This window comes from Ambystoma mexicanum, chromosome 1p (genome assembly GCF_040938575.1).
Source record: "Ambystoma mexicanum isolate Mex_15411 chromosome 1p, UKY_AmexF1_1, whole genome shotgun sequence".
Classification (NCBI taxonomy): Eukaryota; Metazoa; Chordata; class Amphibia; order Caudata; family Ambystomatidae; genus Ambystoma; species Ambystoma mexicanum.
Window position 1 is genome coordinate 1,301,226,378 of NC_090921.1, and position 144,179 is coordinate 1,301,370,556.

The 144,179-nt window shown below is 46.7% G+C and overlaps 1 protein-coding gene across 1 annotated transcript; it reads left to right on the forward strand.

Moving 5' to 3' along the window:
• The first annotated feature begins 15,303 nt into the window (after positions 1–15,303).
• LOC138575002 (lutropin subunit beta-like) lies at positions 15,304–61,044 on the forward strand. Its single transcript, XM_069649451.1, has 2 exons — positions 15,304–15,468; positions 60,713–61,044. The coding sequence occupies exons 1-2, from the start codon at positions 15,304–15,306 to the stop codon at positions 60,941–60,943; spliced, it is 396 nt and encodes a 131-aa protein (XP_069505552.1). The 3' UTR covers positions 60,944–61,044.
• Positions 61,045–144,179: the final 83,135 nt, after the last annotated feature.

Below are 144,179 nucleotides of genomic sequence, written 5' to 3' on the forward strand. Positions count from 1 at the left end.
TGGGTGCCGGAATTAAGCAAGGGGGTGGAAGTTTGAAGATGAGGTGATAGCGTGAAATTGTGTGGACAGAGCAAGTTGGAGAATGGTTGAGGATGGAAAGAGAAAGGAAAATAAGGTGCTGGAGAAGGGAAGATAAAACGAGTAAAGGAAGGAGGGAAGAGGAGGAGAAAGCGGTTGAAGGAAGGAAAGAGCTGCTTATGGAGGATGGTAGGGACAGCAGAAAAAGGAGGACAGTGCACACTTTTGGAGGGTTGGAGAAAAGGAGGTGGAGGCAATGGGAGCTTCCAACACTTGTCAAGATCAGAGGGCCAATGACTGAAGATGTCACGTATGGCCAAGTGTCTTCATCACAGGGGACCAAATGCACACCCTAGCACAGAGGCTTACCTCTCCATGTGGTAGAATAGTTTGGGGCACAGGGGACTCCATCCAGGAGGTTCATTCTGCTCTTCTCCAGTTGAAGTTAGAGGGTTTGCTCTGTCTGTGAAATCAGGCTCTTGAGTCCTGCTGGGAAAGAATCACTGTATGAGATCCAGTGTGTAAATTCCTGCACACAAATCCCTAGGTAAAGAGGAGAGACAATGGTCCAAGTGATCCCTTTGGGTCGGCACGTCTGGGGTAATAGAGTGACTCTACAATCTGGACGTAATGAAGTGCCTGGTGAGCCCATTCTACGGCACTAGAAACAGGTATGTACCGCAAACCAGAGAATCAAGAACAGGGAGCTAGGCCATGGAATGCAAAGGAGCTCTGAAAGTGTGACAAATACAAAAGCTGCAGCAATTTGACCCATGTAGTGCATTCCAAGGGAGCCACCAACCAGTGTGCTCACTAAACGGAATTGAACCAGGATACCCTGTAACTGCACTGGGGAACAGGAATCATGAATAGTTGTTGACAAGGAGGGGTAACCATGGGAATCAGGGAAGGAGGGAACTGTAAAAAAGGTGGACAAGGATCGAACATCCCAGATTATGCAAGCAGACCCCGTGAAAACATTGACAGGCAGAGTGTTAATATCTCTATTAAAAGTCCATGAACTCGACTAAGCCTGAAATCCTACCTGCTCTCATAATGGTACCTGCCTATGCAGGACGAATCCGGCCGCCATTTTAGAGTGTAGGTCAATTGCCATGTACACAATCAACCTGATAATCACAAAGAATTCTAATACATGATGCACTGATCTCTAGCCCCTTCTCCATTCCTCTCAAAATGTCCAGTGTGGGAGATTCCAAGATGGCAGCCGGGGGAATGAGACGTGTCTGAGTGTCTCTCCCGCCAGGCCGCAGCAATAAAGAAAAACAAATAAACATTGGAACTGCAGAGTAGCCACAGAATACCCAACGGGGATCAACCCCCAGGGGGAACAAACCTGGGAATAATCAGAACGCTGAGACACGGGCTGGAAGAGTCCAAGAAGCATGCCGCGGTGTGGGCAAGTGAGCTGCCAGAGGAACCGAGGCCAGAGTGTGGCGCGGACTAGGAAGACCTCCCAACAGCAGGGCGAGACGCAGCCCACACCCCCGTGCACAAGGAGAAGCTATGTATCGAAGTGAACAGAAAGGCCGGCTCGAGGAGAACATCGACATTTCTGGGAAATATAGTTGGTAGGCGGGTCTGAACAGCAGCAGCCCGCGACACAGAGAAGGGACTGTCCCATGGTCATTGAGACGGTTATATGAAGGATAGCCCGCCTCGCCGATCATCGTAATCCATAGCAACTATCAAGTCCAGCAAATCGGAACGAATTGGGATGAAAACTTTAACCACACTTAAGGGCTCTGGAGGATTGGGCCTCCTTCCCCTCACCTAATGGAACATTAGAAGCTGCAGCCTCCAATGGCAAGGTAGAGGGGCAGCATAGGAAGAAGCAGGCCCTTTCCTCCCCATTAAATAATGGGGGAGAGATCACACGGAGGCACAGGACACTCTGACCCGGGGTGCAGGGGAGCTCTGCCTCGAGACCCCTTGACAGCGATGAGGCAACCAATGTAGAGGAAGCAGAGGGCACCTAGATGGCGGGTAGAGGACACAGGCACTCCCCATATGAGCACAGACAGTAGGACCAGTCAAGGGATTGGAAACATTGGGTCGGTAACAGAGGACAGAACGCTTGCGGAGGGATAGACGACGCACCACAGTAAGGGCTGGGCAGTGAGGTGCGGAGGGGGATAGAAAATCACAGATACCCCATCAGCACCCGGACGATCGCCGGGTACCGACAAAAGCACCCCTCACTGGCAAAACAAGCACCCGGGAAACCAACACAAGGAACAACAGTAAAAAGACTGACCGTTTCCATGCCAGGTGGCACAGCATCCGAGGCGCTCACTCAGGAAGTAAACCCCCCCCCCAGGGAAAGCATTACAGCAACGATCTGTGGAGGACTAGCAAAACACCAGGGAGTGCTCTGAAGGGACTGAGACTCCCACTGGAAGGTTCAAGGCGGCACAAGGGCAGCAAAATCAGTCATGGACCTCTACACAGGGTAAATCAGCCTCGTGCCACCCCCACCTCCAAACAGGAAGAAAGAAAACGTAATGGGAGGAGACTGGGACCGCAAGGCACAGTAGCCCACGGTCATTAGATCCCGAAACAGGGTCAAAGCACGAAGTCAGATGAAAGGGGACGGGGAGGCATACCCATATCAATCCCCACCTCTATTTGGTGATACAAGGCCACAGGAAGGAGCAGAAACGAGATCCCCAAACCAAGGAACCCCAAGCGAGGGAGCAAACAGTCCCCTCCATGGCACATATCATATTGGCAATATATCTATAGAGTCTGCATTCATTAACGACCCAGCAAGCTTCAACTCGACCATAAACCCAGCAAAAGCACCTAACAAATAGGAGTCATTCTAGCTACGGCCCAGGCAAGAGGCAAGCGGCCAGAACCAGGCAGAGATGAGAGGGGAAACTCTCACAGGACGTAAGTCGAAAACACTCAGCCATCACAAACCATCCAGAGGTCATAAAAGGAGTAGAACGAAGTGCAGTACATTGATCCCAGGAGAAGAAGACGGGACTAACCCAGAACGGGGCAAGAGATAACACAAAAGAGTATTAATGTCCAAATCCAGAGAAAAAGGGGTATAGGCCACCCCCACAGAACCAGGCAACCAGACAGGACCCTAACTTGATCCAGATGTGGACCAGCCACAACTCCATCAGTAGCAAAGGGAAAGCCCAAGGGGAAACAGTGACAACACAGGAACTGACCCCCTCACCGTCAATGTCAGCCACAAAGGAGGACATGCAAGCATGGTTCAAGGACCTCCAAGAGAAATTCATGACCACGATGCAGGATCAATTTGCAACAATTAGAGACAAAATGAAGCAAGCGGGTTGGGAACTAAGGACAGACGTAGCCAAACTAAAAGAACGGATGGACACTCTGGACAGGGTGGTCCAGAATGTGGAAGAAGAAGCACAGCAACATGGCAGTGCTGGTGTCATTTGGGCACAAGGACGTAAGCAGCAATGTTAGCAATGTTATGGTGTCAGAAATGGGTTGAGATATGAGGCCTGGGATTATAAGCCGGAGCAGTGATATGCATGCAAGCTGCATGTCGTGGCCTCTGTGGTGAATAGAACGAGGTGCATGGTGTGAATAGGAGAATAATGGTGGGAAATGGATGACACAAAGGGGTATGGATATAATAGGTATGTAGCAATGTTTTATTTTTCTTCACAGGAGCAACATCCAGACTTTAGGTTAGGACAATGGGCTTGATAAATGTGAATGTGATTATGGCCACAATTGCCATGTCTTTAAATGCCCGAGGGGGAGATGTGTTGTGGTGTACTTTCTTCCTGTCCTGTCTGCTCTGTATGAATGTGATGTCATGAGTGTCCGAGAGCGGAATGTTGTGTGAGTGTTCTCTGCTGAGTGTTCCTTGGATGACAGTTGGTGAGAGGTTGGCTAGAGAGAGGGTGTGCCGTTGGATGTTCCCCAAGGTACCTGTGTCCTGTAACCTGTGGGCGGATCTACACTACGCCGTAACAAATAAGGAAGATTCCTTTTATACCTGGCTCCTGGTATTTGTGGACTAAGCCACCTTGCATAAGCCTCCATGAGCTGTTCATGCAGGCGTACAACTAATGGCTTCCTATGTAATCCGCCAGCATTTCTCATCTGCTAAAAGTAGGCAGCTTCCATAGAAATGCATTGTAAATGCCAACTGCAAAGCACTATTTGCAGGAGGCATTTACACCTTTTACAAAAAGGATTGTAAAACTAAAGCCGATTTCACCTGTTCTCACTCGTCACTTTTGCAGTCCATTTTGCAAAAGTTGCAAATTGCATAAAGGGGGCCCACCCGTACATGAGTGCTAAAAATGGTGGTCATCAGCATGCAATGAACATTTCTTTTAAAATGGACCCCAAACTGTCATTTTCTAACATGAGCTTTTCTGAAATAAATTAAGGGAGTACTCAAAAGCACAATCTGTCTATCACTCCCCCTGCACACAATTGCCCAAACTGCCTGTGTAAACAGCACTGGGTTATTCTTGTTACTTGTTCCTCCCAAACTGGTTTTACTTTCATGCACACTGAATACTGCAACTAGAGTGTTCTCCCTATATTTGCAGGGTTTGTTCCAGCTGTACTATAAATATTCTGATCAAAATCTAGCAACCAAAACAGGTGTTGACTAATACATATGTATTCTGGGGGTAGGAACTGTGTCACACTTAGATGGATTGTTGGGGGTAGGAAATGTGTCGCACTTAGATGGATTGTTGGGGTGAGGAAATGTGTCACACTCAGATGGATTGTTGGGGGTAGGAAATGTAATACACTCAGTGCTCCAGATAAGAAGTAGTATTTTACTCCCTATTCTTTAAACTTGGGAGTAAAATTATTTTTGGGGGAGTAAAAATGCAAGTCCATTTCCGAACGGGAGTATTTTATAAGCGAGTACAAATATGTTTTAACTGCAAACGCAGATGTCTTTGCAATTATTTCATTGCACATAGATATACATGCACATCAAAACATACATGCTCACTCCTTCCAATCACAATTACAGAAAGAAGCAGGAAGACTCTGTACTCTGGACCAGAGTATTACTGTAAATCACAAATCTGAAGAGATATCTAGAGAGCAAAAATATATTGACTGCAAAGGTGTATAACATTTTATTCACCATGATACAAAAAATGTCAAGAAAGTCAATTAATGGCATATTACTTTACATTACATTATTATATCACATAACACGACAACATGGGTATACATAAAAGCTGGCTAAAATTAGTCCATCACGACAATCATTCATAGTGCAGCATTCAGACCATACACAGCACTCAGTGACATTCAACCAAACAACAATTACTAAAAAACATGACAAAATTGATTAACAGTAGGAGGTGGGATAGAATGTCCTCACCTCCCATCTGATTATTGTAATATTTCAAGTTTTTACACAAACAGCAATAGAAATAAATACAAACGTTCTGTCGCAAGGACTGGAACTAGGAGGGAAAATGTTGTATACATGACATCCCTGGAAAGTAAGCTCAACCGGTTTCAACGTAGAATGTACTTTGGACAACGTCTTCATCAGGAGAAAGAAGTCATAAAAAGCTGCAAGGAAAGAGCAATAGTGCATGATTATGCGGCAGTGCCCTGTCTCAAGTCTAACTCAAGAACCAAAAAGTATCTACACCACATGCCACCTGTTACAGACCATATATATGGTATATATATTACAGCCATCCGGTGTACCTCCGGCACCCCTCCATTCTATTGATGGCTAATTTGAGAATTTAACAGCCAATGGGTTGCCCCTTCTCCCACGTTGAGGGAGCCCCTGTGGTACTTTTTTAGTCTTACAGTATTGCTGTTCTTGCTCATTTGATGCGTAGCTTATACTGATTAGGCTTTATATATATTTTTATATATATTTTTTCCAACAGTGAACCAGGCTATCTCTTGCTGACACGCCTTGCCTCGCTGCATAATCCATCCAGTAGATCACCCTAACATATCCACCGCAGTAGGGTGTTGCCCACAGCAGTGCTATCCAAGTTAAAGGTGAGCAGGCCTGCCTTACATGATACAGGCCATTCTTGTCCAACGCAGCATGTTTTCGGCGTATCCAGGCCTTAATTGTTCTTTCTCCCCCTCCCTTGTCCAATGTAAGATTTTAGTGGCTCTTTGGGGTTAGACAGCAGCAACTCTACCTTTACCCTCCATTCTGTATGTGAAAGTGCATACACATGAGGTCAGTTCTGGTGCACAACTGTGCATTCCTTCAATTGATATCTGAGTGGACTAGCTCTTTTTGTCATCTAAATTCTCTGCATTAGTGGTTTCCTGTGGTGCATCCCACTTGCCATTCTCAGCACGGCTCTAAAGGTGTTACTTTCTTGTTTTGGTTTAAAAAAATTCTGTAGCTGGGGTTGCTTCTGATTCTTTTTCACTTCTCCAGTATAATTTTATTTTATATATTAGTATATGGTCTGTAACAGGTGGCACGTGGCGTAGACACTTTTTGGTTCTTGAGTTAGACTTGAGACAGGGCACTGCCGCATAATCATGCAGTATGGCTATTTCCTTGCAGCTTTTTATGAATTGTTTCTCCTGATGAAGATGTTGTCCAAAGTACATTCTACGTCAAAACCGGTTGAGCTTACTCTCCAGGGATGGGAGAAATACAACATTTTTCCTCCTAGATCCACCCTTGTGATAGATTGTTTTTAATTATTTCTATTGCTGTTTGTGTAAAAACTTTAAATATTAAAATAATCAGATGGGACGTGAGGAAATTCTATCCCACCTCCTACTGTTAATCAATTTTGTCATGTTTTTTAGTAATTGTTGTTTGGTTGAATGTCACTGAGTGCTATGTATGGTCTGAATGCTGCACTATGAATGGTTGTCGTGATGGACTAAGTTTAGCCAGCTTTTATGTATACCCATGTTGTTGTGTTATGTGATATAATAATGTAATGTAAAATAATATGTCATTAATTGATTTTCTTTAATTTTTTTGTATCATGGTGAATAAAATTTGATACACCCTTGCGGTCAATATATTTTTGCTCTCTGGATATCTCTTCAGATTTGTGCACTTCTTCCAATCAGACATTAATAATAGCTGTTTCTTCCAGTGGTACTACATGTACTACAGGTCCAAGCATATCTATGCAGCTTTTGGGGTGAAAGCATGTGCACATTGTCTTGCGTGCATGTTTTCTATTTTTTGGGGGGAGTATTTGTACTCCCTATTTTTGTTTTTGGGAGTATTTTCCTATTTTTGGGGAGTAAAAGTGTATCCACGCCTTATCTGTGGCGGTGGATACACTTAGATTGATGGTTGGGGGTAGGAAATCTGTTTCACTTAGACGGATTGCTGGAGTGAGGAAATGTGTCACACTTAAATGGCTTATTGGGGCAAGGGACTGTGATACACTTAGATGGAGGGCTGGGGGTAGGAACAATGTCAGCTCCAGATGGATTGTTGGGTTAGGAAAGTTGTTACACTTAGATGGATTTTGGGGATGGGAAATGTGTCGCACTTGAATGGAACTTAGGGGTTGAGAAATATGTTACCGCCAGATGGATTTTGGGGGTAAGAAATGTGTTGCACTTAGATTGATTTTGGGTGTGGGAAATGTACTGCTTTTGAATGGAATTTTGGGGGCTGGGAAATGTGTTACACCTAGATGAATGTTGGGGGTAAGAAATATGTTGCACTTAGCTGCATTATGAGGGTAGGACATGTTCTACACATAGATGAAAGCAATTGGTTAGACAAGGAGGAGGATACAAAAATAGTTGCATTTGATTCATATGGAGTTTGGTGATGTGTCATGCGCTACTGCATAAGAGGGCGGGCTTTGTCGCTGCACCTAGACACTTAACGTGGAAACTGTATCGCACTAGAAGGACCTGGGGATGGACTATGTATCACTCCAAGATCCACAAAGAGGGCGGGCATTTACTGCACTTAGATCGTATGTGAGATTAAGTACTGCTCCTGGCACCTAGATGGAATCAAGGGGGGAAACAATGTTGAATGTATAGCTAACCATTTTATTCCTCTCTGACTCTGCACCATTGTAACTTAGCCGAAGGCTACACTCCCACACACATCTGCTTTCACATACAACTCAAACACTTTTGCACAACACCCCTACCATAAGAATGCAGCTACTTTTCACGACAAAAAATGTGAACTGTAGCTACACACATAACTGTCCGTCCTCTCACAATCACCCTCCTTCTTAACTTCTAGTATACCCCCTTCCACATGCCATTCAGACATGGGTGACAAGCAGGGTCTGGGCCACCCTCTCATAACTTTCATGACCGAAATGCATACACGCATAATAGCACCTCCCAATTTCCCATACTTTGGACCCTCTGAGGGTGTTCAACCAACAACGCATTGGGACCATAATTATGGTGAAAGGTGCTATACAAATGACGGGAAAAAAAGATTGCATTTTGTTATTCTCCTTAGAGAATTCTCTATCTCTGATTCTCTATCTCTGATTCTGCTATCAGAGCACTCCCACAGAAGTTGAGCACATGCCTTTGTTTCACGCAGAGGCGTTGCTGAGGGGGTGGGCTGAGGGTGCTATAGCCCCGGGTCTTTTGGTTGTAGCCCCGGATAGAAGCTCAGGGGATACAACCAAAAGGTGGGGCTAGCCCCAAGTCCCAACAGTCCCAACATTAGTGTAGCCCAGATCTTTTTGAGACCTAGCAACTCCCCTGGTTTCACGGCACCCAATATAATTCACACTGGTCACAGCAGAAGTCTGTTAAGACCCAGATGCGGAGAGCCCTTCTACTCGCAAACGTAGGACGTGTTCACTTTGAAGGGCAAGCATCATGCCAGCAGCCGGGCATGTTGGCCTCGAAAGGGATTTTCGCTAAGCCACCACCGTTCACTCCAGGTCTCCCTCCTTGCCTTGGATCAAGTTCCAATCTCTGGGGAGGGATCACAGAGCCAGTATAAAAAAGGGTCCAGGGTCCAGCAAGGAGAGCAGAGCACTTCTGCAACTGATGTCTCTCTCCTCCGCAGCCTTCGCCCTTCCCTGCTGCAAGGTAAGGGCAGTGCCATGGACTGAACTGAATGAGACGTATGAAAGGAGGCCGCCACGCGGAACCACGAGGTCATCGTAGGGAGCCCGGCAGAGAGCCATGGGCACCTCTGCCGGGCTCCTTTGCAACTGTAGCAGCGGTGGATTGGCCTATAAGGATCTCAGGAGGTTTCCCGCTAGGCCTCGGTCCCCTGGGCCGCTTTTGTGTGCTAACCTATATTATTTCCACATTTTCTCACAGAAGAAAGTCTTGGGCTTGCTGGAAATGTGTAATTTGGGGCCACTTTGATCATTTTTTTCCAGGGCCTCTTTTGGTTCCCAGTCCACCCCTGAACTGTAGTGATGTTCCAGAACGAAACCTGGTTCTGGAACACTAAGAACACAACACAATACGTTGCTGTGTATGGCTCCGACTGGGAGCCAGCAGCACCTGTGTCCTTTTCTGAACGCTGTAGCCTTCTACGGGGACATCACAGCTGAGGATTATGAGATGCACAATCTGCCCTGGACAGTGCTGGAGTCTAGGCTCTCACAATCAGTCAGACCTGCAGCCTCTGCCGTGTCAGGTGCCACGCAGGGTGCCTGGTGTAGTCGAGGGGTGAGTGGTAGGATGCCAGGTGCAGCTTTTTTCATAGGGCCTGGGGGGTGAACATACTGTAACGCAAGGGAGATGGAACAGGGTAGCAGGGCACCAGGTATCCAGTGTTATGATATGGGAGAGGGCAAACAAAATGGTGGTGGGTTAGTTAAGAAAAAGGGTGCTGGGGTGAATGGCAGGATGCCAGTTACACATTGCCTGTCATGGGGGGAGAGGGGAGGAGATGTATACTGCATATAATTCCCCCATGCCTTACCTCTCCGCCCTCTCCAATGGCAGTCCAATATTGGGCCAAAGGGGCACCACAGAGGATGGAAAGGGGATGCAGGGGGCATACACAACTTGAATTACAGATGTGTAGCCTCCTAATATGAGGGGCCTTACACCTGGGCGTTCAGATTGACATCATAGACTCCTCAAGGCTTGCTCTCGTATGTAGCCAATGTCACTCAGAATGACCCAGAGCAATAACGCCTGGCAGTTTGTAGCTACCTATCTATACTTTCTCCATGCGGCCAGTGGAGCTGGGGAGGAGTCAGCAACATCAAGCGGGCAGCAGCGGTGTCAGCTTCCCTCCTCTGCAGAGGACGAGCACACACAGAGCAGGTAAAGCGCAGGCAGCAGGAGGGCAAGCCTGCCTTGCAAGCTTGTAGGGGGCAACTCAAGGGCAGGCAGCTGCTGTGCACGCCTCATTCACACACAGCGCAGGGACATCACACAAAGCAAGACAAGCCCCGCTTGCAGCCGGAGTCCTGCGATACAGGCAAAATCATTGGTGGTGCCCACCGGAATCATGCAATTAATGATCTCCTATTGTGTTTATAACATTTACCCTCAGAAGAACTCACGAGGAATTACGCTTAGGATATAGCTGTAATTAGACACTGATATTTAAAAAAGTATACTTTAAAAAAAATATGAATTACATTTGGGAAATACAGAAATGTATCCACGTTGTGCATTGTTTACAAGCATTTACTGGGATTACCTCTAATGAAATAGAGACAGTACTTTTTTCCTTTTAGCATGTGTCACATTTTTTCACAACAGTGATTGCAAACTGAATAATGGTTTTCAAATGTGTGTCTCTCACACTGTAGTTGACACCTGTCGTGGAGGGCCGACAACCGATTTATCATCCATATCCCCAAATTGTCCCTCACCGTATAGCCTCGTATCTCTCTCCTAGACACGTGTGGACCAGTTTCCACCCTGCCTTTCTTCACTCAGGGTTTTCATCAGGACATGCACATTAGCATTGCAACCTATCTTTTCTGCAGATCAAAATATTTCAACAGAAATCGGGATCCATCGCCAAGCAAATTCTAGAAGTCTTAAACAGAAAGCAGACATTTTAACATGCATTGTAAATCTTGCATAAATCAGCTACATCTTATTCTTAAAGAGTGCTGTTTTTGCAAACTGTTATTTTTTCATGAAGGACAGGCTTGGACAGGCGTATAGAAAGAAAAGAGGGCAATGCCTGAAGAGCAGGCAACAGCGGTTAGTGTGGGCCAGTTTGGAAGGAAAGCGGGCTAGTTTGATGAGGTAATGCACTGTGCAGCTAGCCAAGCTAGCCTGTTTTGTCTCTGGTCAATGTTATGGACCCAAAGTGCATTAAAATGAACTATTGCCACGCATCTAAGCTACGTCCATCAAATGTATTAGATAACAAAATAATCTGTTCTAAGTAATATTCTGCTTGGGTTGCATTCTTGTAACCCTGAATCAAGCCCTCTTACGCTTCCTCATAGCGCCTCCATGCCTGTGGGCTGTAGTGCGCTCTACAAATCCAAAAATAAAAAATAAATAAACATTTTACCAAAAATGTCTCCTTCCCACTCATCCCGGTAAGCAATTTGCGAAAAAGTAATGGCTAGTGATTAGAGATTGTGGGCCACTTTTTTTTTATTGGTTCCTGGGCCAATATTTTCCTAATCTGGCCCTGATGAAATCCTCCTTATTTTGTCACATATATTGGGATAACATTCGACACGTTATTTTCTTTTCAATGACACCTGGAGAGCTGTGTTGTCATAAACAACAGCACATAGTTCTACTCTCACTCACACATATGTGATGTTCCCCACGGAACCGTTGCAATATGTGAAGACTCGGCTCCCATGTATCCATTAACCACAACATGGCTTATGTATCTTCCCCAGAAACTGGTTACAAGTACTTTGTTTACATTTTTATTGCCATAGAGTGAGATTGGAAACAAATGTACACTTATTGATCAAGCAATGTTTCGTGTCCTCCTTCTATGCAATCAATTGTACTCGGTCAGCAATCTTGTTAATTTTGATCAAATAAAAATCACAGATTTAAAAAAACAACACTGTTTTAAGAATAAAACAAGGCTAACTCACGACAGATCAGCGAGGCGTGTTGTAATGCAGTTTTTTGGTGTACAGATTCCCAGGAATAAATTCAGGAGTGGATCACAGATTGTGCAAACATGTTTTTATATACAAAGACTGGTACTAAACATAAATGTTTATGTCCTGATGAAAGCCTTGAGTAATGAGTGTTAGGGTTGAAATGTGTGCAGACATACGAGAGATAAAGATACGTGTGTAGTTTTAAAGATGCCCTAATTGGGGGTCAGGAAGAGAGCTAGACTGTCAACCCTCGAATGTTCGAGTTACCCTTAGTGTAAGAGACACACGATCGAAACACCCATGAGCAATCTTCAATTGCAAAAGAATGATTAAGATTGTGAACAATGCATGGGAACGAAATAAGGATTTGATGAGCAAGATCTAAAAGCAGCCTCTGGTTATCTGGCATCACCCCGGAAAATCAGGATCGCCTTTGGGGGGAGCGAGGAGTTTGTATATGACAGCACACACCAGACTGCAAATCTAACTTCCATGTGAGGTAGACATTCTAACCGTCTGCCCATTATATACGATCCATTGTGTTTTAAATGTCTTCTAAAAGTGTCCTAATGCGCCTTCATGAAAATTCCCAAATGCACAGAGTTATAATGTTAGGCAGGTGTATTTGTTTGGCTTGGGGAGTCGCTGGGGGCTGTCCATGTGATGCTAACAGGTTCTTCAAGGGTAAAAGCAGGAGCAAAATAGTTCCAAGCTGCTGGCCATTTTAAAACTTTCTTTGGCTGAAATGATGAGATGTGCGAGCACATCTCATTACCATCACTTGTGCCAAAAAAGGAGCAGCCCCATTCACAAAGTGCATGTGAATGGCAGCATTGATGCACCCATTCAGATGCCCCTTTTCACCCCTTTGCGCATTTGTGCAAATCATGGGGCATTTCTGTACATTTAAAAGTGCACCCAGAATTCACAAACGCGCTGTACTTTTAAATGATATGCAGGAATGAGGGTCAGGCTTCAAGGGCCTGTCTCTGTGAAATGCACTCCCAGCAAACACGTGGTTGCTGGCAGCCAGTCATACAGTAGTGTCAGGAGCACGCTCGTGACACTAATGTATGCAAGGGGGCTGGACAGCACATCCTGAAATGTGCAGGTCACGTTTGAGAAGGTGACCTGCGCATTTAAAAAAAATGAGCAAATGTAACAAGCACAATCTATGCGCTACATTTTGAGAATCTACCCCATTGTCCAAATTGTGAACTAAGGTCTGTGCAGTTTTTGGACATCAATGCCTAGTGTGGCTAACAGTAATTGTAATAGTCATTCACCTTGCTTCAAAGAGAGAACATATATACCCTGGGCAGCAGGGCACTGGAAACGCCACTGTCTTACAGAAGATAGGAAGTATATGGCAGTGATGTAGCTCAGTGAGTCAAGCCCTTCCAGCTGTGATTTCTTTTTGCCTGCAGTCCCGGGTTTGAATCACAGCAGGACAAGCCAAGCCCTACCTTCTCCCAAAGCCAAAAAAAGGAATAATAGCATTAGACTTAGCTTAGGAATCTACTGTCCGCAGCACTATTAAAAGGCAAAAAATACTCTTGTGGCAAGAGCCATCTGGTTTGGAATGAGGAAAAGCCACCCCATCTGTGAACGGAGGTAGCACAGTGGCAATGTGCTGGTCTCGGAAGCAAGACCGCGCAGAGCAACATAGGTTCGAATCCCGGAGCTGTGCCCGCTGTAAAACACCAATAAAATCTGCCAGAGATGGACCACCTGGGTCAATGTGTGCCAGTTTGCGAAATTAATACACTCTGCAGCTGTTAGCTTTATGAATATTATTGGCTCAAAGGGTTTTCAAATATAAAAATGTGGCGCAAATATGCCTCCAATACTACTCAAAAGTGTTGTGGCAAAAAGTAAGGAAAGTTGATTTGCAATTGTGGGCCACTTTTTTATTGATCACCCGGCCTCTTTCCTACTCCAGTCCGACAGTGAGAGGTATACTTAAATACGGTATTATTATGGGTGTCAGCTATGATATGATATGATGAGTTATTAAGGCAGGTGTCCCTCCCTCAGGGAACACTCACCTAATATATAGTAGGGCTACACAGAACAAGTTCTGCACGGCCATCAGGAGTGCAAGCTTCCCTGCACAGACAGAACAGATGCTATACCAGTGTCCTCAGCAAAGGGCCTTCTCCAGGTTCCGTATCTCAATGAGATGGGAGTGACGCCCACTGGTTTTGCCCTGCACTGTCTGTTATAAAATGATGTGGAATGTGCTTTAATCTCGGTTTGATGAAGTGTGTGATCTTCTACCAGGCGTGTCCAAATTGGGGGGTAACCCGGTGCTAAATCTATTGGAATACCGCCCAATGGAATTACTGTTACCGCCACTTGGTCTGGCAAAATTACCGCTGGATAACAAGTGTAGGTGGCAGAGTTAATCCCTGTTTTCTTAGAGTCCACTGAACTCTATGGGGCATTTTTGGCAGAATTGCTGCAGGTGTAATTACCACTGTGGTAATTCCACTGATTTTCGGCAGAAAGTGGGTGGATTGCTGGAGGTAAATCCCCCACTGCAGGGCCACACTTGTAGTATGAAGAGTGGGAAAAGTGGTGGTAATTCCGTTACTCACAATGAGCCTAGTGCTGGGACGTACAGGATCTTAGACTTGTGCTGGTTACTACCATAGGAAATCTATGGGACTTAGAAAGGCAATGCACTGAACCATCTCTGGATAATACCTTGAGTTAGTCCAATAAAAAGGTATCATAAATTGGATTCAGTTCAAGGTTCACTTGCAATACACCGAACAGGTACAGCGCATGCTTCACTCATGCACAAACATGTGCGGCAATCTCAGCAGCAGTGCAAGTTTAACTCACCAGTGCTTGCAATGCACAGATGGGGACACCGCAGTGCCGGCAATCTAGAGTGTTTGTCCAATTAACATAGGGATGTGTAAGTGCCCGGCACTTAAGTGGTTAAGAAGTGCCTATGCCAGGGGTCTGCAACCTGTGGCTCTCCAGATGTTCTGGCTACAACTCCCATAACCCCTTGCGATGGACTATGCCTACAAGGGCTACTGTGCCTTGTAGCCCAAAACATCTGGGGAGCCCAAGGTTGCAGACCCCTTGCCTATACTCTCCCATTACAAGTGGAACGGGTCCTGGTTGTGCTGTGTGTTCATGCTAGGCCAGAGAGCCCAGCTGTGGTAAAGCCAGAGTCATGCTATGCGTGCCAGAGGCAGGGCCGCCTGTCTGTTATAGTGAACTCTTGGCTGTCTCCTGCAGAATGCCCCCTGTGCTGGTCCTGCTGCTCCTGGCTTCATCCTTGTCTGCTGTACAGGGGAGTCCTGTGTGCCGACCGACCAATGCGACCATCTCGGCCGAGAAGGACGACTGCCCCGTCTGCGTCACCTTCACCACCTCCATCTGCAGCGGATACTGCCATACTAAGGTGAGGTCCCATTTCACAGCTGTGCACATTGTTAGTGCCTTTGTAGGGTAAAGTCAGACATGTTTGCAGTGCACAAGCATAGCAGTGTGGTATCCGGTCATTGCATTGACAACCAAAGGATCGACAGCCAAACCATCTAAAAAAAAGCATCTAAAAAAAAGCATCTAATGCATTTTTTTAGATGGTAAAGGGTTTAGTTTAAAAAAAATGGGTTTTAAAGGCTAAAAAAAGGGGTTGGAGGGATCCCCCTACCCATTAAAAAAAAAATGAAAAAAATATGCATTAGATACTTTTTTTTAGATGGTATGGCATTAGATGCTTTGGCTTTCGATGGAATGACTATAAACCCATGCACACACCTTTGTAGTGGATACCCTTATAATATACATTATCCCACAAAACAGCTTCCTTACTTTCTGTTATTGGTGCGTGCTCAAGTGTCTCCAGACATAGCCATGTACCCCTTTTATCATAAATGAGGGCAAGTTACCATGGAATATCCAAAAATATACATATTTTAATACATATCAAAATAACTTCAATAGGCAATACATTTGTTAAAAACAACAATATAGTCTTAATCCATTCTTACACTGACATATACGCATATATATGTGACTCATATGGCAAAAGAAGAGGCACATCTGATTCAGCCCCTTGATGTCTCTACTGAAACCCCACCCAATGGTACACCCTTAATTTAAGGGGGCAAGAAAAGGTGCCTACACTTCAAAAAATGTGTTTCTAGAACCAACAGTCGTTTTTGGAAAATGCACATAAATTGATTCAAATTGCATTCCTTATTGGTGCTGTCTTCAGGGCACTTATTCTTTTTTTCATATGTTCATATTCATTGTATGACGTCACAAGATTTGGCCATATTCCCAACATTCTAAAAAGACAAACAAAAAAATGATCTTAATACCATGGTTATTGTAACTTGTAACATGTCAAAACCCCTGGGGCACCCAACACGTCTTCACCTTTATACAATTCTAAACAGAAGGATTCACTTATTTCCAACACTTTCATTACCCATGAGAGAGTGTTTCTCTTAGGTCGCTCTATTCAATAGTATCTGAGTTGGAGGCACAAACTGAACCTCTCATATTTTTTAGTATTCTATTTCACTAATAGTTACTATTTAATGTCACCACTTATGACAAGGCCCTATTCTTTGTCATTACCATTTTCAATCCGGTAATGGCCTGCTTGTTCCTTTTGCTGGCATGCACTTGGTAGGGGCAGTTGGATTTGTGCACCCACTCCGTGAGAAAATACTGCGGGGGGAAGAAAAAAGCCATTTACTCTATGTGTGGGTTAAACCAAGCCGTTTAACCTACGTGCAAGTTGGGCTAACTGCACCGTCAAAGAACCAGTGCTTACCTGCTGTGATAACTCGTGCGGGGGCTCTTTTGTTGACGAGGCATGCAAACAGCTTTGCCGCATATTCCAATCAGGCGTCTTTAAGGCGCATGTCTTCATGGAATCTTATCCCTTTTGCTGGCGTGCACTTGGTAAGAGCAGTTGGATTTGTGCACCCACTCCGTGAGAAAATACTGCGGAGGGAAGAAAAAAGCCATTTACTCTATGTGTGGGTTAAACCAAGCCGTTTACCATACGTGTAATAACAGAAAGGAAGGAAGCTGTTTTGTGGGATAATGTATATTGTTTGTGAATTTGTCCTCACCCACACAGCCTCTGAAAAGAGGACTCTGTAGCTCTAGATAGCTGGTGGATGCCCTTCTGACATTACCAGAATCCTTCTAGAACGCAACAGCATGTGTGTTGTCTTTCCTTCTATTCCACCGGCCTAGCACACATTGCGGATAAGGAACTGCATCCCAACTAGCCAAATATTCTGCAAACAGATCCAAAACCAGTCAGAAGGCCAACCACCAGGTACAGTGTGTTCCCATTCCGCTGTAAATCTGGTCCATCCTTCCATCCATTCTCCCTGCACCCTCAAAGTAGGCACTGTCGTTACAAACCCTGAGGGATTCTACACAAAACAACTTATCTGCTTGCCTTATCTTTGGTGCCCCTGGGTCCCAGTCTCTTTGATAGAAAACTCCAATCACACCGTCGTCCTACTGTGCTTCCACTTCCAATGCAGCAGCGACTACCACTGTGCGCTCAAGTGCCCTGGACCACGTCACCACAAAATAAACTGTCAGCACGCTGCTGCACAAACCACCCAGGAAGCACTCTCACTGTACGCAACACTTAGGTACGCCAGCCCACATCAATTTGTATTTTGTATTTAGTTGTCATTTACATAGCGCCTTACACCAAGGTGCGCTACAAAAAACAATTTACGGTACAATTAAGGGGTAATTATGATAGAATGACTATCAGTTGAGAACCTACAGTGATAGCCTTAAAATACAATTATGAGTGAAGTAAAAGGGTTTTCAGAGCAACATGAAAAGTGGGATAAGAATGAAGACACTTTGGAGAAAGAGGGAGAGCATTCCGATGGAAAGGAGCAAGCAAAGAGAGAGAACAAAAACGCGAGGGTGCGCACAGAGGACGGGGTAAAGTTAGAAGAACGTTAGATTGGGAGCGAAGAACACAGGAGGGAACATAAAAGGAAACAAATGATGTAAGAGATATAGGAGCAGGACCACAAAGGGACTTGAAAACAATACAAAGAAAGTTGAATTTCAGTTGACAGTGAAAAGGTAGCCAACGAAGAGAGGTCAGAGAAGTAGAGATAGAATCACGCATAGGTAGAGAATAAAAGAGACGGATAGAAGATTTAAAGATAGACTATAAAGGAGCTAAATGAGAAACAGGAAGACCAAAAAGAAGTGCAGAGTAAGAGAATAGTCGTGAGAAAATTAGAGAAAATATCAAAAGCTTAGTGGAGCTAAAGGTTACGAGAACCCTACCTTTCCGAATGTTAAAAAGATGGAATCGAAAGGAGCGCGATGGGACAGAGATGTGATAGGTAAAAGAAAGATTGGTGTCAAGGTGAAGGCCAAGATTAGGAGCAGTAAGAGAAATAGGGAGATGAGAGGGTGAAAACAAAACAAAGGATGGAGAGACAGGCTGTGGGATTGTGTTAGCTGGAAAGAAAAGAACTTCGTTTTTTGAGGGATTAAGAACAAGAAAGTGATCAGGCACCCAAATTTTAATAGCAGAGAGACAGGCTGAAAAATACATTTGGATAGCGGATGTAAAGGAGGAAGAAGAGTTGGGTGTCATTGGCATAGAAATGGTGCGACAGCCTGAAAGTGTCACAAGTCTCTCCCCTTCTCACCTGTTTCTCTTTGCTTGCAACCTTCTTGAATGTGTTCTTTCGCGTGGTCCAGGATTTGTACAAGCCTGTGTGCAGGTCTTCGGATTCCAGCGTGAGGGTTGCAAGTCCTACGCCAAGTAGTGTTCAAATATCCAGGACCGGGAACCATGAAGGAAACAGTATCTAAGGTCGGAGGCACGGAACGCTATGACCCGAGCACTGGAGGATTCCAGGAAGAAAGGCACGAAAGGGGTAGTTCAGGGAATGGAATGGAAAAAGGAGGTAATCAAGGATATCGGACAACGGGACTCGGAAGGAGACCCGAGCGAACTCCTACAACACACGTCTGAACACACCAAGGGGTAGCGTTGAGACGCGCAGAGCCGCAGGGGCGTGACTGTTTTGTAGGAAGTTGAACGTAACGCATAAAGGCTGGTAAATTACGTTTCGTAGCCAATTGCCATGTTGGAAGGATCACTGAATTCAGTCCTCTATGGGTCAGGGACCATGAAGTCCAGAACGAATGTAATCGGCGGTTCATGACAGTATGCCTCCTCTGAAGCCCCGCACCTCCGGGTTTGCCTGGTTGGATAAAATGATATCTTCGTAACAGCCGGGGGGCATTCATGTTAGAGACGGGTTCCCAGGTGCACTCACTGGGAGGATGTCCCTTCCATTTGACCAAATACTGTAGTTGACCTCGTCGGTACCTGGAGTCACAAATCCTAGAGACCTCGTATTCAAGTTGGTTATCGACAATCACTGGAGTAGATCTTGGGGCAGCTCGAGTGGACTGTACATATGGTTTTAACAGAGAAGTGTGGAAGACTGGATGAATCTTTTTCAACGACTCTGGTAGTTGGAGTCGAAAGGCCACTGGATTAACAATTTCCTTTATGGAAAAGGTCCGTAATACCTGGGAGCTAATTTATTTGGTCACAGGTGACGAGGAAGGAGTTTTGAAGATAGCCAGACGTTATCTCGTATTGAATAAGAAGGACTAGCCCTTCTTTTGGTGTCTGCATATTGTTTAACACCTTTTCGGGCCTTTTCCAGGTGTTCCTTTGCTTCCTTGTGTAAATTGATCAGTCTTTCAATCCAGGAATCGGCCACAGGAACTGGGGTAGGATGTGGGAGAATGGATGGTAGAACTGAAGGGTAAAATCCTTTGCTACAGAAGAAAGGGCTGGTTTTAGGTAAAATAGAATTACGGGTGGCAAAAGAAGAAACCTTGGAATAGACAAGGCATTCCAGTAATTTAGAAAGATAAGGGAGAAGAGAGATGGGACGAATGTTAGAGAGAATAGATGGATCCAAAGAGGGTTTTTTCAAGATGGGAAGGATAGTAGCATGTTCAACGAAAAGAAGGAAAGTAGAAGTAGCAAGTGAAATATTGAGAAGAATGGTGAGATAAGAATTAAGGGCAGGATACATTTTGGGAATAAGAGTAGAAGGAACAGGGTCTTTAGGAGAAGCAGTAGAATGAGCCCGCAAGACGAGCAGTGAGGTGTTAGAATTAGAAATAAGAAGTAAGAAAGAGGAAAGAGTCATAGTAGAAGAAAGCAGAGGAGGAGAGTCAGAGGAAGGAAGAGAAGTAAGAGAGATAGCTGATCGAAGAGAATCAACTTTATAAGGAAAGAAGTTAGAAAAGTCAGGTGCAGTAAGCGTTGATAGGAGAAAATGGTCAGGAGAAGCAGGAGTCAATAGACAAGAGAGGTATTGAAAGAGACGTCAGGGATGGGATGATTGAGAATGTAAAAGATCGGAATAGTAGAAACATTTAGAAGAAAGAAGTGTGTCATCATAGAGAGTATGGTAGGAAGAGAATTATTCACCATCGATCGTCGAATGGGACTTGTGCCAGCGACGCTCCAGGCAACAAAGTGCCCTCTGCATAGAGCAAAGGTGGGAGGTAAGCTAAGTTTGGGAGGGTTTACGAGAGGGAACACATTTAGAGAGAGGATATAAAGTATCAAGAAATGTTGAAAGAGAAGTTGGAAGAGTCGAAGTGGGTTCATGCATTAGAAGAGCAAGAAATGCAGAATGAGACGGAATATTGGCAATGCAAGAAAATCCAAAAAGAGGGGTGTTGAAAGTACAGAGATCATAACAAAGAAAGGAAGGGGTAGCAACAGGAGAAATAGAACAAATGGCAGAAACATGGGAGAGAATTGATAAAAGAATAAAATGATGACCTAAGGAGTAAACAGGGCAGATAGAAACAGCAGAGATAGACATAGAAGAAGTGAAAATAAGATCCAGGCTGGGTCCAGAAATATGAGATGGAGGAGTGGGAAGAGGTGAAAGACCGTAGGAGCCAATAATACCTAGAAAAGAAGTAGAAGCATGAGTAGAAGAGAGATGGAGGTTAAAATCGCCCAAAAGTAGAAAAGAGTTAGAGCAAGTTAAAACGACACTAAGTAGGGTGTCAATGTCCGAAGGTGGTGAGAGGAGAAGGAAGAAGAAAAATGTAAAGAAAAGACACTGCAAAGGATTTAGAGAAAGTAGAGAGAGAATATTCGAAGGAAGTAAAAGTAGGTAAGGGGTGAGAGATAGTGTGAATCGTAGAAGATGGCCAATCGAGGATACCAGTGCCTCCACCACAGCCCGAAAGACGAGGTGTATGCGTGAAGGCAGTATCATATGTAAACAGCGATGAAGGTATAGCGGAGTTGAAACAGGAAAACCAGGCCTCGGTAATATGCAAAAAGAGTAAATTAAGACCTAAAAACATATCAAGACTAGAGTGAGCTTTTTGGGAAATGGACCCAGTGTTCCAGAGTGCATCATTAATACAGGAGTGATGGGAGTCAAGAGGTGGGTAAACAAGATTAGATATATTGCGGGAAGCTAAGAGATGAGAACCCCAACGGCAAGTCCAATGGGTGGGTATTGCGCTAGGCATAGTAGAAAAAAATAGAAATGCTACAAGTATCAAGAGAGGCATATAGTGATGAAGGCAGCCCAAAGATGAAATAAAGAAGGCCATCAGCTAAAAGGCGAGCTGGGCGTGCTGCAAACAAGACAACCAACCGCAGTGGACTGAAGGAACATGAACCAGTAAACACATCAAGGATCACATGTCAGGCTACCTGTGTGCATGCTCACAGCTCACCAACGATGATCATCTTTAAAGATACAAATGGGCTTTAATAAGTGTGTCTGTGGTGGCAATCCTTAGGATGACCGTTGAATATCATCAAGGCGTGCTTGCAGTGGGCATCCTTAAAAGGACCAATGTGCCCCAGCAATTCACAACAGACATTTCATTATTTTATGTTATGGCAATTTGCAGAGCATGGCATCGTTACCATAGAGGCTTCGGCATTGTTTAACCCCTTCACTGCCAGGCTATTTTGCAAGTCTATGCAAAAAGGACAAGCATACTCGTCCTTGGCACTTAGTAACACTGGTCAAAACTACTAGCCACATGGTGAAGTAACTTATCAAACTGGCCCACACTAGCATTTTGAGTTTTTGGTTTGGGCATTGCCCTATTGCGCTACAGGCCAGTCCGAGCCTGGAGTGATCCAAGAATCGATGGCTACAAGGCAGGATGTAGATCCAGCAAGAGGAGACTCTAAACTTAGGCAGGGTTTGAGTTTGAGCCGAAGTTAAGTGTCGTCCGCGAGTTGTCAGTATCAAGCAGGTTATTACCGGAACTCTAGTCTGAACAGGAGCGCAGGGACCCAGGCAGGTGACGATTACGGGTCTTGCTCCCAATACTGCAGTTATCCAGGTTAGTAGAGTGGAGAACCACAGGATTGAGTGAAAGATCTGAAAATGAACAGGTTGGTTCCTGCAAGCTGTAGGGACAAATACAGTGTATTAAGCACTGACCCCAGTTTGAATATTATGTAATGTTGTAACAACCAAAATTCTTACCTGACGTTGGGGGACACAGGAGAAAAAGGGATGAAGGGAACTAGCTGCAGGAAGGAGTAAAGACCCAGGGCAAGCCGCAGCGACCAGCCAGAACACAGAAGGAGTTCCAGCTCTCTGATAAGCAACACAGTTCAGGTTCCAACTCCTTTTATTTCTGAGGGGGTACCTGAACGTGCTTACGTCAAACGTTCATCGTCGCCTCGGTCTGTTGCATCGCCTGCCGGGCAGTGTAGTCCCTCTGCAGCGGCATCCCGCAAGATGCCACGGCAGTCTGCAGGAGCGGAATGGAATGCCGGAGAGGACCGGAGGTACGGAACAGTTGATTAAACATTTCAAGCCGAAGGATTGAAGGAACTGCATCAGAGGAGAAAGATCTATATCAAAAAGCACTGCCAAAAGGGTCAAATCCTGGGCAACACCACATTTAATTGCCCTTAAGAGGGAATTAAAAGGGCTTTAGCTATGGGATGTCCTCTGTCAGTAAGAAGGGATGTAATCCATGTGAGTGCTGATCCCATGTCACCAAGCTGCTGAAGGTGATTTATTAACCTGCTGTCATGGAATATGTTGAATGTTGAGGAAAGATCCAATAGGACCACAGTGTGGATGTTAGCTAGATTCTTCCACAGCCTTCAGTGAGTGGTGGGAAACCATCTATCCTTAGGGTAGGACAGGTAACCTCAAAAGATAGTCCCATCCCTCTCTGTTGGCAGATGCATTCCTGGCTTCACTCAGGGGAGGGCAGAAGGTTGATGGCTAGGTACAGTTAGTCCCAATAGACAACCCAAGAAATTGCACTACACAGATATGCCCAAAAATATACATTGTTTATTACAGAATTAAGCATTAAGTAAATATAACATTAAATAAGAAACTTGAGTTAGACACAACACACCGTTAACACACAATGTAACTATAAAAACAGTAAAAGGGCTTTAATATAGACGCTTCCCAATTCCAAAGCTAAATGTAAAGACTACACCAGGTGACAGGCCCTAAACATTATAATGCTAGGGGCGGGAGAGAAAATGGGTGCCTAGATATCAGTAATGTTGAGAATCCACAAAGCCCATGCATGATCTAGCACAGTATTCTCGACAGCCTCTAGCACACAGGAAAACAGAAAACCCACAGGTAAATACTGTACATAAGTGTAGCACCTAGAAGGAGTGAATGGGTTAAATAATGTGAACAATGCCAGTGGGCCACCAAAGGTTCCATAAACAACAGTACTAGGCCTAAACAGCACTATGTTGAACTCTAGAATTGAACAGTTACACTATAACCACAAGTTACACTGTTTTGTCCTATGGTTATGGAGTGAAATGCAATGGTCTATTATATTTGATTCTGTGATGAATTTCTCACGTGACCTGTAGGAAGAGCATTCCATGGACTGGCTGAAGCTCTCATTACATCATTGCAAACCACCCTGAACTATAGTCATGATATGATGATATGATATAATATGATATGATATGATAACACAAGTGTTTCAAGGTGCGACGCGGCAAGGGAGGGGGAACAGAGGGAAGACAAACAACAATCCTACTAGGCCAGGTGTCATTCAGATTGTGCAAGTGTCTGGGGAGGGGGGAAAGTGCAGTACATGGGATAAGGATAAAACAATAAGTGAGGTACGGCCAGCTGGTGGCAAGTGCAAGGGTAAGTGCAGACATCAGGTGTCAAGTGCTGGTAGTGGAACTGTAGGGATACAGCAAACAGTCCCCGAGTGCGGGGGTTGCCAGGAAGGCAATGCAGGTGTGTGACTGGCAGGGGTGGGGACCTGTGCCCGAGATCAGAGGGTGGCCGGGTAACCAGTGCAGTTTCAGTTTCAGCCAGGAAGTCAGCAGGGGAGAGGAGGAGAAAAAGCAAAAGCAAACAGAAAGGTTTAGAGGTACTTCCGGAACCAAAGATGGTTCTCCTCAGGTTTCAGTATGGCAGGGAGGCTGTTCCCGAGGGAGGCCCCAGCCGAGGCAAGAGATCTACCACCAACTCGTTGCTTGGAGAAGCGACTGACCCTGAGGGAGTTGGAGGCTGATGAGCAAAGAGCTCGAGAAGGAAAATATTTTGGAAGAGAGAGCTGAAGGTATTGCGGCCCCAGGCCCGAGAAGGCCTTGTGGACAATGCAGAGGGTTTTGAACTTAATCTTCACAGCCACTGGGAGCCAGTCCTGGAGAGATACGATCCCTGGGCTTGAGGCCAAGGAAAAGTCTCGCAGTCCTGTTCTGGATGAGTTGCAGAGGGTGGAGAGTAGAAGCAGGCAGATTTAGAAAGAGGCTGTTGCGGTAGTTCATCCTGGAGAGAACGAGAGCTCTGAAGACAGTGAGCTTCTGAGGGAAGGAGAGGAAAGGAAGAATACCTCTGAGGAGGTACCGCTGGTAGTGTGACTTCTTAGAGATGTTGGAGATGTGAGGAGAGAAGGAGAGTGTTGAGTCGAAGATGACCCAGAGGTTTTTATCCACACAGGTGGGAGCAGGAAGAGGGCCAATTAAGGCCGGCCAGAGAATGACAGGAATGGAGGGAGCAGGTGTTCTGATGAGAAGAATCTCGGTCTTACTGGCATTAAGGCAGGGATTATTGGCGGCACACCACTCCTGGATGGCGGACAGGCAGTCAGAGATGAGAGAGGGAGAAGAGGTGGCTGCGGGTAGCCTGAAGATGAGCTGGGTGTCGTCCGCATAGCACTGGAAGTTGGGGCAGAGCGCAGCAATGCAGTGGGAAAGAAGTGCCAGGTATAGGTTGAACAGCCAGGGAGAGAGGTTAGACCCCTGGGGAACCCCACAGGTAGAGATAGAGATGGAGGAGATGGAGGGCAGGTCATGCATATTTAAGATGTTCAATGCCCTTAGGAAGGTATTAACTTGCCTAATGGATTGCACAAACCACACGTCTCAAAATGCGCTCTTTGGTCTTTTTGAAACTCTAGCTATTAGCATGTTAGAGCTTTAGAAATACAATCGCCAGAAGTCCAATGGGTCTGGTTTGCTTTCACTTTCCACGGTTCCGAGTGGGAGGAGTCAGGTTACTTTAGAAGGTGCAGTATGCCAGGTGCAGCTAATGAGCCTGCTTCAGCCCAGTACTTGAGCAGTTGCCTGGAGGAGCTTTATGTTCTTGCATAGAGCATGTTTCCAGACCCTTTGGCCTTGATCAGTGATTTCGTGCTGTGTCCTGTTACCTGCTGTTGTCAGAACCTGCTCATGTTCCTGAGACTTTGTGGTCTGCCTGCCACCCACTGCTCCTTGGCCTGTAGCCCTGCGCTCCCTGCCTTCAGTCCATGCTGCTCCTCTGTCATCACTCTCCCTGTCGGTGTGTTTACAACCCTTTCCCACAGTTCCCTTGTTCCTTGCATGCAGTCTCCTGCTCTCAGTCTGTAGTTTCCTTGATTCCAGCCCAGATATTCAGTCTGTAGTTTTTTTATTAACAGTGTGCTGGTTCCTGTTTCAGGGGTTAAGCACTGTTCTGTTCCTGCTAGACCTGTACTGGTTTCTGTATTGCGAGTATTGCTTCCTTGGTCGTGCCTTAGGGTCCAGGCACACAGTTCGCGTCTGCTGCTTGTTTCTATGATCATTGAGTGAGGCATTGTAACAGCAGCTTACTCGGAAGGCTAGAGTTGTATTTATTTATTAAATATTTATAAGGCACCTATACAGCAAATGGCATTTCCAGGCGCCACAAAGCATAAAGGGGGGAGGGAACAGGGGAAATAATGCAACAATAATGGTCCTACTTTGCCTTGTGACATTCGGATCGTGCAAGTGTAGTAAAGTGAAGTGCAAAAGGGGAGGGGAGAGGAGGTGGGGCTGCATGCTGCCAGAGGGGGAAGGAGGGGGGAAAGAGGGTAGGTGTAGGGTAGGGAGTCCAGGGACTAAGAAGTGCTGAGGGGAGCTCTGACTAAGTGCAAGCACAGTGGCGGACCAGACGCGGGAGGGATACTGTTCAGGGAGGAGGGCAAAGGAGGGCAGTGTTGAAGGGGGAATGCTGGTAAAGACTGGTCAAGGAGAGCCTCATAACCTGTAGGACTCATAAGAGACCAGGCCACCAGTCATAGCGGCAGACGCTGAAATAGCAGGTGAGGGAGAGGGGGAAAGAGTTAGAGAAAATTAGGGTCTCGGGAGGTTTCCGGAACTTGAGTAGGTCCAGCTCAAGTCTGAGAGGGTCAGGGAGGCTTTTCCAGAGGGATGCACATGCTGAGGAGAGTGATCTACCCCCCACTCTCTGCTTGGAGAAATGTCTGACCTGCATAGAGTTGGAGCTAGAGGACCAAAGGGCTCTAGCAGGGAGGTATTTAGGGAGAGAGAGCTAGATATAGCGGGGTCCCAGGCCCCAGAAAGCCTTGTGGATGATGCAGGGGGTCTTGAATTTTATCCTTGCAGCCACCAGGAGCCAGTGGAGAGATTTTAGGGCTGGATAGATGCGTCCATGGGCTTGAGGCCATGGATAAGTCTTGAAGTCCTATTCTTGATTAGTTGAAAGGGACAAAGAGAGGAAAGGGGCAAGTTGAGGAAGAGGATGTTACAGTAATCCAGCCTAGAGATGACCAGAGCTCTAGAGAAATTGTGATTCTGGGGAAGGTGAGGAAGGGGAGAATGCCTCTAAGGAGGTGAAGCTGAAAGTGGGCCTTCTTGACAAGGTCCATGATGTGCAGAGAGAAGAAGAGAGCAGAGTCGAAGATGACACCAAGGTTTTTGGCCTCACAGGATGGTGAGGGGCGAGGACCTAAGGAGGGCGGCCAAGAGAAGGAGGGAAGCAGGGAGCAGGGGTCCCAATGAGAAGGATCACAGTTTTACTGGCATTAAGACAGAGATCATTAGCAGTGCACTATGCCTGAATAGCAGTCCGACAGTCAGGAATGAGAGAGGGAGAAGCAGAGGAAGAGGAGGAAAGCTGGAAGGAAAGCTGGGTGTCATCAGCATAACAGTGGAAATGAGAAGAGAAGGAGGAGATCAACTGGGCAAGAGGGGCAAGTTAGATGTTGAAGAGCCACAGCGATAGGATAGAGCCCTGAGGAACATTGCAGGTAGAGAGTGAGGCAGAGGAGAGGAAAGGGCACAGTTGCACCTGGGAAGGACAATTTGAGAGGAAGGAGGTCAGTCAGTTCAGTGCCCAGTTCCTGGTGCTGGGGGTATCATAGACCGGATTAATGAAGATACAGTGATTGACCCTGTCCAAAGGCAGAGGAAAGATCAAGGAGAATGAGAATGGAGGGAGAGTTGGAATCAAGGTTGAAGAACAGGTCTTCATGGGTGGTCAGTAAAGCAGTTTCTGTGCCTCTGGATGCTCTGAAGCCAGACTGGTGGGCACAGGGACAGCCCACAAGCTCGGTGTGGTGAATCAGTTGGGAGATGACCAACTTCTCCAAGAGTTTGCCCAGGAAGGGGGTAGTGTAGGAAGGTTCATAAGATGGCTTTTTTAGGAGCGGGTGCACAAGGGAGTGCTTGAGGCATGGGTAAAGGAGCCAGTGGCAAAGGAGTTGTTACAGAGGTCAGCTAAAACAGGAGCAAGAGAGGATATGTTGTCCTTGATAGCTATGGAGGAGCAAGGAAACACCTGTTTGGAGGAGTCTTTCATAGAGCTCACAACTTTGGAGAGCTCATCGGATGCTATAGCAAGAAGGAGGAGAGAGTGGGGGGGCAAGGGAGGCATGGGAACAGGTGGGTGAGTGAGGAGGGGGTAGAGGAGAGTGAGGACAGGGTGGCTGTGTTTTAGTAGTGAAGTGGGAGGCAAGTGCATTACAGAGGGCCTGGGGTGGAAAAGGGGAGGTGGAAACTGCAGTAGGATTGGCGGGTTCCTTGCAGATTCTGAACAATTCAGCCGTATTGTTGGTGGCTCCAGAATTGTGGGCTTGGATGTGGGCCCTCTTCATGGAACAGATGGATAAACAGTATTGCCTTTGGAGCAGGTGACAGGCCAGTTTGTCAGTGGATGTGCCCGAAGCCTGCCAATTCCGTTCAGCAGCTCTGCACTTACGTTTCATTAAGGCTAGGTCGGAATCATACCAGCTGTTACACTTGGAGGCAGACTTCATGCAGATCCTCATGAGAGGGGCAAGGGTGTCACAGGTGTTGGAGATGGAGAGGTGAAGGTTAGCAAGGGCTGGGTCAATGGGTGAGGCAAAAGCAGGAGTACGAGGGAGATGAAGGTGGCGGCAAAAACAGCGACTGACACTCGCTTCATGGGTCGAAGGCCGGAGAAGGAGACTGGCAGTGTGGGCAGAGGCTCAGTCAGAGAGCCCAGGAGCTCAAGGTGGGAAAAGAGGAGAGCGTGGTCAGACCAGGAGAGGGGAGTAGTGAGAGGGTTAGAGAAAGGGATGTCTGCTGAGATGAGTGCATCCAGGGTGTGTCCGGCAAAATGAGTCTGACCCGAGGGCAGAATGGTGAGGGAGAGAGAGTCGCAGAGGTTGCAGAAGCATACAGTGACCGCTTCAGGCGAGTCAAGGTGGATGTTAAAGTCTCTGAGAAGGAGAAGCTTGGTGGTAGAAGTCAGGAGAGAGGCGGTGCTATCCGCCCATTCAGAAAGGAAGATGGAGGCCAGGGGCTATGTACATGGTGGCAAGAGGGAAGAAGAGACACAAAGCCTGCAGAATAGGCATTCAAAAGAGTAGCAGGGACCCATTCAGGAAAGATAAGGGCCACTCTGCCTCCAGACTGGTTGGGCCTGGGCTTGGAGAGGATCTTATAAACCTCTGGAAGAAGAGTGTCAAAAGTAGTGAAAGAGCTGACAGTGAACCATGTCTCAGTAAGAGTGAGGACGTCGAGGTCCAAGTGTTCATGAAGGTGACAGATATTAGAGGAGTGTTTAACAACAGAGCGAGCACTCGGTGTGGCTACGTGAAGCTGGTTGCTGGTGTTCTGAGGAGGGGTACTGGGGTGTGGTACACCTGTCAGTTGTGAGAAAGTGGTAGCGGGGGGAGCAGCAAGAGGAGTGGCAGGAGAAGGGAGGCAGTTTATGAGAGACGGAAGACGCCAATCAAGGAGAAGGAGATTGGATTGAAAACCCTAGGCCTTGACAGTGCCATTGTGATCGACATTAATGATACACCTACAAGATGGGAAATATGCCAAGAGTACTTCCCATCTGGTTTACCATGACATTGTGAAAAACCCTGCAACCACTCTGTGCAACGTGTTTGTCTTAGATGTATTCTCTGCCTTTTTATATTCCCTTTCTTCGTTGCTAGTCTATACTTATAGCCTATCCTCTCATGCAGGGATGTATTCCTTATTAACTTTTGAATTCCATGCACTTTTTTGGCTTTAGGAGTCCTGATCCCTGCTTGAGCCTCTGACAAATTCCCTAATAATTTACAGATAAGTACTTTGTAATAAGAAGCTCCGGGGACCCTTGGGGGAGCCAAGAAAAAAGTGTAAAATCAATCAAGTACCTCTTTCAGTCACTTAAACATGCGTTCAAATATTTTGGAGATTTCCCATATATTTTCTCTCTATATAAATAAAAATGTAAATGGTTGTTTGTTCAAAATCTTAAATCTCCGAAAGTTCTTCACCGATTGCTTTGAAATTTGTACACAACGCTGCATTCAAATAGGCGCTTTTTTTATATACCTACTATACATAGATGTCACACCTGTGACAGGTAAAAACATGCTTTTCCTGAAACACAGCGCCATCTGTTGGATGTAAAAGCAAAACACGCTTTACTGAACATTTTTCTGTAAAAATAGCACCATCTGTTGGACGTAAAAGCAACACACGCTATTTTATGATTCTGGCTCAAATACGTGCCAAGGAAGGTGCCGAGCGACGTGCAGCCAGACTTTAGGATGCACGGTTGCGAGCACGGCGATCGCGTTCTGCAGCTTCAGATCTGCTTTGTTCTCAACAGAATGAACGCAACAGGCTCAGAGTGGCTAAAAGAGAGAAACAGCAGATGAGCGTCAAACACGACTCCGTGCTCAGCAATCACGCGATTACAAACGCCTTGCATTTTGGTACAACCCAGCTATTTTAGGATTCCAGCTCAAATACGTGCCGAGGAAGCAGCATAGCGATGTGCAGCCAGATTTTAGGATGCACGGTTGCGAGCACAACAATCGCATTCTGCAGATTCAGATCTGCTTCGTTCTCAACAGAAGGAACGCGACAGGCTGAGAGTGGCTAAAAGAGAGAAACAGCAGATCAGCACCAAACATGACTCCGTGCACTGCAATCACGCAATTACAATCGCCTTGCATTTCGGTACAATCCAGCTGATGATTATAGTTTGAACCGGCATGTTCTCATCGGCACCATGACTGAAGTGTGTCCTTATTGCAAGGCTCTGAAATTTTATGGAAAAACGAAAGGAATGTGTTGCGCTGCCTGTAAAATTAAACTGCCTCCACTTGGAGAACCACCAGAGCCATTAAAAACTACCCACAAGCATTGTCAAATTAAACATATTAGAAACGTGTGCTTTCTCTTTTCTTTCTTTTCCATTTAACCAGACTGAGCCACAGCAACGTGTGGCCGGGGACAGCTAGTAGGAAATGAGAGGACAAAGTCCATACGTAAGCCACGTTTATGAGTTGAAGCTATGTAAGTACTAGTTCTTCCCCATAGGTGCAGCCAAGGAAGCAACCAACCCAATGGAATACCAGAGGAGGCCCTCTTGATGAGCTCCAACTCCAGCTCCAAGACCCAGCAAGCCAGAAAAGGATGGATGGCAAGCAGGATTCAGAATGATGGAAGTCAATGGCAATCACAGTGGGAGATGCCTAACAAAACACTTTGCCCAGACCAAGGGGAATCCTGAGGACAATTCAAAGGATTATATCATGACCCAAGGACACAGGAACAAGTACTCATGGTACTAGTCACTGAGACTTCAGGTCGGAAACAGTGGGAAAACCTGGTAAGTAAAAGGCTTCTTTTAGAGGGCTCAGAGAAGGATCTGGTACCCAGGACGTGAGCCCTAGAACAGTATCAACTCAGGTGGATGAAAAGAAGAAGAATCCATGAACTCAGGAGGATGACCCATCAGGCAGAATAAGCAGCAGTGATGGGGAAGCCACCACAAAGATGAAGAAACCCAAACAAGGGTATTTGATCTGCTTAAGTGGCATGAAGGGGCTACCAGCCAACAAATAATGGTCCCATGATTGTGGCAACAGATGGCGGTGACCCAGGATGTCCCAAGATGGAGCTGAGGTAGATTAGTGGCAACCCACCATTACTTTAGGCCTTGGATTTGCCCCATTTCGAGGAAGATTTCACTGGGAGGCATAAACAAGAAATGGTCCCAATGAAGGACTTCCTGCAGCCTTAAGAAGAAACCAGTGCAAGGGCAAAGGATATAGGATGAAAAATTATGAAACCAGGTCCTCAGATGCAGCAGCCCTTCTTCATAGAAGTCATCCCGCAATCCAGGCAATATCTCTTGAGGAATGGACATAAGCACATTCACTCAGCGACTGACCTAAGCCAATCCTCCAATCACACAATTATCAGATGGCCAAAGGTTCTGAGACAGCCAATAAGGCTGGCTCTAAAAACAGGAAAATACTGGGGCCCAGCCACACAGGATGTGTATTGGGCATGTCTGTGGCAGAACATTAGGATCACCCAATCTAAACCACCAGGAGGTTCTGGGATCATGGTGAGCACATTAACCCTTTCAGAAGTTTTTCTGGTCATAAAAGTACATTTAAAAAAATAGGCAAGCCAACAAAAAAAAAAGCCAAAACGTTTAGGAGTGCCATAAAATGGGACAAGATAACCTCCCTAACAGCCAAAAGCAACCAAGTCTTCAATCAATTTGACAACGTGGGGCAGATTAGAAATGGGCTAGCTGCTTCACTAAACACAAAACCTATGAACAGGTGTATGTTGTTAGAAAACTCTTTGTTGATACCCGATGACATCCTCAACCTAATCATAACGGAAACGACAGAACCAGCAGGAGCAGTAGAAGGTGTAAATCAATGGAAGAAAAGCAAGGGGGTTTAGAGAAAAGAAAAAAGTCTCCCACAACAAATCAAAGCATTCCTTTGCTCTGGATGTAAAGTGCACGCGCACGTGAAACTGCAGAGGGTCAATATGTATTAAAGGAAGGGACTAAAAAGAAAACAAAAAAAAGTTCGCTCGGACGAACAATACAACCGTGCATAGAGATTTAAATAATTGCATAATTAAGACTCATCCTCCCACTGAAGATACAATGGAAAACTGAAAAGCAGCCAGTTTCAGGTTAGATACACCCCTTGAGGAGCGAAGTCCCCTAGCAGCTTATCATGAAATTTCTTTGAATGGTTTATGTATGTTAATAAACCCACGCTTGCCAAGAAAGGAGGCAGCCTCTGGAGCTGGGTCGAGGATGGAAGAAAAGTCTTAAAAAAAAAAAGTACCATCCACATTGATCTGAAGAGCGATTTTACTGATCGGTGGTCTTGGTTACCAGGTGCTCTGCAAACAAAGCCACCATGATCTGTTTTGATAATGACATGGAACACCATAGGCAATAACCACTTCATAAACAGAAATGATGGTCTATAGTGTGTAGCCAAATTGGATGTATTCATGATTCATGAAAGCTTGCTCATGAACAGACTCATTATTGATGTTTATACTATTATTTGAAACATAGCCAATAAGGATACGTGTGGCTATCCCATAAGGGATCTAATAATTGGAAAAGAAGGTTAACATCAAAATAACTAACCACAACTTGTAAACTGGCAAAAATTAAATGAGCTGCAAGAAACAGAGCAGCCAAGCTTGTACTATTCGGCCAATCCTGGGTAGTGATCAACCTGAGAGGATTGACCGAATAGTACAAGCTTGAGTTCCAAGCAACCTGTTGGCTGCTCTGTTTCTCCACTAGCACCCTTCCGGTTTTATTCCTTGTGAGCCAGCAATATTTACAAAGTTGTACGCCTAAGCAGATGCACTATATCATTACACATTTCTGATCTGCGGCATGTGAACTGGGCATGTCCTATTCCTCTCCGTCCCTGCACCAAAGTGGCATTTTTATCCCTCTTCCTGTTTCCTCCCACTCCCGTACCTGGAGCTGGTGTCACCTTTGTGATATCCCCTGGGGGAAACTACACACGACATATATATATATCTATCTAGCTATATATATATATATATATATATATATATATATATATATATATATATAGCGTACCCTGTCCAGAAGTCCAGGGAAGGCGGAAGGCACTCCGGGAAGCAGTCTTGCATGCAGTAGTCACAGCAAAACACTGAGTCAGGAAACCTTAGTATGTCAGCCAAAAATTAATACTTTAATGAATCCATTGTCCAGGACAGGAGAAACAAACACGAAAAACGATGCGTTTAGCGGTAACAAACCGCTTGTTCACGTTTAGGGCGACAAACACAATAGAACCAATTGACTCTATGGTTACAGTGTAGAGAGTCATGCAAGTTTCCTTTTTGTCTCGGGAGTGGCTGTGTAGTTATGGTTAAGTTGCTAATCCCATAGGAAGAGCACTTTTTGGGCGGCTTATAACTTGGCTCCCCCTGGACGAATCCTCACCAAACCTTGCAAAACAAGTATATGGCCCACTCTGAATTCAAAGTTTGGTGAGGTTTGGTCCAGGGGGGCAAAGATATAGGGGGGGTCTCAAAATGTTTTTTTTTCCCATAAACTGAATGGGGAAAAAACTTTGCTCACGCCTGCAGCTCAAACCGCTGGACGGATTTTCGCCAAATTTGCGGCAGGAGCATCGGCTTGGTCCCAAAAGCACGCTTTTGTAAATTTGGTGACAATCCGTCCAGTGTTTTTTTTTTAATTACCAAAAAGTAGGTCACAAAAAATGTGTGATACCTATGTCCGCTCTGTGGACACACTTCCCTGTTCGCACCGCGGACAGGACACTGATTGGTTAATCAGCTTGCATCATGTCCGCGGACATGCGACGTGTCCGCTGATTGGATGGTGAAGAGCGTGAAGTGCGTCAGATTTTTAGAAACACCCGCCATCTTGGATTTGTGGACATCTGCCGGTGTCCGCGAATATCGCGGTGAAACCATATTAAAAAACACAACCTTGCACTTGTAAAACTTATCAAATAATCTCTGGGGAGGTGAGTGATGAAGATGGGATGGGATATGGCTGCAGAAGCAAAAAAACATGTGTTTTTTGCCACGAAAGTCCGCGAACAGTTTGGATGTTCGCGATCAGTCCTGAAAAGTTTGCGGACACCTCAGCATTACAGGGTTGGTGAAATGCAGTTCTTGAATGGCTTATAACTTTGGTGCCACTTAATAGAACTGCATGACATTTTGCATGTATATTTCTGCCCTGATTCTGAATGAGTTTACAAAGTTTGGTGGAATTCTGTCATGAGGGGGCAAAATTAGAGGGGGGGTCTCAAAATAATGTAATGGCTTATAAATGAGGTGCCATTTGACAAATCTACACTTCATTTGGCAAACTGATAATAGATCTAGATATAAATGTTTTTGCAAGGTTTGGTGGGATTCTGTCAAGAGGAAGCAAAATTGGAGGGGGGTCCCAAAATATTATAAAGGCTTATAAATGTGACAAATCTACACAAAGGTTTTCAAAAAGATTATAGATCTAGATATAAATGTTTTCGTGATGTCTGAATGGATTTTGTCAAGTGGGGGCTAGGTTATTTGACGATTGTATGTACATACATTTGACACTTTTGAAAAAATAAAACATGGTTGGATTTCCAGCAAACTTGCATAAGGAGCATTGGCAAGGACTTACAAGCATGGTTTTGGAAATGTAGGTCACACTCACCTGTGTCTCTGCAGGAGCGATGGACAAGCCTCCCTAGACCCCGAGACTTCACTTCCCCTGTTTCTCCCGGAGGAATACCTGTCAAATACAAGACCTGAATTCACCCGATTCCCCTGGGCCCTTCCCTTCTTTTTACTGTGTGCTGTGATGTCCCCCTATGGGCTTACCTTGATCTTTAGTTGGGTGTGCACTCCATCCTGCATTTGTAGAGGCGTGATTCACTCATGTGATTGGTGCCAATGTCTGTAGGCTGAGTTCAGATGCCAAACACTGTTTTATGCCTACACAGCGAGGCCCAGAGTTCAGGCGCCAGTTTATTCACTGGCTAGAAAGTACTTCCCACAAGTGAACGTTGCGCGGAGAATGTTGAGTGTCCAAAATTGTCCGTATTGTCTTTGTTTGCCGGTATTTTTGTGGGTGAGTAGCGCTGCGTGTAGAAGCTAGCTTCTGGTAGGTTTGCGCAGCGCCTTCAATTCGAGCGCGCCTGGTAATGTCTCTCCCTTTCCCTTGCAGGAGAAATTATGTGGTATTAGCGTCTCGAGTCCAGGTTCAGCGCTACTGGAGACTTGGTGGTTAGGTAAGTTTGCACGGAGGCTTTTGGTAAGTATGCACCGCGTAGAGGGAGAGAGCTCAGTGAAATAAGTGTCCGCGTTATTGGAGCGAAAGCAGTGAATAATGTCTCTTCTTTCTTACAGGGGTTTGTGCGCTCGTGCAACTAACCTGGATTCCAGCGTCGCGGGAAGAATCGGTGAGTATATGCAGCGTTACTGATGTGCGCGTGTTAACGCTGTTCTTCTTTGTTCTTACAGGTGCCGGTGTAGAAGTTCCCTCTTGACTGGAGATAGCTGCGGCGTGGAGTAAGAACCAGTTAAGCTGAAGCTGAATAATCCGGAGGGGGTAAGCAGAAGTAGGATGATCCGGGGCAGGTAAGCAGAAGCAGGATGATCCGGAGTGGGATGATCCGGAGCAGGTAAGCAGAAGCAGGATGATCCAGAGCAGGTAAGCAGAAGTAGGATGATCCGGAGCAGGTAAGCAGAAGCAGGATGATCAGGAGTGGGATGATCCGGAGCAGGTAAGCAGAAGCAGGATGATCCGGAGCAGGTAAGCAGAAGCAGGATGATCCGGAGCAGGTAAGCAGATGCTGGCTGATCCAGAGCACGGCAAGTGTGTTGCTGATACAGCTCACAGTAAGCAACACGAAGCACTGGAAGAATCTTGGGTGTGGCTTATATAGCCAGCCACACCCAAACACTAGAGAGCTCATGAGTTATCATGCACTTCCTGTTTGGCAACAGGAAGTGGTAACCAGGAAGTTACTGCAAACACTAGGAAGGAATGAAAGGAGGGATTTGTTATGGGTTCTTTGTGTGCCTATGCCAGGCCTGCCAAGCCTCCACCCAACGTGCCCCAACTACCTGCCTGATACCCATGACAATGTGCCAGTGTTTTATTTTTCGACAAGTGTCATAATGTAGCTACAAAAAATAGCAGTATACCTTTAGTGACTGATGGGTAGCCTGTGGCCATGGGCAGTGGCCAGATTGTCTGGGTCATGGAATAAGGTCATGATCTGGACAATCTAGCTACTGGCCATGACCACAAGAGACAAAACATAGGATTGAAGTGGCCATGTCCACCTGGGACTGGCTTTGTGGTAAAGTTATTCGAAAGTAGGATATATTTGAAAGGGAAGAAAAATGTGCTTGTGGTAATATGGTCATAGGGTTCTCTTTCTGCCTTCTGCAGACTGCCATGGAAAGCGAAGAGGGGCCCTGTATGGAACCCCCACCTTCCCTTTCAATGGTGGCCATCTTGGAAAAGGATTTTCTTCCTACGTGTGGCGTCCCGTGCCCTAAGAACAACCTAGCAACTTCAGTGCAAAACTTTTTTTACAAGAATGTTACATCTACATTGCACTAACAACAACCTATCCACACTATGATTACAAGTAAAACCGAAAAACTCCAGAAATTCGCCAGTTATGGTAAGCTAAGCAACCAATAACTCGCGCCACCACTGTGCACTACTAAGACTAACACCCATGACATCAAAGATGACATCACAAATGTGGGCCGATTCACAAGTTAGTGGTAGTCTCCAGACTACCACTAAATTGTGAATCGGCCCAGTTGAACATAGAAGGGCTAATACATTATGTTGGTAAGTTTTAATCCAAACATATTGAAGTCTTAATAATTGTTGGTGTTCACAGAGCGGGACCCAGCGCCTCATAAGCGACTGGTCCCATACGTGATCACTGCTCACTAGTTGAAGATTTAGAGAAAACAGATGTAGTTTTAAACCCAGTGCCATTCCCTTGTAGAATTGACACAAGTTAATAATGGAAGATGAAAGCTCACGCAAGGGCGACTGAAGAAATCTGATCTGACTAGATGAGAGCCTTTAGCCATTCCAAGGTTAGTAATGAGGAGTGTTGAATAAATACCCAGTTGTAATATCAATTAAAATACATTTCTAACTTTAGTTCAATTTACTCTTTTTAGGTAAATCTTAGAAAGGGTCCGATATCCTCACCTGAAGAAGGGCATATATTTCCCCGAAACGCGTAGTGAAAAAACAGAAGATGCGCATATGAGAATGATCATATCCTTGGCATCAATATAACATCTATACAAGATAGCAGGACTTAGCGTATCAGCCAAAATACATGAAAAATTACCCAAGTGTGGTGACACAAATTGTGAATGTATCCTATAAATCACACTTAAGCAAGGATTGTTATTCTATGAATTGTTATAATTTGAATGATTAATGTATGAAAACAGAAATATGTTTAATCCTTGTGTGAAAGTTTACCGTTTGAATATATATGTGATAACTATGAATAATTTTCTAAATTGAATTGTGTTGCGAAACACCCATTTATAATCCCATAAAAAATACATGTTTTGATATATAGAATTGTATGATTGACTTCTTGACCAATTGCTTTTGGAAAAAAGTGTGCCCTTTCCTTCGTCTCCTGTTGTATACGGGAGACCATCCCCATTCACAAGTGTTGGTGAGTGTTGGAGTGGTTTCTCTTTTTGTGTTACCATTGCATGGTGAATCTGTGCCGCACAGTACTGTCCGAGATGACTGCAGGTGAGCAATATGGACGTTTCCTAGGGACACTGCACCTGGCCGGCGTATGTGCAATCACACTGCAAGTATCCGTAGGACTCTATTAGTGGACGCATGGCCGCATCTTCTAATGCACTTTTAATTAGTTGTGGGAGCACGCGTGTATCCATTGTACAGCTATACCGATGCGTAGGGCATCCTCTGTGTGCTGGTAACACTGCCCCTGTCGCCAGCCCTACAGAATCAAACGGTAGGCTACCGCATTTCAAGTGCTCCTGCCGACTGTTAGGTAGAATCCTGTGCAGTGCCCTTAGGGACCACTACACACAATTAAGACTACAGGTGGCAATACAAGTTTTACCTTTGGTACAAGCATGTACAACTATGTTAAAGTGGTAGCAGTAGCGGAGCAGCCAGGCTTATCTCAAGAGTATATGAGCAGTTGCAGAGATTACACAAAGGGACCACAATCACTGTGACTCAAGCAAACACTGACTCAAGGTTTCAGGTAAAAAATATAAGTACATTTATTTTTAAACCATTTGTTATAAACACAACACTTCTATTAATTCAAAACCACACGTAAAATATACTACAACTAACCAATTCACTTTGTACGGTATAACTTCAAGGTAAGTACCCTGTGTTTTAATGGACCGGTGTTGTGAAACAGAAGACGTTACCGGGAATACACTTGCAATCACTTTTTGACAGTAATGACAGTTCGGTCTTACTAAAGAAACGCCTATCCGCGGCAAGAAATGTTACTGGGGCAAAAACACACTTAGCACCTGAGATACCCAGAGAGAGTTGGGGCAAAGATCATAGGCAATACTTTTGTCAAGGCAGACAGAATCAGAGAACACTCATAGACAGAAATTCAAGAGTCAATAGGCCGGAGCCAGTGTCAAGTGGAACCGGGTTCCTGTTGTCAAGGATCACACAGTCGGACAGTTCACAATTCAACGTAGCCAAGAGTAGTTGGATATTGTCAATGGAGGAAGCAAAAGTTATAAGAAGGAGGGAAGACAAGGGCAAGCCTTGGAGGCGAAGAAAAGGGATTCACCCTAATTCCTCGAGCAGAACACAGTACCCTATTCAGTGAAGAGGCTGGTGCCACGGCAGTTGTTCCTGGTAGTTTCATGCAGACCCACTGTTCCTGGAGCTTTGATACGAACGAGGACGTCTGGAGGGGTCTGCACCACACAGGGCTGAAGCCGGCAGCAGCGACGGTGAATAAAAGGTGCGCTCCTTAAAAACAGGAGAGGCTCTTCCGATGGCTATCCGGACCACTACAGCAGTGTGCAGCGATTTCAACTACAAAGAGGATCCTCTGGCTGTAGAAGATGAGCTGGATATCCCCACCAGGCTCAATGGAAGAAGACTCCGGAATGGATCTTCTCTGGTCGTCGAAGGGTAGATAGCTTAGGACTGCAGCAGGGCTTCATCGGGATGGGGTAGTTGCAGTAGCCAACTTCTTCTCTGCTTCTCTTCGGTTCCTTGTAGTTCCAGTGGCGACTCTGTCTTCTAGCCCAAGAGTCCTGCCTTTTATGCGAAAATCCCCCATTCACACAGCCTGGCTGTCAATCACTCAGCAGGGGGGTTGTCGAGCCGGGACAACCACCTCAGCCAATCATGGCAAAGTGCGACTTGTGTTTCCTAGGATACCCTGTGCAGGGGGTGACTACACCCCTCCCTCACATTCAGTCCACCTATCACCCAGGCGCCTAGAGGAGGGCTTCTTGGCAGAAGCCCGCCAAAAGACAGTGAACAAAGAAGGCAAACCTGGTTTGCCGCGCAAAGTAGAACACAAGAAGGACTTTAACAAAAAGAAATGGCGAGTAAACCCGACCGGAGCCAAAAGAAAAAGTATTTGGTCAAGCGGGTTGAAGTTTGAAGCTGATATAATAGCCTAAAACAATACCACGTTTATATAGTATAATCGCGGTAGAAATGTTAGGGTAGATACCACTGCCACCAGCCAAGTCTAAATGTTAAAAGAGCGAAACAATGCTCTAAGAGGTACAGGTAAAAAGGGCTAAGGATTAACCCTTTCCAGTACTCCATTTAAGATGGGGTGTGCTGGACCTGTGGTTAAATGACTAAGGGCCTCATTACAACCTTGGCGTTAAGAGGTTAACGGCGCCGTAAAAGGCTGCAGCGCCATTAAACCCTTAACGCCAGATTCCCACTTTAACGCCTGCTTTTTGCAGGCGTTAAAGTCCAAGGTGCTAACCGACCTTGGTGCTAATTATGGCACCGTAATTTACAGTGCCGTAATTAGCGCCTTCCCCATTCCCATTGAGCCCTATGGGCCAAAAATGGGGAAGGGGCCATGGTGAATGGGGATTTACCGCCCCGCCAACCTTGGAATGGGACGGTAAATCCGCCATCCACCATGGCGGAATCCGGCATGGACCATGGTGCTAATAGCACCATGGTCCAACGCCAGGGTTGTAATGAGGCCCTAAGTAAAGTTAATGGCAACTTCACCCTTTTTTGGGGGACAGTAGTCAGCCCCAGAAATGGAGTCGGTGGGAAGTCTAAAAGACAACCCTGTGTCATTGCACTGAAGGTGCTGTGTAACACACAAAAGAAGGGGGCTACTGAAGTGGTGTACTCCAGAGTCCACAATCACAAAAACAGATGAAATACACATGGCAAAACATGGGTAAGAGTGGAGGAAAAGCTCACACTCTTACCAAGTGAAAAAAAATAACTCCAGAAATCCAGCAAAGCTGCTGAGGGACTCACTAGGTAAGGGGAATTAGCAATTGAATGAGAATTCTCCTAACACCGACTCCGTGGGAGGCTGTGCAAACCTACCAATGTATGGCTGCAGCGCGCCTAGCTGTATGAGGCCCACTGGTAAACAAGGAACAGCAACCTCCAGTGTAACATGGGCGTGTTAAATGACACATTCATTTGATTGATGTGCTGCTTGCCTTTACATGACCCATGAAACAGACACAGAGTCTCTGCACTGAGCACTGCGACGGAAAGTGTCAAGAGGTCGCCTGCAGGTTATACAGTTGAAGAAAACATGTAACTGCAGGTGTGACAGTTTGTACTGAGTCTGTAAAATGGCAAAGCTGGTGCGGCTTGTTCACGCACATACTAGTGCATGTAAAGGCAAGTAAGCAAACAGCAGAATGTTCAGAGTGCAAACAATGTCAGTGGTGGTTATAAAAGTACTGTAGCCGCATGGGTCATGCTGAATAATTATCTCCCTGCTCCATGTAATGAAGCTGTGTTCTGCGTTGTTGTAAGCATTCTTGTATTGCAGAATGTATGCATCTCCGTGAATGCTACTCCTGCGGCTAATGGCGTAGCATGAAGTGTTTGTACTGCATTTGACAACAACTGAAATGGAAGCACAAGGGACCAGTGGGCAGGCTACTGCCCTTCCAACAATGTAGTAGGGTAATTACGTGTACAGCATTTTCCACATCTGCTATGGCCAACAACAGGGGCACTCCTGCAGGGCTGCAGAGCTCTAAAACATCCTTGCAGACCATATGCCGCGCTACAGACCCTTACCCGGCAAAGGGCATTGTATTGTGCATGTAGTGCAAGGCGCTAGTCTACAGAGGAAAGGTACTTGGAAGTGTGTGGGAAGGGTCCATCTGGGAGCATGACAATGACTGGCACCTATGTAGGTGAGGGCCACCCAATATTTCCCTCTCTCTGAATGTCCCCTATGTTATCCATGCAGGTGCTGTCCCTTCTGTACCGGGCCTTGCCTGCCGTTCCTTCTGTGGTGTGTGTTAGAAGACCAAAATAAATAGAAATGAACTGGGAAAGGAAAAAGGGGAAATAAAGAAAGCTCCTTTCAGAGTTGAACAATGGAATTGCCAATGAACGGATGCAGGGCGAGGCGCACCATATACGCTCCACACAATGTGCGCAAAATAAAGGGAGGCGTGGCACTGTGCAAAACACTGTAGTGGAATATCGTGGGAAGGGGTTAGCTGTAGAAATAGGTTTCTTTACGTGTTGCAGAGCGTTTTGAAGAGTTTAAGTGCACAACACTTACTACAAACATTGTTCCACTACTTTCAGGAAGGGCAGCAAGGCAATTTGGATAGGGCGTGCAGAAATCGGGATGGCAGGAATAGTAAGATGAACGTTATTGGTGGGGAAAACTGTTTGTGCTGTGAAGCATCATAATCCCATGTGTGAAGTATGCCATTGGCACATGTCATAGAAAGGCACAAATAGACTTCTTCACAATGTACCGCGCTTTCTCCATTTGCGGACCAAATGAAAAATAACGCAGCCACATCAGTGACTGCGTAATGCGATAGAGAATTATGCAGGAGATCGGAAACAGACGCATGACCTGGGCAAGTGCCTCCTTCATTGCAAATGGCACTGAAACTCGTGTAACATGCTATGCAATTATCCCTCCACAATGAACAACAATAATGTTGGCATGATCGCGCGTCACCAAAGTGCCACACAGACAAACCAAAATCAGTGATTTAATTGTAGGTACTCCATAGCAGTACACATCCACATGATAGAATCCAAAATGAACAGCCACTGCACAGTGTTTTCCATTCACTTTCAATCAATGTATTTAGAACTCCCCAAAAACCTGTACGCTGTGGCTCGTGAAAAACACAGCCATAACCGCACCATCTGCATTTCTGTCGACAAATACACTGTGTGCCACAGCCTGTGCGTACAAACCACACCCAGAAACCTTATTGACCAATCCTGTAGCCTCTACAGGCCCATTTCTATGGCCGTCATCTGCAAAAGGGGCATATATAACACAAGTAATCCTGCAACTATCCTGATGTATGCGGATATTTCGTGCTATGAGCGCACATGAGTGGGGGAATACATTTCAACCAGGGTAGGGGACGTTGTTAGTTGTGGCGGCTCTGAAAAGACCCTTTTTTAAAGTTGTTTCCATAGAAACACCTTTTTTTAATGGTTTTTATAAGTATTTTTGTGTTTTGTACGTCAGCTCACATTCTTACAATAGGGTCTTCAATGCAGCCTGTATATTGTGAAACAAAATATCATTGCCACTGGTCGACAAAGACATTCCATTTGCTTTGAAAAGGTGTGTATATCGAGAACCAATGTTCTCATTCTCGCAGGAGAACATCCCAGCAGCACTTCCGACCTCTGGCTGGCGACAGGAATCATTGGAATAGTCCCATACTATTCTCGGTGGTATACATGAGAAAAGCATCTTGGTAGTTGGAAAAATGCACTTCACTGCTTTCATCACCTTCTTCAGTTGACGGTACACACAGGAATAAGCCATGGAATCCAAATGGAATGCTCCATAGTGAATGACCACACCATGTACACTAGCTAAAGTGGCCACTTGTCGACATACTGCAAGCACAGCGCCGAAGCTGCACACATCGCCACAGCACCACAAAGCCTCCGCTGCCTCAAAATCGAAATTGCCATGAAAGCCTTTTTCAACGGCATACTGGAACAGATCTTCTACAAAGGCTTCACCGACTATTAAGACAATGCCTCTCGCCATCTCTGCCTGCCACCCTCACTACACAGAGTAATGAAAAAAAAATATTGCCGCCTTTTCATGTGATACACACCCTGAGCACCTGATTGGACAATTCCCACAGTCCCATTTCCATTGGCCAGCATGGTGAGAAGCGCAGAATGTCACACGTGAGCTTCCCCAAGTATCACGAGGGCCACGCCCCAGTAAAGCAGGAGGAGTCCTTCTTCCTATTGCCTGATGCACACCCTGAGCACCTGATTGGACAATGCCCACAGTCCCCTTTCCATGGCCCCATCCTCAAAATCCCCGGATGTGGCTTTCGTGTTGCGTGCGGGTGTGGGGGAATAACTTGCAAGCAGGGTAGGGGGAGTTTGTTGTAAGGGGTGGCTCTGAAAAGAGCCTTTTCTTTTTTTTATGCTTGTAGAGAAACCCCTTTTTTTTGGTTTTTATTTGAGTTTGTGTTTTCTTGTGCTCACAATGTTACAGTAAACTCTTCACCGCATCTTGTAGATGGGCAAACAAAACAGCATTATCAATGGGCGACTACGAAATACCATTTGCTTGGAAAAACTCAGCATTTCCACAACTAATGAGGTCATTGATGCAGAAGAACATCCCACCAGTGGAAAAAAAGTATACATGCTTCTGTTGATGAGACACCTTCCTTCCTCTGGCTCGGAACAACATCCAGCAGCATTGTCCCATACTCTTTGTGGTGTTATGGATGAGAAATGCAGCTTGGCAGTGGGAAAAAGCCTCTTCACTAGATTTAGCAACCTCTTCAGTCTACGGAACAAACCTAAACAAGACACGTAACCCATATGCATGCCGCCGTAGTGGATTATGATGACATTGGCAGTAGCAAAAGTGGCCAGGTCTTCACAAAGTGCATGCATGTCGGTGAAACTGCGCTCATGGACAGCATTCCACAATGCGTCCTCTCATTCCAAACTGAAATTGCCATCAAAGTGTCTTTCCAGGGCATACTTGTGCAGATCTATCACAAAGGCATCACCCAAAGTCAAGACAATGCGTTTCGCCATGTCAGCCAGCCTCACTATGCAGAGTAATGTACAACAGTGTGACCGCCCCTTCCTGTGAACCCCATCCACAGTACCTGATTGGATAATCCCCAAAGTCCCATGTCCATTGGCCAGCATGGTGAGAAGCGCAGATTGTGGCACGTGCGCTTCCCAAAGTACCGTGAGGGCTGCACCCCAGTAAAGCAGGAACAGACCTTCTTCCCTTTCCACTATCTTTTGTCCACCAGTACCTCATTGGGTAAGGGTAAATAGGCACACACGATTCCACCAATGCCATCCAAGATGTTAGCATCTAACACTGTCAGTTCTGCACAACACTTCATAGGTACTGTTACATGATCCGCCTGCAAGTATCCTGTCACTCGAAAGCACGTGCAGTAGAAAGTTCAATAAAAGATTGCAAGATTTGTGCATCCATATGCCTCCACATGCGCACCCATCAACATAAAATGGAGGTATGAAAACATTTTCTATAGTATGTTTACCACTGTGTTATAAGTGCCTCTGCGCACAGTATCTGCCACTGAGCATCCATTACGTTCTTTAAAAGCATACTGTCTTTTTTCCCATCCTCTACCATCAAGTGGCACTTCAGTGGTACCTGCTTGCAACGTTTTCATTTACCCACATCTTACATTGTAATATCTCCTACATAAATCGTGAAGATACGCCACCAAAAGCAGCACTGCATGTATCTTACCAAACTAAAGCAAGTTTCCAAAAGGTCACTGTCTGCACAGCTGTGCTTCTGGCTAGGCAGCACTATTGCAACAGGCTCTTTTTAAATCTGCCTGCTTCTACTCTCCGCCCTTTGCAACACATCCAGAAGAGGGCTGTGCGACTTGGGATCGTATCTCCTCTGCACTGAAATGTCTGCAATAGCTCCCAGTGGCTGCGAGGAATAAGGTGAAAACCCTCTGCATTATGCACAAGGCCTTCTGGGACCTCGGACCTCAATACCTTCAACTCTCACTTACTCTATATCTCCATGCTCAAGCTCTTCCCTCATCCGCCTCCAACTCCCTCAAGGTCAATCGCTTCTGCAAACAACCAGTTGGTGGTAGATGTTTTTGTTCGGCTGGGGCCTCCCTCTGCAACAGGCTCCCTGCCTTCCTTAAACTTGAGGAGAACCATCGCCGGTTCCGGAAGCACCTCAAAGCCTTTCTCTTTGCATCTGCTTCTTCTCCTCCTCTCCCCGGATGACTGTCTGGCGTAAACTGATTCTGCACTGGTTACCTGGCGACTCTGTGATGTAGGGCCCATGCCACCTCCCCCCGCCAGGCAAACCCCTGCACTGCCATTCTAGCAAACCCCGCATTTGGGACTGTTTTCTTTATCCCTAAAAGTTCCTGCACCATCTGATGTGTGCACTTATCCTTGCACAATCGGCACATATTTTTACTTATTGTGATTTGTTCTTCTACCAATGTACTGCACCTTCCCCTGTCCCACCCATGCACTTGGGTGATGTAAGTCACACCTGGCCTAGTAGGTTTGTTGTCTCTGTCTCCCCTCTGTTCCCCCATCCCTTGTCTCTTTGCGCTTTGCTAAATGTGTGTTTAGGTGCATTACGCATGCCATAGCATACAGTTGCACATCATATGTAGGGTGTCCGGTTTTGGGGGATAACCGGAAAGTGCCTAATATGTGACCCCCATTAAAATTTAAAAATTCTCAGGGTTATCCAATAAACTCTGTATTTCATAGTCCTGGGAGCAGGATTCAAAAACCATGGTGTTTTGTTTCCAAGAAACACACGTTGCCAGTGAGCTATCCTAGCAGCTCTGTTAAAGCATTGTCTATTGGAACTGACATTGCTACTAACGCTGCAATGATAATTTATTATCCCATATTGCCACCTTGTGGCCAAATGCCGATTTCACTGCCTGGTCATAAGGACCTCACATTGCAAACTGCAATGCTGGACAATCCGGAAAACTCTGGTTTCGGTTGAGCGTTAAGCTCTTTGTACCTCTCCCAGCTGTGGCATTGTTCTTGGTAGGTAAACATTAGCAGGACTGCGGGGGGCATGCTCCTGTTGATGACGTGTGCATCTCTGTCGGGGGGAGGGCTAAAGTACCCCCTCCAGTCATGACCTTTGAGGCCTGCATAGGTCATGAAGCTGCACGTACATGTTTGCCCGGGAAATCTTGCTCCATATAAGCAGCGTCACTTGTTCGAGCCATTCACTGCTCCCTGAACCTGCTGAACAGTATTTTCCAGTGTTTCCTTCTCTTTTGCTCTGCTGGACGTGTTGGGCCCTTTGTAAGATAAGTTGTATGTTTTTTTTTGTTGATGCCGACGTGGTGGGGGTTTGATTTACATACATTTTAAACACAAGGACTCCTGGGCCATGTCTAGCGAGCTCAGAACTGGCACAACCCGTGCCCCTGAGCCGAGGTGCCATAATTACCCCTTACCTTGGGGGGGGGCCACAGGGCTGCCTGATTTCAAGAAGTAAGATTCCATTGGGCACCAGTCTTAAATGACACATGTCAGGATATTTTATGGAGTGCTGCTGAGGCTCTAAACCCATTGCCTTTCTGTTTTGAAAAGTCACTCAAACTCATCCCCTCAAAGCTGCATATAGGTCGGTGCTAGCGTTTGCATAACAAGATGTCACTTTAAAAGCACCACGCCTGCACATGCATATTACAACATGAGTACTTTAAGCGCACAGAACTAGAAACCAGCTTCATGATGTTCCGTGCGCACAAAATAGCACCAAAGAGCAGGGGAAAAGTCTGAAAACAGTCTACGAAATTGACAGCCTAGAAGCAGATCCGCGCTTCGAAATCGGTAACCTTTTGGGGAAGCGCTCCGAATTAGTTTATTTATTTATTGTTAGTAGTACACTTTATGCCACAACATTACCCCAATCCACTCAAATGTATGAGAAATATCTACCGGAGGTTTTTATGACAGACATTGGCCACATCAGAGAGTTAGTCCAAGGCAACGTGAACATTTCAATCATTGTCGATGAAACGCCCGAGATGCATGGTGATCCAGCAGTGGCAGTCCTCTTCACTTTTTGTGACCCAAAAAGTGGATGGGCGCGCTGTACTATCATGGCAGATTTAGAGGTGGTTGAAACTTGCAATGCAGTTTCAGTAGCGGCATTACTCCAAAAAGTCCTTAGCAAGTTTGGGAAGGACTGAAGAGATGTAGTGTGCATTTGTAGAGATTCAGCAAGTTATATGAAAAAGTTATGGGATGAGTTAATGCCGATTTCAAGGCCTTCCCCATGCGAGACCCCTGCCACTTACTTGATGGAGTTTTAAAAGCAGCCTTAAAGTCCTCAGATTTGGTTAGGGGTGTAGTTGACTTTGTGGTCCATTCTGGTGCTCTATTTAGATATGCACGTGAACTGAAACGCAAATACCTATCATTTTTCACTTTGTATGGCATGAAAGGAAAGGTTATCCCAACTGTCTCCTTTAGTCGGTGGTTCTCTGTGTTAGAGGCAGTGAATGCCATACTATTGATGTGGCGACCTTTTACCGATTTCCTCCTTAGTGATGATGCCTCAGGCAAGAAATGTGAGGATCTGAGGGCGCACATTGATAGTGAGGTGAATAAAAGTACAGTCTATTGTGTTCTCAGATTTTTGCAAGAGAACATGACCGCTGTCGTGGATATAATAAAGAGGCTGGAATCCGAAAACACATATGTTTACCAAGTGTACAATGTCATTGGTGTGGAGGTCAAACTCTTATTTGAAAGAAAGTTGGGTGACACATTCTGTGACTTCGGTCCAGTAACATGTGCACTTTTGGAATGTCTGCCACTTGGAAAACAAAGGACTGTTGAGGAAAATTTTAGGATATTCTATGCAACAATGCATGTAAAATGGCAAGCAATGATGTGTCGAAACATTCCATCAGCCACCATGTCATTCGAAGTGAGTGAAGCCTCTTTGCGGTATGCCCTGCAAGTACAAGATCCCTTCCGCAAAAAAAGTTTAGTCAAAACTTTGAAAAATATGCATTTATTTTTAACCATTTTAAAGACACTGAGACTGTGTTCAGCCAGTTTAACGCCTATTTGGCAGAGCCTGTGCCTGAGAATCTGCAGCTTCGGGTGCATGAGTATTGGGTGGGAAAGCACCAAAAGTGGCCAGATTTATCAGCTTGTGTGTTGGATATTTTGGCCCTGCCCGTGTCCAGTGCCAATGTGGAAAGGTCGTTTTCCCAAATAAAAGTCTTTATGGGAAGAAAAGAAAGGGCACGGATGGGCAAAGAGTCCTTGAAGAAATATTGTATGATTTATTACAACCATTTTGACTTGTAGGAATGCAACATATTACTTGATTAACATGAAATTGTTTAGAACATCTTGCACTGAGAGATTACCCTACATATGCACGCAACGAAGCAATAAAAGAAAAATTCTGTGTTTACACCTGAAAAAACAGTTGTCCGCGATTTTTCGAAAGGGGCAAATGGGAAAACACTTATAAACACAGATTCCGAAAGTTTTTGAAAACACTGGAAAAACACCCCCGGAAGTTAAAAAAAAATAAACCCCTAAAACAGGAAACCCTAATCATATGATATCATACACAGAATGCATTCATAACAGTAGGATGCCAGCCACTTACCTTTTACACTGCACAGGTTTTTTTTTCTCGCAGTACACCACTTACTGCACACCTTTCAAAAATTATAGCTCACAAACAGCACTGCATTCATGTTATGCACTTCAGACAAGTACATACAGTTCATGCATACACCTAGGATGCCTGGCCATTACCTTGCCCACTTCCACCATAGCCTTCTGCACTTCTTTGTACAAAGAGACCTTCGACTGCACTTTTTGTGTACACACCACAACCACAAACCTCATTGAGGAGTGCCTGTCGTTCCACAGTCCAATTTCCATGGCTCCCATCCTGAAAATGGCACGATGTGGCACGTGTAATTCTGAAACTACAGCGTAACCTGTGGAGATTTCGTGCTAGGAAGGGTGCGGATTGGGAAACAGGGTAGGCGATTGGGTCTTTAGTGGTCCCTCTAAAAAGGTTTGATTTTTTCATTGTTTTTACATGTTTTATTTGTTTTTTACGTGCTTGCAAATAACCTTTTTTGTTTTTTATCTTTGTATGACTTTCTGTCTGCTTCTCCTCCTTAATTTGTCACCGAATGAAGGGCAACGCTTTGTGCGCAGTGTACAAGAAAATGGTAGTGCCAATGGCGGTCAAAGAAATGCCATTTGCATGAAAGCAGTGTATGTTTTGGAAATGCATGCTCTCATAGTGGGTGGACAACACAACATGCCATCAGTGCACATAAATGCAGACATACTTCTGTTCATAAGACACCTTCCAAGCTGTGGCTGGGGACAAATTACACTGGCATGGTCCCATACTCCTTTTGGGGGAATGGGTGAGAAAACGACCTTGGCAGTGAGAAAAAACTGCATCACTGCAGTCATCAACTTCTTCAGGTGACGGGGCAAATATCCATACGACATGTAACCCAAATGCAGGCCTCCATAATGTACCACAACAATTTCACCAGTAATGATGGAGTCCACATATCTGCAAAGCTGACCAATCCCACCAAAACTGCACGCATCAAGACTGGCCCACAAAGCGTCCACTCCTTGCAACCCAAAATTAGGAGCAACGCCTCTTTGCACGGCATACCTGTACAGATCTTGTACACATCTATCACCCATGATCAAGCACTGTGTGTCTCTCCATGTCCACCAACCTCATTACACAGAGAGTATTGTGATAAAGTAGTACCGCCCCTTCCTGTGAATCACACCTTTGACACATGATTCCATAATTCCCACAGTTCCATTGGCATGCCCACCATGCTGAGAATGGCAGGATGTGGTGTGTGTGCTGTTCCAGCTACAGCGAGGGCTGGACCCCAGTAAAGCAGCGGCACTCCTTCTCCCCTCTCCACTGTTCTTCCAGCACTCCCTCATTGAGGATTGTGCAATATTCACGCATGCATGCACCAATCACAGCCAAGAAGTCTGCATTCAACACTATAATTTCTGTACAGCACTCCATATTTATTGTTCAACACTCCGAGTACATGTCGCGTGTTCTTCCAAAGCACCTTCCGTACAAAGGGCCTCATTACGACCCAGGCGGTAAGTTACCGCCTGGGCCGTGACTTTACCACCATGGCGTAAACTACGTTTACGCCATGGTGGTTGGCGGACTTACCGCCCCATTCCGAGGTCGGCGGGGCGGTAAGTCCCCAATCCCCATTTACCCTTCCCCATTCCCATTTTTGCCCCATAGGGCATAATGGGAGTGGGGAAGGCGTTAATTACGCCACCGTAAATTACGGTGGCGTAATTAACAACATGGTCCCTTAGCGCCATGGATTTTAACACCTGCTAAAAGCAGGTGTTAAAAGCGCCATGGCGCTAAGGGACCTCGTAATTGGCGGTAAGGGGTCGGCGCAGCTAACGCTGGCGTTAACCCCTTACCGCCAGGGTCGTAATGAGGCCCAAAGTGTGGTAAAAAAACCACAATGTAAGCATCCAAAATCGTCCAGAGCGGCACCCATCACGCCTTTGACCATGCACAGAAGAGTCTACTGCTTGCCGACACCCATCACAACATAATGGAGCCATGCATGAGAACATGTGGCCATAAATCACAATCCACAAACGTAACATAACCGGCGGCACTTCTACCCAACCCCAGCACCATAACACAGTGATGCATGGAACCATGCCACAGTTAGCATATTCCACAAACATACCACTGCCTCCGCCACCCCTACCCACTTCCATGCACAAAGTATTTTGTCACTAGCAACCAAACCGCATATTCCTCACAACATTGGGCCTACTCCCAGGAAGCTACACAAACGAGAATGTCCAAGCACATCGAACATTCACTTCAACCCTACCCTCTTATATATTGACAATGTTCCAACACTGCAAGACTTTTCACGGCACAATCTCCAGCCATACACCGAAAATCGTAGGATGTTCCAACAATGACTGCACCCATGGAACCAACAATGTATGCATGTCAGCACACTTCTGGTGCTCTATGAAGAGTAAAATGTGTTCCACAACCATTCTGTGAAGGTGGCCACCCTCTGAGAGATGCAATCAAAACTGCATTGCTGCAGTGGTTGTGGTGAAAGTCTTGGCTTTTTTGGTGCATGGCCTACGGCCTACGCCTTTGGCCATGCACCCAATAGTCTAGGCCTTGGCCACACCCACTGCAACGTAATGCAGACATGCATGGCAACATGTCATCAAGTACCACAATCCACACACATACCACAGCCAGCGGCACTCCTACCCAAGCTTGGCATCGCCATACGGCTATGCATAGAAAGATTCACCTTCTACCAGAATCTATAAACTTAACACAGCCTCTGGCGCCCTTACCCAATTTCATTCACATACGATGGTGTTACTGCCAACCCAACCAACCAACAGTTTTTGCATGTCAGCTGACTTCTGGTGCTCTATCAAGTTTACAATGTGCTCCACAACCATTCTGTAAAGGTGAGGGGTCTGTGACAGATGCACTGTAAACTGCATTGCTGCGGTGGTTGTGGGCAAGGCCTATACTATTGGGTGCATGGTCTACATCCTTTGGCCATGCCCCATATAGTCTAGGCCTTACCCACACCCACTGCAACATAATGCAGGCATGCATACCATCATGTACTCACGTACCACACTGCACACACGTACCACAGCCACCGCCACTACTACCAAACCTCCACACCATAATACAGCTATTCATGGAAACATAACACAGCCTCCGGCACCCATACCCTCTTTCATTCACATAGTACGTCTCTCAGCTCTCTATTCAGTACAGAAAAGCAATACGTCATACTGCAGTACAGAAGTCACCAATCCGCGCAATGGACACTACGCAATCTGATGCGATATGCAGTTTAGCCACCTTCCCTTCTATGCACACACTACTGAAGAATTAGGAACACTTTACACACTGCAGTATCCATGCACATAGACGGTGCACTTCATCCCTACCCTCTACAATACTGTCAGTATTGCAACACTGCACACAGTGGACTCACTGCACAACTGTTCACTCCAGTAACTGCAGCCATGGATTAAACACTGTAGGATGTGCTAAGGAGCACCGCACCCATGCAATCAACCATCTTTGCAATGCTGACGTACCACACACAGAAGGGAACAATGTGAAACCTAATTCAAACCACGGCATATAGTTGTCACTGGAAGGCCTCCATCCATGCAACACACCGGAGTACACGCTATCTTATAAGGTGCATGTCATGTGCAATGCACGCCCCTTCTGCAATTGAGCTCCCACCAGTCACCACAGAAATAGGTCTCAGCACCAGATATCGTGCAGTAACGAAGCCTGCCTGCATGCAGCACACATGGGAGGCGGCTGTGCAGAGACCCGCGAATTGGCGCTGTACGCAAGGACACTGCAGGTACATCAACGTCTTCGTCCACCTATTGACATATCTCAAATTGTTCACTTCTCACTCCCCCACCCTTTCCATCCTTAATTCCCACCACCACATGGCGTAATATATGTTTTGCAATGCACTCCCAGTCTGCTATTCAGGTACCACCAGTCAGCACAGTAAGAGGTTGCGGCACGAGCTATCATGTCGTAACGAAGGCTGCCTGCATTCACCACACATGGTTGGGGCCTGTGCATGGACCGGCGAATTGGCGCAGTACGCACGGATACTGCAGGCACACCACTGTCTTCGTCCACCTAAGAATCACATATCTCGGATAAACCACTTCTCTCTCCCCCACCCTTTCCATCCCCTCTTCCCACCACCACATGCTGTATATTATGTTTGTCAGTCCCTTTCGGCGGTGCACTGTCCTCTGATGCACCATGGCAGCGTTTCCCAAAAACTTTGACGCACAGCATGCTTCTCTCCAGCCAACCACCGGCCGCGTCCAAAGTTCGTTGACAGCACGGCGTACTGCAAGCCAATGAGACTTCTATCCGCAGAGCGAACAGGAAAATTGGTCCGCGGAGCCAGATATCACTAATTTTTTGCAACGTACATTTCAGTTCTGTGCAACAAAAGTACTGGTTGGATTTCCACCAAACACACAAAAGCACACTTTCTGACCCAAGCCCCCGCACCTGCCGCAAATTTGGTGTAAATCCGTCCACCCGTTCAGCCTGCAGCCGTGCGCAAAGTTTTTCCCCATTCAGTCTATGGAAAAAGAAAATGTTGGGACCCCCCTATAACTTTGCCCCCCTGCACAAAACCTCTCCAAACCTGCTGAAACAATTCAGAGCAGGCCATGTACCTATTTTGCAAAGTTTTGGTGAGGATTCATCCATGGGGAGCGAAGTTATAAGCCACAGTAAAAGTGGTATTCCTATGAGTTTATCAACTTAACCATAACTACCGCGGGCCATGTAATATATATATATACATGTATGGGCCATCCGACATCAGGACCCCAACTATCCAATGGCCAAACATTTCAAAGACCATCATGCAAGTGATATGCAGGGTTTCTATTTCTTTGGTATCTATAAAATTGACAAAGAACCGAGAGGAGGTGATCGTGAAAAAACACATGTTGCATACTAGACTTTGAAACTAAACATCCAGCCGGCCATAATATGGACGAAGAAATGTATACATTTCTGGGACAATGATGATTGTATAGGGAAGTCAATCTGTAATAATTGCTTTCAGAGTAGTAATATTATTTTTCTTTGATTTCTCATTTCCTTATTCCAAACCTTGTACTTTAAGAGAAAATGCTCATGCTTAAGTATTTGACACCTTTCCATTTCATTTTTCTCCACCCATGATATGTGTATCTCTTTCTGTTTTACTTTTCTCCCTCCTCGGTCTTATTCTTATGTTTCATGTCTTATTCTATTTTTTTGAATTATGATTTAAGAGATTAGACAGCTGTGTGATATGAAGGCCCAGTGAGGTTACCTTCTTTCTCGGGTATTTGCATTTAGGATGATTTTTAAACTTATTTTAATGGTGATTCATGTGTCAGGATTTGAAAGGACAAGAAAGAGTGGCGCCACTAATACAATTTTTGAAGTGAGACCGGCATACTTTAATACTTGTAGTGGTAAAATGTTCTTATTTATAAGATACCCTTTTAAAGAGGCATTCATTTCTTAAATTTCTTATATATTTGAGTAGACCGACAGATTTTGAGACACAAGTCTTTGAATGAATCGTGATTGTATTAACAATGACTGAAACAATGATTCTAATAGAATCTAAAACGTTGAATTGGAATCGAGGTCCATTAAATACAGTTATTATGTCCTTCTAAGTTATTAAATGAAAAACTTTGAAGTGACGTTATTTGATGCCTCTATGTTTTCCGGTTGAATACCATAAGATGTTTATTATTGGAAATTGGAAAAGATAGGTATCGGCACGGATTGTGAAATGGGCTATTCTTATTTGTGAATATATGTAATCTGTTACATTTAGATTTTACAGATGGGGATAAATTAGAAATATCCCACGAGACCTATTAAAACAATGCCCTTAAAAACGAAGTATAGTTGCACTAAGCACTTTACATACAGAAACAACAGCACGATGCATTTTAAAAATACCATTTTGCACTTTAATTTTGCAAGGTTTGCACAGGGAATGATCCCACCCAAATATACTAAAAATGGGTAATGCACTATGCACTTTAAGGAATGGTTTGCATGTTGCACTTTCTGTTTGTTTCTGTTTTTATGTTAAATGATTTTAAATGGCAAGAATATTATCTTCTTATATGTGAATTAGGTTTCTAAATGAAAATGTAAAATGTAACATGAAGAAACATTGAATGGTTGAACCCGTTCCAAAATGGCCGATCCGAAATTGTGGCCCACTCAGTCCTCTCTCTATGGCAAACTTCCTGTCACATGGGGTGTTTTAAATTGTGTTGTTTGTATGGATCACTTGTTGTGAACAAGCGGTGAGGTAACCACGAAACGTGTCAGATTAAGCCATACATTATGGAGCACCACATTTTAGGTGGTTTTTATTGATAGTCATGTGCTGTGCATGGTCTGCAAAATAAAGAGGACATTTTTTCCAAAAGAGAATTGATTGCCTGGTGATTTCGTAAGGAACGGGGGAGTGCCTCTCACTCGGACTGTTTAAATACAGTCTCAAGATACATATATATATATATATATATGTATATATATATATATATATATATATACACTAGCTTAACTACCCGGCTTCGCCCAGGATTTAAATTCTCAGATTTTTACATCTCTGACCGGTAAGTGCCATTTCAGTTTCTTCAGCAGCTTCATTGCTTACTTTTTTAGCGGCACGAATTCTCAGATCAGTAAGTCTCGCTTGAGTTTCTTTAGCATTTTCATTCTTTCATTGTTCAGCAGCACTAATTCTCTTAGCAGCAAATCATGTTTCAGTTTCTCTAGCAGTTCCGTTGCTTTGTTTTTTAGCAGCACAAATTCTCTGATTAGTACGCTTTGCTTCAGGTTCTTGAGCACTTTCATTGTTCTGTCTCAAAGCATGTTGAATTCTATCAGCTGCATGGTCTTGAGATCTACCTTCTTCAGAATGTGGATCATGTTTCATCTTTCAATGTTTTGTTTTGATTTGGGTGGTATTAAATACTGCTCTCTTTTTTATGGCATTTCTGTAAAAATATATTTGTGGCATTAAAGCATCAATGAAAGGAGGGAATACAGAACAAAGAAGTATTTTTGTTAAACATGGAACCTGATTCAAATCCACTGATTCAACTATGTCTGCTTCAAATTGTAGCAAAATTCCATTTCATGTCATGAGGGTGAAGTACCTGTCCTTTACAAAATTTTGCAATAGAAATTAATGAGGTGTTTGTCATGTTTCAGCTTCGATGTGCGATAATGAGCACTTTCTACAAATGACCTGTAGATAGCGGTGTAACAACACAAAATGTTAAACTGAAAAACAAAGCCGAAAAACCAAAAAGATTAATTATCTCGGGATCAGGATGACCTATCGAGCCAGAAATACATGCATTAATTTGGCAATGAAATAAAGAATATGCCATGCAAAAGTCATGACACCAGACATCACCGTTCATGAGGAGGTACGTCCCCAGGAACACCACATACAAACCCACAAACAAACACAACTCTGTTTTATATAAATATATTCTCCCTCCCCTGGTTGCACAGCTGAGTAAGCTGTTTTACATACCATGTTTTAAATCCTACTGCCCAGGTGTTTCATCAATAACCTTTTGTGGGTGAGTTAAAAAATATAAAAATTACTTTATTTCTTTTGAAAAACTCTTGAATATGTGGTGGGTTTCATGAAAGAAAGAGCTGGGAGTGTAAAAACACTCTTGCCCATAATATAGTTTAGAGTTGCAATAAATGAAAGGCCACCAGGGGACGCGTGTCTGAACGCAGCCTAATTATACTCCTGCAGACACTGGGGGCAGAAAAACAGATTGAGCCCCTGCTTAGACCCCCCCGGACTGTGCAGCAAGGGTCCAGGTGGTCCTGGATACTGTGGGCCACACTGCGGTTCAGAAATGGAGCAATACGGACACAGAGAAGCTGAGATAGCTGAGCTGGAGTGGCCGGCGGGAAAGTGAAAGTAATCCCACCGGCGTGCAGCTCCACGCAGACAGCCCGGACTACAATGAACACACTGTGGCAGACTAGGAGGTGAGGAGGCCCTTGGGAGACAGGCCCGGACTACTGGTGGGGTCATCCCGCCGCCCCTCTGCTTCCCCTCACAGAAACACCCAAGAAACTGAGATACTGGGGGAAGGTGCACATGCAGTGGGTGCAAAGAGTCTGGTGGGGGCCCAAGCTGGAGGGAACTTTTGGAAACAGAAGGCTCAGGCAAGGGAACTGATGATGAAGGAGTCGCCCCACCCCCAACAGAAACTGGGTGTGCGCTCCTCCCCCACAGCACTCCAGACAACCGCGAGGGACAATAACCAGGTGTGGGCCCCCAGGTAGGAGCCTGGGGCATGTGCCCGCCTGGGAGACATTCCCCCCTGACAATTGAGAACCTGGAAGGGGAAAGGAGCTGGGGAAAGACAATCAAACACCCACCGAAGGAGCAGGGTGCACAAAGGGGCAAACACAGAAGACAGTGGAAACTTAGGTCAGAAAGGGCCCGGTGAGGGGGGTCACCTGAGCACTGGGATATTGATGGAGGAGGTTTAACCACCAGGAAGGAGAGGAAGGGAGTGTGTCCAACCCATGGTACCACACCATTGAAGGCCCTTAGGTGCTGGACACGAAACAACCGCAAAAGAGCAGTGAATAGGTGTGGGCCCCGGAATTGAACGCTGAGTGTGTGCCCGCCTAGGAGAAGGTCCGGAGGAGGAGAGAGAGTGCAGAGACAGACCACAGTAGAAGGTGAGGGCCCTGGCGTGTCAAGAGGACAATAGGCAGCCCCATGCAGCCCTAGGCAGCCCCAGGGGGCAGGTCTGCAGGAACCACGGGTGCAAAGAGGCCCATTGCCATGACCCAAACCTGTGAAGGAGGAGTAGGCACGGAGGAGGCATGAAGACACGCAGAAAACAGCCCTAAAGGAGTGGTGTGAGGGGGGCACAGAACATGGAGGAGATACCCTTTTTCAGCACAGGAGGACACCAGTGAGACTGTTAGGGGTACAAATAGAAACAAAAATAGAAGACCCCACCGGACCATGGACTGGAAGGCGAAGTTTGGGACAATTTGAATTCCAGAGGTCGGAGAGTAACAGTATGGCCCCCAGAGGCGGGGGATGACACCATGTCCACTAAGAGAGACATGCCTTCCACCTGGAGGAGATAAGGGGGATGAGGGCCAAAATAGGAGGAAAAGTGGATAGGATAAATGTCAGAATTGACAAAATGGACAAGAGACTCCAAGCAGTAGAGAACAACTAGACCTCCCTTGAGACAATGGAGACGCACATAGATATGAGGTTGGACTTACTTGGAGGACTTAGTGCACACCCGCTGCAGGTGAGGGACTATTTTTGGTCCCCAATCAGGTCCATCCGAGAGTGGCTAAGGGAACACCCCACTTTGGGTTTTTTTAGGACAATTTGGTACAAATCCAAGGGCACCAATGGGCACACTACATGGCCCTCTTCTATGTTCTCTGTATGGGGGCCCCAATTTGACTTGGGGCACAAGGGGCTAGCCTACTCACAGACGTGGTCAGATAGGGGCCTTGAACAGGTGGGACAACTATTTAGGGATGTTATCTTCCTGGATTAGAAGCCATTCGGGAAGTGCTGGGGAGGGACTCGATCACAGTGTTCGAGTATCTCCGCATCAAGGGTATATTAACGGACCCAAAGTGGGGAAGATCAGTGGCGAGAGAGTTAACGACAGTGGAAAATGTAATAGATTTATCCACCACAAGAAAGGGTATCCTATCAAAGTTGTATAAAGCTATGAATGCGACGTGTCTACAGGGTATACAAACATTCTGGAGGTACTGGGTGGACCTGGTGGGGGAGGAGATCTCCAAAGAGGATTGGGCACAAATTGACAAAGTCACCTTCCGCGGTGGCCTGTTCAACTCCACGATGGAACACAACTTTAAAATGTTGATGGGCTGGCACAGGGATCCCCTGAGGATGTCTAGAATTGTTGCAAGAGCCTCTCCCATGTTCCCCAGGGGTGTGGACTGTGGGGGTCTCTGGCCCACATGTGGTGGTGGGGTCCCAAAGTGCAAGTGTTTTGGAAGGAGGTGCTGAGCTGGATGGAATAAGTCACGGGAATACGATTGCGCTTAGACCCACTGCAGATTCTCTTGGGGATCCCACAGAAGGACAGGGAAGAATACAGCCTCCCCAAAATGTGGGAAGCAATGTTGAGGGCAGGACAGCTGGCCTTAAACCAGTGTTGGAAGAGTGAAACGCTTCCATCGAAAGAAGTCTGGGAGGGGAAGTACACAATTTGATGATAATGGAGATGCTGACTGCGGCAGTGAACGATGGTATGGGATAGTTTCAAGTACAATGGAGCACCCTGTTGCTCAAATGGGGACTGGATGAAGGGAACCTGGTGGGTAGAACTAGCAAATGAGTGGTTACTGAATCCAGAAGGAGAAGGGGGCTTAGGAGGGATCCGACAAAAGTAAAATTCAGACATAATGAGGATCAAGCCTCCGAGACACTGGTTAAGGGGAAACAACACCACTGGACGAGTTTGATTGTGAGGGGGGATAAGGGACGATGGTGGAGGTAGGGGGATTATTCGGGGGAAGAATTAGTGGGGAACGGGAGGCCAAAACTTCTGTTGGTATTGTGGTCAGTGTTTGAAATACTTGTTTTTGAAATGTCTTGTTCTCCTAACAAATGCAAATAAAAATTGCGATAAACAGACTCATCAAGCGTGTAAACCGTGAGGTTGACAACCTTCTGTGGTACATGTGAGGGTTTAAGATTACGGTGGAAAAGGCTCTATCTGAAAATGCGTGAAATTGATAGGCCAAAAACGCAAGCGATATGCAATAGCCCAACGATCAACATACCAATGCGTTTTGACACCTTGCAAATAGTAAAGTGCTATTCTGAGCTACAAATGAATGTAAATGAGTACACATATTTGTTGAAGATGTTTCAGATATCGTTTAAGAGCAAACATTTATTCGTGCATTTACCTTTGAAATCTCAACTATCAGAGAGGTTTGTGAGTACCTGCATTATATAATTTTTTGTCCTTATATTGAAGGAACAGCCTCTTACTCCTGCGACCCTGACCTAATTGGATGGCCAGACACATAACTCTTGCATCTGTTTGACTCCCTGTCCGCAGGAGCTGGTCTTCAAGAACGTGCTGTCCACCAGCAGCCAGAGGGTCTGCACCTACAAGGAGATTGGATACGAGACCATCAAGCTCCCCGACTGCCGGCCGGGCGTGGACCCTTTCTTCACCTACCCCGTGGCCCTCAGCTGTGAGTGCAAACTGTGCACGATGGGCAACAGCGACTGCACCGTCCAGAGCATCGGACCAGACTTCTGCTCTCTTAGCCGAGGCTTTCTGTAAGCCTCGGCCATCCAGAAGCAATCGATTTGGATTCTGCAATAGGGAAGAAATCAATATCTTAGAGTAGCCACCCTATATGTTTACTTTTCCCCATACACCCATTTCTCTACACCCCTACACAGCCAAAAGAGCTAGATGCACACCAGTAAACCCTGCTGTGCAATCCAACAACTACTTATAATCGTTTTTTATAACGTGCTTAATACAGGGACCCGGGAATCGAACCTGTGTTGCTCTGCATCAGCTTGCTTCCAAGACGATCGTGTTGCTACTGAGCTATACTACCCAAGAGAGCGTTAATTTAGCATGACACATAAGTGTTAAAAATGTGACAAGTGCCTGGCAGCAGAAAACATAGATTGAGGTTTGCAGACCGATGGGACCACGGTAAGGGCACAATACCAGTGGGTGCTTTCTGATACAATGCTCCACCAATGGACAGCACATATGCACATGGCACAACTGGATCCCATACTGTAACTGTGCCCCAAGGCCTGGCACGGTCTGCTTTTCTATAAATGGGCACCAAGGGTACTAGAAGGGTCCCGCGGGTGCATGAGGTGAAGAGTATAGAAATCAGTGGCGCGGGTGGCTCACATGTTTAAATCCTCAGTGGCCTAATCACCATCCTTCCTCCCAATTATCCCAGTCTACCAGATCCCGCCCCCTCCCTCAGGTACCTGGGCAGTCCGCCAGCGATACCTGCAAGGCAGTCATTTGAATAGGGTGTGGCTCCCTCCTGTCATATTTGCAGCAGCGCCTCTAAAATTGTGCATGCGCGTATGCTGTATCACGTGCCCAATCACGGTTTCGCTCTTTTACTTTGCTAGCTCCATCGCACTCGAATGTTCTTCACCTATCTCTTCGTTCTATTACTTCTTAGTCTTTATTTCGTACTACTCTTAAGAATTATCTTCTTCACTTAGAACGACAACCGTGAATACATTTTTATCGTTTTTAACCCTTCACTTTATTGTGCTGTTAAGTGTGTTCTCTGTTCAGCGCTTTGTCATAAGGCGCTATATAAGTCACAAATAAATACAAATACAAATAAATACAAATCTTCAGGGGTGAGTAGCAATTAAAAAATATGCCTGGTCACACACACAAAAAAGAAGCTCACCTTCATGAGTCAATGATCGCATCTTGTTTATGAGCAACTGTGGGAGTTGTAGCAGAAGTACATTTTTAAAATAAAACATGTGGCAAATGGTGCGGTTGAAATAACAGGTGCATAGTGTATCGAGTTATCAAACTGCCCAACATGGCCCATAAAACAAGCTGACATTGGCTTGTTGGACTGGCCCGTCAGACATCCCCCTATTTCCCAATAGACCCGCCCGAGCCCACTCACCTTGACAATACTATTCTATATAGAATTATAGATGGGTAGCTATCAACTAGGGGGATATATTTAACTGTGGGGTTCTGAGGGACATCTGATAGACAAGAAGGAACCACTAGAGGTGATGAGAGCTGGAATTCATAGCTTGGACCAGAGGGTATCCTGGAGTTCACACCATTGCCTAGTTGAAGGCTACACATCAAGAATTGTATGTTGTTTATGGCCCCATGCGCCCCTTGTCCTCACCATGGAACAGAATTGCTGTGGGTCAAGATGGGATGCATGAGGAAACTGCATAAAACATCTCCCCGCACAGCAACCCAAGCATGAACAAAAATACCTGGCTGAGAAAATGCCATATCCCCTCCTGACCCCCCCCACCCCCCCCCCCCCCCCCCCGCTGTGATATCATAGCAGTGGACTCTGAATTCCATAACCCTTTGGCGTGATATCACAATAGCAGGATACAGCATTCTGAAAGAGATATAGGCAACATTAAGAGTTTATTTAGCCTAAGGTCCCCAAAATCTCAAAGTTCAGTAAATCCCATTGTTAGACTCAGCCAACTCAATGGTGCTTGTTTGAAACATAAAAACGAAGAAAGGCTCAGTTGTGAGCCCCACAGGGATTTGAACGTGTGAAATGCATGGTGCGCACCGTCCCTGCAGGAGGTGCATTATACTATTGTGCTGACCTGAAACTTTGGTGCAAGACAGGTACCCCAGAGATGAACCCCTGAATTTAAACATAATATATGGAGTTGAAACAGATGACTTGAAATATTCTGGCACATTTTTTGCAGGATTCCTAAAACTAATTTTTCATACCGGAAAATCTCACCGTAGCCAGAAATGTGTTCTGAAAATGGTCGCCGCCACTGTGAAAGCAAGGATCCCATAACTGACCACGCAGACTCAGAGACTCTAAGGGAGCCTGGGGCTGACACCATGGCCGGGTGTGTACTGAGGAAGGAAGGGCAGGCAATGGTTTAATTGACATGTGTATCTCTCCTGGTGTCAGGCAGGGGCCTTTTAGGCCGGGCCTGAGGTTTGTAACACTTGGTAAACATGCAGGACTAGACAGCACATGGCTTCTTGTGTGCAGTTGCAGGACCTGGGCCGTATAACCAACTCGCCCTATTTTGGCGAATGACTCACAATTGTCTGGACTTTTCTTTTTCTTTTTTTTTAGTATTTGGGTTTTATATAGTGCAAACCTAGCTAAGAAGCCATGGAGCATTGGGCAAGTCGTTGAGGATAGGATATGATAGGTTATTTATAACTCGTTTCTAAGCGCGGACCGGGATCGAACCTGTGTTGCTCTGCATCATCTTGCTTCTAAGGCGAGCACGTTCCTCCTGAGCTATTCTTTCCCGAGACAAACGTATGAGGTAAGGAGAGAGGTTAAATGTGTGGCATGGAATGTTGCAGCCATGCCAGAGGGATGTGATGGGAGAATGCGAGGAGCCTAGGTGGCACCTAGGTATTGAATGAAAAGTAAGGTCTCGTGTTCCTTGCTGAACTGCTGCTTTACAATTTTGTTTAACGTTATCGTAACTAAAATTTACTTCAAACCAATGGAAGACAATAGGGTACGAAACACGCCCCCTCTTTCTGATGTAGGCGTTCCCTATGAAGTGTTCTAAAATGTCAGATGGTTAGTCTGGAACCGAATACAGCCTGAAATTCACAACCTGTTCTTGTGTGTACAGTGGCAGAGGCTAGCCTGGGACCAGGTCAGTGTGGCACCCTGTGCACATAAAAGCGGGGTGGGAAGCAAAGACTGGTGGAGGAGTGAGGGATAAGTGGGAACACGTGGCAGCAGCCAGTCATTGTGTGTGCAGTGGGAGGGGCTTACTTGGGAGCCAAGGGTGCCCCCAGAAATTTTTCATAGGGGTGGCCACACTGGAAATCTTGGGGTGGCACACCAAAACAAACACACATAACTGAATGGGCTGGTGGGGGGGGGGCAGCGTTTTTATAAGGGTCACTGTGGCCGCCCTTAGCCACACCTTGGTGGCGCCGTTGCGCGGCGAGGGCTGAGTGGGAATTGCAGTTTGGCCTAGAGAGTGGGACCAAAGAAACACTTGGCATTCACATCTGGCCTTGTTTGTTCAGACAAAGCCAGGACCTGGGGCCAGGTGAAATCATGGCAAGGGGTCTGGTCGGGTGAATCGATGGAGGCGGGGATGGAAACCGAGAGGGGTAGAAGTACAGGGCTATGGGTGAGAAGGGGGAAAATAGTGTACAGGGCAATGAGGGGGCAGGCTGTCGTTCACAGACTGGACGCGTTTGTACAGATAGAGACAAGGCTTGGGACTAGAGAGAGAAAGGGTAACATGGGACCCACCTGCTCACACAGAGGCAGGGCGTAAGCAGGCACCTGTGTGGGACCAGAGGGCAGTCTAAAATTCATAGCCTAACCATAGAAGCGAGCAGTGGAAAATGAACGCCTAGATGGGTTGATGGTCATTGCATCGAATTCCTTGCATCAACATGCATTTGCATCGAATTTTTTCCATCTAAAAAATGTGCATCTAATGCATTTTTGTGGGGTTTTTCTTTTGGGGGGGGGGGGTCCACCCGGGTTCCCCCAACCCACGTTTTTACCCTTTATAATGTACCTAAACAAAAATTAACCCTTTACCCACCAAAAATATGCATTCGATGGAAATATTTTAGATGGAAAAATTACGATGGAATATCATTAGATGCAATGACCAGATACCCCTAGATGCTACTGTTTTGATGGAAAGTCGCTTTTACTGGATCCTGGGAGTTAATTTAAATCCCATGTGATTGGCTGCGTTACCAAAAACAAAATGCACCACAAGGCTCCCTAATACATTCTATTCCAAATCACCTTTGGCCTTCCACCCTATAAGACCATGAACAACCATCCTTCTTTGCCTTAACGTCACCTCTACGTCCATCCCGCCCCCAACTAGCCCACAGTCACATGTCCTCCATCTTCCCCCCTAACTGGTCCCCTCGACTACTAACCCAGTCACCATCATGTTGATTCTGCCCCCTGCCACTTGTCCTGTCCAGTCCAGGTGCATACGCAAACACCTTCCGGAACCAGTAGTTAGGAAGTTAAAGGCATCCTATCGATTGAACTGTGTTTCAAATACGTTTCAATTGCGGCCCCTCAAGAGTGTTGCAAATTTTCCTTGCACCTCTTCCAGAGCCGCAAGCCCCGCACCACCCCCCATTACCGCTATCCCAACTGTCTCTTCCACTGCACTCCAGGGCTGTGGCAACGCCCTGTAACCGGTGTGGGATTTTTACAATTCTAATTGGTACTTTCAGATCCGTGTCTTGTCAGCCTTGAAAATGGCAAGGCATGATATTTCTGCCTATCTACTCCCCTGTTTTCTTTAATGTTTTTGGTTTGGAAGTCGTTTCCTCTCATAACAGTAAGCATGGAAGTATGATGCCTGCAAAAGAATGTAATGGATTCCATTCACCAGGGCTTGGAGTTCTGTGACTTGCTCTCCCAAAAAAGGCGTTCACTGTGTTACAAATGCAATGAAACAAAAATACGAAAATTTAATTTACAGTTACTTTTTCACTTAAAAAGTCCGACACATTGATGAGTAACACAGATTTAGTAACACAGAAAGTATCATACAAACCAAGCAAGGGGGTGAATACAATGGGGCCGATTCGCGCATGTTTCAAGGAATAACTCTTGGTTTCTCCCAGAGAGAGATTGTTAGATTCACAAAGAAGTAAATGGAAATAACTTTAACTTACTTCTCATTTACTCTTCTTTTCCAGGAGTAAGTTGGGAGTAAGAGTCACTTTTGGTAACTTCTTTGCCAATCGAGTAGTCTATCATCAAGAGTTCAGTCACAGTTACTACCGGTAACTTCTTTGTGAAGCAAGTAGTCTCTTGTCAAGAACTACGTCATAGTTACTGCCAGTAACGTCTTTGGGAAGCGAGTAGTCCCTTGTCAAGAGCTAAATCAGTGTTACTGCCAGTAACATCTTTTGGGATGTGAGTAGTCTCTTGTCAAGAACTAAGTCAGAGTTAATACCAGTAACTTCTTTGTGAATTGAGTAGTCTCTTGTCAAGAACTAAGTCAGAGTTACTACCAGTAACGTCTTTGGGATGTGAGTAGAGTCTATCAGTAACTTCGTTGTGAAGTTAGTAGTCTCTCGTCAATAGCTAAATGTATGTTACTACTAGTAACTTCTTTTTGAAGCTAGCAGTCTCTCGTCCAGTGCTAAATCAGAGTTACTTCCAATAACCTCTTGTCAAGAGCTAAGTCAGAGTTACTAACAATACATTTTTTGTGAATCAGCCTCTATACTTCTAATTTGTGTTTTTGTTATACTGCACGTTCAGAGGCAAGTTGTGAATTGCACACAATCCCTAATTGAGCTAAAACTTCAGTGCAGGCAATGGGTAAGTGCTGTCAAGCCCTAGTTACTTGTACTTCATTCAACTGAAAGGGAGAATACCACAACTTCTCAGCAGGGGTGTAGTACTTTAATTGGGAAAGTGCCAGTACTTCTCAGTATCAAGGAGGTACTCTAGGGCATTTGGTAGCTGGACCTAAATACATTTTAAACAGAAACTGGTGGAATGCCATTCAAGAACCTGCAATTTGCTGGCATTTTCCAGACTAGTAGCAACGTGTTTACGATCCTTTCCTCAATTTCCCAAAATATGAATGCGAGTTTTATAAATGTGTGGGAACCTCTGAAACCAAGAGTCAAAGGTTGCAAGAATGTGTCCCGGAGAGCTTTAGACATTCCGGCATGTGCCCTCAAGACTCCTTGCACCCCTGACAAAAGAGATGGCATTGTTACTGCTGTTGCTAGAGCCCGCAATCTAGACTTTTTCATACCCAACACCATGGCGGTCCTTGTATGCGGGCAAGTCAGCGCCAGTCTGATAGATGGGACATCAGGGAATGCCCTGAAAGGCCAGTGTCCCCCTAAGGCTTCTAGAGATGTGGACGAGTAAGCCATATGTCAACAATTTCCGGGCCGGATATGGTCTCGGCAAATAAAATACTCTTGCTTAAAATATTTTTGTGGTAATTAAGAAAAATCCTGCAAAACTACCTCATTGCCCCCAAAATGTCCCTAAAACAAATTAGCCAGTTAAAGCTGGTCACTTTGGTAGAAAGGGAGATGTCCGTCGCTGCAAAGAAGAAATAGTCGACCTCAGAGTCAGAGTTTAACAGGAAGACCCCAGGAAGAGCCAAAGAATTGAACACCAGTTTGTTTAACTGGGAAAATATAGTGGCTGTTTTGACATCTCCTAATGTACACTTTCTTGGCTTCAGTACGCCCTCTTTTAGATCTAATTTGACATTTTTTTTTAAAAAGTATTCATTTTCAGGGGCTCAAGTTAGGATTGGCACCTGTCAGGGTGTGTCCTCCAAACAGTTGGGTTTTGGGTTGAAATATTCAGACCAAGGGAAGGTGCGCCCGCTGGAGGCCTTTCTCAGGTCTGGATTAAAGAAAGCTTTGTATCATAGTGCACAGGCGCCCTCTCTAGCCGTATTGTGTACTTCTGGCATGGCTTGATGAAGATACTCGGACTTAGGGACCTGCAACCTGTGCCTTTCCTTTGGTAAGGCATCCTAGGAGTGGTAGGCCAAAAGCATCTTTAGACCCTCCTGTTGCAGACCCATCTCAATGGCTCATACCTCCTACTTTCCATCTAGACTCGACATCCATAGCTCTCTGTCCAGGGCTGGTGTGTGCCTTGCAGTGTACCACATTCCCCCATAAGGAGTGAGAAGAAACAAGGTCTCAGAGATTGGGACCAATGATTTCAAAATGTTTGGTGACCATGCTGAACCCCAGAGCCCCAGTAATCAACTCTCATTGTAGTCCTGTCCACACAGCTCATGACCTCTAGCCCTTTTCCAGGTAAACAAGCATTGACGCTCAAGCATAACATTGAAGTATTTCATCTGAAGATCCAGAGCTCCTTCTGAACACCCTCCCACCTCTCTTGTCTTTAGTTCCCTTTGTTGTGTCTGTGTATAGTCCTCTTTCTGTAATGACTTCTTGCCATATGTAGTTCCTTATTTCTTACCCAGCAACAGAGACGCTTAGAAGTTTGTCTTAAAGAAACTGATGTCAACAGCTCTCCAAATGTTATACAAGGCTGATCATGTAAAAGGATTGTCAATGTTCAGATTATGACAATGGGGTTATGCCAATGAAAAGGCAGTGCACCATTTCCTTCCATACTTTAAACCAATTAGCAATGCATTTTTCTGCAACAAGTTTCCTCCTGTGCAAATGTATTTGGGGAGAATATGCTTACAATGTTTTAGTTTCCGCCAACAAATAAAACACGTTTTAAAAATCTGTTTAAAGAAGGTTTCTTCGAGTGCTGTGAATTCAATGGTAGCTGGATCTGAGGTGCTCACTTCCGCATGTCTTTAGTGGTCGCAGCAGCTACAGCTCGGTATAGTTTAGGGAATTATAAATGTTAGTAGGATTCTTTTTCAGCGACCTACATCGAAGGTTACCAGATGAACTATCTGCAACTCTCTCTCACTAAATTTTCCCCCTCTAGACCTCTGCGCTCCTCTGGCACCAACTCCTTGTGTGTAAAGTGTTTCGCTAAACAGAAGGCAGGTGGTTGATCACTTACCTCAACTGGTTCCCTTCTTTGGAACAGCCTACCCCTCCCTCTTCGTCTTGAGCACGACTTTCTTACATTCCGGAAGCTCCTCAAGACTTCCCTCTTTTCTTCCATCTTCCCTCCCTCTCTCCTCTGCTAATCTCACTGTTGCTTGTTTGGTGTCCAGGGCCTTTACACATCCTCGGTGCCCTGACCTCCCACACTGAATCGCCCCCGGCCTCCAGCTTCTGTCTATCCTCCGCACTTGCCTCAGCTCACCCTCCACCCTGGAGGCTCGCTCGTACCTTACATTGCACTTCACCTGTTGCTAACCCACGTGCACGCCAGCACCTATCCCATTTCCCCTCATTTCTGCACTTGCACGTTCTGAACACTCACAAGTCATAGTAGGTTCGTCCTTCCCCCACCCCACTGTATTTATTATTTGTTATGTATTTAATTGTTTCTCATCCCCTTGTCCCCTCCCTGTTGCCCTGTGGGCGCTTTGAAACAGTATGTTCTTCCTGTATAAGCACCTAACAAGCGAACCATAAATAAATAACCCCAGGTCATCAAGGACAACATGACCCAAGCCTGGGCTTCCATTTCCCCATCAATTGCAATGTAGAAATTGTAGTCTTGGGTGAGTTGAATTGAATAACGTGGACTAAAGGTAGAAGGCAAAGTCCGGGAACTGGAGGAAGATGTCGCTGATGGCATTGCATCATCTGTTAACTGTGCCTGGATCTCTTGTTGCAGCTACAATTCCTCTAGCTTGTCCACATCCGAACACTCAAAGCAGGCCGTTTCGTCTAATTTTGTTCTCCTGTTCAAATAATCTTAATACATATCACGTTCTACAGAGTTGCCAGCATGCCCTCGTCAGTAGTTGCACCTTTACCTAGTCCTGCCATTTTAATCACTGTAACTTTGCATGCTGGGAAAGTAGGTCGGTATTTACACCTGTAAAATGCAGGACTTCAAGTCAGAGCAAGAGCAGTGTTGTTGCCGACAGAGCCGGGACTAGATGAAGGCGATCCCAGCTCCGACGTCATTTAGGGAAGCAAACGGATAACGCTGACGAATACTCTCATACGTACTCAAACCAGATCAGATTGTGAGTGTGGAAGGAAGGTCGATAGCCCAATTGAATTAGCTTAAGGAGCACAGTAGATATGTGTCTACACATTTCACATACGTCACTTCTTGAATGTTTAGCCTCATGTCTCACAGGGAGCAAGTAGGGAGCAGAGTATGTTGAAGGCAGGCCCAGAGTGTTCAAGTTTTCCCATGTCACGCATGCATGCATAGCCCATCCAGTACTGGTTTTATTTGTTGGTACCTGGCTCCATGCTCGGCACCGGTGTGAGTCACACTTGGGCTGCTAGTTAAAGATGATTTTCCAGGATGTACTTTTGTTTAAAGCGAAAAATAAATCTTTATTGCACATTCCAGAAGTAAAGTGGTTTGACAAGTGTTTCACAGTTTCTGCGCTTCCTCAAGGCCCCTTCTCTCCAAAGCATCAGTCCTTTACAACATGTTGTTTGATTGTTGCTTTTCACTTGATTACCGGTATCATCTAAGTCATTTATTCTTGTTCAACATACCATTGTATGTTCTCGGGAGGATAGCCCAGCGGCAACGTGCTCCCCTTGGAAGCAAGACGGCACAGAACTTTTTATGAGATGTGTATTCTGTTGTCCTGATGGTAGCGAATGTTCAGCCGTTCGTCTGAAGCGCATGCTTCTTACTGCAGGAGCCCCACCCCCCTTCAGTCAATTCTGTTAGGATCCGGTGCTTACTCTTTTGTGTAGATTTACTATGGCAGACGGATTTACATGCTGCTGACCATCCAGTGAAAAGCGGCATTCAAATTACATGGATGCTAACATAGCATTAAGAACTGAAGATAAGAAGTGGCCTTGAGGAGGCGCCGACAGCGCAACAAAGAATATTGTTTGCTTTAAAGAGACATCTTTGAATATCATATTAAACTATAAGAGCAACTGTAAATCAGAAAGACACATAAGAACACAGCACAGGGAAACCTCTCTGAGAATGATAGGCTGAGACCGAAAAAAGAACCAAAAACCTATTACCCGATTTAGGGGCTTAGTGTACGTATTGCGAAAGCGAAGGATTGCAATGGTGTGGAGGGAAACAGAAGGCCCGAACGTGGGTAGATGGTGGCATGACCTAAATAAATGGACACTGAAAGAAACCAAGGTTTGGCACTGCAGGAAATTCAAATATAGATGCTGTAGTAATGGCTTGGAACACTTTGACACAATTCTTATTTTACCCCTCAGATGATAAACGACCACGAGCATGAGTTCAGATAAAATATGCAATAGGTATTAATGTAATTGATATTTGACAGGTGGAGAGAAACCCCTCAATGCTCACACCAGAAGAAAAAACAAGCCACTAGGGGGAAAAAAGGGCTGGCACACCTCTTGCAAGGAGAACAGGTTTTATTTTCATAATTCACGCTTCTCAGAGCCACACAGATTATTTGAAAGAATAGATGACTTCTTTGTAGGACAGGAATTAGCACATCATAATACGCATGCTCAGGACGAAGGGAGGGTTTTATCAGACCATGCACTGCTTAGTTTACAATGACAATATGTCCCCCCCCCGTCCCCCCTCCCCGGGGCCCCGATACCCACGTGGAGGCTTAGAAGTGAATCGCTCAGAGATCCTGTATTTAGAGATAGTATTAAACATCACAGTAATAAAGACGGTGGCCTGGGAGACTCTGTGTGCCATAGCCACATTGGCTGCAGTAAAAGTGTTTCATTCAGTAAAATGGGATTGGCTCTATGCGGCACTGATGAGATTTGGTTTTGGACAAGAATGTATTAAGTGGGTTCAGTTAGTGTACACTAAACCGATGGCTAGGGTCAAAACGGGTAAGCATATTTCAGAGGCATGGGAATTAGAGAAGGGAACAAGACAAAGGTGCCCACTATCACCACTGCTTCACATCCTTGCGATGGAAACGATTGCCCAGTATCTCAGAACACAATTTATCGATGCAAGTATTGAAATAGATGGGGCCAGACACTTGATATCACTCTATGCCGATGATAACATTCTTATACATCCAGAACCGTGAGGATAATTTGGAATTGCTGCTGGAAGCTATGGCGCTTTTCGCAACACGGTCAGGGATTACAATTAGTATGGAAAAGTCAGCTCTATTCCCGATTGCGGAACTCCGCGGGATAGGGTGGGCGGAGCTACCCATGCTGGCACTACAATGGAAAGGGAGCATGTTCAGGTACCTAGAGGTTAATGTGTACCATGACCCGGAGGAGGAACGCAAATATAACACGCAACAAGCGCAACAAGCGCTAGAAGGCATTCAGGGCTCGATGAAGTTCTAGGCTAAATTACCACTCTCAACGTTGGGAAGAGCAGCTTTGCTGAAGATGATAGTGCTAACGAGGGTGCTACACTTTTTTATGAATGTCCCGTTTTACATAAATAGAACCTTTTTTAAGTCCATAGAGAGTAATTGTAGAGGTTTCCTGTCGGGGTATGGGTGAAATAGGATAGTGTTAACAAATGTATACAGGCTGTACAAAGAAGGGGGCATATGGGTCCCACATTTTGAACTGTACTATATAGCAGGGTAGCTCCAATTTGTAGTACACTGGCTAGCAGATGACCCTACCCCAGACACAAAGATGTTGCAATCCAATGGGAAGAGCTATTATCTGAAAGAGTTACTGTGGCTCAGGAAACCTTGCAGTGGCAATAGGTCACACCTAGTGGCCTTGGGTGTGAAGGTGTTGGACAGGGCATGGCAGTGATGGGTCTAACGGACCCCATCTCAACGCAGATTCCTTTGGTCTCGGTGGTGTCACATTCGACTCAAGCGATCAGTGTACGCAGGTACTGGGAGGTCTGTGGGATGGCTACCATAGGGGACTTGTTACAAGATACGGCTTATATACCCTGCTCAGAGCTGACAAGACAGTCCGGCATCCACACAGGGCAACATCTACTACATAGCACTATCAAGAGAGAGATTACAAGTAGGTGGCCTGCATACAACGTGTTAATGGAGAAACATTCGATAGTGGATGTACTATATGACGTAGGAGAGGGAAGGCATGCCATATCGAGAATTTACAAGCTCCTACTGTCCAATGGGCCAGCCTCCCCTCTAGTGGTAAGGGGCAAATGGGAAGAGGATATGGGGGCACCCTTCACAGATGCACAATGGGCAGGGATATTGGTATACCACAAGAAAATGTCATGAAATGCGCAGTTGCAGATTATACAATTGCTAGTGACGCACAGGGCAGTGGTCCAGGCCTGTCCCAGGTGCAAGGCGATAGGCGCAGGGATGTTACATAAGTTCTGGGCATGCCCAGTGGCAGAGGCATTTTGGAGGGAGGTGGCGAGTAGACTACAAAAACAGGGGGGGGGAATTAGATGCACTTTCTCCAGGGGCTTGTCTATTGGGCCGGTTTTCGCACACCAAAGGCTGCATACATGTAACAAAGTTACAAGACCTGGCATGTGTCCTTGCCAAACAAAGGATTGCTGTGGCATGGTTATCACCCAAGGAATGGTGGAAAGACTTGCGCAGGTGGGAGGGTGCGGAATCAGCGGCTTGGGATAGATTGGTGGGGCGGGACCAAAGGGAGGATACAAGAGGACTAAACGAATGGTTAGTCTTGTTACAAGCCTTGTTCACTACTGTAGCAGGAGTAGAGAAAGAGGTGGCTTAACCCGGACCAGAAAGAAATGTGGTAGGTACCTAGACATACTGTGTGCTTACAATGAAGGAGCAAAGCAGGCAAAACAAGGGGAGGGGACTTCAGAGGAAGGGGATCGGTATAGTTAGGGGGTGTTATGATAAAGAGAGTGATTTGTTACAATGTTTGCAAGTCAATAATACACATGTTAATGTTCCAGAAAGTTATCACTCATGTATCTGTTTAAAAAAAGCAATAAAACAAAGTTAAAAAAAGAAAAATCTTTCCACCTGGAATGGGCAAAGAAACATTTCCAACCTTAAAAAAAAAGGTATTTCCACAAAAGATAAAGACGCTCCAGCAAAGAACTCTGCTGCTGTGGAACGCTCTGCCAAAATCAGGGCAAGCAACACATTAAAAGGGCACACAGGGTTGTCTGTGACGTTTGTTACATAGGTTACAAATCCGAATGGCTGGTTGGTGCAACACTATACATAGGCTACCTGCTCCATAATGGATGCCAGACCATTGATCCCAGCCCCTTCTGTCTGTCTTCTTCCATGTGGGCTCCTTTTGGTATATCATCCATACAAAGCTATGTTTAATTGCCAATTAGGAACAAGACAACAATGCATCCTCTATCTCTAACCTAATGTGCACCTGGTTCTGCAGAAATGTGCGTGGAGTATACTTTCGAGGTCACTATAACTTAAAAACCCCAGCTTTATCCCAGACGTGTCGGCGCCCTTCCAAAGCTCCTCACCCTGGTTTTTAGGTTGGTTGCTTTGCCCCTCCCGGCACCTGGTAGCCCAAATCACATGACTTAATGGTGGGGGCAGCCATCCCTGCTTTCTGATCTTTTCTGATCGGTTGGTGATCTAAATGTTTTATGGTCGGTGGTCTGGAACCTGCTGATACTTGGGAATGCTGGGATCTTGGGATTTGGGCATCTCGGAAAGGTAAGAAGCTTGTGGACTCCTTCTCGCAGGATAACTTTATGCTGAGAGCTCTCAGCACCCCTAATGGCTTCGCAGGGCACATTCCTCCTAAGAAACTAATGCTGGCCGCAGGACACAATGGAAGAGTTTTGAATCTATGCAGCTCTGGCTTTTCTCACTGATGCCCATGTTGCAGCTTATTCCCGCATACAGACAGTAATTTCTATGTTCGAGGCCTGAGCCTACTGCCGCGGCTGCAGCGCCTTTATTTCAATATGGCTGCTATTTCTAAAAATGACGGATTACTCCCGATAAACCCTAAACCCACACATGTACTAACTCGCCCATGATGCAGCTTCTAGCAGCAGCACCCTCCCCCCCATAGTCCCCCCAAGCGTCTATAACACAGTTCGAGGCCTCTATGTTTTGTACTGCGAGGTGCACCATGTACCCGAATTGAAACCATCATCAGTGTGCTGCAAGGCATTGCTTTGCCGCAGCACCAAAGTCCGATCTGGCATGTGCAGAAGATTACCAATATGAACACCATCACAGGAACCAGAATTTTCACAGTTGCCCCCATCCACGATGCAGCCCAGGAAAAGAGATTGTCAGACCAGTCACTTTTCTGGATACCTGCTTCTGTTTGCGTGTGTGTGTCGAGAGTGTGCAGGGCCCCTATTATTTGTTTTAGGGATGCGTTTTCTGAGTCATTTGGAGGTGTATAGGTACAGCATGAATTGACAATTATGTGGCAAATGCCTCCTTCCATCGCTGTTAGTAAGTCCAGCACGTGGTGGGACCAATGCAGGAGCATCTGTCAATGGTGCTGTTGTTGGGGTGACAAAGTCTTGGGGTCCAACTATTAGGTGTTCTTCAGGGACCGCAAGGAGAGCTAAGTGCATCGTGGCCAGTGAGCATGTGCCCCTCCATAGTGCCGGGTGGTGCAGAAACGCTTCCTGACCACAGACCCAGTAGTTATCTGACCTTTCTTGAGATCTGTAATGTATAATGTCTTGTTGCACTTGCTGTTAACCCCACACTGACACCTTCTTCACTATAGAAGCACAGTTCATATTCTTCCTGCTTTTGCATCTTTACTGGTTTTTCCATTGCCTCAATCCATGTGAGTTGTGTACATGTTCATTCCAGTATCCTTGGCACACATTGTTGTCCAATTCCTTCCCTTTCTCCTCCTCACCTGAGTGGTAATCCTCCAATTCATCTGTATTGAGACGCCGACGTGCGCAGAAATCTCTCCTTGTGGATGAAGCAACTTGCCTACCACGAGAGGAAGCCACAGTGAATGCCTGAAACAAGCAGTCCTGGGACTCCTCTCCCGTAGTAGGCGACAAGGGAAAAAGCCTTCTTGGCACAAAAAACCCTTGTGAGGCAGGAGGTCGAGCAGAAGTCTTCCCAGGGAAAGTACGAGAGTCCAGCAGTTGAAGAAGTGAAGGTGGACGGCCGCTGCGGGCTGTGGAGGCGGAGCAGAGCCGAAGGCGACGGAGACCAGGAAGCGCTCTCACTAAAAGGGAGAAGCGTGAGGGGCGCTCAAGCAAGAAAACTCGAGCGGCCGCAGGACCCAGGAGAAAGGGAGAGAGGCTCAAGCCGAGGAGCAGGGGCGAGCCACCGGAACTGAAACAGAAAACCAACCAAGAACCAGGAAGGGAAAGAGAAAGAGAGGGGGGAGTAGCGGAAGAAAAGAGGTATCGCAAGGAGCGATAAGGCGAAGAGACAGAGCGGCAAGCCGCAAGACAGAAAACTAGCGTCTCCCCCAAAAGGCTGAAGCGGAAGCTACGGGGGTTGCAACACATTGATAGCTGGGATAGGGAGACTATGTACTTCCCAGTGACCGCCATGTTGAAGGAAAACTAGACTGTGACTGCACGCAAGGAAACACAACGTGCTGGAACTATGGTCGGCGCCGGAGCCTCCATCGCGGAAGTAACCGCCAATCGGCTCGGCAGCGCATGACAGTATGCCCCCCTCCAAAACGAAAACCCCCAGGTTTTCCTGGAAAACACCGATGGAAACCTCTCAGCAATTGGGGGGCATGTATGTGGGAGACCGGCTCCCAGGAGTCCTCCGACTCCGGGTAACCCTTCCACGAGACTAAGTATTCTAATCGTCCTCTGTAGAACCTGGAGTCACGGATAGCCGCAACTTCGTACTCCTTGGCACCCCCAGAACCCTGAATATGAAGACGAGGAAGGAATCTTTGGTGAGGATCTTGAGTGAAGGGCTTGAGAAGAGAGGAGTGAAAAACAGGGTGAATGCGATTGAGAGGAGGAGGCAATTTCAATTTGAAAGAGACAGGATTGATTTTAGATAGAATGGAAAAGGTCCTAGAAAGCGAGGAGAAAGTTTGGAAGGGTGAACCCATCGGGGTAGGAACTTGGTAGAGAGCCACACCCTATCCCCCGGTTTCCAATCGGGACAACCCTGCCGGTGTTTGTCAGCCCATTCCTTGTTTCGGATTCTGCTCCTTTGTAGACTGAGTTTAGCTGTTTTATGCGCATCCCCAATGGATTGGAGCACCGATTCTGCAGTGGGAGAATTGGTGGGAACCGGAATCAGGGGAAAAATGGATCGAGGATGCACTCCGTACGTGCAAAAAAAAGGAGTGAGACCTAGTGCGGAATGGGTGGAATTGTTGTACATGAATTCCGCTGTGTGTAATAAAGATACCCAGTTATCCTGCTGTTGGTTGATATAGCATCTCAGATATTGCTCTAGGGTGGCATTCAGTCGTTCCGTCTGGCTGTTTGACTGAGGGTTAAAACCAGAAGAAAGTGCCCTTTCAATGCCGACCCTAGAACACAAAGCCTTCCAGAAGTTTGAGACGTACTGACTACCTCTGTCGGAAATGATCTTATCTGGTAGGCCATGCAGTTTAAAGACATCTCGTGTAAAGGTCTCCGCCATTTGAGTGGCGGTAGGTAATGCAGGCAGCGGGGAAAAATGCCCCAATTTAGTGAAGGTGTCTATCGTCACCATGATGCAAGTACAGGAATCAGACTCTGGTAGGTCCACAATGAAATCGGTCGATATGAGACCCCATGGGCGTGTTGGCATCTCTGGCTTGGTAAGCAAACCTAAGGGCCTTCCAGAGGGATATTTGGATCTGGCACATGTCGGACAAGCCTTGACGTAGTTCTTAATCTCTCCTTTTAAATTCGGCCAAAAAAACCTTCTTGCGATGAGTTCAGTTGTGTTAAGCACTCCTCTATGACCCGCAGTCAGTGAATCATGGCACCACCGAATGATCTTCTTGCACCAAGGACCTTCTGGAATGTACAGTCGGTTACCAAAAAACACTAAACCTTTCCTCTCTGTGTATGCCTTTCCTTGCGGTCCCAGAGACGTTGACCTTTCCGAAGCTAAATCGGTCTTAATTTCCTGAAAGAAAACATTGATAAATCCCAGGATCTTATTCCTTTTGAACATGGTCTCCCGAGGATTAGGGGCACCCTCCCCCGGAATCTCCTTCCTAGACAAGGCGTCCGCCACCTTATTTGAGGTGCCAGGTACATAAGTGATATGGAAGTCGTATTGGGCAAAGAAATAAGCCCATCTGGCCTGCCTAGAATTCACGCACTCCATGTTTTGTAATGCTTTGAGATTCTTATGGTCAGTCCTGAGGATAAAGGGATGACGTGCTCCCATCAGTAGATGTCGCCACTCCTCACAAGCCAGTTTCATTGCGAGTAGTTCCTTTTCGAGAACCGAATAATTGAGTTGGCTGGGGGACAATGTTTTAGAGAGATAGGCGACTGGATGTTCCACAGCATTGTAGGTCTGCAAAAGTACTGCCCCTATAGCCATGGCAGATGCATCTGTTTCAACGATGAACTGTCGGTTTTGATCTGGATGACGAAGAACCGGAGCGGAACAGAACAATTTCTTCAGATCCCTAAAAGCCTGTTCAGCTTCTGGTGACCACAAGAAAGGCCCTGACTCTTTCCTCAAGAGACTTGTGATGGGAAGAACTACCTCAGAGAAGTTTGGTATGAACCTTCTGTAAAAGTTCGAGAGACCAAGAAACCTTTGTACCTCCTTCACAGTACCAGGGGAGGACCAACCCAGTATGGCCTCGACTTTGCCTGCATCCATGGAAATACCATCCCCAGAGAGAACGTACCCGAGATAGTGCACTGAGGAGGCTGCAAACACGCACTTATCTGGTTTGACCAGAAGTTTGTATTGTTGAAGACGCTCTAGTACTTGAGTCACATGAAGGATATGGGAATCCAGATCCGATGAGTAAACCAAAATGTCATCCAGGTAGACGACGGCTGTGACCAGAAGTAGATCGGAGAATAATCGGTCCATGAACCGCTGAAATATAGCTGGGGCATTCACCAATCCGAATGGCATCACCTTGTATTCGTATAGACCGAACGGGGTGCGAAATGCCGTCTTCCATTCATCACCCTTGGCAATGCGAAGCAAATGGTATGCATTACGTAGGTCCAGTTTGGTGAAAATGCGAGCCCCTTGAACAGCCTCTATGATCTCAAAAATGAGGGGCATGGGATAACGGTCTCTTATGGTAACCTTATTAAGTCCTCTGTAATCGATGCAAGGACGCAAATCAGGGGAGTCCTTCTTTTTTATGAAAAACAAAGAAGCTCCTGCCGGAGACTTGGAGGGTTGGATAAGACCGTTTTGCAGATTAGTATCCGAATATCCCTTTAATACTTGTCTCTCAGATTGGGTTAAGGAGAACATCCGGCTGAAAGGGACCAAAGCATTTGGTTCTAGTTCAAAAGAGCAATCTTCCGGCCTATGTGGAGGTAGTTTCGCCGGTATTGTTTCCTTGAAGTCCTCCTGGTAGGGTAAACAAAAACGTGGCAAAGCGTGGATTCCCACCTGACCACTCGTTAATATCGTCGCAGTCTGGTGATTGTTCTGAAATGACCTTGAGAAGCAATGCTGTCTACAAAATAGAGACAAAAAACTCAACTGGTTGCTGGTCCAGTCTACCTGAGGATTGTGCTTGCAAAGCCACGTTATTCCTAGAATGATCGGAAAATGGGCTGCTCGGATGATATCGAACTTGAGCACCTTTGTATGTTGGAAAATGGTGACTCCTAGTTCCTCCGTGGTATGTGTTATCAGGCCCGAAGAGAGGGGGGAACCGTCCACCCCTTCTACCTTTTGATCCTCTTTACGGGCTACTCTATGAAGGCCCACCTTCTCAGCCCATAGAGTGTCCACAAAGTTTCCGGCAGCCCCACAGTCCAAGAGGGCTAGGGCATCTATGGATCTCCCCCGGGATTCGATACATACCGGAATCACCATTAACCTGGAATGGACCAAAGTGCTGGGAGCTGAAATAGAGAGAGATACGTAGGGACGTAGGAAATTGCAAGGTGATCCTCGGAACCAAGTCCCTACTGGCGCCGAGGAGTTTCGTTTCCCTGTGATCTGGTTGGAACCACCGGGCATTCCTTAAGTAGGTGCTGCTCTGACCCGCAATAGGCATACAGTCCCTTCTCCTTTCTCCGTCTTCGCTCCGCAAACGAAAGAGGGCCTCTGGTAGCCCCAATCTGCATTGGTTCTTCGAAGGAGTGGGAGGAAAAGTAACAAGAGGACGTAGACGGAGTGGAGGCAGGAGAACCCGTTGCGAGGCGATGCTTGCAGCGTTCAGCTCGGCGTTCCTGAAGGCGGTACTCAATCTGTAATGTGGAAGATAGCAGATCAGAAAAGGTTGGTGGTCGGGAGGACCTGGCTAGCTCGTCCTTGATCTCTTCTCGAAGGCCCCTTCTGAATATGGCGTACTGGGCTTGTTCCGGCCAACCCGCTTCTGCGGCCAGAGCCTTGAATCGAGATATGTATGTAAGAACATCTGAGGCCTCTTGTCGTACATCCAACAAGTCCTCGCTGGCAGTGAAAGTTAGTTCCGGTCGCTCAAATGTCTGTCTCAGTAAACCCTGGAACCCTGTAAAGTCGTGTAGTATGGGGTTGGCACTGGTAACCAACGGTGTGGCCCAAGCAAGGGCATTGCCCGTCATGTTTGAGATCAAAAACCCTACTTTGGATTGATCGGTAGCAAAGGCACGAGGCCTAAAGGTAAAGTACACCACACACGCCTCCAAAAATTCTTTTATCTTCTTTGGTGAACCATCAAACTTCCCTGAGGGGAGCGTCATTGGGGGTAGTTCGGCAGGCGGAACATCTCGGGTAGTGGCAAGCTGTCGTAGGACTATGTTTTCAGTCTTGACGGTCTGCAACTCTTGTGATAAGCCCTGAACCGCCTTCCAGAGTTCCTGGATCTGTTCCTCTGCCGACATCGTGGTTTCTGGGCGTTGCAATCTGTCCAATTCCTTCCCTTTCTCCTCCTCACCTGAGTGGTAATCCTCCAATTCGTCTGTATTGAGACGCCGACGTGCGCAGAAATCTCTCCTTGTGGATGAAGCAACTTGATTACCACGAGAGGAAGCCACAGTGAATGCCTGAAACAAGCAGTCCTGGGACTCCTCTCCCGTAGTAGGCGACAAGGGAAAAAGCCTTCTTGGCACAAAAAACCCTTGTGAGGCAGGAGGTCGAGCAGAAATCTTCCCAGGGAAAGTACGAGAGTCCAGCAGTCGAAGAAGTGAAGGTGGACGGCCGCTGCGGGCTGTGGAGGCGGAGCAGAGCCGAAGGCGACGGAGACCAGGAAGCGCTCTCACTAAAAGGGAGAAGCGTGAGGGGCGCTCAAGCAAGAAAACTCGAGCGGCCGCAGGACCCAGGAGAAAGGGAGAGAGGCTCAAGCCGAGGAGAACTGAAAGAGAAAACCAACCAAGAACCAGGAAGGGAAAGAGAAAGAGAGGGGGGAGTAGCAGAAGAAAAGAGGTATTGCAAGGAGCGATAAGGCGAAGAGACAGAGCGGCAAGCCGCAAGACAGAAAACTAACGTCTCCCCCAAAAGGCTGAAGCGGAAGCTACGGGGGTTGCAACGCATTGATAGCTGGGATAGGGAGACTATGTACTTCCCAGTGACCGCCATGTTGAAGGAAAACTAGACCGTGACTGCACGCAAGGAAACACAACGTGCTGGAACTACGGTCGGCGCCGGAGCCTCCATCGCGGAAGTAACCGCCAATCGACTCGGCAGCGCATGACAATTGTTCACACTTCTGATAACTTCTTCACTGAACCCCATGAGGCCTCCTGCCCTGCAGCTCATTGTGGTCTCCTGCCATCTGTTTGCCACAAACTTCTCCCCTTCTATTTCATATATGGTCTTTGTAAACACTGTGGCTCCGGCACACTTCAATTCGTCTGGGTCCATCATCTCGAGTCCTATACTTTCTGCTTGAAAAGTGTTTCAGCCTGCATAATGTCAGATGAACCACACATTGAGTCAACAAAAGCGCGGAGTTTCTTGCATTAACAGTAACACCTTGGGGCCCCCGGTGCGTGTGGTATCAAGGAACAAATGTAACACACTACCATTAACCCTCTTTTTCCCCTCCAAGCTCATGTCTGTGTACCAACTATTGCTTAACTCTGGGTGGTGCATATCCTCTATCATGTCTAGACCGAGCCCTCTGTACTCATCATACTTGACTCTTCTCATCTGTCTTTTAAAACGTTTTGATACATTAACATTCAAACCAATAGGAAAAGAACAAAAATGTGCGATAATGTCGAAAAACACATTATAAAATAATGATAACGTAAGTAAATTAGCAAGCTTCCTCATATGTTGCTGTTTGGCAGATATATTATTATCCGTTGCATTAGTCATTATTTTAGGGACCACGGCCGCGGTATTCTACATTTGGGTTACTTCACTTAATAGGAAAATATCCGTAGTATTGGCATATGTTAGAGAACAATTGGTAGTATTTATATATAGATGTGTCATTCCCCCTTTTTATATGGGCACCCCATATAAAACTACATCCTAAGGATATACGTAATCCAAACATGGCAAGAGCAAACAATCCAACTACACAGCGCATCACTCAGATATATGTGAAAGAAAACGCTGTTATAAGCAAATATTCATGTGAACGAAACCTTGATCATATGTCAATTGAGATGTTAGAGACATGTGCGTCAATTGTGAGACAGGAGAGGGAGAGAGAGCACTTACTTACTCAATTTGAGCGGGGGTGCAGCATTGGGTGCTTTTTGGACATCAGAAAGATGTACACAGTATCACAGCTCCTGAACATTTACAGCGAGGAGAGTGTTATAGATGACCTCAAAGGGGCTGTTGTATCTAGGCTCACTCCACCGGCGGACAGCATTTTTAATATAAATGAGATCTCCTGGGAAGAGCTGGATGGGAGGTGACATATGTGGATCAGGTGTAGCACTGGTAGATTCTTCTGAGGTGGCGCTATCGGTTGAGAGATGCATTTTAGTGCTTTTGTTAAGGCAAAAAGGTAACTTTTAAATTCATCTCCTTGGACAGACGCAGCCCTGTGAGCATCCGATGCTGTTCTGATGGGAGATCCAGGTGTGTGCATTTGCTGCCCTGTCACCACCTCATGCAGTGACAAATGGTGATACTTACAGGGCTGCGTGCACATGCTAAACAAGGTGGGTGGGCAAGCAGTGCACCCAGTCCTTTTACAACATGGTGCAGAGCTTTGACAGTTTGCTATTCAAAAGGTCATTTGTCCGTGCTGCAACCCTGTTGACCCGGGGTTGGTAAATTGTGCACATCCGATGCTTGATGCCCAGTAATGCTTTTATTTCCTTAAATAGCTCATTGAAAAAGTGAGTTCTGTTATCAGATCTTAATACATGGCACACTCCCCAACAAGGGAAAACCTCTCGAACCAAAAACCTAGCGACACACTAACAGGGTAATTCATGGAAATTCGCACAAAAGTGGCGCAGGCAGCTGGCGCACAGTGTTCCCGTGCGATAGACTGCGCCAGCCGCGTGCGATAAAATCCATTTCAGCGCACAGCGTATTCATGGATTTTAGCCTCCAAAACCAGCCGTGGCGCAGAGTGGCGCAGCGACCCTGCAGCAGCACCAGTTATGCCCCCAAGAACGCCCTTGCGCAAGGAAAAGGTATCAAAATCCCCAATCCAGCGCAAAGGTCTGCGACAACCCAAAACCAGTTTACCGGACTGCCAAACAGCAAACGCCAAGCAGGGAACGTGTATTACGGGTTTTGCGGTAACTTCCACACGCGAAAGGGCCTGTGCGAGCGGGTACATGTATAACTGGGGTTCACGTGAAGTTTCACACGCGATTGGCCTGAGTACGTGTATTTCAGGGGTGCGCGGGAAGTTTTACACGCGATTGGGCTGGGTACGTGTATTTCAGGGGTGCGCGTGTGTTTTCACACGCAATTGGCCTGCGTATGTGTATTTCAGGGGTGCGCGGGAAGTCTTACACGTGATCGGGCGTGGGGGAGCGGTGTACGTGTATTCCAGGGGTGCGCGGGAAGTTGTACAGGCGATCGAGCCTGGGGGAGCGGTGTACGTGTATTCCAGGGGTGCGCGGGAAGTTCTACACGTGATTGGCCTGGGTACGTGTATTCCAAGGGTGCGCGGGAAGTTCTACACATGACTGGGCTGGGTACGTGTATTTCAGGGGTGCGCGTGTGTTTTCACACGCGACTGGCCTGGGTACGTGTATTTCAGGGGTGCGTGGGTGTTTTCACACGCGATTGTCCTGGGTATGTGTATTTCAGGGGTGCGCGGGAAGTCTTACACGCGATCGGGCCTGGGGGAGCAGTGTATGTGTATTCCAGGGGTGCGCGGGAAGTTCTACATGCGATTGGCCTGGGTACGTGTATTTCAGGGGTGCGCGTGTGTTTTCACACGCGACTGGCCTAGGTATGTGTATTTCAGGGGTGCGCGGGACGTTTCACACGCAATTTCAGCAGGGTACGTGTATTACTGGGCTGCGCGGGAAGTTTCACACGCGATTTCAGCAGGGTATGTGTATTACTGGGGTGCGCGCGAAGTTTCACACGCGATTGGCCCTGTGCGAGCGGGGTACGTGTATTACTGGGGTGCGCGGGAAGTTTCACATGCGATTTCAGCAGGGTACGTGTATTACTGGGGTGCATGGGAAGTTTCACACGCGATCTCAGCAGGGTACGTGTATTACTGGGGTGCGTGGGAAGTTTCACACACGATTTTAGCAGGGTACGTGTATTACAGGGGTGTGTGGGAAGTTTCACACGCAATCTCAGCAGGGTACGCGTATTACTGGGGTGCGCGGGAAGTTTCACACGCGATCTCAGCAGGGTACGTGTATTACTGGGGTGCGTGGGAAGTTTCACACGCGATTTCAGCAGGGTACGTGTATTTCGGGGGTGCCGGGGACTCCTACACGTGATTTGGCAGTGTGGGTCCTCCCAGGTGTTCCCTGTATACCCTCCACGGCCCCTGCAGGCAGCCCACACCACAGGGGACTACCCTGCATCCCTGGTCATGTCCCGCAGGCAGCCCACCCAACATGGGCATGCCCCCCAGCAAAGGCACATGTCTCCTTGCACTACTGATCACCAACTCATGTCCCCTTGCACCCCCACCCCCCAGCATTGCGGGGCACCTGCCAGCAGGCCCCCACTCATGTCCCACTCATGTCCCCTTGCACCCCACCCCCCAGCATTGTGGGGCACCTGCCAGCAGGCCCCCACTCATGTCCCACTCATGTCCCCTTGCACCCCCAGCATTGCGGGACACCTGCCAGCAGGCCCCCACTCATGTCCCACTCATGTCCCCCTGCACCCCCACCCCTCGGGATTGTGGGGCACCTGCCAGCAGGCCCCCACTCGTGTACCCTTGCACCCCCCAGCATTGTGGGGCACCTGCCAGCAGGCCCTGCCCATGTCCCCCAGCCAACACGTCATCACAATCTAGATCCCTGGCCCTTATGGGCAGCCTCCACATGCCAAACACCCACCCAAGTATTGCATCCACCCACTTAGAAATGCCAATTACATGATACAACCCCAATGGCAAGTATGTAAATGACCACATGTCCCTCACATACACACAATGGGTGTAAGTGAATGTCAAAACCCATATCATGATATGCATAAAACCAATGAGATGATACTACACATTGAAGTTTGATTAGAAAATGTATTAAAAGCAACATAAATGGAATTAAAAATAAACCAACAACAATGGGAATTAAAAACCAAAAGCAGCATGTCCGTAAAATAATGAAAAACCACAAATCATAATCCAAAGGAAAGGTGTCCAAAGTCACAGTTCAAAAAAGTAAATCCAAGGGAAAAACAAAACCGAAAACCATTGCTCCATGGGTAAATCTAAAAAAAAAACTAAAATCCAACAGTCAACTATATACAGATAAACAATCCAGGGTCCATGATCTCAACTGAAGAAATGAAACCTATCTAAAAATACTACCTAATAAAAAAACTATATACAAAAACGTGGTCCATTGTCCAAAAGGTCCAAAATAAATAAAAAAGCAAAGGAAACCTAACACTGACTACATAACTATTTACAAGGGCAGCAGGCTGGTCCGACGGCTCACTGGTTGTTGTCATGGGCCAGGGAATCATCAAACTCCTGTTCAATGGCTTGGAGGCGGGCATGTTCCCTGGCCCCGAGGTCTTGCAGGGATAATGCAGTGTCCAGCTCCAACTCCCTGCGAATACCCTCGAGGCACTCAGCCCGCCTCAGCGCCCTCCGCATGGAGTTCTCCGCCCTGACCATTGTGAGCCGTTCCTCCTCTGCCCGCTGCCGCTCCGCACCTATCTGCTGGCCCAACCGCTCCCACACGGAAGACACTCCCATTCCAGGGTTCTCCTGCCCTCCGGCCGATGCCTGCCCCCCCTGATATTGATGGCCCGAGCCATGATGCCTCCCACGTCGAGCCTGCCGCTGCCTCCGACGGCACTGCCTCTGCCAGCACGACGGCATCCAGGCTGATGGAATCCACCGATGCCGTCGTGCACGTGCCCTGCCAGATGATGCCGTCACATCCTCCATCTGCTGGGGTCCAGTTGCTGGTGTGTCCACCCCTGCTGGACCTCCGACTCCCGACTGTGGCAGGGATGGGATCCCAACTGAGCTGGCTGCGTTGGTCGGGGCAGGTCCACAGGGGGCCCTGGTGGCATCTGGGCCGGAAGACACCATGGAGAACGACTGGTGCACAGCCTCCACAGAGGAGGAGAGGGTCGCCAGAGTGGCCGACACATGTACGAAACCCCCCGACCATGGTCGCTCCCAACTGGGCCACGTTGGCACGGTGCTCTTCGTGATGACGTGCGTGCTCCCCCCGGGAAGCACGCACCTCATCACAAATGACACCCGTGCGCAACGAGACACCAATCAGGACCTTCTCCATATGGCTGAGGATCCCCTCGTCCACAGGTAGAGGAGTGTCATATGACATGGACATCCCCCATACCTGCTGACGGGCCTGGGATGGGGCATCCCTGCTGGTGCATGGTGGTGCAGTCACAGTGTCAGGGACAGTGACATGCACAGGCCCCTCCGCAGCGACCTGTGCTGCCACCTGCCCCTGGCCCTGCATTGCACCACTTGCACCAGCAGGGATGCCCCCACCAGGCCCCAATGCGTGGCTCAGTAGCAGCCTCCTCCTCCTCTGTGGAAACCACCAACCTGGATGGCTCCACACCGTCTTCCGCCAATGCAAGCCCCTGTGGGGGCTCACCCACCCGTTCCACTGCAGCCGTGGGGGCATCCCCGCTGCTTGGCTCCACAGCGCCGTCTCCGCCCTCTTCTTCACTTGCCGCTGTGTAGAGGGAGACATAGAACACAAGCATCAGGGTACTGCACAATGGTCCCCTAGACAGGAAGCAATAGCAGATGAGTGGCACTGTCAAACATCACTTCCATCATGTCCCTCCACAACACATGGGTCAGTGCAGGCAAAGCACATGCAGTAACAGGCATGGCACATGCTATGGACATTAGCATACATGTCCAAGGGACTCTTGAAACATACAATGTTGGTTTGAAACTCACATGCATCATGGGTCATGCCTATCACATGCACACACTTCACCGTAGTTTCATCCATCTGGACTCGTACACCCCAGACACGGTGGATAAAAGGATGACTAGGCTGCATCAGTGATTCTGAACATTGTCACAGACATGTGTCATGCATCCATGCCATTTACAAGTCACAGACACGCAGGTCAGACACACAGACATGGACACCATACATACACATGGCATCAGCACCCATCCCTCACCCCCGCCCATGTCCAGGAACAGAGACTGGCATGCTTTCATGTGTCCATTCCGCATAGATCTCCCCATGTTGCATTTGAACACATGCACCAACCATGTGGTTCACACATTACTGGCCTCACATGCATGACCATGAGATCCCTGCACACACACATACGTACATGGCCTATGTCACACATACAGGCAAGTATCAGACAACCAGCACACTGCAACATGCCCTGTCTCACACAGCAATGCTTGGCCACTTACCGCTCAACTCCGGACGGGTCTGCCCCTCAAGGATCTGGCCGTGGAGCGCTGGGCGTATGCGTTCCAGGACCCTTAGCTGGATGGTACTCATGGTGCCACGGCCCCCCTCCACGAGGCGCCGGGCCTTCATGGGGGTCCTGGACCTCAAGTCCTCCCAGCGCTTCTTCACTTGCTTGATGGTGCGGGTTGCCACCCCCTCCGTGTTGATGGCAACCACAAAGTCATCCCAGATCCTGTCCCGTCCATCCTTGTTGGCGCGTGATGATCCGAATAGGGCATCATAATGCCTGAGGACCTGCTCCACCAGGACACCAACTTCGGTGGCAGTGAAGCTGGTGGCCCTCTGCCCCTCTGGCTGGGGGTCGCCAGTGGTCTCGGATGGTGTTTTTCCCCGACATGGCGACCCCCGAGGCAGGCGTGGGTGGGCAACTGGGTCCTGGGGCTGGGCTGTGGAGCGATGGTATCCCAGTCGGGAGTCTTCTGTTGCAGCAGGGGTGGACACAGCAACTGGACCCCTGCAGATGGCTGATGTGCAGGCACCAAATGGCAGGGCACGGTGGCAGCAGGCAGGCAGCAGCAGATGGCTCGTGGGAGGCTGCTCGGGGATCTGGGGGGCAGTAATTCGGCCTTTTGGGGCCTTCCGTGTGCTTACGCGTGGCCAGCTTGATACGGAGTGATTTGGCACGTGAAAATTCTGCACATCAGCGTGTAATTCAAGGAAAGGCCCTTAGCGCGTAAGCGCGTCAGCACGCATACGCAATTTCATTGGACCAAAGGCTGCGCACGGGCGTTGCCCTGGCAGGGCTTGAAGATCCCACGTGGATTTCCATTGCTCTGTACGTGCTTTTCGTGGGGTGCGGTACGTGTGTTTTGCAGGCGTTGGGGTTCACACCCTATTACTTCACAGTGGGTGGGTGTTGGCTACGCGTTCTTCTACACGCAAGGCAGACGGTGAGTGGTACCCTGCTCCCCCAGGCCCGATCGCGTGTGAAACTTCACGCGAACCCCTGAAATACACGTACCAGGCCAATCGCGTGTGAAACTTCACGCGAACCCCTGAAATACACGTACCCAGGACAATCGCGTGTAAAACTTCCCACCCACCCCCCCTTAAATACACATACCCAGCCCAATCGCGTGTGAAAACACCCACGCACCCCTGAAATACACATACCCAGCCCAATCGCTTGTAAAACTTCCCGCGCACCCCTGCAATACACGTACACAGCCCAATTGCGGGTAAAACTTCACGCATACCCCTTAAATACACGTGCCCGGCCCACTCGCGTTTGAAAATTTAAGCGCACCCTTGCAATACACGTAGCCAGGCCAATCGCGTGTACAACTTCGCGCGCACCCCTAAAATACACGTACCCAGGACATTCGCGTGTAAAACTTCTCGCGCACCCCTGAAATACACGTACCCAGGCCAATCGCGTGTAAAACTTCTCGCGCACCCCTGAAATACACATGCCCAGGACAATCGCGTGTAAACCTTCTCGCGCACCCCTGAAATACACGTACCCAGGCCAATCGCGTGTGAAACTTCTCGCGCACCCCTGAAATACACGTACCCCGCTCCCCCAGGCACGATCGCGTTTTAAACTTCCCGCAAGCCCCTGAAATATACGTACCCCGCTCCCCCAGGCCTGATCGCATGTAAAACTTCCCTCGCACCCACGAAATACACGCACACGCTATTATTCACACAGCGGGTGTCCGTGTTTGTCGCGTATCCCTTTGCACGTCATTTGTCCTAGAGGGCCACAGTATGGGACATTCATCAGAGCTGTGTAAACGTGCTTTTTGTTAGTGCACATTTTGGCGCACATTTTTTTCATGCGCAGGGACGCTACCGCCTGCTTTCGTGTGGCGGACGTGTATGGGCCTGTGCGCATCTTTGCCCGTGCACTGGTTTGCCCTATTCGATTCCATGAATATGTGTTGTAGGCGAGCGTGTGGGCGTTCCGCGCACTTGCCTCCTGTACTTCCCCCGTGACGCCCACATTTTCACGGGTTGTTCCCCATTCCCTGTGTCACGCCCCGTGTTCCGCCTACTTTTGTTATGTGCGCCGCGCTATGTGCGCTTTCGCTGTGGCCTTAGCGCACGCCGTTAGATGACCTGTGCGCCGGCGTGCACCGCGCACTTTTTCAGCGCATATCCCTGATTGTACTCGCGCACGGACTTCCATGAATAGATGTGCGATGGTTCCCCTGCGATATTCGCACTTGCACTGCGATTTTCGCTCTTTCACTGCGAATCGCACATTTTCGCACGCTTGCGCCGGATTTTACGGCGCACATTAATTCCATGAATCGGCCTGTAAGTGTCTGGATGTTCACAGGGTCCTGCCTCCATTCATCTGGAGAAGAGACATGACCACTATCATGTAATGAGACCCATTTGTAGTAACGTGGAGCAGGACTCTTAGTTGCTTAAAGTAAACTGTCCTTTATTAAGGAAAATTAAATTAAAAAAAATGACAGAGGTCGGTGAGGGATCACCCTTTCCTCTTGGCCGTGCTTCTTTGATAAGGGTGTCTCCTTACGCTTTTGCCGTTGGGGCCTCTAATAGGCCCAGTGGTAACTGCTCCTTTCTGGATAGGAACGTCGCATTCCTTTGAAAGTAAGAACGAACACAAAACAAAGTATCAGCCCTGTTGCTTAACAAAACACTTCCTTCATTCAAGAGCCAACCAGGTACATGGCTACATACCGATGTATGTGGAGTCAAGCACCTGACAAGATCACCAACCCCTTGGGCATTCCCTCTCATGAGCCAAAAGGACCTGCATGGGTATTGCTCCAGTTTTGAGCGGTGTCTGACAGATAAGGTTGATGAAGGAGATGGCGTTGGAGTAGGGTGAGGACATGCCATCCCGTCTTTGTCTCAAATCAAGGGGTTATATGGTTCTCTTTGCTCACCTCAATCTGGCGATCTACGTCTGCCGTCTCTTGTATGGCATCTTGAATCCAGGAGCATCGGGAAGATGGTTCTCCATAGGGCAGGCAGTGTTATATAAATCCTGATTCCCCATATGCAACATGGCACTGTCAACATCCTTACAACCCTCCACTGAGGGACCAGGCCGAGGAGGTTGGTCTGCCAGTCTGGGCAGTTAGTCAGCAACCACTAGAAACCTACCAGGCTTGTCTACTGTAGAAAGATCGAATGGATGCAGGGTAGGGAACCATCGCAAGACCCGATGGTTCGAGTCCTTTCAAAGAGCCAGCCATTGAAGGGGTGCATGGTCAGTAAACAACGTCAAATGCAGACCCAACATGTAATAATACCTCAAAGTCTCGATCGCTCAGTTGATCACCAGACATTCCTTCTCTATAGTCAAATACGGCAACTCATGTGGTAACAGTTTTCTACTGATAAAGGCCACGGGGCCTAAGGTCGTACTCCACACCCTGCGATAATACAGCCCCTAAGCCGCAACCTGAATCTTCTGTCTGCAAAAAGAAAGGCCTGGAATAGTTGGGGCAGTTCAAGATGAGGTGGCAAGAGATGGCATCGACCAGTTCTCTGAAGGCCGCCACGGCATCATCCCTCAATGCCCCATGGTGGCTGTTTCGAAGGGCGGCCATCAAGGAGGAGGCAATCATAGAGAAATGCAAAATAAATCAACGCTAGTACCCCACAAAGTCAAGGAACGCTCTTATTTCCTTTTTGTCCTGGGAACCTGTAATTCCCTGATAGCCTCAATCTTGTTGGGTTGAGGTGTGATAATGCCTTGACCGACTGTGTAAGCCAGATATTTAGTCCGGTCGGCGGGCAACCTTTCTTCGTTTTTTGTATAGCCCGGTGTTTTTTAGGGTCATGACCATTTGTAGGAGGGGATCGAGGTGGTCTTCCGAGGATGAGCTGTAGACTACAATATCATCGAGGTAGGCCGCTGCATAGGACTGATGGAGATTAAGGATTTCATCCATCAATGTTTGGAATGCAGCAGGCGCCCTGTGTAATCCGAAGGGGAGGACGGTGAATTGAAAAAGCCACTAGGGGTGGCAAATGCTGTCTTTTCTTGGTCTTCCGTTTTGAAGGGAATCTGCCAATACCCCTTTGTTAGGTCTATCATACTGAGGAATATGGCAAAACCCAGATTTTCCAAGAGCTCATCGACACGTGGCATGGGGTAGGCTTCATAGCTGGATATAGCATTCATTTGTAAAATGTCCATACAGAACCTAGTCATGCCGTCTGGCTTAGGGACCAATACAACTGGGGAACACCAGGCGCTTTTTAGAGGGTATATAATGCCAATGTCATGTATCTCATCAATCTCCTTGGACATCTCAACCCTCTTAGCCTCGGGAATTATACATGGTCGGAGTCTGATGATCTTACCAGCTTCCGTTTTAATGGCGTGTTCCACCAGATTGGTTCTGCTGGGCAATTCAATTTGGAAAATGTGGATGACACCGGTGCTAGGAAACGTAACACTTTGTCACGGTCTGTAGAGGACAGTTGTTTCCCCAATTGTACATCCTTAATTCCAGTAGTTCTCTTAGAAATTAACTGCTAGTTAGTGAAGTCACCTCAGGGTGTAGGAAGTATGTAAGAAGCATCTCTACAGAGTATTCATTTGCTTTGTTTTTCATTCTGGGAAAGTATCTTAAAGTGTTTTTGCTGCATATATTGCCCTTTTTAAAGCATGCTTATTTAAAAACGATTGTTAAATAAATAAATTATTATTTATGACACAAATCTTGAGTATAAGTGTTACTTGGCTACTTGGATGTGTGGATTTCATTGTTACAGCTCTTCAGCTCACATTTGCCCCTCTTGAGATAAGCATTGGCTGCTCAGTCACACTACCGGCTTGTGTAGTACATGCCTATACCAATAGGTGTGTAACCTAATACCATGAGGACAAGTGTTGTGTAGTCTCCCACATGGTTACTACATCAATGCTTATGATATGATATTTTATTTGTATCACGCTCGTACACAAGTGTGCCTAACAGGGAGATTTTCCACATGAATGGGAACAAAATAGTGCATATCACAATAAAAGGGTTAATATATTCACTTTTGGCACCTAACAATCCATGCAAGTTCCCACATTGTATTAGGAATCACCACCCCTGACACACATCACAAGGAAACAACTACACGTATGAGCTGTACCACCAATGGAGTAACCCCCCTGAAAACAGTAGAAACAAGGCACTGCCATAAAGGTACTAACTGGTCATTAATGGAAGCAGTTACAAAATGGCGTGAGCCTGGGCATATAATAGCAGTGCCTGGCAAATGCCTCTACACAAGCCAAAACTGTTGGCTTTGCCAAAGCTTTTTTTAAAACAGGACTTCAATGAATGACATGTACACTGCTTATATTTCAATAGGCTTAAGGCAGACTTGATTAAGGTATTTCTATTACACCAGTAGCGCATTTACAACTCCAATTAAGCCATTAAAACTGGGAAGACTGCTTTGAAATAACACAGGCAGGCACTTTAAGTGCAAAGGGTGATGTTACAGCTTGATAAGCTAGATAAAAGAGATCCCAATAGGATGTGTTTTGGGCAGAGAGGGGCCGGAAGTGGGTGAGAATGACCATAGGGATTAGCATAGCAAAAGGCAGGCTAAACCTCCTGAAGCTTGAATCCACTAAGAAGGGTACCAACTTGTTCTTGGCATTTATTGACCTATGTCAGTCATTCGATAGTGTAAATAGATCGACACTATGGAAAAATTGGAAAAGTGGAATGCCCTCCAGACTTACTACAAGCTATAAGAGCGTAACATTCCAACACGTTCATCAGAGTTAGACTCAATGCAGGCAGCGATCTCACAGAACGTATACCAACAGAAAAAGGGATGAAACAAGGGTGCCCGTTCGCTGATTTATTATTTAAGTTGTACATGGCAGACCTACCAACAGCCTTTACAAAATGTAATTCCACCCCCCCCCCCCAAGATTAAATGGTAATCGGCTATTCTGGGCAATTTACGCCGATGATTTGTGTTGCTTGACACTACACAAATAGGACTTCAGAGACTACTGAGCAATTTGGTATTGTACCTGAAGATCAATGACTTGCAATTAAACACTGCAAAGTCAAAAATCATGGCCTTTGGTGTCAATTTGGGGAAAAGAGGGAAAGACTTTAAATGGTATGCCAATGACATTGAACTTTAGAAAATTGAGTGCATTCGATTGCCTAGGAATCTTGTTTAACAAATCAATCAGAGAACGGCAATGGACTCAAGACCTGAAACATTGAATGATAAATCTAACACTTCAAGGTATGAAGTTGAATGCTGAATTTGGAAAATGTACACTCAAACCTGTACTAATGTTCTTCCGCCAGAAGGTAATTGCAACAATTACTTTTGAAAGTGAAGCAGGGATGAATGTTAGTCGAGCAGCATGGGATGCATTGGAAGGCCAATTCTGGCGTAAAGTACTACATCTTCCGAAGTGTGTGCCAATTTCGGCAATTCGTTACAAACTGGGGTTGCCCTCGATGTATTCAGTTATCTTGTGGAAATCCATTGCCATGATGAGAAAACTGTGTGTGGCAACGCCAGTATTACCATAAAAGATTCTCGTTCAGTAAACTGATGGACAATTGGATGATCTCTTGGGAAAGTGGACTGCGAAGATGATTGCTCAATTAGCCCATGCCAACATCGATATGGAAACACTACTAAATAATTAATGTGCCGTCAAGAAAAAACTGAAATACTGTCATTGGATAGAAACACAGAAGAAACGAGGCCATTATGATGCTATATTAGACTTAGGGTGTGAGGCAAGGGGAGTGAATACCATAGCAAACTACTTGGAGAGGTTCCCATGTAGATCGCATTGCAACAAATTCCTTCGGCTAGGGCTAAATCTTTATTCAACGAGAGAAGTGTTATTTATGAGACATCAACCTGACATCGTAAATAATCATTGTTGATTCTGTACTGGAAAAACAGAATCAATAAAACATTTGGTTATTGAGTGCTCATTGTTAAAAAGCCAAAGGAGTTTGTTTTTGGGCAGATATGCACCTAAAAATGATGATATGGAAGAATGGTGGCAGGGACTCTTGTCGGGCAAAAACCTTATGTTGATATGTGCTGTAATTGATTTTCTTAATAAGATCTTGGAGATCTAGGGAGAACTAAATGAAAGGATACAGATGCTCAAATTGATGCTACAATGATCGATGTGAATGTGAAATAAGAGTGGTAAATATGTAAATTAAGGTTTGTAATAAACTACATTTTACAATAAAAAAAATTAAAATAAAAAAAGGCAGTAAATGGGTGGCTAAAAAGCCAATCAACACCTGTAAGCCTTGTACCCCTCCTCATATACCATATCCCCCTAGCTGTACTCCAATGCAATAGCTTTGGCTTATAAGTGACACTTTAGCACCACCTAATGGACAAAATTAAAAATGACTTGCATCACTACACCTCCAACCACTGCTCAGCTAATGCCATCATGTTAACCTGCAAACACTCACTCAACATCACAACCTGATCTGATGGACCTGATGCACCTCGGGCAAACGAAAGCAGATATTACTGGCACCAGGGGGAGGGCACACGGGTGTAGAACGTACCAGAAGCACAGAATACTGGCACACTATATAGACGGTCAACGAATACAGAAATACCTATTCAGTAATGTAAACAATGTCAAGCAAGATATAGTGGACAACACATTTCAAGAAAGCCCCTCACATTGCATGTCATCAGAGCTGACATTGCTCAGTCCCCTACACCATCATGCAACTGCCTCAATGCCATGAATCACAGGCACCGGTTGGCCATCTGCACCCATTTCATCTGGCATCACCGCAGGGAACAGTGGAACACGTTGCTGGTACTGGAAGAGGCACCCTTATGCCTATGTCGTGCCACTGAATATCGTCCATGTTCAGACACTACCTATGCAACAATGATTTCCACCCTCACATCACTTGGTACTATGAGGTGGTCTGGGAAGCATCTAACTGTATCCCTTCCATTGAAATGTGCATGACACCTGCTACTTTCTCACCTAGCTCTGTAAAGTGTGATGGACCTTGAGCAGTAACTCCTGTACCTAATGTGACATAGGCATATTGGACTTCAGGTGTGCATGTCATGGTTGTAGATATGTGTGGACCTCAGAAGTGCTGGAGTAAAATGTCTGATGCGTTGAGTGCTGGACTTCACTTTTACGCATGGCAGGCTGTCACCCTGACAAGCGTGGAGACATCAATAGTGCTGAAACACCAGTATCCCCCCACCCCACCTGACCAAAAGCAGCAGGTGGTGTCTGTTGTGCATGCAGCAAGCCCCTCACATCTTTCAACACAGACTTCCCTTCTGTACAGGCAGGACATTTGTCACAACCTCGATGCACGTGCCGCTGCTGCAACCATGAACATATTGCTGTAATTTGCCCTGGTGGCTTGTCGCTCCCGGCTGCCCAATACTCCCCAGAGGGCCACTGCGGAGACGTGTGGCCATGGTACGGGTTGTGCATCAAGCTTGCGTGTGACCCTTGAGCAGGATGGAGACACTCTTCAATGAGTTCTGATCTTGGAGTACTGTTCCTCTCCTTTGTTTCCTGCCTGCAGCTCCTGTTACTGCATTGTCAACCTGTGTCCCGCCATTTCCAATCTGCATTTGCTTTACACTTTTCGGATACAACATGGTGCCGTGATTACCTGGTATTTGATGCCCAGCTTACCTTCGTTAAACCAGCCTTTTGGATCCCTCTTTTGTGCTGTTTTATTGTTAGTATGAATCCCAACTTATACTGATTTTGTCCTACCCATTGGGGAGTTTAGCAGTACACAAACCCTGCCTTACATTCGAAGGGCTCCACATCTCACTTTCTACTCAGAGAGGAGGATTACCCAGCATTCCTTCTGGTTTCCTGTCCTGCCTGTTTGGCCGCTCCTGCTGCCTCGATTTCTCCTGATCACCTGGGTGTTTTGTCTTGCTGGGTTCGTTTCTCTTTCCTATATATTTATTTAGCGGCTAGAGTTTTTCCTCATCCCTGACTAGTTGTTGATGACTAGTTGTTGATCGTCTACGTGCCAGCAGGAAAGTCCTCATGTTCCCCTGTTCTTTTGGTTCATTGAATTGGGGTACATAGATTTTGCTTTTCATGTCATTAGTTGGTCCAACCATTATCTGTTGTTCTTTGCTGCAGTCTGGGAGTGAGCCAGCGACATTCCTCCCGCTTTTCACCTTATCCGCTGGCCTCCCTTTAGTTATGGCTCATCTGCACCATTTTGGGAACTACTTATGAGAAGAGGTCTACATAGATGGAGGAGCCCAGCTAGTGGGATGGTCATGTGGCTGCCCTTATTCCGATGATTACCCACTTTGCACACGCATATGACAGGCAGCACATGCGTCTATCAATCCAGGGAGGGCTCTAATTTAGGGGAACGTACCTCAAGAGGAACTGGAAGTAGAGATAGATCTGGCACCGCAAGGCACTATAACTCGAATTTCAAAACCTACACTCAATTGGTGCCTCCTATTCCATTCACTGTTGCCCCACAAGAGGTGGCTCATGGGGAGTGCAAATCATACCACACTTGCGTTAACCAGTGTAATGTACACCTCTGAGGCAAGCCTACAGCGTTCCCTTATTCCACCACAAAAGCAGTCTTTGTTTTGTCCTTTTTGCGGGGCCTGGCAGCCACCTGGGTTAATCCCCGATTGGAAGAGTGGACCTGTTCTCTATGACGTTGATGTCCTCTTGACTGCCATGAACAAGGTTTTTGATACCCGCCATAGAGCCCTGGCAAATGATTTAGAATTGTGGACCTCACACAGGGAAGAATGAATTCATTGGCCTGCCTACCTCCATTTAACCAATTGGCAGCTGTAACCATTTTGTCAGAAGGCAAGAAAGTAGCCTATGAGTGGAACAACAAGACGCCCTTTCACTGGTTCTGTCTATCCCTAATTCATATCCGGTGCTCCTCTGTTTAATTCTACAATTAATCGCTCACATTGCAGAAAGAAAATAGGTGTAATTCATCGGGCAGGTACGGCGACCACCTGCAGTGTCGCACATTGCTTGACCCGCCACTCATGCTACGGGTCGGTCCTGAAATAAACGAGGCAGAGGCGATGCGCCTACTTACTTCTCTTTATTCTTTACCAAGGCCAACTTTGCTTCAGTTCCCATCATTTCCAATTTCACTGACATATTTGGTAAAGAAAAGCAAGCCTTCCAGACTACATTGAGTAACAAATTGGTTAGATATACCCCCTTAGCCAGAAAGTGGGTGGTGTTCTCAGCGAATATCTCAAAGACAACTTAAAAGGTGATGTTATCCATCATTCCTGCTCCCCTGCAGCATTGTTTTGTTTTTATTATCTCGAAAAAAGGGGAATTGGGGCCAAGCACAGACTACAGGGCCATTAATATTACTATGAAGAGTCAGTGCCTTATTCCACTCAGCTCGGTCCTACTTGGCTTGGTTCAGCCCAGATTTATAAGAAACATGATCTCAGAGGGGCGTACAATGTGGTACGCATTCGACAAGGAGGTGATTGGAAGACAGCCTTCCAACGTCTGGCCCATATGAGCGCATGGTTATGCTGTGCTCCAGCCACAAGCATTTCCAGAATTATATATTGAACCCCTTAAGTGCCAGGCTATTATGCAAGTCTATGCAAAAAGGACGAGCATACTCGTCCTTGACACTTATTAAAGTTCTGATCAATGTCTATTTAGACAATATTCTAATCAATTTCCCCTCCATGGAGCCGCATACACAACACGTAAATACAGTGTTACAGCATTTGGGAGAAAATACTCTTGAAAAATGCCTATTGCTCCTGCAAGAGGTCACTTTTCTGGGGTTCGTGCTTAGACCAAAATTTGCAGTATTTACTCTATTTCAGGTAAGCAAGAGGGCTGCCGAGTTTTGCGCCTATACATGTCATCCTTGAGCTCGGCAGGAATCACAAATGTGGCAAGGTCTGCTGTACTTCGGCAGGGCAAAGTCATAGGGCGGCTCAGATGTCACTCCCCAGTGCCCTTAACGGACCCCTATCCCAACACATGTGAGGAAGGGAGCAAGGAGAAGAGACCAGCACAGAGTGGCGGAATTAAGAAGCTCCCACCAGCCAAACCCAAACTTGCAACAAGATCAACAAGCTTGTTCTCTTTAGGAGACAGAGGCATTGTTCTGACTTGCTCAGAAGGTGTGCCAATAAATTATTCATTTCAGCAGGGAGATCAGAAAGGAAAGTCTGAGGCATCTGAGGGCTCTGCAGTAGTATTGCAAGTACAAAATTACACTGTGTAAATAAATGAAAGAGAAAAACTAACCCAAGTCTCTGTGAGAGCTTTAAAATAAACATCAATTATTCTCCCGCTTCTGTAAGCTTTGCGGTATTAACAATTTTGCAATTTTTCCATGAGGGCTACCTAGTACAAACTCATCCTTTCCCAGTCTAACCACAGTGCTTTCTGACTTCTGACTCACAGACTAGAGGACAGATGCACTACACTCAATGGGCTCAATGGGAATGGGGAGGGAGCTAACAACGTGTTGTTAGCTCCCTGGTCTGCTAGCCGGGCACGCTAAGGGAACCTGGTTTTACCAGGTGCCCTTTGCGGGTCCTGCGAGCAGACTCGTAATGGGGCAGTTAGGGGTTGACGGCTCCGGCACCATTACCGTAGGGTGACCAGACGTCACGGTTTTCGGGGAAATCACCCTCTGTCCCGTGGTCCCGGGAGTTTTTTCATTTTAGAAACCCCGTCCGGGGTTTGCATGGTTGGGTGGCTACGGTAATTAAAATTGTAATTATTTTTCACTACACTTTCAGAATTTGAAGTTGGCGGTTTGGCTCGAACCCTGCAACCTTTAAGATACAAGCGCGACACTTACTGACTATGCCACAGAGACTGGCTTGGAAATAAATGTACAGCAAGCCATGTAATATCAATGAGAGCAAACGCTTGTTTTGAATTAACATGCCAAGATTCACAGACACTTTATAGAAAGGAGAAGTGCTGGAGATATGATTAGGTGGCGGTTGCGGAGGCGTGTTGGGTGATGGGCGGTATGGTGGGCTTCGATGGGTAGTCCCTCTTTTATGTTGCTGATCGTCCCGGTTTTTCGTTTTGTAAATCTGGTCACCCTACATTAGTGGCGCCGTTAACCCCCTTACCGCCAAGGTCATAATGACCCCCATAATCTCTAGAGAGGAGACTAGAGTCAGCCATTATTTAAATGAAGCAGAAGGAGAAACCGCCCACTTGGGGAACAAGAATAGGTGGGTAACATAGGTTCACGCTGGTCAAGAGGAGAGCATGAAGGTGGGAGGAGGTGGGAGGAGGTCCGACAAGGTACTGTTGCATCATGACGGACAGCGTAGCTATTTGGGACAAAGAAAGGCCCTGGAGAGAACATTACAATGAGATGGGGTGAGAGTAGTGCTATCAGAGCATGCCAGTCCATCCAAAGACAATAACCTGATTCACAGCCTGGCACAATGTACTTACTGGCCCACAAGAAGAGACACCTACCAAGGCACACCCAACCAGACTAAAGATGCCAATCTTAGATCCAGCCCAGCAGAATGTCCTTTACGGCCCGCAAGAGATCTTTAGGGAAATCACCCCTGAGACAGCAAACTGGAGATCCCAGAAAATTCTATCAACCGATGGCTCCATGGATGGGGGACCCTGCATCCTCAGGAAGGGATTTAAGGATAAGGCAATTCCCTTTAGAGTGATACTTGCTTTTCATAGAGCTGTTCCCTTTGTTGTGTCCTATGTCAAAAGTGATTAAGAGGGTAGGTGAATATTTCTTTAAAGGGAAAAAGGAAATCTAGAAGTTACATTTGCTAAATTATTTGCCCCAAATTCACACCAAGAGCAATTCCCTTTGAACACTTTACTGGACCTCAGGAGTTTTGCGGAGGTTGCTATCCATGAGAGACTTTAATTTCATTTGGGATTCCCAACCTATATATGCATAGATTATGTTTTTCTGGGAGTAAGGTACATTGTGGAAAAGGCAGAAATGTAGTCACCAACACTCTCAGATCATGCCCTCATATTGGTAATATTACATTTGCCATATTCTTTAAGGCTAAGTGCATGCATCTTTATTCAGGGATTATTTTGTGGGATCCTCTCTTACCTAATGAGATATGAAACAATATTGAAAGTTGGTTACAGCATAAAGCACACAGCTCACTAACAAGAGCAATACATAAGAGTCCTTCACATTTGTTATAAGGGGTCAAATTATTTCAGTGATGGCTGAAAAGAGACAGTTTTGTATTATTCAGATACATTATATAACCAGTTCAAAGAATGTGAACAGGATCACGAGAAAATTGAATTTATTTGTTTTTATTTATTGTGCATTTGTAGGGTGCTTATACATCAGGCAAATAGTTTCAAAGCGCCCACAGGGCAACAGGGAAGGGACATGGGAGTGAAGACAAATAAAACAATGAAAGATAAAAGGTGGACCTACTAGGCCTTGTGAGCATTCAGAATGTGCAAGTGCAAGGGAGAGAGAGGGAAGGGGGAGTGCTAGTTATATGAAAAGGGAAGTGCTGGGCGTGAGGAAGTCGTAAGTGCATAGGTGGAGTGGTCAGACAATAAATAAGTGCAGACCTGTGGTGACATAGGCCAGTGGGTGTCGAGGCACAAAGGGCTGGGAGGGGTGGAGGCTGTATGCGATTGGGGTGTGAAGAGGCCAAGGTCCGGGAGGATACATAAGGGCCCTGGTCAACAATCCCAGCAACTGGGGGTATTTAGCAGAGCAGGGAAGAGGGGAAGGAGAAGCAAAAAGGAAAGTCTTAATGAGATCCGGCTCAAGACGAAGAAGAAGAGGGAGGCTGTTCCATAGGAGGGAGCCTGCTGAGAAAAGAGACCGGCCACCAGCTTGCTGTTTAGCAAAGTGCTTAACACACAGAGAGTTGGTGCTGGAGGAACGTAAAGATCTAAGAATATTAGTTGGCCCTTAAAAAGCTTAAGCTACAGAGAGCTCAGCTTAATGGTTTGACTGCAAAAAAAGATGATGCCAGTACTGCGCCTTAGACAAAAATGTTATGAGAAGGAGGATAAAGAAAATATAAACCAGGTTGATGGGCCCACTTGGTTGAAAATTCACAGTTTCTGTCTTGGTGTCCCTGGATACAGAGAAGGTCCTTGACCTAGTTAACTGTGCCTTTCTATATGGGACACTGAGGCAGGTGGGATTTGGTGAAAGTTTTCTCACATGGGTCAAGGCCAATTTTCCATTTACTACGGTGCGAATTAGGGTCAATGGAGACCTTTCTGACCCCTTCACGTTCAGGGGCATTAGACAAGGTTGTCCTGACGCACCGTTATTGTAATCGATTAGTTTGGAATCTCTGGTGTGCAGCATAAGAGAGAACCACCTCACAAAGAGTATTCCATGTGCGTTCATGTAACACATTTTGCATGTTTGCTGAAGACATTTTAATCTCTCTATTAAACTCCTCAGATTAATTTTCTCACTTATTGACTGAATTAGAACGCTATAAACAGGTGGCGGGGTATAAGATCAATGTTCTGAAATCAGGTTTTAAGTGTGGCTCTTAATGATCAGGAGACAGATGAAAAGCAAAAAGCCTGATACCTTTCAAGTGGGCTACACAAATCATTACTTATTCGGGGTGTGCACAATTATTTGAATTCCTGGTTCTGGCTAACTACCCTAATTTTCTAGATGAAATTAGGAGAGATTTAAATAAATGGAATGATTTTTATCTAACATAACTCTGACATGTAGAGTCTATACAATTGTTCGTCCTGCCACAATTATTATATCTCTTTCAAGCGATTCAACTTGCAGTGCCAAAGTCCATGTTTTAAGCACTAAATTAAATTGTACATGCTTCTATTTGGGGTAGCTAAGCTCCTAAAAAGTCCAAATCGTTATTGAGAATGTAGAAATATTGGTTCTATGCAGTGGGGTATTGAGACGGGGGTGGGGGGCAGCTGCCCCCCACATGCTCTTTTGAGAGCCAGAACGGGACATTTGTCAGTGGGACACCTCTCCCGTTTAGCACCTCAATGAGGGTGCGCAATGGGAAAGGTGTCCCGCTGACAGGACACCTTACCCTTTCCAAACAGGAGAGGTGTCCCGCAGCCAGGACAATGTCCCAAGGAGCTCCGGTCATCAGAAAGGCTCTCTGGTTGTTCTGTGTCAACAGAACATTTCAATTTGAGCCATAAGGCACTGCTGGTGTGAAGGATGGGGGGACTATTAACAGGGACTTTTGTCGCTTTGGGAATGGGAGGGGGTGATCACAAGTGAGATGGGTGCATAATGTTACATGCTTTATGAAATAAGGACTATGGCTTTAAAACCCAAGGAGGATTTGTTAGGCTCACATGCATCTGCATGATGCTATTGTGACTTTGCATGCTGGATGGGGAGAATAAAACTAAAGCTATTCTCTTAAAGCTCAACATATTTCTATGACAATGTATGTAGTGTATAGTTAGTTTACTATAAAAAGGTTTATTTATTATGTAATGTGGTTTGCTTCTGTGGGATGCATTCAAAGGCCCCAAACAGAAGTCCCTTTCATATAAACAGCAGGATTTTAAACACTGAAACAAAAACGGCTTGGCCTTTGTTTTTTTTTCCAAGTAAAATTGAAGAGCCATGTGGAAAAGGGTCTTGCCTGTCATTACCAAAGCAAAAGCAGCATTTTAATTAGCAAAAATCAAAGATCCCTTTCACATGGAAAACAGGATTTTTAAACAGTGACACCAAAAATGGCTGCCACAGGTGTGTGCAAATAAAGGCAGTTTAAAGGTGAAAATGTATCGCTGGTAACAGAAAAATGTCAGGAAAAAAAACATAATGTGCGGGTTGACAAAAAGCAATGTATTTTTGGTTATGATATGATATATGATATTGGGTCTCATTACACGGTAGGCGGTAAACCATGGTGCTGTTAGCACCATGGTTGCCGCCGGTACCATACCGGTACCACTATGGAGGAAAGGGGAATTACCACCTCATTCCAAGGTTGGCGGGGCGGTAATTCCCCCGTTCTCCATGGCCCTTCCCATTCCCATTTTTGCCCCATAGTGCATAATGGGAATGGGGAAGGAGCTAATTACGGTACCGCATATTGCGGTACCGTAATTAGCACCAAGGTCCCTTTGCGGGTCCCAACTTTAACGGTTGGTCTACTCCAGCCATTAAGGTTGGGTCCCGCAAAGGGACCTCGTAGTAAGGCGGTAAGGGTTAATGGTCACTGGTAAGAGTACCCTTACCGGTGACCGTTAACCCTTACCGCCTTCCATGTAATGAGGCCCATTGCATTTATAACGCACCTATACACATATGTTTTAAGTCGCGATGAGGCAAGGGGGGGGAACAGAGGGAAGACAGAAACAACGATCCTACTTGGCCAGGTGACATTGAGATCGCGCAAGTGCAGTAAGGGGGGATGGGAAAAGTGCAGGGGGAAGGTGGAGGGGGCAGTGCAGTACATAGGTGAAACAGGAAAAATAAATAAAACAATAAATAAAACGTGTGGCCAGCTAGTGGCAAGTGCAAGGGTAGGTACAGACATCAGGTGTCAAGTGCTGGTAGGTGGCTGTAGGGATACAGAAACAGCCCCCAAGTGCAAGGGTTGCCGAGGGGGGCAGTGCAGGTGTGCAACTGGCAAGGAAGGGACCTGGGCCCGTGATCAGAGGGTAGCCAGGTAACCAGTGCAGTTTCAGTTTCAACCAGGAGATCAACAGCAGAGAGGAGGAGAGAAAGCAGAAGCAAAGAGGAAGGTCTTGACGTGCTTCCGGAACCAGAGGTGGTTCTCCTCAAGTTTCAGAGAGGCAGGGAGGCTGTTCCAGAGGGAGGCCCCAGCCGAAGAAAGAGATCTACCACCAACTCGTTGCTTGGAGAAGCGACTGACCCTGAAGGAGTTGGAGGCGGATGAACGAAGAACTCGGGAAGGAAGATATTTAGGAAGAGAGAGTTGAAGGTATTGAGGCCCCAGGCCCCAGAAGGCCTGTTGGACAATGCAGAGGGTTTTGAACTTAATCCTCGCCACCACTCGGAGCCAGTGCAGAGATTTCAGTCCTGGAGAGATAAGATCCCTGGGCTTGAGGCCAAGGACAAGTCTCGCAGTCCTGTTTTGGATGAGTTGCAGAGGGCGGTGAGTAGAGGCAGGCAGATTTAGAAAGAGGCTGTTGCAGCAGTCCAGCCTAGAGAGAACCAGAGCTCTGGAGACAGTGAGCTTCTGGGGGAAGGAGAGGAAAGGAAGAATACCTCTGAGGAGGTGCAGCTGGTTGTGTGACTTCTTAGAGACGTCAACAATGCGAGGAGAGAAGGAGCGTGTGGAGTCGAAGATGACCCTGAGGTTTTTAGCCTCACAGGTGGGAGCAGGAAGAGGGCCAAGAGGGGCTGGCCAGAGAATGACAGGAAAGGAGGAGTAGGTGTGCCGAGGAGGAGAATCTTGGTCTTACTGGCATTAAGGCAGAGATCATTGGCAGCACACCACCCCAGGATAGCAGACAGACAGTCAGAGATGAGAGAAGGAGAAGAAGTGGCAGAGGGGAGCCTGGAAATTAGTTGAGTGTCATCTGCATAGCACTGAAAGTTGGCACAGAGAGCGGCAATGCGGTGGGCAAGAAGTGCCAGATATTGGTTGAACTGCCGGGGAGAGAGGTTAGACCCCTGGGGAACACCACAGGTAGAGATAGAGATATCAGAGAGGAAGGATCCAAGTTGGACCTGGGAGGGTCGATCAGAAAGGAAAGAAGTCAGCCAAGCCAGGGCCTGATCGGTGATCCCCAGGTTATCACGGAGATGGTTGAGTCGGATGGCATGGTTGACCGTGTCAAAGGCACAAGAGAGATCAAGTAAGATGAGGACACAGGGGGTGTTGGAATCGAGGTTGGAGAGCAGGTGTTCACGGATGTTCAGGAGAGCGGTTTCCATGCTCTGGCAGCTCCAAAGCCAGACTGATGGTCATGGAGACAACCAACAGATTCAGTGTGAAGATTAAGCTGGGAGATGGCCAGCTTGTCCGGGAGTTTGCCCAGGAAAGGAGTGATGAAGATTGGGCGATAGTTAGCCGGGCAGGACGGGTAGGCAGAGGGTTTCTTACGAAGGGGGTGCACAAGGGAGTGCTTCAGGGGGCAAGGTAAGACTCCAGTGGCAAAGGAGTGGTTGCAGAAGTCAACCAGAGCAGGAGCCAGGGTGTCAATGTGGTCCTTGATGGTTTTGAAGGAATAGGGGTGAACCTGTTTTGACGAGACTTTCATAGATCTGACTTGTCTAGAAATCTCGTCATGGGAGAACAGGGGAAAGGTAGAGAAGGAGGGAGGAGAAGTGGCCAAAGAAGGGCCAGAGGAAGAGCAGGGAGTAGGGGGGAGAGGGGGAGAGGAAAAGAGACAGGACAGTATGTTTAGGGATGAAATGAGAAGCCAGGGCCATGAAGAGGAACTGGGAGGGGACAGGAGAGGTAGAGACTGCAGCAGCATTGTCCAGCTTCTTGCAGGTTTCACATACAAAACTCCAGTGAGATTTTGAAAAAGCCACTTCGTGTTCATGAAAAAATGTCAGCCCAAAACAAACCGTTTTGCTATGGAGGGCAACTTCACAAGTAAATCTCCCACTCCCAGCCTGGATGTCACATCTCCCATCTAATTACCAACTGCAATCAAGTGTCCTGCTAAAGGTGTCGAAATTAAGTGTTCTCCAGACCTGAAGGCTCTGAAAGCATTGACTGCAAGAGAAGTTCCCCTTGGCTGGAGCATGACTAATATGTGTGAAAATGGGGGCAACAACTTCAAAGAGCAAGCTTCCAACACAAATGAAACTGATAAAAAAAATACCTCTCGGTACAGGCTGACACAGTGAAAACAAATGGCCGGAAGGCAGGACGAGGGCCATTTGTCCCACATGAAGATTCACAATAATTTAAAAGGACTATTATCATTTAGGCCTTTTTCTCAGCCATCATAAGGCAGTTGGATTTCACCTATGTACCATTTATTATGTAATTTGCATGCGATTTTAGAGATATGAAATTCATCTACTTGTGACTCAGGGAACTGTAATGGCCAGTTAAACTAGTTTTCCATCGGATCGGAAAATGTTCCAAATGTGAGAGTTGGTGAGCGGGTGGAAAATGAAATTAGGGATATGGGTAATAGCTTACCTATTCATAACCGTTATGCTTTTTATGAAAATGGCAGAAACGTGCCACATGGCCATGCTACATGGTATGGACTTGGTGGTCGGCTTATCTAATTCCCTGTGATAAGCTGAATCTGAAAATATGTGTATTATGGCAGTTGATAGTAAAATTATGAAGTTGTGATACATAACAATTTTTTCTCAAAATGTGAAAGGAGAACAAAGGCCAATTACAAATGGGAATTGCCACATGTTGCTCCAGACCCCTAAACCAATCCTGACTTGGAGGCTGGGTTTGGGAGGAGCAAAGGCTAACTGTCCAATCCTAGCTGCGGGAATTATTGCAGGGTACCTCCCCAAGAATGTAAATTGGTGGTATCATCGCTGCTACATACGGGGGACTGCACTAAATGTTTTTTTTTTATTTGTTTTGGCACAAGCCTTTACAAAATAATAAAATTTGCATGTGTATTTCATTGATATCCACCAACCCTGCCAAATGTTCCTAATTTTTGCTGGTTACAAATTTACAAATACTTCTACTTTACTTTATATTAGATTGTCAGGCCACTTTCTATTATGACCTGGGTTGCTGCAAACATCAATGCAGCATTGGTGCCTGAGATAATTCTATCCCAGAGGAAGTCTGTAACTATATGTCTTCCTCCCTCCGCACGAGATCTCTAAAAAGTCTAAATCGTAGTGGCCACGTGCCTTCACAATCCATTAGTACATGTCTTAGTGTTTGTTTGGCAGGGTTTTCACAGACTGAGCATAGTTTTTTTGCCATGGCTCCTTGGTTACGTTTCACTAGAACAGCACCACAATGGACAAGGTTCAGTCTCATTCTAAGGACGTCTGAACGCAATTTCCTATTGGGAGACTTCAGGAGTTATCGGGAGAGACACCCGAGTTTCTTTTCTCCTTTCAAGAAGATGTTTTGTGTTGGGTCTTCTCTTACTTTTTCTACCGTTTTAATCCAGTCCCATTGTTCGAGTCTTTTTTTTACTTAAAGTGGATTTAGGGCCAAGATCTCTTCATTTAGATCTACTTCATCCAGTCTTTCCATCGTTTTCTCTTCCAATGAGGCGAGGATGGTTGATCTCTTTTGTAGAGCTTCGTGTCTTAGATCTCCATACATTGTCGAGTCTTTACTCGTTATTATTTCTCGATATAATGAGATGAGCTTCCAGTCTGCCATACAGTTCAGTGATTTTAGACCTAATTCAAATCTCAGACTTTTTAAAGAGGCACAATCTGGGAGGCCCAGAGCTTTTTTCCATAGATGGCTCTCAAAATTGTCCCAGTTTGTAAACCAGAGATCCGGGTTTGCTTCTAAGCCATATAGGATGACTGGTACCACTTTGGCTAGATAGAACTTCACCAATGGGAGGATGGAGAACTTGCAAAATGTATAGTTTAGCTTGATCATTTGTGATGTGAATTGTTTGACTTTCGCCCTAATTTCGTTTTCTGCTTTGTATATTGCTGGATGAGCATGGATGTTATATCCCAGGTATTTTATGGTTTCAACGGTTCTTATCTGTTCTCCTCCCATGTTCCAGTTTCTGCATTTCGTTTTTGATAGTGGATGTTTAAAGATCAAAATGTTTGATTTGGCTGGATTAACTGTCAATTTATTTAGTTCCACATATTCATTCATTTTATCAAGTAGATGTTGTAAACCGACCGGTGTTCTGGTCGAGGAGAACTATATCGTCTGCATATGCAAGCCAACAGATCTTCCTCCCATTTAACATTGGGCTTAACAAAGCAGATGATTCCAAAAAAAGGCCTATGTCTGCCAAGAACAGATTGAAGAACAGGGGCGCTCCCAGGCAGCCTTGTCTTACTCCTCTATTCACTTCAACCAGTCTTGAGAGATGTCCCATTGCATCAAGCCGTATTCTCAAATTGGTATCTTTATATAGCTCCACTAGAATTGATAATAGTGGTTCTGGCATTCCCCATTTTCGGAGTTTTTCCCAAAGTAGTACTCGTTCTACCTGATCAAATGCTTTGGAAAGGTCTATCCAAGCTCCGTACATTATTTGTTTTTTTCCCCCTCTTTTTTGTTCGTTTAGGATATTTAGGATCAGGCCATTAATGGATGTTGAGTGGCCTTTGCGGAATCCTGTTTGATAGCGTGATAAAATATTGGACTCTTCAACCCATTTCATGATGTGATTCAATAGAAGTTTCATGAAGATTTTACTTTCAATGTCCAGCAATACTGCACTAAAACAAGAGACAGACCATCAGGAAGCTTGCTGAAACTTACCATCTGAGAGCTGTAAGGAGACACCAGAGGAGATTGCAGAGAGTGCATCTGGGTGGAGCTGTCTATTTCTAGGAAGGCCTCAAAGCTGACTGGGTCCTACGGTGGAGAGTGAGAGGCCATCTTTAAGAGTGGAGTGAACAAACCCCTGCCCTATCTTTCCAGAGTGTCCTTAGAATCAGCTGGCTTTCCTGAGCTGTAAACAGAGGCTTTCTGTGTAAGTAGAACTGAGCCCTGGGAAACCAAAAGATGGGGGGAGTCTGCTTGCCTTGAATCTTTTCCCTTTATAGTGGGCAGGGAGCAAAACCGTGTAGATCCTTAGCTTATTTAACTACATATATTAATTAACTAATTAATTCCCCATCTGGCAGAACACTACGGGTGAATTTTTTTTACAATTCAAAATTAACAAAGCTCACTTCCCAGTGTGCGCTGAAAACTATAGCCTATAATTTAATTGGGTAATTCTTTTTGTCCTGCTGACCCCGACTTCTTTAAGTAAGAGGGCTGTCTTTATTCTTAAATCGGTCCAACCTTTTTATCCAGCTTCCCCAACACAGGCATTTCAGTAAGGGGGGTCTGAAATCCAAAATTCCCCAACTCATTCCAATATTTCTGTCTGACTTCCCATCAGAATTAAAGCCAGCTCTCTGACTACCAACAGCAAATAAATAAAGAGAGACACAGGTGTGAGAGCATCACCTAGGAAATTGGAAATTATAAACATGACTTGAGGTACCCTGACCAATCAGGATATGGCACAAGGTCAATGATCAAGGTGAGGCGCCCTTCCCAACAGTGGCCTCATGACAGTCATTTACAACCTCTCGTGCACAATGGGAACCAACCTCATGCATGCCACCCATCAAGAACAGGGCGACATGAGTCAGTTAGACTTAGCCAGGCCTAGCCCAACTGATCAAGTAGGCCAGTTCCTGTCTAATATTGATGAGTATTCATCTCTACCACACAGAAGGGAATGTGGCTGGACCAGTGTGTCTGGGAAGTAAGGAATAATACTGTAAGTATTTCAGACCATGAAAACTCTTATGAGGAGAAAGTCAGGGGGATAGATTGGTTGAAGATGTGACTACAAAAAGACCACCTTGCCCGTTTTGCTAAAGGAGAAAAGCCAGACCCTCACCCTACGAAGGGCATTTTAAAAGCTTCTGTATATTCAGGGGAGGGGGGATTTCCCAAGACACCCTGGTCGGAGGGATTGTTAAGAAAGGAAGAAGGCAATGAATATGGCAAGGGAAATGTGCACGGAATCGCACAGTGAACAACTTTAAATCTAACAACGTGCATACAATACCCAAGACTCGTGTATACTAAAACCCAGGAGTGCAAATAGAGTGAAACAATAATACCAATATAAGAAAAGGGATGTGGGGTAAGCACTTAGAACCTCCTTATGACTGAAAGGAAAGTCGGCAAACTCCTTACCCACTATGCTATTACAGGTACTGACAGCGCTAAGCCCACGTAGAGGGCAAGCAAGGACAGGATCTGTGAGCTGACACTCTGGATGATACTGAATAAGGAACTTAGAAACAGTACTCACGAGGACCGAAAAGACCACTTGAATGTCAGTAAACCCACGAACCCAGTTGATCAAACAGGGACCCAGAAGGCTATAACAGCAATGGGTGGAGGATAACTAAATACATAAAACCCAAGTCAAGGGGCAAGTAGGAATTGTGATTATAGAATAGTGAGGAAAACAAAAGGCATTCACACAGGGACTAGTTACAACAGCACCCCACACCTAATAATCAATGGGAAATAAATGCAGAAGTGCAATGGAAAACATGGAATGGATCACAATAGAAAGTAAGGATCAGGAGCAGGGAAAATGATATCACAAAAGGAAACCTTTCCCACCCATCCAAGGAGAAAAGGCAGGAAGCTAAATCAATAAAGGGAAAGACTAATGCATCAAGTTTTTCAGTAGCAAAGGACAGCATCAAAGAAACAGAGAACACAGGCAAATTGGGCTGCATCAAAGGGTAAAGCACAGAGAAAGGCTGCCTGCCTGACAGAGGAAGACAGAAAGGGAAATCCAGAAAGCAGAAATCAATTAAGCACATAAATCCGAAATCCAGGGCAGAGGAACAAGAAACAGGAACTAGGAACTAGGCACAAAAGCTAGGAACAAGGGACCAGTCACAACAGGAACACTGCAACAATGACCAGCGCTGGACTGAAGCAAACTGAGGCTTTTAAAGCTGCTTAACGAGCACACCCCTCAGGCACAGGTGTTGCCTATCCTCCACCCAACCTTATCCTGCAAGGGAGGAGGTGAAGCAGTGAGCCAGGCATTCTGGGAAGCATAGTCATTAGATTAAAGTAGCATGCTGGCTGCCAAAAACCTGGAATGGATCCGGAAGGGAAGTTACTTGGAAAATAAGGTTTTAGCGCGCATCACAGCACTGTAGCATAAGGTTCGGAGGAAATGTCCAGTAGGGAATAAACCCCAAAACATGCCCCCAAGTGGCGGGAACGGGAGCGAAGGGAGCGAGCCGTGACAGGGATGAGAAAACTGGGTTCTATCCTGAGCTTAAAAGGAACTCCAGTCAGAGTGACCCTGAGAGTTCATTTTGGTCCAGGCATGAGGAGTCCAGACCATGTGGTTCTTGGAGTTATGCCCAGTCTCATAGAGTCATAGAGATAGGGAGCACCTACAAGACCAGGAAGGGAGTACCAGTAGCAGCTCTGAGTCAGAAGGTGAATGGCCTCCGGCAGGGCTTTAAGTGGGCCGGGGCCTGCCGGGGCCGGGCCCCGGCAGTCTCCAAAAAGTGGGACTGAGCCGGGGCCCTGCCGGGGCCCCCGTCCCACCACACGCAACATTGGCGGGATGCATTATCCCGTCGCGGCAGCAGCCGCGACGGGATATGCGCCTGCCATGAAGTCAGGCGATCTGACAGAAGTGGCAGCCAGCCACAGCAATGCTGTGCCTGGCTGCCACTTCTGTAAATCATAGTAACTGCCTCTGGTGACCTCTCGCGCGAGGGGTCACCAGAGGCAGTTACTGTCCCTTTGTTTCCCCAGGTCGCCGAGGCGTCTTTAACCCTCGGCGAACCTGGGGATTCCTTGATATTTTTCGAGGTTTATGAAAGATGGCTTGAAAAGTACACAATTCAAGCCATCTTTTATAAAGCTTTGCCGAAGGACAATTTTGTCCGTAGTGAAAGCTTTATAAAAGATGGCTTGAATTGTGTACTTTCAAAGCCATCTTTTATAAAACCGAAATGTTTTTTTAAAAAAATGGCCTGAAAAGTAGGCAAACCGTAAGGTATGCACACACACATATATATGCATGTTATATAACTGTGTGCGTACCTTACTATGGTTTGTGTACTTTGCAAGCCATCTTTTCTAAACATAGAAATACATATTTCTATGTTTAGAAAAGATGGCTTGCAAAGTACACAAACCATAGTAAGGTACGCACACAGATATATAACATGCATATATATGTGTGTGTGCATACCTTACGATTTGCGTACGTTTTAGGCCACGCCCCCCACAAGCCACGCCCCAAATGAGGGCCCCCCCTCAATTTCTTACCCCACTTAAAGCCCTGGCCTCCGGTGCATAGAAAGAAAAAGACAGCGAAGCAGAGCAAGGGTTTTGTGAAAGATCCAATGGGACAAATCAAGGCCATAAAGAGCTTCCTGACCCCATACCACAAGAATGCCAAGCATTCAGTATGGAAACACCTGGAACTATATGAGCAGATGATGGCATCATTCCAGATCAGAACTGATGTGAATTGTATAGCATTTGCAAAATGGACTTTCTCACCTGAGTACTCCAGTTTCTTTGCGAGACTGGAGGACCAGATCCATTATAAATGGTCCACCTATAAACTGCCATATTGAAAAAAAAGTCCACCCATAGTAACCCACAAGAGGCCCGTAAGGTTGCATATAACTTGCAGTGTGGGGAAGATCAGGCACCTACGGAATTTGTGCAGGAGTTAAAGTGGGCATTTGCTCAGAATTGCCGGCAGGTGAACACCAATAGTAATATTGGTTGTTTTATGTTCAAATCCCTGGGTTAGAATCCCACCTGCTAGGTGCAGCGACCCCTTGGCGTGCGTCAGCAGTGCCGATGCGCGTCAAGGGGTCGCTGCACCTAGCAGGTGGGATTCTAACCCAGGGATTTGAACATAAAACAACCAATATTGCCTCATACCAGATTCATCACAGTGATGTGATATTAATGACATTGTGTTATGTTGTGTTTGCCCTGTTTTGAGAAAGGCTCAGTACGAGCCAAAACACGTGTCAATAAAAAGGGCTCTCCATTGGAAGTTTTGTGTCTTATAATTAGTTTGCGCTCATTTTTGCTAAATTTGTGTGGCACAGTCACTGTGTGAAATTCTTACCTATACTTGTCTAAAACCTCGGAGGAGGGGTATTGGTTCCTCCGAACACTCTTTCACACAGACGCGAAACATGAGATTTGCAATACTATGAAAAGGGCACGAGGCCTATGAGGTTGACCCCAAACAACTACCCAACTACAGTAGAACACCAACAGTAGGTAGTTGATAACTACATATTTCCATGTCCTCACCAAACACATAATGACTCAGTTTGTGCGCAAATTTCACAACCATAGGACCCTGAATTGGGTGATTAAACAGACCACCAGGATTTATGAGGTCCAAAAGCCTGCTGAGAGTAAAAATATTGCCAAAACCCCCAAACAATCTAACACCCCTGCTGGTGCAAAGGTGGCAGAGGTAAAAACGATCCATCCATTGGATCTGGAGACGGGGGCCTAAAAGTAACCCACCTGCCAACAAGCAAAATTGAAAGCAGAAGGGACCCAATCAAATGGTAGTCAGGCAGGGACCCAGAACAATGATCCCTCTGACCCTGCCACCTATATAATTCCTAGGTACAAGTGTACTAAACCAATCCTGGCCCAAGGGGTCGGTGGGGGGACTAATCAGATAAGTACTGCCCGGGTAACTTCCCACCAAACTTCCCTCAGGAGAGAAGTATCACTCCACCTCCCAATCTGAACTTTTTCCACAGATATTCACCAAACCAGAACTTGCCTAGCATTTTGGTGCAGGACGGCCTTTGGGTGGGACAAAGACTGATATGCATATGGAAATCTCTTCTTTGTGAAAAGCGCAGTGAGCTAAAGCGTGGTTGAGACTCTCGAGGGGGTTAGCTGGAGGGGTCGCAGAGTGACGAAGGAAGATTGAGGATGAGGCTATTGCAATAGTCTAGCCTGGAGAGAACCAGAGCACAGGTAACATTGAGTCTCTGGGGGAAGGTGAGGAAGGAAAGAGTTCCTTTGAGAAGGAAGAGCTGAAAGTGGGACTTCTTGACGTTGCCCTGAATATGAGGGATGAAGGAAAGGGAGGAATCGAAGATGACTCCGAGATTTCTGGCTTCGCAGGAGGGGGTAAGGGAGGGGAGCCCATAGAGAAAGGCCAGAGTGAAGTGAAGAAGCAGGGTGCAGGGGACCCAATGGGGAGAATCTCTGTTTTGCTGGCCTTGAGGCAGAAGTCATTAGCAGTGCTCCAGGCTTGGATGGCAGAGAGACAGTCAGGGATGAAGCCAGGTGCAAGGGCGTCAGTGGGAAGTTTGCAGAAGAGTTGTGTGTCATCAGCGTAGCACAGAATGTTGGAGGAGAAGGAGGAAATGAGGCGTGCCAGCAGAGAAAGGAATATGTTAGCCAGGGCAAAATAATGGATTCCTGGGGGACGCCACAGGTGGAGAAGGAAGTAGGGGAGGAGAAAGGGCCCAGAATGGTTTTGGAGGAACAGTCCATTAGGAAGGAGGTAAGTCAGTCCAGTGCCCGCTCAGAGATACCAAGGGTATCATGGAGCCTTTTTGTGAGGATGGAATGGTTCACTATGTCAAATGCAGAAGAGAGATCATGGAGGATGAAGACATCAGAGGAGTTGGAGTCAAGGGATGCAAGCAGTTTTCACAAGAGCAATTTACGTGCCTTTGGATGCTACGAATCCAGACGGGGGGTCATGTAGATGCCTACAATTTCGGTATGAGAGTTGAGTTGGTGGAGGGCCAACTTCTCAAGATGTTTCCCCAGGAAGGGAATGATGGAAATGGGGCAATACTTGGCTTGGCAGGAAGGGTCTGCAAAGGGTTTTTTAAGGAGGGAGCGCACAAGGAAGTGCTTGAGAGAGGATGGAAAGGAACCAGTAGTAAAAGAATGGTTGCAGAAGCCAGCAGGAGCAGGGGCGAGAGAGGAGATGTTGTCCTTGATGATTCTGGACGAGCATGGGACAACCTGTTTGGACGAGACCTTTGTGGAGTTGCCAACTGTGGTGACTTCTTCCGGGGTGACAGGAGCGAAGGAGGAGAAGGAGGAAGGAGGAGGATGAGTGGTATTGGGGCAGAGGGGGAACGTTGGGATGGAACAGTACATGACAAGGCTATTCAGTATGTCCTGGGTTTTGGAAATGACATGAGAGGCGAGTGCATTACAAGGGGCCTGGGAAGGAGTAGGGGCAGAAGATACTGCAGACGGTTTGGCAAGTTCCGTGCAGATTTCGAAGAGTTCAGCCATGTTGTTGGATGCATTGGACACCCGTGCCTGAATGTGGGCTCTTTTTTCTGGCACGGGTGGAGAGTCTGTAGTGTCTTTGGATCAGTCGGCATGCCAGTTTGTCAGAGGGTGAGCCTAAAGCGTTCCACATGTGGCTAGCATTTTGGTGCTGGACTGCCTTTGGGTGGGACAAAGACTGATATGCATATGGACATTTCTCCTCTGTGAAAAGCGCAGTGAGCTAAAGCGTGCTTGAGACACTGCAGAGGGCCATCCACCCAAGAACAGGTGAATGGGCTGTGTTCATGCCAGTAGAAGAATGACTAGACCTTATTTTGTATATTTGGAGGTACTGGGGGGTCTCACCCTAAATTACCAGGGTAATCCAGATGTTTACCCCTATCTCACTGTGCTCAGAGAGGCACAGCTCTGTGGGATATATTTACCCACTCAATGGCATTGCCCCACATCACTAAGCTGCATTTGCGCAGAAACAACCACAAAATGGTTGCACTGGCTCCTGTGAACGCCATGGCTCAAAACTTTGTTTTGCAACAACAACAACAAAAATGGCTGCACCGTCCTGCCAAGCACACATTGGGCAGGATGGAACTAGGGGGCACATTAAAGGAGATTGCCAGTGGGTTCCAACATAAACAAAAAGAAGAAAGTGGAAAAAGCAGCGTTGCTTTGCTGCAAAAGCCAAAATATCCATTGAAAAGAAACCCTTTTTCATATTTAAAAAAAATGCGGCTTTGACGCTAATTCCCCTTGTTCATTAAAGTTACTGTGATTAATAAACCCTACCAAGCCCTGTGTGTTCCACTGTGCCTCAGCAAAACCAGGCATGATTCTGAATTGACAAGCCCAGTCAAACCAACTCTAAAAAAAATCAACCAGCAACTACACTGTCACTCGCACAGGAACATGCGTTTATTTCTTTCGAAAAGTATCCAGGCTCAGCAGTTCAAAGAGACTTTAACTCTCTGAGCCAGGTCAGTGCAATGTATCTATGCATTAGATAAAACTCCTGCATTCAAGGAAATGACCATAGCTGCAAAGACAGTGTGGGCATCTGAGGGAACTGCCAAACCGAATTTAAAGTAAGAAATGCCAGCAGTTTTCAACACGTGTAAAAATGGGCTTTGCTGACGAAAGAAAAAAAATTGCCTATTTAAAAAGTAAACTGTTGAAGTAACGCCTGCCATTACCTAGCAATGTGGAAGGGTTTGTGGCTGGTGATAATACACAAATAGGCTATTTTTTATTCCACAGGTTTGTTTTAATTCAAGACTCAAAATAAGAAAATAAAGATTAAGACACATGGGCTGAGTTTGCAAGCTTAAAAAAAAAACGGTTATTCAAGTGCCAGCCCTGAAACTTCCCCCTAGGAAGGGAGGCACACATAAACTTCCAGGACACAAAAGGGATAATTGCCAGCTTGAAAAACTTTGAATGGGCCACGACAAAGAAAGTTCACAACGCTTGTCAGAAATTTGTCTGTGCTCAAGGCTGGTACAATAGAAGCCCTGGGACGTTAACCTGTGAAGTGTGAAGGGGCAATAAAACCTTCAATTAAGATGAGAAACCCCCACCTTGCTTTGAAGGAAATGACAGTTGGTGGCAGCTGAAATGGTCCAGGGCAAGACAAAGGACTGCCATTTGCTTCTAAAGACTATTTAATGAATACAAATGTAAAGACTTTTATCTCTGCAGCAGGACTTTGGAAAAATGTAAATATTTCACTGTTTAGAAGTAATCTTATGGCCTTTCTTTTAAGACGTCATATGTTTCATTGCTGCATAGGGAACAGAAGTAACAAAATATTGCAGATTACCAGAAAAGTATACACGTCCCAAATGTTAATGTTTATACTTACATACCTTATGATCAACCCCACATATTTATAAAGTGATGGAATTTTAGGCCACACTTTTCATGCTTAAAATGATCAAAAAGTAGTAACCGTCCAAAATAATGTCTCACACATTGCTGTATTGGATGCTGCCCTTTACATAAAATATGTGACCTGATTATGCAATATATTAAGGTGCCACCATTATACAAAAGTGTAAATACTGATATGACAGATTTGTGACAAAAAGTTCAGTGGGAAGTCTTTTTCCATCATAAAATACAACCTCATAAACTGGGTACAACCCAGGGGAGGCAACCAACATGATTGTCCAATCCAGTTGTTTAAAGGCGTGCTTAGTTAAGCCGGCCCAGCAATATAGTCAATGATGTCACTATGCTCTATATAAAGGGTCCCTGACAGGACTCCAGACACACACTCTTCCTGATTTCCTGCACTGCGTTCCTGTCCCGTCATCTTCCAGATCCAGACTACAACTACAAAGCCAAGCATTGCTGATCCTACCCCAGGGCCCACTGCAGCACCCAAGCAGTGCTGATCCTATTCCCAGCAAGGCCTACCATATATAAAAAAACACTAAATGTCCTATTAACCAGGGGGGAAACTTTGGTACCTTTGGCATCCTGATCCAGCCTGGCTTGCTGCCAATCACTGCATGCTGCTGCAATCCTGCTACCCTGATGACCTATATTATCCAGTGACCAGAATTGCCAGTCCAGAAGTGCTACCCGGTAACCAGAACTGCCCAGCTGTTTGCCAGGTGCCCTGCCGTGTAGTGATCAGAACCGTTGACTGTCCAAAATCCAAAAACTAAAAGTGGACTGTGTGTATCAATTGCCACCCCATCTAAAACCATAGCCTATCTTGTCTTTGTTCTCATCCCACTCTCTAAGTCACCCTATTGTTACACTCACCTGGTCTCTGTGGAGGCATTGGAGCATGGTTGCAGCCCTCCCAGGGGTGAGGTCGCTCGGGTCCAACTTCACCCTCTGCACTTATGTGGTGACTGGTGGTAATAGATGATGCTGCTCAAGTCTGCTCTTGTTGATTCATTTTGACAAGCACTCCGTCCTGCTGCTTGTGGCATGATCTGGACCGAGTTCCTTCACTGGTCCCTTACATGTTCTAGTCCAGTCCTGCTGCAACTAAGCCTCTATATATTCAGGTAAGTGTTCCTGTTTTCCTTTGTCTTTCCTCATTTGTTTTTGTTGTATTGTAAAGTTTGTTGTCTTGTATTGCTGTCCGTTTCACTTTTGATGTTTGCTCTTTTTACTCTTTGCTCTTTTGCTTTCTTCCCTTGCAGGTGATGTTGCTGGCCCAGCAGAAGCTGCGGAGCTCGAGGCGGCAGCCGGAGAAAATGAGGAACGAAGCTGCAGTGGTACAGTAGCAGTAGAGAAGCTGGTAAATTGTTAACTAGGGGGCGCGTGTGGTTCAAATGCGGCGCGGCCCTAGGACGGATGTTCTAACCTTGTCTTTCTTCTTCTTCACAGGGTCCTAGTTCGTGGATGCGAAGTGCGGCGCTGTGGCATCGGGATCAAGATCACTGGAAGTCAGGAGATGCGTCTGCAGATGAAGTGATGAAGCACCGGTTTCCTGGAGGTGAGTATCCAGGAGAACGCCTGGTTTCAAAGGTAAGTAAACTGGTCCAAGCAGCGGTGAGCGTCACGTTGCACGCGAGTGCACAGTAACGCGAAGCACTGGCCTTAAGGATGGAGCAGCTTATATAGCTGAGCTTCTGAAGCTACGCCCACCAGGTTCAGCCTGCCTGCCACACCCAATGAGTCAGCACATGAAGACCAGGCCTAGGGAGCCACACCCGATGGGTCAGCACATGAGGATGTTCTCTGGAATAAAGGCTTTCAGCTCCTGGAAAGTTCTTGTAAAATAAAAGCACTCCTGCACTGAAATAAAGTAAAAGCACTCCTGCACTGAAATAAAGTGTTCCTGCTCACATCTCTATATGAGCCTGGCTACGAAGGCAAGCCAGGACCCCTGTGTTTATGGTCCCAAAGGGACATAAGTGAGTCAAGTGACCCATTGCCCCCATCACTAGATGGCGTGCTTTTTGTGTTCTTGGGCCTGTGACCATGACACCTATCCTTATAACTTGTAAAACTGTCAGAATAATTCTTGAAACCCTGCCATTGATTTCTAGTTCTAGTGCCATCTCTTAAGTAATTTTGTCTTGTGAAATCCTAAACTTTTCCTCCTATTTCGAGTGATCGGACCGGTTCCTCCAGGGTGGGCGCTGGGGCGAGGGGGTTGAACTCGCGAATCAACCCTGGAGCTTACTGTGTCCCTCTCTGGTGGCCTAGCCTGAATACTCTAGTGTAGAGTAAAACTATCCTTGTCACAACTGATTTTCTTTCATTTTTCGTGCCTTCATTTACTCAAAATGCACCTTCTTAGGTCTTGCAGCTCATTCAAATTACCAGCTACAGACTTACTTTCACTTCCATAGTGTACCTGTGATTTACAGCTACACCCCAACACAAAAACCGCATTGCGATTTACAATATTTCACCTGTTTTTCAAAGAAACCGTTTTAGTAAATTTACATGGAAAACTGAAATATTTGCAAAGTTTCCAACGTGTCATTTTGATTGTAAACTGTTTTAAATCATCCATTCATTTTTCATACTGTATGCTCTTGCTAATCCATTGCTTGTGATTGTTGGGATCTTTGCATTGTTGCTTTAGTGAGGAACTGCATTTGTTTCAAGGTTTTTGCACACATTCATTATTTTATTCATCCATTTCCGAGTGTCCTTTTTAACACCATTGCAAGGGTTTCAAATCCGTTTTTCACTCTTATTTGGCGAGGGAAGGTCAGATTTTTATTCCGTTTTCAGCTTCTTATTCCTGATCACCTGCTGCTTCCTTATCTTCATTCAGAATTAATTATTTGTGGGTTGAGGGAACTTTGCAGAGGGAAATCCTAACTTGAGTGCTATCTGTCCTAAATCAAAAGTGCTCCTATTCTGCTGTGCAGTGTATGTACTCCACTAAAAAGTCAAACTCAGTGCATTGCTCACATTCTCATTTGTAACCATCACTCCATTGGTGATTGCTGCCCTATATTAAAAGTGTGTGAGTTCTTTTGAATTTTAATAAATAAATAAATATTGCATTTGACCAACCAGCCTGGTTCATGGTCCATTGTGACCCAGGGTATTTGAAAAGGCGCTGTGATATGAGTGGTGTATCATTCCAAAATTGAATCCACATAAATAAGGAGAAAAGCACTGCAGTTAGGCACTACATACTAGGCCGAGACCACTGTGTGTGTGTCGCCTGATTGAAATCCTTAACAGCTCCACCTCACTGATGAGGCCCGGCTAGGCCGAAACGTGTCTGGTGTTGCTGTTGGTACTCTTGTTCTGAGGAGATTTGCCTAGCATTTTGGTGCTGGACTGCCTTTTGGTGGGACAAAGACTGATATGCAAATCTGTGAAAAGCGCAGTGAGCTAAAGCATGGTTGAGACTTTCCTGGGGGCCATCCACCCAAGAACAGGTCAATGGGCAGTGTTCGTGCAGGTAGAGGGACTCCCAGACCTTCATGTGCATACTATCATGCTATAGCATGAGAAAGGACAGCCCTATTGTGCTATATCGTGAACACAGAGTCAGATAGTTCAAGTACAGCTCTTGGATAAAAAGATGGACAGTTCTCAGGGTAGACAAAGTGTGATTGCCTCGCAGCATGGAGACAGTTTGCAGCTTTGTCTCCGAATATTTGAATGACATAGTCCATTACATTCTTTCACCCCAATGACATTAACAACAGTACTATACATTTCCCAAAGTTCTGATGTATTCAGAAGCTCTGTGCTTGCAAGAGAAGTTTAAAATTGGTATCTCTGCTGCTGAGGAGTACGGAAATTATTACATCTGATAAAATATTCATACAAAATCTTTCAATAATCTGAGAAAGCTCATTGCGCTGATACGAACAGAAAAACACAAACATTTGTAATTGTTCATAACCAGAAATATCACACAAGGGTCAAAATGACCAAAGTCTACAAAAATTATTTGTTCAATTTGATGCCCTAATCTGAGGGGAAATTAGATCCCTGGATTAAACCAATAAAGTTATTAGAAATAACACGTTCTATAGAGAAATAGCTTAAACTACATACTAAACTACGCACATTGGTATATTAAAATTAATCTAGTACATGAAGATATACTCTAAACCGAAATTGTATTATAAACTCTATAGTAAAAAGAAACTTTTTACATTAAAATGTGTATTCTCTTCACTGATGTTGAAATAGATACATTATGTATTAGGAGCTTTATATACCATGTACTGTGAAGCTTGTGCACCGCATGCAGAAATGATGTTCACATGAACACTGTTTCTTGAACGCACCCGCTATTGACCAGGTCACATGACGTGCAGTCCTGCCCACTGGGGGGGGGGGGGGTGCTGGCTTGTTCTTCTCTTGTTGGTTTCACTTTGCAGGGGTTTTCAGGAAAGAAGAGCTGGCGCCGGAGCACATACTTAGAAAGACTTTCCTTGCCTGCCAGCTTGTTGGAGGTTGGCTCTTGTCCCTGTTGGGCAGGTTTGTGGCTCCCTGGGTATTATTTTTGTGGCAAAGGAAATGTTGCTTGTCGGTATTGAGAAGCGGGCACAGCACAGGATAGTTTCGGTGTGATTTTCCGAGGGCACGAAGAACTTGTTTTTGAGCCAATCCGACTATTGCTTTACAGGTGTCAACGGTTCTTACTGTAAAGTCAAGGTATCCATATCGACAGCTAGCTGTAATTTAGACTACAACACATCTATATATATTTTAGCTTCACTTGTCATTGTGTAGTTTTGGTTGGAAATTGACAGAGCTGTTGCATGTCACCCCTTCTGGGGGACATGGTAGCTCCCAGGATATGTGTTGTCAGGGCGTGGGGTAGGCCTGCATGGGGGCGCATGGCGAATGAAAGAATAGGCGGACGCAGAGGTCTGCAACACACGTCTGCTTTATTCAAGTATCAAGTAACTCTGCCCCTTGCCCCGCCTCCCCCGCCCGTCACTTCCCGTTCCCTTACGTACTTCCCTTTCTCCCCAAACGCCTGCCACCTTTGAAGCTATGGAGACGTCAATGTGACATGTGTCATGGTCACATGGGGCTAACCATGCGACCAAGTAAATAAAAAGGACAAGCCGTTTTCGACTCGTCAGTCGATCATAAGCTGACTCCGGTGTCGTTCTTCCAGGAACAATGCTGGTGCCACACCGCGTGCAGGAGGCCCAAGGACGGGGCCCTGCACGAGGACGGTGCCACTGCTGGGCAACACCGTCCCCCTTGACTGCACGGGCCATGTGATCATGGCTGAATGTGCAGCCCCGGCCTGGGTGCCCCCAGCCCACATGGTTGACTCTGGTGATGCGGAGCTCACAGGGTGGTCCCTGTGAATGCAGCCCCCAATGGTCCCGGTCGAGTGATCCCGACATCTGCGTGGCCCGCTCCATTGACCCAGGAGCGGGCCACAACAATGCCCCAGTCCCCGGGCCGTGCAAAGTACGGCCCGATAGAGGGCCTGGGGGGTTCGGCGCGGGGTGGGGGCGAGATGGCGCGAAGAAACATGGGGAGGGGCAGCCAGTTGGCGCCACTGCCCCAGCGTTGCCAGGCAACGGCCCCCAACAACAGGCAAGGTGTGAGGGGAAACCTGCAGGGGGGCTGGGCAGGGCCCGGCCCCCAGGAGAATAACAAAAGGACAGAGGGGGTATAAGTATGGCCAAAGGACAAGGTAGAAAAACAAACCAGGCAAGACGCTCACCTCGTACGGGTAGGCGTCTTGGGACCTGGGCAAAGGAGAAGGAAGCGTTTTGCCTCTGCGGGCTTTTCGTGTCTTTTTTCTTTCTTTCCCACTACAGCTGAGAGGACTGCAGCGGCGTCTGGAGCAACGGGCGGAGGGTCTAGAAGGAAGGAGCTGTGGGCGGCACCCACGAAACAGCCCGTTTGGCGTGGCACTGGCTTGACAGGAGCGGCAGGAACAGGACCTAGAAGCCCACCGGGAAGCGAGAAACATTGAGGGCAGGAGCCTGAAGTCAAGCTGCCCGTCCACATCGGTGCCATTGGGAACGCTGCATTGTGTGACCTCTTCTGCCAATTTCGGGAGTGTTACCCAACAGCAGCACTTTCAATACCAGGATCTTTAGTGAATATTCACAAAATAGGAACTGCAAGTCCCGGGATGCACCGGGATGCCAGCTGTAAGTGTCACTCCTGGGGTATAGTGGGCTGAGCAGGGTGGAAGTATTTATTGAACTCATTTCTTGGCATTTTAATCTGTATTTTAAATGTACAGACCATTTCCCATACAGACGTGGTAATTCCAATGTCTTTTGTTGGCTGCCTTCTATGCAGATCAGCGATTCCTGTTAAGGTAATATTCAAGTCATTTCAGCCAGTCCGCGTGTAGAGCTGAACTGAGCAAGTTCCTTTAATTTAGATGTACACTTCTAACGGTGTGCTTGGAAAGGGCCACGGCAAAGCTTCGGCATACTTTCCTGGGGGTGTTTGAAAATCTATCAGGTGTATTTCTACCGATCAGAGGGGTTGGTTATGGAAGGCACTCGGCCGGGTTGGCGCACTCTCAAGAGTGCATGTTTTCCCCGGGCATCCTGCTGGCACCGAACCAGCCCTCGTTTGTATGTCGAGCACTGTAAAATGCTTGTTCTCTTCTAAATGCTTGGCTGTTCCAGAAACTACCAAGAGCCCCTTGTTCCCAAGTGGTCTTCCAGAGCTCCGGGCAATTGTTTCCCCCGAGGCCGGCTACTTGTGCGCGTGTCAACACAATGGTGGGTTTGCAGTCAGCTTTAACATGGGTTTCAAAAAGGACCGCCTTCTCTGTGTCATAAGAACGTGTTGCAAACAAATCTGCTGCCAATTATAGACATGCGGATTAGGCTTATGTTTGTCCTCAAGTTTATATTCAGTAGCAGAGCCACCCCCACCTGTCAGTAATTTCTAAATACTCACTGGGCCAACATGTTTTTTCTGCATCTGTGAATTATTTATGCTGGGATATATCTCTGCCTTTTAATAATAGTTTGATAAAGAGCGTCTAAACCCCGTGACAATTGGTGCAAAATGTATCAGTCTTGAAAGAATGAAGGGCTGAGTCGGCCCCGTGGAGCAGCTGAACTGGTGACTGTACTTATTGCGCGTAGAGATCGGACCTCTTAACTTACTGATCTATCTCATCAGTACCGTGCATTTATGTTGCATCGCTTTCCCAGCTTTTCGCACAGGGGGACGGACAGCAGGTGTTTTGTGCACCAGCCGGCACGGAGGCCCAATGAATCGTGCAGGCCTCGTGGAGCATGGGCCATGCATTGTAATATTGCACGGCGGTGTGAGGAATCGCGCCATTTAAACACTTCTGTTTTTCGTAAACACTGTGCGCAGCAATGTGAAAAGCCCAAACAAACCGCGTTGGCTGTGGCAACTGCCTAAGCCACCCGCGTTAAACAAACTGCCCTCTGTGCATGGCATGCCGCGTTCCCCACAGGTCACGTTGCAGGACATCCCAGAGGAGATGGCGGGGCAGGCAGATGGATTTAGACATACGATAGCACCGGCCCATCGCCGAAAGCGGAGCCACGAGACAGGCTAACGAGCCCCCCGCCAATCACCAGCGCGGTGCTGGTTTAAGCAGCTCATTAATTCCCCTTTAATTGAATCCGGCACTTAATCCAAAACAATGTAGTGACAGTTTAAGCACAACAGGTGAGCTCTTTTGTACAACATGCCCCCCATTGAGATTGATGCAGAATTGGTACTCACAGCTTTAGAGTTACTAAGAATATGGGCCCACGATTGGTGTGTCGTTTTTGTTGTGGTCATTTTTACAAGCATCAGAATGATGCAGAATTGGCACTCCTAGCTTTAGAGTGGCAGTAAACAGAATTGCTGTGGAGAGGACAAGACCTTAAAAAGCAGAAAAGGAATATGGAGCACAATGGGTACTGGTCCTGATGCAGAAGGAGGAGAAGGCAAGGGCAATGTCACCTTTGCTACTAGAGGAGTCCAGCCGCAGCGAAGATGAGGCAATAATACCACAAGGCCAGAAACGGGCGAGGGAAGTAGCAGAGGGGCCACAGGAACAGCCGGAGGAGCCCAAGACAAAGCAAAAGAAGACCAACAAAAAGGTAAGGAAAAAATTGATAATAACATTGGAAAAAAAAAAAAAAATTGTCAAAATGTTGAAAGAATGCATAACGGTTCAGGGTAAGTCGCCCAGAGCTAAAGAGGGTAAAGAGAAAAGATGAAAAAACCGCAGGGCCGAGCAACCAGCAGTAACATCCGACGAGGAGGTGAGTAGCGAAGATGAGGGAAAGAGAACATTTAAAAGCTTGGGTGAGATGGAAGGGGGGTAATACGCAAAGATGGACAGAAGAAGACCAGGGCAGAAGGGGCTGGAGGTGGTCAGGGAGCTGTTGGTTTAGGCACGACAGGCAGCGGGGTACCCATCACGCAGGGGGATGGTCAAGGGGTGCTACCAGGAGCTAAAAAAGCAGAAAAGGAATATGGAGCACTGTGGGTGCTAGAGCTGATGCAGAAGGAGGAGAAGGCACGGGCAATGTCGCCTTTGCTACTAGAGGAGTCCAACAGCAGCGAAGAGGAGGCAACTATACCGCAAGGCCAGAAGGGGGCGAGAGAGGTGGCAGGTGGGCCACAAGAACAGCCGGAGGAGCCTAAGAAGAGGCAAAAGAAAACCAACAGAAAAGGTAATAAAAAAAAAATAAAAAAAAGAAGAAATTTGTTAAAATGTCACATCCAAAGAAGAGAGCAGCAGGGGGGAACATTGGGATACCCAGGAAGCATGGGTAAAACGGAAAGGAGTAATAGTTAAGGAGAGAGTTAAGGGCTTTGGCGTAGAATGGGCAGGCAAGAGTGCAGGGGCAGGTCCATTTCCACGAGGTGACCCAGGGGATACGGGACACACCCCTCAAAAGGCACCGACGGTATTGCAACAATACCCAGAGGATGGAGTGGCATTGTAAACTTAGCAACAAGGGTTTTGCAGGTATACAAAGCATTGGGGGGGTGCATGAAAGGAATACGAGAGGGAGTGAGAAGGAAATGAAAGGTTACCCGTACAGAGGGTGGGACGAGGAGAGTTTTAATCGGTACATGTTTAACGGATTAAAAGATAAAGGGGACCACAGGGTCCACAGTTCAGGAGGGCAACAGGAATAACGGGAAAATAATGATAGAAACAAAAACAGGGACAACAGGGGATACGTTAACAACGACAAGGAATCGTTTGAGGTCAGGGGAACAATACCTTTGGGGCAGTCAATAGGGGACACAGAGAGGACGGCAGAGTAGGAAAGTAACATACCACCCAACAACGGCACAAGGGCGTGGCAGGGGAGATATCGGAAAAACATAGCTGGGAGCATGGAGCATAAGCAGAAGGGCAGAAAAGGGGGAATTCCAAAGTGTTCAATAAGAACAGTCATACGGCAATCGCCTATCAACCAGGAAGAAAAGATGGCTCTGGGGCAACAGTAGGCAATCGTACGGCAGAGAACGCCCACACCAGGGAAGGCATGGGTTCCACGAGTAGGCACCTGAAAGAGTGAAAAGGTTAGCCATAAGGCTGACTAGGGGAAGGCAAATATGGTCACGCATAAAGCAGGGGAAAATAACGCCCATACCTGGAAAGGCATGGGTTCCACGTAGAAGCACCGGAAAGAGTGAAAAGGTTAGCCATAAGGCTGACTGGAAAAGGAAAAGATGGCCACGTGTATGGCAGGAAAATAACGCCCATACCGGAAATGGCATGGGTCCCAAGAGTAAGCACCGGAAAGAAAGAAAAGGTTAGCCATAAAGGCTGACTGGAAAAGGAAAAGATGGCCACGTGTATGGCAGGAAAATAACGCCCATACCGGAAAAGGCATGGGTCCCAAGAGTAAGCACCGGAAAGAATGAAAAGGTTAGCCATAAGGCCGTCTGGGAAAGGAAAATATGGCCACATGTATGGCAGAGGAAAACAACGCCCATACCGAAAAAGGCATGGGTCCCAAGGATAAGCACCGGAAAGAATGAAAAGGTTAGCCAGAAAGGCTGACTGGAAAAGAAAATATGGCCACGTGTATGGCAGGAAATAAAACGCCCATACCAGGAAAATCATGGGTTCCACGAATAAGCACCGGAATTAATGAAGACGTTAGCCATAAGGTTGACTGAAAAAGGAGATTATGGCCACAGGTATGGCAGGAAAATAAACACCCACACCGTTAAAGGCATGGGTTCCATTGGAGGAGAAGGGAAGGTTAGCAACAAAAAGATATCTGAGAGATAAGTAAAACTAAAGGAAACAGGGCGAGTCAAGGGAAACCTGGGCAGGAAAGCACAAAAAAGTTACGAAACGGGTAAGCAATGCAGAAAGCATGTGCAGAATGTAAATTTTTAGACGGGTGTAAAAAAAAAAAAAAAATGAAGGGAAGGGAAGGGTCAACAACAAAAAATATGTGAATCCTTGGAAGGGTTTTTTTTGCCAAAGGGAAAAGGTAAAAATTGGGAGGCAGCACATCTAGACGCAGCTACCGCGAAAATAGCAGGGGTAATAAACCCAACAAACAGCCCGCTAATAATAGTATGAGTTGAAGGGTTGGGGCTAGGTTGAAGGGGCAGATAAAAAAGATGCGATAGCATATTAAAAGGGCCTGTAGAATAAGGGAGCCAGTAGACCGGAATACTGTAACAGGGGATGGCCTGGAAAGAGGGAAGGTTAACAGGGGATCTAAAGGGATCTCAGGCTGAGGGAAACAGAGATTTTCATGTCAACAATAATACCACATAGAACATAGGATGGGGCATTTTGCAGACACTAATTTGAAGGCATTAGAGGAGAGGGGACGCAGACACGGGTACTTTTGGGGGGAATCTGAGCGGCCGAGGCAACGCCCACTCAGGTGTGGCGGCACGTGTCCAGGAACGGATGCCCGAGGGTAACCGAGACTGACCAAGGAGAAGGCTGGCATCGCTAACCCTGGACACGGTGTGCCCAAAAGCACAGACACATGTTGTTATCATGATTCTTGTTTGTGTTATTTTCTGTAGAAAATAAATGCCTACGGCCAATAATTTTTCCACAACAAATCTGTCTGTAAGTCATTCCATAGTATAGGAGGTAGGAAACAAGAGCAAGGAGAAGCCCACACTATACAGCCTGTGGCGACGAGGGCTGGTCCAGCCCTGCGTGCTGGAGCTTGCGGGCTGTGGGAAGCCCGTGTGTGTGTGTGTCTGAAGGCGGCGTCGGCTGCTCTGCGGGTGGCCCAGGGCCCCGTGCTGCTTATGGGCACGGGCCACCTGGCATCCGCAGGATGGAATGCAGCATCAGCTGCTGAAGAGGAGGCGGCTCTGCGGGTGGCCCAGTACCCCCGTGCTGCCCATGGGCACGGGCCACGCAGTGCCCGCAGGAAGGTATGCAGCGTCAGCTGCTGATGGAGAGGAGGCAGCATCGGCAGCGCGACACCGGCTGAGTGAACAGCTGTGGCCAAGTGTGTGTGGTGGCAGTGGCTGCCCAACAAAGGAACCAAGAACAGCGGCCGCGGTGAGAGGGGGCATGGCCGCAACACAATGAGACCCGCACCACAGGACGAGGTGCTCGCTCCGAGGAGCCAACTATGGAGGTGAGGTGTCCGGGGGGCCTCCGAACAGCTGTAGCGAGCCCGTTCGCATGCCGCTCTAGCGGGAGCGCCGAGGCTGGCCTCTCCCAGAGGGGGATGCTGCCGGGGGGCCCCGGAGCCTGCGGAACGGGAACAAAGGATTCAGATGCAAGGCGAGCCCATCATCACCTGGGCCCGCGATGGAAAAAAAAAAGTGTGGAAACTTTGCTCCGGAACGTTTTAAAACAAAACGGCAAAAGGAAGGCAAGGCCTGCGGTGGTGCCGGGATGGAGGGGTATTGCCCAACAAGTCCCAGGCATGCCGGGGCCTGGGGCGTGAATGGAAAAAAAAAGGCAGAGTGTCCATGAGGAAGATGGAAAATAGGGCCAGCGGCGACCCCAACAGAGGAGCTGCAGGTACCCAGCCCACCCCATCAAGATAAGGGGTGGCAACCAGAGCATTACATCCAGCAGCCATCCTCCACTTGTTACCACGAGGGGGCGCTGCTATCGCCCAGTGGGGGGGGGCATAAGGATGACCCATGCCTATGGCAGTGGCCATTCAAGAGAGCTGTAGTCCCCAGGCCGCCTGGAGTGTCAGCCGGAGTGGGGAGGCATTCACGTGAACATATGAGTAGGCAAACTAGGTGTGCCCTGGCGAGGGAAGCCATATTGCCCCGTGACCCCCCCCCCCCACAGCAACAAAGGAGAGGGACCTGTGAATAGCATCGTCCACCAGCTTAGAACGCCCATCAGTTCGGGGGCACGAGAGGATGACCCACATGCCCATCAGTTCACTCCTCATAGAGCTTATCGATTTCACTAAGAGGAACCATCAGGAGGGTGCAGCTCTTACGAATGCTTGTGCGCCCTCCCACCTCACAGAGACTCCTGGCAAAGGAGGCTAACTGGCTCAGACACCCGGTCACCAGTGTTCATTGCCAGCGGCCCCGGAGTAGGAGGGGAAGTGAAAGGAGCTGTTTGTCACCAGGCCGCCAATACCATGCAATGGTGAGCCTACCGCATCTATGAACGTGGCCCCTGGTGTTTCCAGATGTGTTGGTGCCTGCCCTGCACTGTGTGTTCATCTGACATCCAGCTACCAGTAGCCAAGGACTAGGTCGATGTGGCCCCTGGGGCACCCAGGTGCGGCTTTACCGGCCTTTGAACTCTTGACTGCCCTGGCAGCACCTCAGCGGAGGTCGGATTGGTACCCTGTGGACCCCACGAGTGTGTACACAGAGGCTGGGAGTCTGCAGACCTACACTGGCCCAGCCCAAGTATTGAGTGTAACTGTGTTCATGTGTTTGGGGGTTGTTGTAGTAAAGGGTGCCAGGGGTGAATGGTGGGGTGGTGTCAGTGGGACAAGGCCCACTCACCCACGTTAATAAAGGGATGTGCCTGGAGGGGGAATTTCGAATATGTCACCAGTAACTCACCAGCCCAGACCATCACTCGTGGACAACCTGGCCCCCTAATGGTGGGAAAACTAGTAGGATTTATAGTATTAGTATTATTGTGTGAAGTGTGCTGTGTTTTTTGAGTTTGTTTTGTTGTTATGAAAAAGGAGGAGTGTTGCATGTCACCCCTTCTGGGGGACATGGTAGCTCCCAGTACATGTGTCATGGTCACATGGGGCTAACCATGTGACCAAGTAAATAAAAAGGTTGAGCCCTTTCCGGCTCGTCAGTCGATCATAAGCTGACTCCGGTGTCGTTCTTCCAGGCACCATGCTGGCCCCACACTGCGTGCAGGAGGCCCAAGGACGGGGCCCTGCACAAGGACGGTTCCCCTGTTGGGCAACACCGTCCCCCTTGACTGCATGGGCCATGTGATCATGGCTGAATGTGCAGCCCCGGCCTGGGTGCACCCAGAGGTGGGGCTACAGTGAGCTGGGTGCCCCCAGCCCACGTGGTTGACACTGGTGATCCGGAGCTCACAGAGTGGTCCCTGTGATCCAGCAGCTGTGTGAACACAGCCCCCAATGGTCCTGGTCGGGTGATCCTGACATCTGCGTGGCCCGCTCCGGTAACCCGGGAGCGGGCCACAACAAGAGCCATGAGAGAGCTGGTTAGGTCAGTTGAATGGGCGCTGTGCTGCAGCTGCGTGCCGCTTAGACTTAGTGGTGATGTCATTATGAGCCCATCCAATAGCTCAATTAGGGAAATAATTGGGAACTCATACATACATTATTTTGCCAATAGAACTATATTTTCTTATACTCAAACTTAACTACAGCAACCTACATGTGAAGTCTAGAAAGTGACACAGACACTGCAGGTGACATCCAGAATTGAAAAGAGTACTCAAAATGAGAGCTCCAGAACTGACACAATGCTAAAGAGGAGGCCTCCAGACCACAGATACAATAGAACAGATATGCTTAACACCACCCGCAAAGGTGGCATCCAGAAATGAGTACAATATAGAAATATCACGATGTGGCTTCCAGGACTGGAATCAGTAGTGGAGAGGATGTCTCCGCAATGATTGATATAACCTCACCTACATTTGGGGTCATGTGGGAAAGGTGTTATTTTGTCCAGTACTTGGTCAAATTCAATGTAAAACAAAAGATACAGACTCCAATGCCAGTGTAAAAAGACGCGTTTCTGAGCACGGAAATGTAAAATGGTAGAAAAATGTGAAAAGTGCATTTCAAGATATAAAGCATGTTCAATGTACATGTCAATATGTGTTAGGGAGAATTCTCAGAAATGTGCTGATTCCCTCTACCTTAGAGACCCCCAGCAACTTTGCTGGATTTTGAGGACTTGGTTTATTTAACCTGGAGAGAGTGAGACCCTTTTCCCACTCTCTAATGTATTTTAATGCGATTTTGAACTCTGTTTCTTTTGGTTGTGGATTCTGACAAACTCCATAGACATCTTTTACATTGTGACACACAGCACCTTCAGTGCAGTGGCACAGGGAAGTCTTTCAGATTTCCCAAAGGTTTAAATACCTTCTCTGGGATAAACTACTGCTTCCCAGAGCAGTAAAGATAAATTGACTTTACTTACATTTGTAACTTTCTAGACCCAGCACACACTATCTTACAATAGGGTACTGGAGGGGTTACTTAATATCCCCTTTGTCTAGCTTCTCATGTAACATTTTTGTTACCCTTTCCTCAATGAATGGCTGGTGGCAATGGTTTACATTTTACTACCATTATGGGATTTTACCACAGGCTGCGTTTGCAGCCACGATAAAGCACCCATGGGTGCCATTTTTGTCAAAATGGCCCGGTCTTCTTTTTTCACCATTTCTTTGTGCAAGGTCCTTCTTGAGATTTACTCTGTGTGCCAAACCAGGTTTGGTCCCTTTGTTCGTTTTGCCTCTTGCTCCAGGGTGTCTGGCGGGGGCAGGAAGCAAGGGAGGTGCCCGAAACTCACTGTGCATAGTCTCCTAGGAGACAGGAATGCACTCTTAGGCGATTGGCTGGCTGGCTGGCCGGCAAGGACAGCCACCCTGCTGGGTGACTGACAGCTAGACTGGAACGAATGGGAGCAAGCTGCATAAAAGGCAAGGCTTTTTGGCTTGGAAGGCTGAGTCAACCACTGGATGTAGGAATCCGAAGAAGAACTTGAAGAGACGCCTGCTGCAACTCCTGGACCACTGGTTTGCCTGGCGAAGCCCTGCTGCTTTGCTGAAACTCCGAATTCGTATCGACAGAGAAGTTCCCGCAAGGACGACTTCTCCCTTTGAGTTGGTGGGACCAATCAACTCCCAAGTAAGCCACCTGGACATCCTCACAAAGCTGGTCGAGTATCCACTGCAGTCGCTGCTGGAACCGGACAGCCAGGGAGAGGAACACCAGTTCATGTGTGTTGCTTTTAAGCTGGCCAAGAGCTCCAGGAAGATCCTCTGGACTCCCAGGAAGCAATACTGACCAAGCCTGAGCCTCCTCAACAGAGTGCAGCACCGCAGACACAAGGAAAGCTCCTCTCAACAGCCAGGAACCGCAGTGTTGCTATTTGTGGTAGATGCGAGGTGCTGAAACACCGAACAGCCACTTGTTTGAAGTTTGCCGGTTACAGGCGGTGACTGACCCATTGCAGTGCAGGAGTCCCCAGAAGTCCTTCCTCTCGTCCCCACGACTGAGGCCCGGGAACAGCGAGATCTGCAGAGCAGCACAGGAACAGAAGTCATCTGCTGCACATTATCTTCAACCTAAAGGTGCTGTAAAGTCTAAGAGAACTTACCTCTTGTTGTGTAGCCACTTGTCCCTGTTGGAGACTTGCTTGGTTGCATGTGTAGAGTTGCTGTCAGCTTCTTTACTTCACAAGCCTAATCAGCGTGTGGCCCTACTTTGATTTTCTTCTATTCTACCACGACTTTGTAAACATTGGAAAAGACTTTCTACTTAACTGCAAGAAGTGCTTCAGCTCCCCTCGACTTTTGCTAACTTAACATTGGCTGGCCTAGGCTCCCTGAATGACTCTTCGCTCTTCTGCTTATGTGTTTTGCCTTCCTTCCAGGAAAGGGTTAACTGACTTTGCATTGGGGGGTTGTATGGAAAGTACTTACCTAATTAAGAATAACTGTATTAATACTTGTTTTATTAGGAACCCTCTTCTATTTAACACTACTCCTCAGAATATTCTAAATGCAACAGTGATATATTAATGTCAACAGCACCCTAGCTATTGAAGTCACCTGAAGGTGTAGGTAGTGCCTGTGAGTCATCCCAAATGGGTACTTGCTGATTTAGATAACTAAGAGTGTGTATTTTTTAAGTATATTTGTGTGGTGTTTAATATTGCTCCCTTCTGAAGAGGGCTTATTCTAACTGACTGATAAATAAATGAATAATAGTTTTATCAAGAAACCTTGTGTGCAAGAGTTTATTTGAATACTTGTCACTGTGAATCTCTGTGTAACTCCCCTACAACTCACATTGACCCGACTTGAGATAAGCCTGGCTGCTCCACACACTACCGACCTGTGTAGTGCAGACTTATACCAAAGGTTGGGTCCCTGCCCCCAGGAGATCAGGGTTGTTGTAGTGCACTCAATGAGTACTGCATATAATCTTGCCTAACAATATTTTTTCTCACAGTGGTGGTGTAGTCAGTGGGAGCTTGATGTATACATTGCCGGCTTTAACATTCAAAAACACTTCCTGTGGCAAAAATCAATGCCCAACATTTTAAGAAAGCAACCACTTACCTGACTGACCATTTGTCCACAAAAGGCTACCTTTGGTAGTGTCCCAGCAGGGGCACGGAACAACAGACTTTACTTGACTTAGATACAAAAAGTACCTGTTAGGAATAGGAGGACAGTGGCTAATGGTGCAGACCCAGGATACCTTACATACTAGTTCCCGCCTGAAACGAGAGCGAAGAGGTCCCCTGCCAGAAGGCGACCTTTCGCGATTTGCGGCCCTTTCACTCAATCCCTTGCTTAATCACTCAGCTCTCAAGGAGTTTAACGGATATCTGTGCCTCTTCCTTCCTTCGTGCTCCAGCATTGAGAGGAAAATAAAAGAAGAAAAGGCCAAGCCACCACAATCCAATGACTAATGAGCGCCACCAGCCTTCGGCCACAGAGGGCGAGAGAAAAGTGTCCTTTAGCACTCCTTTAATAATCTACCTAGTGCAGTTGCCTTGGGACGAAGAGGATGCATCACCCTACTCCGTGGAGACCACGAGGGGTGCCAAATAAGGAGTCACCTTGTGCCTTCTGAGCCATGTGCCACAAACTGCACTCTCGCAGAGGAGGAGTTTAACCCGTGTATGCTCCACAAGGACCTCATTAGCCTTTCTGCTGGCAGCAGCGTCCCCTGCAAAAGGGGGGCAAGCCACACGGTCTGTCGCTTCTGCAATGCATGGTGAACATTGTTGCAGAAAAGGGGGGTCCTGCACCACTGTTTGTGCCCCAGACCTCTGCATGGACTTAGCGCTGTGACACTACAGAGGAGAAATAAAGACCAAAAGTGACGAATGTCACCCGGAAATATGCCAAACCAAAGAGAAGGCACCGTTTTGTGAAACCCTGGGAATGGGGAGGGGCCACCCAGGGAGTTTTATTTGGTATTCCGGGAACACTTGTGGCCTGAGCAAGGCTCGAACCACTCGTTAGGTTGACACTAATAAAGTGATCATGTTTCTTCCTGTCTAAGTATTGTTGTCTGTATAAATTATTTGGGTGGTAAAACATGTGATGAATGTCAAGGGTTTTGGGAGCTTCAGCGGCGGTTAAGCCCGCTATGCCCAAGACCTCTAAAGAATCAAGAGTAGAGTAGAGGCACAAAAAAGCACAGCAAAAAGATGGCGGCGTGGAGGAGTAGTGGTTAAGTGAACACTCCAATTATCAAGTAGGAATAAGTTACTGACCTGTAATTCCAGTTTTCAGCATTGGTATCTTTCATAGATTCACATGCTCTGAATATTCGCTGTGGTCAGGCTGGGAATCCTCGGTAACAGAGCAGCTTAAACTTAAACTGAAAACTGTCAGTCACTTTTGTGTTCTATCATAATCATTTTGAGTCATACTGCTCACAGCCAATAAGAACATCCCATAGCTTCTCCCCTGTTGGCCATCTTCAGATTTGACAGCACTCGTAAGTGGCTTTAAGAGCCAAAAGATGAGCCATGCAGGGTAAGTGGGAGGGTTGCATGTGAATCTATGAAAGATACTAATGCTGGACAACTGGAGTTACAGGTAAGTAACTAATTCCTTCTCCAGCATTGGATCTTTCATAGATTCATATACTGTGAATAGATTACTAACTAGTATTACAACAACACTGATGACGGAAGCAAGCTCACAGCATAACTTACCCACTGGAGACTTACCCACCTCACGCAAAAAGGTTCTGCAGAACCCACTGGCCGACACTAGACTCTTACGCAGAATGTCTGTCGACACCTGGTGAATGTATGCACTGATCTCGAGGTGGCTGTGCGGGAGATGTCAGGCAGCGGAATTCCAGCGAGAAAAGCAGTGGTTGCAGCTACTGCTCTGGTAGAGTGAGCTTGAGGGCCTGTCAGGAAGCGGTCTTCCGGCTTGTGGATGGCAGAACGAGATGCAGGCAGCAATCCATCTTGCAATGGAGGACTTTGAGAGAGCCTTCCGAGGCCCAGAAGGTCCAAATGAAACAAACAGTTGATCTGTTGTACGGAAGGACTTAGTACGCACCACATAGTACTTGAGGGTGTGCACCACTGCCAGCATGTGCAGTCATCGCTCCGCTGGAGGTGTTGGTGTGCCAAATGATACAGGCAGAACCACCTGCTTATTTAGGTGGAAAGCAGATGGCACCTTTGACACGAATGTTGAGTTGGTACGTAGGACAGCCTTCTCCTTGTGAAACATTAAATAGGGCGGTATTACGGAAAATGCCTGGATCTTCCCCACTCACCTGGATGAAGTATTCAGTTTTCCAGGAAAAAGATGCTTAATAGATGCTCGGTGCATGGGTTCCAACGGTGGTTTCATGAGTCTTGCGAGTAAAACATTGAGCTCCCATGCTGGAGCAGGGCGACGGACAGGTGGGAAAGACTGGAACAACCCACGCAAAAATTACTGCACAAGCCGGTGAGACCGCAGGAATGGCACCCCTGCAGTGCGGTTATACAGGGAGATTGTTGCTAGGTTCACCTTAATGGAAGAATGCGTTAAGCCAGACTGAGCCGGGGACAACAGATTTGGCAGCAGATCCTCCGGTTGGATGGTCTGAAGTCGCAGTCATTTGTTTTAGTACCATACAAGAAAATGCTTCCACTTGCTCTTGTAGCATTTCAAGTTGGACGGAGCCCTAGCCCTATCCAGGATTGCCTGGAAATCTTGCGGAAATGACAGAGCCCCAAATTCTAGGAACACAGGAGCCAGGCTGTCAGATTGAGAGAGCCCGGGTTGTGGTACAGTACCACTCCCGGATTCCTGGACAGGAGCGACTGGCATGGGAGCCCCTTGATCAGTGTTGCCAAAGAGTGAGCGAGGAGGTCGGAGTACCAAAACGGTCTCAGTCATGCCCGGGCCACTAATATCAGTTTGTACCAATACAGTCTGAAGGTGTGGAGGACTTGAGGCACCAGAGGAATCAGGGGAAATGCATAAAGAAAAGTCCCTTCCCATGGAAACGCAAAGGCGTCCCCCAAGCTTTCCGGAAGGGGGAAGCGGCTGGCAAAGGTCTTGCAGCAACGGTTGTCATGATGGGTGTCACAGAGATCAATCTCTAGGGTGTCCCACTTTTGAAACAACAAGTGAAGCTGGTCATTGTGCAGTTCCCACTCGTGGCAAGACCATAACTCCCTGCTGAGGGAGTCTGTCAGAGTGTTCTGAATTACTGGTAGTTGAAGAGGAATGAGAAACATGCCCTTCTATAGAGCCCAATGCCACAGGGCTTGGGCCTCCCTGGAAAGCGGTGGGGACCTTGTTCCTCCTTGCCTGCAGATATAAAACATTGATGTTGTGTTATTGGTGTACATTTGTACCACCATTCCCCTCTGGAGGGCAAGAAAAGACTTTGGGGTCCAAAATATTACTCATAGCTACAGCAGGTTTATGTGCTGGCTCTTTTCCTCCTTCGACCAAAGGCCCCTGGTGTGTTGGTCCTGTCAGTGGGTGCCCCAGCCCTACAGTGAAGCACCCGGTTTGATGGTGGTCTGATGGTCCGGCAACCTGAAGGGATCGACCTGAACCAAATGTTCCCTCACTGACCACCAGTGAAGGCTTTGTCTGAAAACCGCTGTTCAAGCAATGCAGTTGTCCGAGGACCCTGAGGCTCGGATCCAGGAATTCCTGCACCAGTCTCATGTGTAACCGGCAGTTGGTGATCAATGGGATGCATGATGACAACTTTTTCCAGCAGGGATTTGTAGTTGCGAACTGGCATTACCCAGGCGCTGTTGAGTCAGCGCACCTTGTGTAGAAGAAAGAGCTGCCACCCTTTTCCCCCCAAGGGTCTGGCGCTGCAGGTTTGGGTGTCGAGCCTTGCTCCAACATAGAGTGCTTTTTTAGATGGATCCAGGCACGACTTTCGAAAGTTGGAGAAACCCAGTTGTTGTAGACACTGTATGGTGGTGGTGGTGGTGTTGGTTTCTACCAGCAGATAAGAGGGGGCTCTTACAAACCAGTCATCCAGATAAAGGTAGACGAGAATGCCCCTCCACCACAGGTGAGCCACCAGTGGTGCAAGGCATTTGGTAAACACCCGCGGAGCAGATTGCAATCCGAATGGAAGGACCTTGAACTGATAATGTACTCTTGCCACCACGAAGCATAGGTAGTGCCGGTATGAGAGGCAAATAGGGATGTGAAAGTCGAGGGATACCAAGAAATCTCCTTGTTGTAGCTCGGACAACACCTGCTGTAGCATGGCCAGGCAGAATGTTTGCACCTTTAGGAACTTGCTGAGCATCCTCAGATCTAATATGGGGCTCCAACCCCCTGACTTGTTGTGCAGAGACTTTCTCCTTAGCAGGTGTATACTCCTGTGCCCAGCTTGTCCTTGGGAACCTTTTCCACTGTGCCCTTCTGCTGTAGCGCTCTCACTTCCTGAAGCAAGAGGTGTTGCAACTTCTCTGGTTTGTGTGCGGGAGGAATGTCAGTGGATAGTCCATGAACTCCAGTGAGTGGCCCTGCTCGAGGAGGGATAGCACCCATTTGTCGGCCGTGATGTGCGTCAATTCTTTCATGAACCTGGACAGTTGTCCTCCCACAGGGGGGCTGAAGTGGGAGGACCTGGCCGTGGGCTGGTCATGCTTGTTTGCCAGACTAGCCCCTAGACTGGGAGGAGCCACCTCATCGCTGCAAACCCCTATAGGAGTTGGACTTTTTACTGTACTGGTCCCCTGGTGAGTACAGGGTTTGTAGGAGTAGGAAGACTGGTAAGTGGTGCAGTTATCCCACAAAGTCCTGCCATAGCACCATTTTCCGGAAGAAAATGACTGGCGCCTTTTCTGTAGTCAGCCCAAGGAGCCAGTGGTTTCTGTGTCCATTTTTATAGACTGTAAAGCCTCATCCACTTGATTTCCAAAAAGGGCAGATTTGTCAAAGGGCATATCCACAAACCTGTACTGGAAATTGGGTGGAAAATATGTAGCCTTGAGTCAACCCTGCCTACGTAGGACAGCTGGCGAAAACCAGTGTCGGCAATGTCCACAGAGACATTAATGGCATGGTCTGACGCCAACTCGCCTTCATGGAAGCTGTCCAAGGCCTCTTGCTTTTTGTCATCTGGCAGGAACTCCAGCAAGGGACTCAACTTGTACCACAGCTTGCGATCTTAACGAGTATGGCCATCGCATTAGCCGCCTTGATAGCCAGGGCTGCAGTGGTAATAATCTTCTTACTGAAAGTGTCAAGGGGTTGGCCTTCCTTGTCTGGGGGAAGGGGCAGGTGGGAAGGAGGAGCAGGATGCCGAAGGGTCAGCCAACCCTTTCCTGGCAACCGCCGAGACTACAGATTCTGGTGTGGATTGGGTGCGAAGGCAGGTGGCAGCGCTCTCTGGGGCTCTGTTCTTTTTGTCGAACTAGTCTTTATTATCAGGGGAGTTGAGGGATGGGCCAAGGTGATGAGGCCATCCTCCCAGACATCTTCCAACATCGGGATAGACATGATAGATTTCCTGCGCTGCTCTCTGCGCTAGAGAACCTCTGGGAGGCGATATCCTGCGTTCTGGCAATAACGACGGTGACAGAATGGCCTCCTCCCCGGCTTCCTCCACATCCGATTGGGATAGACTTGGCTCTGGCACCACACCACCCAGCAGCAAGGCCACCCCAAGGTTTGGGAATGATGCCCCTGGATGGGCCGTCAATGCAGACCCTGTGCTGGTGTTTGTGTCTGAGACACTAGTGGCAATGGCAATGGCAACAATAGTATGAGAGGAACCACTTTTGCCAGTCAACGAGGGTATCACAGCTGTGGACGTAGATGCTGTTGACGCGATCCTTGTGGTCGTGGCCATTGACATTTTTGTCGATGATGCAGTAGTCATGGTAGTGGTCAATGACATGGTAGTCGTGGCCGCTGATGACTTTGTTGACTGTCGTGGCCGTAGACTGCTTAATTGATGGTGTGCAGTCAGACAGCGTCGATGGCCTTGGGGAAGACAACCTGGAGGGAGGCTGGTCATCAACAATGATGGCCTCATTGCCGATTTCGGTGACAAGCCTGTTTTTTCGACATTGAAGGTGAAACGTGGCCACCATGACTAAGACATTACCTCCCTGGGATGATGGAAAAGGACCTGGCTCTCATCCGCTGTCCACACCCTTTGGGCACTGACCTTTGGTGAAGACCAGTCTTTGTGCAAGGATCTGGCCTCATCACTGGAGCATCTTTCTGCCTCTTCTTGCTCGGGGCCTGCACTTCATGCAACCTAGCCCTCTTACTAGAGGTGGTTCGCGGGCCGTCCTGCCCCGCCCTAACAAGGCACAACTCTGTATTGAAGCAGAGTCAGAGACCCTGCCAACGTCCTCGACACATGCGATGAGACGATGGTGCTGATCGCTCAGCGTCATGTTGGAGGACGGCTGGCAGATTTTGCAGTCCTGGATGTCCTGGTGTGGATCAAGGCAGTAGAGGCAGTCGTTGTGATGATCATCCATGTAGACATTCTTCAGTACACAGCTGGCGCAGGCCTTGAACAGGCTTTTCCTAATGGATTCCAGCATTAGGTAGGCCCAACAGACAAAACTTCGTCAAAGATTACCAGCAGCAGACACATTCCACGCTGGTAGCACTGTCGACGCCAACAACGGCAGTCGAGTAGACAGAAAAAACTATATATATTTCATAGAAAAGTTGTTAAATTCCAATTTTATTCATAGAAAAGTTAATGAGAGGATTTATGAAGACTCCATACACTAATCTGAAGATGGCCAACAGGGGAGGCACTAAGCGGGGTGTTCCTATTGGCTGTGAGCAGTAGGATAGAGCACAAAAGTGACTGACCATTTTCAGTTTAAGTTTAAACTGCTCTGTTACCAAGGATTCCCAACCTGAGGGGGGATATTCACAATATGTGAATCTATGCAAGATCCAATGCTGCAGAACATACTGGATTTGCAAATCTTGATGAGACATGGTGTGAACCTATCACACCACGCCACACTCTTCAAGGGGCATAACTTCATTTGCAACTCTGAAGGGCTGCAAGCCAGCAGACTAGCAAGCTCTAGAGTGGTTCGGAGTGTCCAGATCCATGGATTGGAGGGAATTGCGAGATGAGCAGAAGGGTGTCAGGAGATGCATAGCTAGTGGTACTATGAAAAGATATCTGTGGGAACGTTGAGTCTGAAAGATGGCAACAGAGTGAGGGTAATGAATCCCAGATGTGGTGGCAAGGGTCACACTTGTGTGTGAAAGGGGGAGGGTGAAAAGGCTCTGGAGGACGACAATTGAACTTGAGGATGCAACCAAGTGGGGCAAGCGCCAAACTATTAGGTGTCACAAACAAGACAGAATTGGGGTTTTACATGAACCCATGCTACAGCTCTTGCTCCTACCTGATGTAGGTGGGAATGTCATTACTTCATATCCTGTTTTGGACGTTGACATATTATCAAAGCTGGAGGGTCCAGATAACTGTGATGCCCAAGACCAGGCGGAACAATGTTAGTTACAATAAGACACAAAGAAAGTTAGTGCCAGCTCCTTGCTTGGCTGACTGGTGCGCCATAAGGACTTGGTTGTGACTTATTCTTGTTATAGGGAAATGTGTGTGGGAGGAAGGCTGAGACTCTAGGGTGGACCATTTGGTTGAATGCTGTTGTGGAATGTGGAGAAAGTAAGTTCCAGGGAGGACAGTTGGGTAGGGCAGGTACAATTAGATGTGGAAATAAAAGGGGCTCCCCGTTGTATTCTAGCTCTCCACCGTGGTGACCTTCCCTTACCAGATAAACCCACAGGCCTCTGATCTACTTTATAAAATTGTGCTTCCTAATTTTCCAGATAGGCCTAAAGACACAACTTTCCACTTGACCTATCATCTTGAATCCCAACCTTGTTTTTACGTCTAAATATGTTTTTTGGGGAATATCACTTTCTTCAGGATAATCTGTTGACATCAGACTTCCTAAAGATCGCATTTCAGTGCTCTGAACTGAAAAGGGGAGGTTTGCACAGAAATGTTATTGTCCCAATCTATGAGGCATGTATTTTTGAGGATACTGTAAACAATCTTAAAAGAAATTACTATGAATCTTACCTTAATTTTCCTTGCGAAAAACAATGTGTTGGGCTAATCGTATCCATTAATACATCACCCTAACTTCAAATGCCCTCGCAACAAGAATATATAACGCCCGCCCATCAAACTGACATCACTTGTCTAAATGATATGGTCCACCTATTTTCATGACTTTCGTGGTCAGCGTAGCCCAACATACTCGGTCATCCCTTTCACATGAACAGCAGGATTTTAAACACTGATCCAAAACGGCTTGCCCGGGGTTTCTTTTTCAAGAAAAATTGAAGACCCATGTGGAAAAGGGGCCTTCCTGTCATTACCAAAGGAAAAGCAGCATTTTAATTCACAAACAAAAAAGGAATCAAAGATCCCTTACACATGGAAATCAGGATTTCTAAACAATGACACAAAAACATCTTGCACAGGTGTGTACAAATAAAAGCAGTTTAAATGTGAAAACGTATCACTGCTCACAGAAAAATGTCAAGAAAAAACATGATGTGCGGGTTGAAAAAAAGCAAGCTATATTATGCTTCACATACAAAGCACCAGTGACATTTGAAAAGCCACTTAGTTTTCATGGAAAAATGTCAGCCCAAGATAAACCTTTTTGCTGGCTGAGGGACACTTCAAAAAGAAATCCCCCTCTGCCATTCTGGATGACACATTTAATTATCAACTGCAATAAAAATGTCCTGCTAAAAGTGTCAAAATGTATTGTTCTCCAGACCTGCTGGCTCTGAAGGTATTGACTGCAGGAGACGTTCCCCTTGGCTGGAGCAGGACCAATATGTGTGAAAATGGGGCAACAACCAACACAAAGTGACTGAAAAGAAAAACAAAACTATGGGTGCAGGCTGACCCAGTGAAAACAAATGGCCAGAAAACAAAGGGAGGGCCATTTGCCCACATGAAGATTTACAATCAATTTAAAAGAACTATTATCATTTAGGCCTTTTTCTCAGCAACCATAGCCCGTACTGATTTCCTTTATGTACCATTGTTTATACAATTTCCAGGCAATTGTAGTGTTGTAAAATTCCTCCACCTGTGGCTCAGATACCTGTAATGGCCAGTTAAACTAGAATTCTGGCTGATCTGAACATGTTCCAAATGTGAGAGTTGGTGGACGGGTGGAGAATAAAATTTGGGATATGGGTAATAACTTACATATTCATAACAGTTCTTCTTTTTATGGCAACAGCAGAAAAGTGCCACATGGCCATGCTACATGGTACAGACTTGGTGGTCGGCATATCTAATTCCCCATGATTAGCTGAATCAGAAAATATGTACATTATGGCAGTTGATATTCAAATTATGAAGTTGTGATACATAACTAGTTTTGGCCACAAATTTGAAAGGAGAGCAAATGGCGATTACACGGGTGAATTGCCATATGTTGCTCCAGCCCACTAAACCAATCCTGACTTGGAGGCTGGCTTTGGTAGGAGAGAGAAGGGTAACTGTCCAATACGAGTTGTGGGAATTATTGCAGGGTTCTTCCCCAAGTTTGTAAAATTGGTGGTGTCATTGTTGCTAAATAAGGGGGACTGCACTACGAGGAGAGACAGTCAGACAGGAACAGGAGACGGGCAGAGGGCTGCTGAAACTT

What these genes read in the sequence shown, in the direction of transcription:
- LOC138575002 (XM_069649451.1), top strand. Translation starts at nt 15,304, where the DNA reads ATGCCCCCTGTGCTGGTCCTGCTGCTCCTGGCTTCATCCTTGTCTGCT. An exon ending in GCGGATACTGCCATACTAAG is followed by an intron (nt 15,469 to 60,712) that starts GTGAGGTCCCAT and finishes CCCTGTCCGCAG; the next exon opens with GAGCTGGTCTTCAAGAACGT.